General features: G+C 41.5%; 4 protein-coding genes, 1 long non-coding RNA gene and 1 pseudogene across 55 annotated transcripts in view; 3 read left to right on the forward strand and 3 right to left on the reverse strand.

Moving 5' to 3' along the window:
* Window positions 1-12,936: 12,936 nt before the first annotated feature.
* On the forward strand, window positions 12,937-15,364 carry LOC149980910 (ammonium transporter Rh type B-like). Its single transcript, XM_090185793.1, has 3 exons — window positions 12,937-13,433; window positions 13,561-13,649; window positions 15,057-15,364. Exons 1-3 carry the CDS (start codon window positions 12,937-12,939, stop codon window positions 15,362-15,364), a joined length of 894 nt encoding a protein of 297 aa, XP_090041919.1.
* Window positions 15,365-17,550: 2,186 nt separating this feature from the next.
* Window positions 17,551-42,900, forward strand: LOC110531957 (RNA-binding protein 39). 50 transcript variants are annotated; one of them, XR_016483255.1, is made up of 20 exons: window positions 17,551-17,894; window positions 19,830-19,886; window positions 20,094-20,261; window positions 21,008-21,155; window positions 21,493-21,545; window positions 22,158-22,328; window positions 26,504-26,557; window positions 31,734-31,851; window positions 32,010-32,162; window positions 34,441-34,578; window positions 34,662-34,727; window positions 34,807-35,011; window positions 35,269-35,370; window positions 35,797-35,852; window positions 36,322-36,354; window positions 36,861-36,975; window positions 37,256-37,361; window positions 38,061-38,201; window positions 39,640-39,718; window positions 39,986-41,325. XR_016483255.1 is itself a non-coding variant. In XM_090184182.1 (18 exons), the coding sequence occupies exons 8-18, from the start codon at window positions 31,789-31,791 to the stop codon at window positions 40,084-40,086; spliced, it is 1,161 nt and encodes a 386-aa protein (XP_090040308.1). In that variant the 5' UTR covers window positions 17,551-17,894; window positions 19,830-19,886; window positions 20,094-20,261; window positions 21,008-21,155; window positions 21,493-21,545; window positions 22,158-22,328; window positions 26,504-26,557; window positions 31,734-31,788; the 3' UTR covers window positions 40,087-42,900. The 50 variants fall into 50 exon arrangements, 19 of the variants coding, with proteins under 19 accessions (XP_090040308.1, XP_090040305.1, XP_090040309.1 ...); XR_016483249.1 differs by lacking the exon at window positions 38,061-38,201 and having other exon boundaries at window positions 39,986-42,900; XR_016483251.1 differs by lacking the exon at window positions 38,061-38,201 and having other exon boundaries at window positions 20,094-20,168; window positions 39,986-42,900.
* or90j1 (odorant receptor, family 90, subfamily J, member 1) lies at window positions 41,756-42,900 on the forward strand. Its single transcript, XM_021614394.3, has one exon. It carries the CDS (start codon window positions 41,756-41,758, stop codon window positions 42,686-42,688), a length of 933 nt encoding a protein of 310 aa, XP_021470069.1. The 3' UTR covers window positions 42,689-42,900.
* A 982-nt stretch (window positions 42,901-43,882) lies between these two features.
* LOC149980911 (uncharacterized) lies at window positions 43,883-52,025 on the reverse strand. Its single transcript, XR_016483258.1, has 2 exons — window positions 51,842-52,025; window positions 43,883-48,049 (listed from the first exon to the last, which is right to left on the reverse strand). It is a non-coding gene; the product is annotated as an uncharacterized LOC149980911 (long non-coding RNA).
* A 2,248-nt stretch (window positions 52,026-54,273) lies between these two features.
* On the reverse strand, window positions 54,274-58,985 carry LOC110531955 (14-3-3 protein beta/alpha-2). Its single transcript, XM_021615501.2, has 6 exons — window positions 58,901-58,985; window positions 56,895-57,196; window positions 56,676-56,799; window positions 56,334-56,497; window positions 55,904-55,999; window positions 54,274-55,705 (listed from the first exon to the last, which is right to left on the reverse strand). The coding sequence occupies exons 2-6, from the start codon at window positions 57,186-57,188 to the stop codon at window positions 55,649-55,651; spliced, it is 735 nt and encodes a 244-aa protein (XP_021471176.1). The 5' UTR covers window positions 57,189-57,196; window positions 58,901-58,985; the 3' UTR covers window positions 54,274-55,648.
* A 48,129-nt stretch (window positions 58,986-107,114) lies between these two features.
* Window positions 107,115-108,010, reverse strand: part of LOC110531954 (uncharacterized) — a 13,875-nt pseudogene continuing 12,979 nt past the window's right edge. The window contains exon 2 of the transcript XR_002474782.3: window positions 107,115-108,010. This exon is cut by the window's right edge and continues 303 nt beyond it. The product of XR_002474782.3 is annotated as an uncharacterized LOC110531954 (transcript).

A 108,010-nucleotide genomic window follows, 5' to 3' on the forward strand; every position in this document is an offset into this window, starting at 1 on the left:
AGGCAACATCCACAATGAGCTAAAGGGTAGAGTTGCCACTTTCAGGGAGCGGGACTCTAACCAAGAAATACCACTATGCCTTCAGACGAACCATCAAACAGGGAAAGCCTCAATACAGGACTAAGATCGAATCGTACTACACCGGCTCCAACACTCGTCGGATGTGACAGGACGTGCAAACTACTATGGACTACAAAGGGAAGCACAGCCGCAAGCTGCCCAGTGATACGTGCCTACCACACTTCTATGACTTCTATGCTCACTTCGAGACAAGCAACACCGAAGCTGTTCCGGGCGACTGTGTGATCATGCTCTCCTTAGCCAATGTGAGTAAGACCTTTAAACAGGTCAACATTCACAAGGCCGCAGGACCAGATGGATTACCGGGACGTGTGCTCCAAGCATGCGCTGACCAACTGGAAAGTGTCTTCACTGACATTTTCAACCTGTCCCTGACCGAGTTTGTAATACAAACATGTTTAAAGCAGAACACCATAGTCCCTGTGCCCAAGAACACCAAGGTAACCTGCCTAAATGACTACCAACCCGTAGCACTCTCGTCTGTAGCCATGAAGTGCTTTGAAAGCCTGGTCATCGCTCACATCAACACCTTTATCCCAGAAACCCCAGACCCACTCCAATTTGCATACCGCCCCTACAGATCCACAGATGATGCAGTCTCCCTATTGTACTCCACACTGCCCTTTCCCACCTGGACAAAAGGAACACCTACGTGAGAATGCTATTCATTGAATACAGTTCAGCATTCTATACCATAGTGGCCTCAAAGCTCATCACTAAGCTAAGGACCCTGGAACCAAACACCTCCCTCTGCAACTGGATCCTGGACTTCATGACGGGCCGCCCCCAGGTAGTAAGGGTAGGTAACAACACATCTGCCATGCTGATCCTCAACACGGGGGCCCCTCAGGGGTGCATGCTCAGTCCCCTCCTGTTCTCCCTGTTGCTCAGTCCCCTCCTGTACTCCCTGTTCACCCATGACTGCATGGCAGTGATCACACATGGATTCTATCAACCTTATCCATGTACTGTTAAAGCTCCCATCGCAGATTGTATGACAATGCTTCCAACATACAAGAAAGATATGTGTTGATACTGATAGGATCGAAAGAAATCCAGCACTGCTCTCTGAAAAGTTCTCCATTCAAATCTTACCTTAACATTATAATTATTTCACAATACTGACGACAGATCAGCCCCTAAAGATACATTACACCTATGGCTGCAAATAGTGAGGCAGCTTATTCTAAATGCTTAGGGCGAAAATGTAGTACAATAGAAAATAGAACTTGATTAAACATGAAATTGATTTCAATATGCTTTAAATATATAGGCCCATGTTGCTTAATTATCTTGCTATGCAGTCATTTCAGTTTACATTTTAAGTATATTTGTATCCTTTGATTGTTTGTAACAATTCCAAAGACATTGGCAACTTTGTATTTGTAGTCAACTTTGTTCTGAAGCTAACAGTGGTCACAGAGAGACAGAAAAACATATTGATTCCGTGTATAGCAGATATCTTGTGTATAATAATGCCCTTAGCTGTCCTACGAGTGGTCTGAGGCAGTCGGTAAATAAAGAGCATTTTCAAGTGCAACATTAGTAACGATGGTTTTCGGAAATAGCTTGGAAACAGCTTGGAGATTTAACGATGCCATCCTACAAAGGTTCTAACAAAGAACTTAACCTTAACAATGGAAATACATGTCCTTAAACTTTAAGAAAATATGGAAGGCACGTGAAAGAAGGTGAATGTAGAGTCACATTTTCAATGTTGCAAGTCACATTAATAAAAATACAGTACTTGAGAAGTATAAAATACATGTTTCAGGTTAAACTAAACCTAAAATAAAAGGTTAAAATACCATGAATTAATTGAATCTGTGGTGCCAGGAAGTGAGCTGTTTGCTGGGCGGCTGTGTACAGTCCATCTGAGAATGGTGTTGAGGGTTTGTTATTGTCTTGAGGGTTTGCACATACAGTATACAAGTAGACAAAATGCAAGCAGTGCAGTTCCACACTTAAAAGTTTGAAATAAAGTCATTATCCACTGTGACCTTGTCTACTTGTATCAGTACATTCGTAAAACTTAAACATCAAATAAGCCTCACCTCATATAGTAAATGAGCAATTACATTTTTTTGCTGACCAAATTCAATACTCTCTCATTGACCTCCATACAAAAACTCCTCAATTGGTTGCATTTAGTCACTCTCTTCTCTGTCCTGGAACAAGACGAGTGTGTTGTCAGTCTCTGGCTGATGGTGCCCGCTTTCCTCCACCTCCAGGACCCACTGCGCCTGATCATGGACAATCAAAAAAAATAAGTGTGCATTTCCATTATTTCATGATCATTTGATTACTTTCAGAATTGTATCCAATGTCAAGGTGAATCCCTTTTGGTGAGTTCATAGTGAAGATATTTTAGTTATATGTGATCACTGGTGAGGTGTCTCAATGTTTATGAAGAATATGTTCAAATAAGCTCATTAAAAATTCATCAGGCTTTGGGCAAGCTAAACCCCAAACCGTGACACGCGTATGCACAAAATCATGTTCTGATTCCACTGCAATGTTGGAACTAGAAGCACAAGCATTTCGCTACACTTGCATTAACATCTGCTAACCATGTGTATGTGACCAATAAAATTAGATATGATTTGAAAGATAACTTTGATCAGTGACCACTACCATGGCACTGTGGCATACGGTTTTTGTGTTCTCACCAAATGTTTGTGCCACTAGTGGCAGTGGAACATCTTCCATTCGTCAAGATCTCATATGTGGTAGGGCAGCAACCGTGTTTGTGTCAGTGTGTGTTAGTCTCCACAGCAGGCATCTTGAGAGTTCAGAGAGTTCTGAGAGTTACTTGGCAGTGGCATGTCTTCCTTCATCTAATAGCGGCCTCTCCTCTCCAGAGAGTTACAACCTTGCATCTTCAGAGGTCAGGTCTGTCAGGCCCATGTTTGTGCCACTAGTGGCAATGGAACAACTTCCATTCGTCAAGATCTCAGCTAGGTCAGCCACCATGTTTGTTTGTGTTTGTGTCAGTGTGTTAGTCTCCACAGCAGGCATCTTCAGATGTAGTACTGCAATAAAAATGGTATTTTGTCCTCTCTCCACTCGTATGGCCCTCTGCCAGATATCTGTGGTTGTGGTCATTTTACAACAGTGTTTCTCCTGTGGTATTTGAACATACCAATCAGGGATGAGCTGCATGACTCCAAGAACAGAGGTTCCGGTTGGTGGTACAGTTTGCAAAGCCCCTTTCCCTCTTTCCCAACCACCACCACAAGCTCACAGCTCTCTCCATCTTGCAACAGGTTTGGTCTGGTCCTTGCTCTTTTTTGTGGTTTGGCTTTTTGGCTGTTCAATTGGCCTGGTCAGACTCTCCTCCAGTCTGTTGACTATTTGAGCTAGGGGACTCTTCACAGATCGCATCTTCTTGATTGTCTGCAGGTGGTTTTCAAACATGAAAATGCCCCCTTCAGCATAGGTTTCCCCATGTACAGGAGAAACTAACATAACTCTCTTGCCTTCCATCTGTCAAGCTCATCAAGGCCTCTGGGGGTGCGAGGAAAGATGGAGGGGATTGACGACCTCAAATGTAGGAATCTGCTGATTGATGGAGCGCTGTAGAGAAGGTTCTCCCATCTACACAGAGGAACTCTAGAGCTCTGTCAGACTGACCATCTAGTTCTTGGTCACCTCCCTGACCAAGGCCCTTCTCCCCCGATTGCTCAGTTTGCCTGTTGACCAGCTCTAGGAAGAGTCTTGGTGGTTCCAAACGTCTTCCATTTAAGAATTATGGAGGCCACTATGTTATTGGGGACATTTTTTGTACCCTTCCCCAGATCTGTGCTTCGACACAATCTTGTCTTGGAGCTCTACAGACAATTCCTTCGACCTCATGGCTTGGTTTTTGCTCTGACATGCACTGTCAACTATGAGACCTTATATAGACAGGCGTGTGCCTTTCCAAATCGTGTCCAATCAATTTAATTTACCACAGGTGGACTCCAGTCAAGTTGTAGAACCATCTCAAGGATGATAAATGGAAACAGGATGCACCTGAGCTCAATTTTGAGTGTCATAGTAAAGGGTCTGAATACTTATGGAAATAAAGTATTTCTGTTTTAAAAATGGTATTATTAATATGAAAAACAAACAATAAATGTAACAATGTCTACACTGTATTTCTGATCAATTTGATGTTATTTTAATGGACAAAAAATGTGCTTTTCTTTCAAAAACAAGGACATTTAAGTTTAACAAATATTTAACGTTTCAATGTTTTACAACAGGTATGTGGGGTGTGTGTGACGCCTAGTTGCATGGGTGTTGTCAGGTTACAATCTGTGGGGTTACAAGCAGAGTTTGTGTATTTCTCCTGTCTCATCCGATGTCCTGTGCAAATTTAAGTATGCTCCCTCTAATTCTCTCTCTCTCTTTTCTTTCTCTAGGAGGACCTGAGCCATAGGACCATGCCTAGCTGTCCAGCTTCTCTCATAGTCCTCCCATGTATGAGCACATGATGAACTAGGGTGGCACGGATTTCATCTGAGAAACTACAATGTTGTTGATCCAGCCTCAGTTTTCTCCTTTCACAGCCATTCAACTCTGTAACTGTTTTAAAGTCACCATTGGCCTCATGGTGAAATCCCTGAGCTGTTTCCTTCCTCTCCGACAACTGAGTTAGGAAGCATGCCTGTATCTTTGTAGTGACTGGGTATATTGATACACCATCCAACGTGTAATTAATAGCTTTGCTATGCTCAAAGGGATATTCAATGCCTGCTTTATAGATAGATCAAATCAAATTTTATTTGTCACATGCGCCGAATACAACAGAATATATATACAGTATACAGTGAAACTCTTACTTACAAGCCCTTAACCAACACTGCAGTTTTAAGAAAAATAAGTGTTAAGTCATTTTTTAAAAATAAAAGTAACAAATAATTAAAGAGCAGCAGAAAAATAACAATAGCTAGACTATATACAGGGGGTACTGGTACAGAGTCAATGTGCGGTGGCACCAGTTAGTAGAGGTAATTGAGGTAATATGTACATGTGGGTAGAGTGAAAGTGACTACGCATAGATAATAACAGAGAGTAGCAGCAGCGTAAGGGGGGGGGACAATGCAAATAGTCAGGGTAGCCACTTGATTAGCAGTTCAGAAGGCTTATGGCTTGGGGGTAATCAATTCAAATGTTATTTGTCACATGCGCCGAATACAACACCTTACAGTGAAATGATTACTTACAGGCCCTTAACCAACAATGCAGTTTTAAGAAAATCCCCCCCAAAAAAGTAAGAGATAAGAATAACAAATAATTAAAGAGCAGCAGTAAATAACAACAGCGGGGCTATATACAGGGAGTACCAGTACAGAGTCAATGTGTCAATATGTGGGGGCACCGGTGTCAAAGTAATTGACATAATTATTTACATGTAGATAGTTATTAAAGTGGCTATGCATAGATAATAACAGAAAGTAGCAGCAGCGTAGGGGGTTGCAAAACAGTCCTGTAGCTTAGCATCCGCTTCATCTGACCACTTTTTTATTGATAGATCAAATATAATAAATGCAACATGTAAAGTGTTGGTCCCATGTTTCATGAGCTGAAAACAAATATCCCCCAAAACACATTGAAATAGGTGGGTAAACATTGGCAAGACATTCATTTTCACAGTGTTTATGCATCCAGATAGTGAAAGGTGGAGAAGAGACCAACGCTCAAAGTCAAGTTTAATATTTTCTAGTAGCTTTGTAAAGTTTGCCTTTAGGAAGTCTTTCAAAATGGAGAGTAACTGAAACATCTGGATATGTGAATTTGCTTGTGACCCTTTTGAATGGAAGTGTAGCCAAACTGGTGGATCCATCATGCGGGAGAATAGGAAACATTTCACATTTATGCAGATATAGTTTATACCCAGATATTTCCCCAAAGGTTTCAAGAGTATTCAAAACCATTGGTGCAGATAACATTGGATCAGAGATAAATAAAAGTATATAATCAGCATAAAGTGAACAGCCCTGCCTAGTGGAATGTTGTAAAGGAAAGTATTCTGAAAGGATGGCATTACTTCAAACAGAAGCCAGTGGAAATTTGTATATTATTTTACCCCATTAAATAAATGCATCTCCAAAACCAAAGCCCTTTAAAGCTTGGAATAAATAATTCCATTCTAATATGGTCAAATGTTTTTTCTGCATCCATCAAAATAACTATTTCTGAGTTTGCAGAGGGTGGAGTATATATATATATATATATAATATATATAATATTAAATGGGCATCTCAACAAAAAAAAAGTGTCTGTTTTTAAATAAACCCTGTCTGATCGGGGTTGATTATAGAAGGTAAGGCAGTCTCAAGGAAAAGTGATAGGGTTTTATACAGTATGTTATAGCTTAATAGGACTGTAGGAGGCACACTCAATGGGATCCTTATCTTTCTTTAGAATTATTGATATAGAGGCTTGGTAAAAAGTATGGGGTAGAGATTTGGTATCAAACAGGTGGGAGAAGGCTGAGGCTAAAAGCGGTACGAGTTGTTAAGCAAATGTCTTTAAAAAACTCAGCTGAGAACCTGTCTGGTCCCGGTGCTTTGCCATTCTTTAAGGACTTTATGGCTTGTAAAATTTCTGAAGAGGTAAGTGGTTTATCAAGATCCATTCTCACTTTGTCGTTTAGCTTCGGTATTGGTAAACTTGAGGGGATAGTGTCTGTCAACTGGGAATCTCCAGTGTTATATAAGTCAAAGTAAAAGTTTTAAACTGATTATTGAGCACATCATTTGAAATCAGACCTTATTTTTTACCAATCTACCAATTGGTGCCCTTCTTTGCGAGGAATTGGAAAACCTCCCTGGTCTTTGTGGTTGAATCTGTGTTTGAAATTTTGACTGAGACCTTACAGATAATTGTAGCTGTGGGGTACAGCGGTAGTCACAGTGGCAAATCGTGACTATAGGACCTAGGCCTTTAGTAGGGACCAAAAATCTTCCAATACATTGTATCAAACTAAAAAATCTAGAAAATCTCCTCCATAGGAGGTAGGTAGCTGGGTCCAGGGGCAGGCAGGTCATACACGGTAGGTCCAAAAATGGCAACAGTACAGGCAGGGAATAGGCAAAAGGCGTCATGAGTGAGGCAGGCAGGCAAAAACTATCATACATGGGAGGAGAGACAGGCGGTGAAAACCCAGTGCTCCGAAAAAGTCTCTCTCAAAACAAACAATACCTCACAGTGATGGGGTGCAAGGAACTGAACTAAATAGTGTGGGATGATGACATGCAGGTCTGTGAACAGGTGATTAGAATTCCTGTGATTGGGATCTGGAAAGTGGGCTGCCACACTTTACACAGAGTACAATCTAGAAAAAGGATACACATCATCATGGCAAGCACATAAAGTTTGCGCCTTTTGTAGCGGCTAGAACTGTTCACTTGTTTGTCACTGATAAGTAACGTGACCAGATGGACCAATACAATTCAATTTCACGCTTCGCGCCAAAATGGCCCAATCATAGCTGTGTATGCAGACGAAGTGATGATCGGTAGCAGGATTTTCTAACAGTACAAAAAAAGGTAGCTACATGCCATGAAAAAAAAGGTTTCCTAATCAACTTGAAAAATAAATGGAGCCTAACGAGATTAAGCAGGTTCAGGAGACAATACAGACACAGAACCAGTGGACGGATCTTCTGAAAACCACGAGGAAGGAAATCCCTGGCCGCATCTCAAAGAACACTTCAACTTCAAGCAGAGAAGAGAAGACAGTGTAACTATGGAATGTAAGCTCTGCTTACCAAAGATGGTGGCGGTGGCTGACTACAAAAACTCTGCATCAAACTTGAGGAAACATGTAGTGGTACAAAAGTTATAAATATATTTTATCGTGTTGTGTAGGCTATGTAATGTAGCTAACAAAGTGTTGCTACTAGCCAGCTGCATTCAATCTGTAGCATAATGCTAACGTTAGCTAGCTAATCCTGTTGCTAGCTAGTGAGAAGCTAACCCTGACCAACGTCTTTATACAGCTGAAGAACTATAAGCTGTAGTGCGTGCTACTACCGCATTGACATTATGGTGGCTAGTAGCTAGCCATCCCCATAATGTAAGTTGTTGGGGATAGCTAATAGTGAAAGTAATGAATTTGTGAATATAAAATAAATAAATAATTTTGATACCTGGGCTTTTTAGGTTTGTACAGTATGTATTTTTTTGCTTGCTTATTACCTAGCTATATCTGTTTGGATCATTGAGTTTCGAATAATAGCCCAAAATCTTTTTTGGTAAAACTATAGTTCTTCTAACTGGGGAAAAGAAAGAACAATATTCCCCAATACCCATATGTATTTGGACAGTGACAATATTCAAAACATGCTGTAATTTCTAAATGGTTAATTTGATATGAATAAAAACACCTGCACTTTAACCCCATCGTCATTATTTTAAAATCCAATGTGCTGGACTACAGAACCAAAACGAAAATGTTGTCATTGCCCAAATACTTACAGATTGCACTTTGTGCTGGTTTAAGTTCATTTGTATAAAACCAAACTGGTCAGGCTCTATACATTTTGCCTAGATTGATGCAATAATTTTGTCTACAGAGGAAACATCCATTAAAGATGACAAAACTACAATATGCTCACCTCTGCAACCACAAACAAACGAACCAAGGAACTATCAAACACCTCTTCAACTTGCAAGAAAACAAAGATGTCTGAAATGATGGCAGTGGGAGGAGCCAGGTGCATCTCACAGGCAACCGTTGACAAGCTTGTCAATTTGATCTGAGGGCTATTCTCTGGTCAAACAACCAGCTTTTAAATAGTTGGTAACCACCCTGCATCCTCAATGCAAAGTGATCTACTGTTCATTCAAGAATACATGAAGCAATAACATGAAGAAGAGAGTTATGGCAGACCTTGGCAGGGTAAATTATGTTGCCACCACCACTGATTGTTGGACAGCTCAAAGGAGTTACATGGATAGATTAAGAAACTCTGGTAAGATGTTCTGCTGCACTCGCATGCAAGAGATTGAGAGGTTCCCACACATTTGATGTGCTTGCAGGTGCCCTCGATGACATCCATTGTGCATAGAGGATCAGGGGGAAAGTGGTAAGAACCACAACAGAGAGTGCAAAGCATTCAATGTTTTTGGTGAGTGTAACGGATGTGAAACGGCTAGCTTAGTTAGCAGTGTGCGCTAAATAGCGTTTCAATCGGTGACGTCACTTGCTCTGAGACCTTGCTCTGCAAGGGACGCGGCTTTTGTGGAGCGATGGGTAACGATGCTTCGTGGGTGTCAGTTGTTGATGTGTGCAGAAGGTCCCTGGTTCGCGCCCGGGTATGGGCGAGGGGACGGTCTAAACATATACTGTTACATGAGCAGAGCCAGGCAGTTGAGTCAGCAGACCGAGACTCAGATGCTGAAGAGCCAGCAGAGCAGGTTGAATACCAAGACACCTATTCCATCCTAGAAAATTACAGTGGCCTAGAATATCAACTCCCTCAGCATCAACGGTGTGCATGTCACCTGCTGAACCTCATTGCAACAAGCTGAAGTTGTAGAGAATGAGTGCAAACTGCAGTTGATCCGTCCAAATCAGACACGTTTGAACTCAACTTACCTGGCTGTGGAGAGGATCACGCGTATCATACAAGAGAAGGGGGAGGATGCCATAAGAAATGTGTGTGAAGAATTAAAAGTGAAAATGTGACTGGCAATTCTTTGAATCATTGTAATGTTTTCCTATTACAGTAATATTTATTGTCCATGAGATGTTAGAATTCTAAGAGGTATTACATTTACCTTGTCTTTCAGGCTGAGCCCAGCCGAAACGTCCTTCTTGAATGAGTACTGCAAAGTGATGAAGCCTTGAACATTCTACAATCTGAGACCAGTGATTTCTTTCTAAAAACAAAACTTCAAAGGCCGGAAGCATCTTCGAAATGTGCCTACCACTTATCAGAGCCATTCAGAACGGTCTCCAAAAGTTCTTTGGAGAAATGATGGAGGAGCCACAGCTTTTTGCTGCTGCAATCCTTCTGCCAAAGTTCAAGACGTCTTGGACTGACAAAGCTGATGTCATCACAGTCGGTATGATTTCTTTACTCCAAAAGGTTTGAACCTCATTGTCCATATGATATCTTTTGGTCTTTCAGTCTTTAATAGTTGTTTGTTTTTCTTTAAGTTTCATTACAGGTGCTGGACAATAACCTTTGCATATAACTATGTTTGGGTACAGCCAGACATGGACTCAACATTAGAGAATTTGTTAGGTCTGAATGCATTTGAACAACTCAAATCAATCTCAGTATCTGAGAATAACAAGTGTGGAAGTCTGTGTTAGAGCTATTGCAATGCCAATAATATGATTGTGTTGCCAGCCACACAACAGTTTTCTGAAGCACTGGACATGTGAATGTTGTGTTGTTTCCAAGGTACAAGTTTGGCTTACCTGAAGAATCCTTTTGACACAGTTACACGGGACGAGACTGAGCATCTAAGGCAGCATTCATCGGATGAAGAGGATTTCTTCTCATCACTGACAACCAAAGGGTCAGATGATACAGGGGAGCTGGATGGATATCTTGCTAGTCCATCGGACAAAATGGTTTTCCGTACATAAAGAAGTTGTCCCTCAAACTCAACACAGGCCTGCCTTCGAGCGTCTTCTTAGCTGTGCTGGACTACTCTTCACTGCAAAGCGAGCCAGGATAGACTCAATTAAGTTAGAAAATTTGCTCCTACTGAAACTGAATGGCAAATTCAGAGGGAAGTGAAGTGAGTTAAGTGTTCGATAGGTAGTTCCGCAAAAAAAAAATATGCCTTTTGAACATGTGAAGTTGAAGATTTAATATTAAAAATTGATTTGATCTTGTTGGTTATTTTCTGGAACATTTAGCCTGTCAAGCATTACATGTAAACAATATCACATATTGTGGCAGACCAAGGGGTTGGGTCAAAACGTTTACACAGATCAGACACGGACAGAGTAGGATTAGCTCAGTTTCAAAAGGTTGTTATTAAAATAAAAGTCCAAAAGAAAAGGTCTCCCCCAAGAGACCCTCTCCGGGATACCGTCTTCTGGGCTCCGGATCTTGCTGTATCCTGTGGGAATCAAAAACTGAACTTCCTCCGGTACCGTCCCCAACTATACTGGAGTCCTTTCACACCCCAGTCTCTCCCCTGTGTGCTGCCCTTCTGGCAGCTTTCTGGGACTTGTACAGCTGGTGAGCAATCAGCCCTTGATTACTCACCAATCAGCCACAATTAGTCCTGGCAGGAAAGCCTGTCGAGACCTGGCACGTCCAGCAGATAAAGCCATCGCCTCGTGATGTGTAATCCGTCTGTCACCAGGCCTCAACGAGTCTCCCTCTGGTGGCTGACCTGCTGTACGCCACAATATACATTAGTATATAGAAAAGTAAATGTTTTTGATATTCATTTGTTTGTGAAGCTTGGATTCAAATGTCCATTATTGTAAAAGGAGAATGAAAATAATCCAAATTGAAATAGCTAATTATTTTAGAAGTAACATAGAACTACTTTTTAAAATGTGCTACTTTTTACTTGAGTAGTTTTCAACACAAGTACTTCATTAAAAGTAACAGTACTTCTACTTGAGTAGGATTTTACAGTACTCTTTCCACCACTGAAAATAACAATAGCAAGACTATATACAGCTGGATAACGGTACAGAGTCAACGTGCGGGGGCACTGGTTAGCTGCAACAACAAAAAAATTATATATAAAAGTCCCACTCACCAGACAAGGCCTAGCCCAGGGCTCTACAACCCTGTTCCTGGAGCGTTACCCTCCTGTAGGTTTTCACTACAGCCCCAGTTGTAACTAACCTGATTTAGCTTATCAACCTGCTAATTTTTATGGTTGGAGCGAAAACATAAACAAACTACGCTGAACCGAACTACAGCGAAATTTGCAATGTGTCCAACCGGCCTCACAACCGCAGACCACCTGTATGGTGTCGTGTGGGCAAGTGGTTTGCTGATGTCAACGTTGTGACAGAGTGCCCCATTTTGGCAGGGGAGGTTATGGTATGGGTAGGCATAAGCTACAGACAATGAACATAATTGCATTTTATCAATGGCAATGAGGACCATTGTCGTGCCAGTCATACATCGCCATCACCTCATGTTTTAGTCTAATAATGCGTGGCCCCATGTCACCAGGATCTGTACACAATTCCTGAAAGCTGAAAATATCCCAGTTCTTTCATGGCCTGCATACCAGACATGTCACCCCTTGAGCACATCTGGGATGCTCTGGATCAATGTGTATGACAGCATGTTTCAGTTCCTGCCAATATCCAGCAACTTTGCAGAGCCATTGAAGAGGAGTGGGACAACATTCCACAGGCCACAAATAACACCCTGATCAAGTCGATGCGAAGGAGATCTGCATGAGGCAAATGGTGGTCACACCAGATACCGACTGGTTCTGACCCACACCCTTAACTTTTTTTAAAGGTATCTGACCAACAGATGCATATCTGTTGTTCCAGTCCTGTGAAATCTGTAGAGTAGGGCCTAATGAATTTATTTAAATTTGACTTATATAAACTGTAAATCTTTGAAATTGTTTCATGTTGCGTTTACATTTTGGTTCAGTATATATATTTATTTTCAAGGTAGCTTTACTGTAGCTCAACTTCTTCCAATGTGAAGTAATTGGTAGCTATATTTTATAGAGTAGCTTCTCCAACACTGACCCTGCGATAGCTTATTGTAAAAGCCAAAGTACAAGTAGCAGTATTTCTATGCTTTTCTTATCTAGGGAGAGATAATACAATGGCAAGAAAAAGTAATGCTGGTCATATTTGTGAAACAGCTGTCAGGTGAAGAAGCATTTCACAATTCTGAGGGTGAGAATGCCTGTCATGGAGGTGCTCTTCCTAGCACTGCAGAACAATGAGACCAAACCAGTGGACAATGCACTTTACAGATATTACCCATTCTTTGCTGGCATTCAGGTGATGATATTAATCGGTTTGAGGTGCCTTCTGGTCTTCTTTTGCCTCTACGGCTTCAGTGGGACGGTCTTCAACCTTCTGACGGCCACCTTCGCCATCCAGTGGGCCATTCTGGTGCAGGGCTACTTCCAGTTCAGCCATGATGGGAATATCCACCAGGGGGTTATCAACCTGATCAATGTAGAGTTTGCCTGTGCCGTGGTGCTAATCTCCTTTGGGGCCGTCCTGGGGAAGACCAGCCTAGTGCAGCTCTTAGTCAAAGCCCTGCTGGAGATCCCAGTGTTTTCAGTCAATGAATGTGCTGTGCTCAAGTACCTGAAGATCAACGACGCAGGGGGATCCATCCTCATCCACCTATTAGCCTGCTATTTCGGCCTGGGTGTAACGTTTGTCCTGTAAAGTCCACATCTGAACAAGGGCCACGGCAAGGAGAACACCAGTTACCAGTCAGACATCCTGTCAGTTATGGACACCTTATTTCTCTGGGTGTTCTGGTCCTCTAAGTTTGCTCTAACCCTGAAGGGAGATGACCAGCACAGGGCATGTGCTGGGTGTGATGGGATACAAGCATCTCAGCCCCTTTCTGGCCCACCACTTCCAGATCCAATGTGGTGTCCATAACATGCATGGCCTCACAGGACTCTTATTTTATTTAACCAGGAAGGGCTCATTGAGATTTGAAATTTATTTTTGAAGAGCGTCCTGGCCAAGATAGGCAGCACCAAGTCATTACACAATTACAGACAGACAACATGAACAACTAAAGGTAACCTAGGAAAAAAAACAGAATTCACAAGAGTATTTCAAAATCATTAAACAGCAAATTAAAAATATTGACAGGTCAGGGAATCAGTCTCAAAATCCTTCATCAATGTTTAAAAAAAAGTTATTCCAATTTAAAAGTATTTTGTAAGAAGTTCCAAGCCGATGGCGCAGAGTACATAAAAGCCCATTTACCAAACTAAATTCCAATATATTTACGAGGTTACAGTCTCAATCTCATTGCCCTGAGAGGTAGTAATAGGTGAAAGGTTCAGAGGGATCCTAGATTTGAGCCAATGTCATAAGTAGTTGTGGACGTGTTATTACTCCAACATCGTGAAAGTGACATACTGACACGTTTTAATTTGTCAAACAATTTTATATCGAAAGACTAGTTAGTTTAGGTGTCAGTATTGAGGATAAGCTTCAATTGACACAAGGTATGTTGAACAATATAAAATGCAGTTTGCAAGTTCTGGAAAGCTTTTGTGAGAGATGAGGCACAACAATAAATAACAACATTATCAGCATAAAAGTGAAGTTGTGCATTTTGCACATTTGACTAAATAATTTTAAAAAATAGTGAATAAGAGGGGACCAAGTACAGAGCCCTGGGGCACACCATTAGACAGACAATTTAACAGACATGAGCCCATCAAATTGAGTGCACCGAGTTCTTCTATCAGACACATAGTTAGCAAACCATGCAGCTGCATGCGCCGAAAGACCGACACTCGACAATCTCAGCCTCAGTATAGCATGATCAACGGTATCAAAAGCCTTCGAGAGATCAATAAAAAGTGAGACAGTGCTGTTTTTTGTCAAGGGCTTCAGTGAAATCATTTAAAACCTTAACGGCTGCTGTAATTGTGTTAAGCTTCTTTCTGAAGCCCGATTGGTACATTGATAAAATAGAGTTAGTGAACAGATAAAAGTTTTTATAGACAAGGGATTCAAGTATTTTCGCCAGGGGTGACAGCTTTGAGATTGGCCTATAATTATTTAAAAGAGTTGGATCTCCCCCTTTTAAAAGTGGTAGGACAAATGCTGATTTCCAGATCTTTGGAATTTCATTAAATTCCAGGGTTAGATTGAACACATATGTAATTGGTTCAGCTATGAAATCAGCTGCCAGTTGTAAAAAGCAGGGATCAAGAAGATCAGGACCTGCAGGCTTTCTCTGATCTAAGGATTTTATGTACCTTCTGCACTGAGAATTGCAAAAAGCGCTGAGGGGTTATGTGTCATTGTGACAGCCACTGAGGTGTATGGACCCAGTATGTATGAGATCTCTAGCCACAGGGCACCTATGGAAGGAGACCCTAAGCTTCTGGAGCTCCAGGAGTTGATCCCTAGTCTTCAGCCAGGTCTGGGGCGCAGTGCCAGGGGACAGGCCCTCTACCAGCTGGCATCTGTGTTCTCCACTATCGGAGTGGCAGCACTAGGTGTATTGAGAGACTTTGTGTTGAAGCTGCCATATCTTGCATCACCCTCAGATGACCTCTGCTTTGATGATGAGCTATTTTCAATGTTCCGCCCGACTATGATTGTCCGATGGGTCTAAATGGTCAAATCAGAACTGATTCGACAGCACAATAGAGTGATAGCTATGCATTTAAATTGTATAAATACATTTAATTTGATTCAAATTGATTAGAAAATAATTGTATATTTGTTCAGTTTAATAGAAGAAACCCTCAGTCATGGATAATGTACTCTGTGGTCCATTTCTCTTTCTTGCACTTCTGTATTTACAATCACACACAATAAAAGTGTTACACACACACAATGATTTAACTAAATTAACCATTTAATTTGCTTTTGTACTTATTTTCAAATGTTATAGTCTGCAAGTCTGTCTCACTGGCTGATGAAATCCATGTACATTTTTTGTTGTTTATAAACGTAAACTTATGTGCAGGTGGTAATGCAGTCCTATGGGGCATTTGTTTTTCACATTGATTTTGTGTGAATTGATCTGATCTTCCAGTAGACGCGGTAAAGTACCATAGTGAGGCGGTGGAGTACCCTTTTTAACCAGCTCTTTTGCTATCTGGATTCTTGGGACGTCCCTACCCAATTGAAGTTGACATGTCCTGTTGTTTTTTAAATAAAGAGCAAGTACTTATGCATGTGAAGCTTGGTTTTGTAAGATACGACGTAAGAGCTTTCGTCTCCAAACCACTGCAGTGTAAGAATTGGGCCATGTTTCAAGTGTATGCAGACAAAAAGATTATTCTGAAGAAAGGTATGTAGAAGGACAACGGTGTTGCAATTGTGGTTGATATCATGATGCTGAGTTCCTTGGAGTGCCCTGTAAGGGTGAAGGAAATTGAAGTGTCAAAAGTTAGAGCAGTCAATCAAATCTCATATGCAGAGGCGATTAAAAGGTTTGCAAAAACAAGTAATGCTAGTGGATACCCCACAGCCTGTAGTAAATGTTTGCTGACAGACAAAAAGGTACCCTGTGCCTCAAAAAGGGGGATTTTGTGTTCATTGCCACAGTTATAAACTGTACACCAGAAGTCGAAGAAACTAGACATTATTGTGGCTGCAGCAGAAAAGTGTTCTGGACGCAAGAACTTAACATTGGAAGAGTTGCAAGGGGTACTGGTGCCGGAAGACCCCGCCCTCCCAGGTTCCCCTTGAGCCTGTGTAGGGATCAGATATGTTTTATTTATTTTTTGGTAGTTCAGTTTAAGGGAATCCTGTTTCCATCCCGCAAAGTAGGTGGCGGGATGCATATTACAGTGTGTGATCGCCAATATACCATAGAATAAGTAGTAGGGGGTTAAGGTAGGGAAGTCCAAAGGATCCCGGATTGCACTAATCCCTTTTTAGATAGGATCAGTGTTGCCAATTTAACGACTTTGTCGCTATATTTAGCGAGTATTCAGACCCCTCAAGCGACACATTTTCAAAATAGCGACTTTTTCTGGTGTTATTGGAGACTTAAGTGAAAGCACATAGCGTTCTTACTCTTCTCAACGAGCGCTGCCGTGGGCCCCACCCCCGTCTCAAAGCACTCACAGGCGGCCCAGTCCTCACACAGCAGAACCTCCCAGCTGCAGTCAGAGCAGGAGAGGTTCACCCCGCCGAGACTGCAAATGAATCGCGCATGCAGGAAGCCGACCCTAGCTGATCCCGCCCTGGCATACATAAAAAATGAACATGAATTAGGGCCAGACTAGTCACCATAATTCTCGCACATTGCCATTGAGAGTTTTTTCTATTGTCTCTTTTTGGTCCATTTAGATTGTATTAAAAAAAAAATTTTTAAAAAAGGGTTAAAAATGTTCATGTTTTACTGAGACTTGTTGTAGGCTCCTACCTAAGTGGACCATAAGGTTAAAAACCAAACTAAGAAAAGTAAACACATTTTTTTTTTTTTATAATAAAAAACTAAGCAACTCCGCCAGTGTCTCTTTTGGGTCACTTTTGTCAGTCCCAAGCCCGGATAAAGGAGGAGGGTTGGAATTGTGACATAAAAAAAAACAAGAAACGACAGAAGAAAGTTCATCTGTAGTTCTTAACATATTTAGGGTGTTTTTTTTAACTCACTTTTTGTCTCCCCCACGACGTTGTTCCTCTCTCCTACAGCTTCCATCACAATTACATGCACAAGGCCATTTATGCAAATGAGGTGATGACGTAATTTAGCGACTTCTAGGACAGCCAATAGCTGCTTTCCTTACTGATAGCTGCTTTCATTACGGAGTTGGCAACACTCAATAGGACCACGTTCATAGCAAGTCGCGTGTTGATAAAACGAGAGAACGCCATTTTAGAGACGCTAATGAACTTCAAACGCAAAACAAGTTATAGCTAGTTAATATAAGGCTGAATTAACAGGCTGCTGTTAATAATTTCGTTTGCTAGCTAGCTACTGTACAGTAGCAGCAGTAGTAGTAGTAGTAGTAGTAGTAGTGTTGTTGGGAAGAACAGCAGCAGGCGAATCCGAGGTCATATTTGGCCAATTTTATCCTGAAGACGTAGTTGGCTAACGTTAGTTCACTGGCTCGTTTTATAAGTTTGCTAGCTAACTTAATTGTTTCTGGTCACAGAAGAAGCAGACGTTGGGACAAATCCTTGCGGTAAGTTAGCTAACGTTACCATTACAAATCGTCACAGGCACATCTTCCTCACAGATTTTGGCTAACGTTGTTTAGCTAGCTAGCGTTACTAGAAAACATATTGGTAGTAAGCCATGTAGCTAGTTAAAATGCACAACCTAGATTTGAGCCAATGTCATAAGTAGTTGTGGACGTGTTATTACTCCAACATCGTGAAAGTGACATACTGACACGTTTTAATTTGTCAAACAATTTTATATCGAAAGACTGACAGAGTTAACGGCTTGCACATGACGACTGTTAGACCCGGTGACGTTTACTAAATATGAGTTTAGCTTCGCAATGGATTCGCCTACAAGTGTGATCGGGGATTTCTATTGGACAAGCAGTTTTGGCCTATCTTCATACTGTACTGTTTTTGGTACTGCTCGGTATAATTTTAATCAGAATAGATTCTGACCCTATGCTTGTTTACAGCTGTTCTAGGGTCGGACAGGCTTCCTAGGGTGTTGGGGGACAAAATTCAACTTTGGTTCTGGTGTTATACTATATATTCCATGTTATGGTAACACAGAACAGTTCATTCCATGAGAATAGGTTTTACCATTGCTGAGATCTTATTTAAGTTATCAGAGAAAGTCAAAAAGGTTTCAGACAGGCCAATGTTAATCCCTAGTCAATAATGGCACCAAATCACTTGTCTGGGTTAAAAAAATCAACATGTTTTGTCCAATATCTCAAGATATCGTGGTCATATTGTTTTGCCATTTTCAGAGCTGATGTAGAACACAATTGATTCAAATAAAATAAAATGCTATATTATACAAATTAGGCAGTATGGAATACACAACTAGAGTAATTTAAGCCCAATTTAAGGTAGGGTGGTCATATTAACAAATCACAATGATTTATGCAAAACTGAGTTTGTAACAATTTATGAAATTAGAATACAACTTTTTATACTACTTTATGCAAATCAGATACTTAATGTGGTAATTCGTCTACGGAATAAAAAACTACAGCATGTTACGGCCATTCATATAAAGTAAGGTGGCCATATTATTTACATATTTATGCAGAACTGGGAGTTTACACTGACGAGTAAGGTGCCACTTGTCTCATTATACCAGTCGAATAAGACATGGGAGAGATTATGAATTTTGGCAAATATTTATTTATAGACTAATAAACTTTTTAAACAAATAGCCAAACAAACTGAAAACTTCAGACATTACTAGTGCCTCCCTCGCGATCAATCCGCCATAAAAAAAAGTGAAAGGCAGCCTAACGTGCTCATTGACATCTGCCTCCGAAGGACACAAATAAAAAATGCTTTCTGCTTCTAAGATCAGTGTGTACGCGTTCACGCGAAGGGTGGGGGGGATTTTCGGCACAACACCGGCACAGTGGTGTCTTAATTTAAACAGGAAACCTGTCCAACTCAGTGCAGCTGTAAGCAAGCAGGGTCTGAATCTATTCTGACTAGTATATTATTCAAATTAGACCAACTAGCTAGGCAAGCTATCGGCTTGGCTAGATTGACAACATCTCAACAATATTTTGTCTCCAATGTTTATTGAAAACGTAAATACATTTTCACAATGAGCACTTGTCTCTCATACATCGTTGATTGGTTAGCTAGCCAATGAATTTTAGCAATATTAACAGACGTGACACCAGTCAAAACAAGACATGGTATCAAGAACAAGCTGAAACGAGCCACCTACGATTCCCCACATGGCAGGTTCTTGTCATTGTTGCTAGCTATCTGGCCATCCAGAATCACAACAATACGGACTTCTGCCCCAATTAAGTGTGCACATCGTTTTCGTGACGTTGTCAGCTAACCCCTATTTTCTGTGCCAGTTGTAGTATCTAGCTATCTAGATAAAAACAGAAATATGTATATCTCATGACTGATGTTCTGACTTGATTGTATCGGGTTTTCTCTTTCAGGAGACCATGGCAGACGACTTTGATGTTGAGGCTATGCTAGAGGCTCCATACAAAAAGGTGGGTAGCTAGAATTGCCAGGCTTGTAGCTATGTTTTTTTGCGCATTCACTATTTGCTGGTCTTGTATCATCTTGCTGCTCAGAGATATGTTGCTATTATTTATGGTTAAATGGTTGTTTGTGCCTCTCAATGTTTGAATGAGGTGTGTGATGCATTGACATAATCCAAAAAGTCTGAATAAATGCCCATCTCTCTCTCTTTGTAGACTTGCCTAACGATATCTCCCCTCCTCTCACCTTTTGATTCGAGTGAGGACTGTGTGTTGGGGGGAGAGTGTAAGGTAGTAATTTAGCAATGATGCACTGTGATCCCCTAGGACAAAAAGAGCTTCATCTTAGAACATCCTAGCTATCACCTGTTTGGTTGCAACAAGGTGAATGCAAATGGATGATAATCAGCACATTTTACCCCACATGCAAAGGAGACAATATTCACATTTTCTGTTGACATGGTAGCTAAAGGCATTTTCACAATGTTTACACCTAATGTTACAGTTGGATTGACCCATAGAAATATAATTACTGTGGTACCAGTAGTTCTGGCACATATTCTATTTATATAAGGGACCTTTTGTTATGCATCAGTGTCAATCAAGTAAGTCTGACCTAAAATAGGCCTTACATGCATAAGTACCTATTTTACCCTTACATTTGGCTATAGTAGATTAGTCTTCTCTATAGTATATCACTTAACAGATCAGGCTTAAATGAGTAGTCATGATTTTGCCAAGGTCAACAAAACAAGCTATTGATTATTTTAAAATATGAATACTGTCTCCCTGCCCAAGTCTATTGTGATGGTTTCTGATTTTGTAAATCAGCATCTTGACTTTGCATGCCTTTTAACACCAGTAATATTTTACGTTTATTTTCTTACTACAATTTATTTGTAAGATTTATTTCAAGGTTTCATTTATATTATACATTTAGTTAATGATTTCACCAGTATGAGTATTTTTCCCCTAATAAAATTCAAGCCATTCAAATACAAACATCTCCATTCAGCTGGCACAAAAAAATTTATAGGACATTTAACATGAGGCTAACCTAGTAGATTTTTTTCTTCAGTTTTACTTGGGAGTCCATATTACTAAGCAGTGTGAATCCCTGTTTGCTTCAGGGCGAGATGTGACAGAGGTGGCATCGAACTCTTACAGTCCAAGAAGGAAAATGGGTGAAGATCACTGGACTGACATCAACCACAGGATCTTTTAGCGGCTGTGGGCCAAGCGTGGTCTCAGTGGGCTTAGGAACAGATAGTGGTACTGGTACGACAAAGGAGGGGTGGGGGTTGAGATGACCAAACTGTTCCCATAACTTCCTGTATCATGCCAAAATAGTATATATTTTTCCCATATACTTTGACTTTTGGTTGGATTGAGTACTGTATGATTATGTAGTTATAACAGCAGGGGGAGTAATTGGAATGGAACTCTACAGGGGCTGTAGAAGGACCCCCCTTACATACTTGTCCAAACATATTAATGTTAACAGTATTTTAACCTAATGGTTATGTTCTGTATTTTCTTGTTCCCTCCCTCACCCCTGACGACTTGCAATGTTTCCTCTACATCCTCATGATGTTCTTCTATCAACCCTGCTTAGGATGAAATAAAGTCCTCTAGTGCTAATGGAAATGAAGAGCGCAGTAGTAAGAAGTAAGTACTGATTTTTAAACTCTTTGCTAAACCATCTCTACACAGACTGTTCTCTCTGCTACCGCACAGCAAGCGGTACGGGAGCGCTAAAGTCTAGGTCAGAGGCTTCTAAACAGCTTTTACCCCCAAGCCAGAAGACTCCTGAACATTTAATCAAATGGCTACCCAGACTATTTGCATTGACCCCCCCCCCCCCTTCAGCTGCTGTTACTCTGTTATTATCTCTGCATAGTCACTTTAATAACTCTACATACATGTACATATTACCTTGACCGTTGCCCCAGCACATTGACTCCGTACCGGTAACAAATGTGTATATAGCCTCGCTATTGTTATATTACGCATGCTCTTTAATTATTTGTTACTTTTATTTATTTTTGTTTATTTTTCTTTACTGCGTTGTTGGTTAGGGGCTTGTAAGTAAGCATTTCACCTGTTGTATTTGGTGCATGTGACAAATAAAATTAGTTTTGATTTATCTTGTCAGTTGCTACAAGTCATGTTTCAATCATGTAACCTTTTGGAAACGGCATCAGTGATGGCTAGATGTCTGAAGTATCCATTTCCAATTGTGTTGTGTGACTGCACCCTGAATGTCATCCTGTGTTCCAGGAAAAAGAGGAGCCATCGTAGGAGTAGTCGCAGCCCGAGCTCTGACAAGTGCTACAGCAAAGATGGGAAGAAGAGTCCGGAGAAGAAACGCAGCCGCAGTAACGAACGCCGGCGCAGTGGTTCCCGTAACAGGGAACATGCTGGACGCTACAGAGGACGCCGGGGCCCCTTGTACGTATTGCAGTCTTTTCCAAACTGTGCACATCATTTTTTTCCCCAAGCACTACACAGCTGATTCAAATAATCAACTGATCATCAAGCTTGGATCATTTTAGTCAGCTGTTTAGGGTAAAAACCAAAACTTCACCTCTTTGGTTCCTGGGGACTGAGTTTGGGAAACGCTTATGTATTTATTTTTTTCCTGTGTCACAATTTTTGGGCTTCCTTATGTCTTGTGTTGTCTACAGACAAAAATGGGTTGGAATAATCTCCTCCTTGGACATAATTTGTGTTTTCCACTGTGAAAGGTGTTGTCTATAAACTTAGTGTTAATGATGAAATGAAACCTGGTTTTGTATTTAAAAGTGGCATAGTTTGTTGCCTTTCTAATCAAATTGTATTGGTCACATATGTGATTAGCAGATGTTATTGCGGTTGTAGCAAAATGAATTAAGACTATATACATATGGACAAGCGATGTCAGTGGAACGGACTAAGATACAGTAGAATTTTATTTCACCTTTATTTAACCTAGTAGGCCAGTTGAGAACAAGTTCTCATTTACAACTGCGACCTGGCCAAGATAAAGCAGAACAGTGCGACAAAAACAAGAGTTACCCATAAACAATCGCTAACCGATTGCTGCAGCTGTACATAGTCTATCGGTAAATAGCCCACCCAATTTACCTACCTCATCCCCATACTGTTTATATTTATTTACTTTTCTGCTCTTTTGCACACCAGTATCTCTACCTGTACTTGACCATCTGATCATTTATCACTCCAGTGTTAATCTGCAAAATTGTAATTATTCGCCTACCTCCTCATGCCTTTTGCACACAATGTATATAGACTCTTTTTTTCTACTGTGTTATTGACTTAATTGTTTACTCCATGTGTAACTCTGTGTTGTCTGTTCACACTGCTATGCTTTATCTTGGCCAGGTCGCAGTTGTAAATGAGAACTTGTTCTCAACTAGCCTACCTGGTTAAATAAAGGTGAAGTAATTTTTTTTAAACAAACACAGTCAATAACACAATAGAAAAAAATAGAAAATCTATATACATTGTGTGCAAATGTAGAAGAGTATGGAGTGAAGAGGTGAAATAATTACAATTTAGCATTAACACTGGAGTGATAGCTGTGCAGATGATGATGTGCAAGTAGAGATACTGGGATGTAAAAGAGCAAGAGGGTAAGTAATAATATGGGGATGAGGTAGTTGGGTGTGCTATTTACAGATTGGCCATGAACAGGTACAGTGCTCTGACAGCTGATGTTTAAAGTTAGAGAGCGAGATATGACTCCAGCTTCAGTGATTTAAAAAAATAATAATTTGCAATTCATTCCAGTCATTGGTAGCAGAGAACTGGAAGGAAAGGTGGCCAACGGCAGTATTGGATTTGGGGATGACCAGTGAAATATACCTGTTGGAGCTCATTCTACGGGTGGGTGCTGCAATGGTGACCAGTGAACTGAGATAAGGTGGGGCTTTACCTAGCAAAGGCTTTTATAGATGACCTGGAGCCGGTGGGTTTGGTGACGAATATGTAGTGAGGGCCAGCCAGCGAGAGCATACAGGTCACAGTGGTGGGTAGTGTATGGGGCTGTGGTGACACCGGATGGCACTGTGATAGACTACATCCAGTTTGCTGAGTAGAGTGTTGGGGGCTATTTTGTAAATGACATCGCCGAAGTCAAGGATCGGTAGGATGGTATGTTTGGCAACATGAGTGAAGGAGGCTTTGTTGCGAAATAGGAAGCCGTTTTTAGATTTAATTTTGGATTGGAGATGCTTAATGTGAGTTTGGAAGGAGAGTTTAGTCTAACCAGACACCTAGGTATTTGAAGTTGACCACATATTCTAGGTCAGAAAAATACAGCTTAGTGATGCTAGTCGGGCGGGAGAGTGTGTGCAGCAATCGGTTGAAGAGCATGAACTTAGCTTTACTAGCATTTAAGAGCAGTTGGAGGCCACGGAAGAAGTGTTGTATGGCGTCGAAGCTCGTTTTGGAGGTTTGTTAGCACAGTGTCCAAAGAAGGGCCAGATGTATACAGAATGGTGTCGTCTGCGTAGCGGTGGATCAGAGAATCACCAGCAGTGAGAGCGACATCGAGAATTGAACCCTGTGGCACCCCCATAGAGACTGCCAGAGGTCCTGACAACAGGCCCTCCGATTTGACACACTGAACTCTATCTGAGAAGTAGTTGGTGAACCAGGCGAGGCAGTCATTTGAGAAGTGAAGGCTATTGAATCTGTCGATAAGAATGCAGTGATTGGCAGTCGAAAGCCTTGGCCAGGTCGAAAAAGGCGGCTGCACAGTACTGTCTTTTATCGACGGCGGTTATATGACCAGCTCGGAAACCAGATTGCATAGTGGAGAAGGTATGGTGAGATTTTAAATGGTCGGTGATCTTTTTGTTAACTTGGCTATCGAAGATTTTAGAAAGGCAGGGCAGGATGGATATAGGTCTAACAGTTTGGGTCTAGAGTGTCTCCCCCTTTGAAGAGGGGGGTTGACCGCGGCAGTTTTCCAATCTTTGGGGATCTCAGACGATGCGAAAGAGGTTGAATAGGATAGTAATAGGGGCTGCAATTATTTAGGTGGATAATTTTAGAGCGGGTCCAGATTGTCTTGCCCAGCTAATTTGTAGGGATCCAGATTTTGCAGCTCTTTCAGAACATCAGCTGTCTGGATTTGGGTAAAGGAGAAGTGTGTGTGGGGGGGGGGGTCTTGGGCAAGTTGCTGCAGGGGGTGCTGAGTTGTTGGACGGGGTAGGGTCTGTGAGAGCCAGAAATCTTGCTTGTTTGTAGGTGGCCAAATACTTATTTTCCACTATAATTTGCAAATAAATTAATAAAAAATCCTACAATGTGATTTTCTGGATTTTTTTTCTCATTTTGTCTGTCATAGTTGAAGTGTACCTATGATGAAAATTACAGGCCTCTCATCTTTTTAAGTGGGAGAACTTGCCCAATTGGTGGCTGACTAAATACTTTTTTGCCCCACTGTACATATGAGCTGAGTAATGCAAGATATGTAAACATTATTAAAGTGACTAGTGTTCCATTCCTTAAAGTGGCCAGTGATTTCTAGTCTATGCCTATAGGCAGCAGTCTCCTAATGTGCTAGTGGTGGCTGTTTAACAGTCTGATGGCCTTGAGATAGAATCTGTTTTTCAGTCTCTCGGTCTCAGCTTTGATGCACCTGTACTGACCTCGGCTTCTGGATGATAGCAGGGTGAACAGGCAGTGGCTCGGGTGGTTGATGCCCTTGATGATCTTTTTGGCCTTCCTGTGACATTGGGTGCTGTAGGTGTCCTGTAGGGTGGGTAGTTTTCCCCCCTGTAGTGATTTGGGCAGACCGCACTACCCTCTGGAGATCCTTGCAGTTGCGGGCGGTGCAGTTGCCGTAGCAGGCAGTGATACAGCCCGACAGGATGCTTTCAATTGTGCATCTGTAAAAGCTTGAGGGTTTTAGGTGACAAGCCAAATTTCTTTAGCCTCCTGAGGTTGAAGAGACTCTGTTGTGGCTTCTTCACCATACTGTCTGTGTGGATGGTCCATTTCAGTTTCAGTGATGTGTACGCCAAGGAACTTGAAGTTTTCCAGCTTCTCCACTGCGGTCCCGTCGATGTAGATAGGGGAGTGCACCCTCTGCTGTTTCCTGAAGTCCGTGATCATTTCCTTTTGTTTTGTTGACGTTGTTTTCCAGGCACCACACTCCGAGCCCTCCCCTCCTCCCTGTAGGCTGTCTAGTCATTGTTGGTAATCAAGCCTACTACTGTTGTCATCTGAACTTGAAGCCATAGCCCTGGTTTTGTGTCTTCAGGTCAATCCCCTCCCTGTTTGTGACCGGGCTGATGTGTTTCAAGTGAAGTACAAAAAGTAGGCCCAAATGAGGGAAGGAAAGTAAGTTGAATAGAATAATACTTATGTATTGAACTATACAGTTTGGCATTGTAGGCGTACATACTGAGCTGAACCTTGTTTTACATCCTAGTTTGGAGCTGAAATTTTGTGGTGTTCCGGGAGGGAAGGTTGGTCCACCACATGCCAACAAAGTTTTTTATTTTTATAATTCTTTGTAATGTGTTACTGTTTGCCTGTTGGATGTCTTGTCGATAAAGTATGTATGTAAAGTCTGGGTAAGAACTAAACGTTGTGATTGTTCCTTTTTTCAGTTGGAAACGCTCAAGAAGTTGTAGCCCCTTCAAGAAAGACAAGAGTCCATTAAGGTGAGATACACAGCCGGATTATCTTAGAAGCCACAGTGGGGTGGGTCAAAAGCTTCAAGTTCCTTAGCATGCACATCACAGAGGATCTAAAATGGTTCCTGCACACCGACAGCGGGGTGAAGAAGGTGCAACAGCGCCGCTTCAACCTCTGGAGGCTGAAGAAATTTGGCTTTGCCCCAAAGACCCTCACAAACTTCAACAGATGCACCATCGAGAGCATTCTGTCGGACTGTCTCAACGACTGGTATGGCAACTTCATCGGCCGCAACCATAGGGTTGCGCTGACCGCGCATTATGTGAGTGCATTATGGGGGGCACACTGCCTGTCCTCCAGGACATCTACAGCACCTGGTGTCACAGGAAGGCAAGAATGATCATTAAGAAGGTGGAGACAGTACAGGTGCATCAAAGCTGGGACTGAGAGACTGATAAACAGCCTTCGCTAGCCAGCTGGTACCCTGCCCTGAACCTTAGACTGCTGCCCTATGTACATAGTCATTGAACACGGGTCACTTTTTAACAATGCTTACATACTGTTTTAACCCACTTAAAATATATATATTTTTTTAAATGTTTTTATTTAACCTTCATTTAACTTCTTTGGGGTAGGGGGCAGTATTGGATGAAAAACGTGCCCAAATTAAGCTGCCTGCTACTCAGCCGTAAAAGCTAGAATATGCATATAATTAGTAAATTTGGATAGAAAACACTCTGAAATTTTAAAAACCGTTTGAATGATGTCTGTGAGTATATAACAGAACTCGTATGGCAGGCAAGAACCTGAAAAAAAAATCCAGCCAGGAAGTGGGAAATCTGAGGTTTGTAGATTTTCAACTCAGCCCCCATTGAAGATACAGGGTGATATTAGTTGTTTCACTTCCCAAGGTTTCCACTAGATGTCAACAGTATTTAGAACCTGTTTTGAGGACTCTACTCTAAAGGAGGGGTTCATAAGGGCTCTTTGAGTGAGTGGTCTGCCAGAGTGCCACAGCCTCGGTCTGGCGCGCTCACGTGAAAGGTAGCTACGTTCCACTTCATTTGTACAGACAAAGGAATTGTCTGGTTGGAACATTAATGAAGTTTTATGTTAAACATCCTAAAGATTGATTCCATACTTAGTTTGGCATGTTTCTACGGGCTGTAACGGAACTTTTTGAACTTTTCATCCGATTTGGATTTGTTTACCAAACGCCCAAACAGAAGATATTTGGACATAACTGATGGACATTATCGAACAAATCAAACATTTATGGTGGACCTGGGATTCCTGGGAGTGCATTCTGATGAAGATCATCAAAGGTAAGTAAATATTTAAAATGCTATTTCTGAGTAATGTTGACTACCCAATATGGCGGGTATCTTTTTGGCTGCTTTGTTGTCTAAAGGCTGTTCTCAGATTATTGCATGGTTTGCTTTCTCCGTAAAGTTTTTTTGAAATCTGACACAGCGGTTGCATTAAGGAGAAGTTTATCTAAAGTTCCATGTATAATAGTGGTATCTTTATCGATGTTTATTATGAGTATTTCTGTAAATTGATGTGGCTCTCTGCAATATCACCGCATGTTTTAGAACTACTGAACGTAACGCGCCAATGTAAACTCAGATTTTTTTTAATATAAATATTAACTTTATCAAACAAAACATACATGTATTGTGCAACATGAAGTCCTATGAGTGTCATCTGATGAAGATCATCAAAGGTTAGTGATTAATTTTCTCTCTTTCTGCTTTTTGTGACTCCTCTCTGGCTGGAAAAATTGATGTGTTTTTCTGTGAGTTGGTGGTGACCTAACATAATCGTTTGTGGTGCTTTCGCTGTAAAGCCTATTTGAAATCAGACACTGGTGGGATTTATGTTTGAGGAATTTGAATTATGAGATTTCTGTTTTGAATTTGGTGCCCTACACTTTTACTGGCTGTTGTCATATCGATCCCGTTAACGGGATTGGAGCCCTAAGAAGTTTTAAGAAACTTTTTACAATGACGGCCTAGGAACACAGCCTTTTTTTTTTAAACCTTTTATTTAACTAGGCAAGTCAGTTAAGAACAAATTCTTATTTTCAATGACGGCCTAGGAACAGTGGGTTAACTGCCTGTTCAGGGGCAGAACAACAGATTTGTACCTTGTCAGCTCAGGGATTTGATCTAGCAACCTTTCGGTTACTGGCCCAACTCTCTAACTGTGTGTGTGTGTGTGTGTGTGTGTGTGTGTGTGTGTGTGTGTGAAATCAAAGTTAATTTGTCACGTGCGCCGAATACAAAATGCTTACTTACAGGCTCTAACCGAAAAAAGCAAAAAAGGTATTAGGTGATCAATGGGTAGGTAAAGAAATAAAAAGACAGGCTGTATACAGTAGTGATGCTACATACAGACACCGGTTAGTCAGGCTGATTGAGGTAGTATGTAGATATGGTTAAAGTGACTATGCATATATGATGAACAGAGAGTAATGTAAAAGAGGGGGTGGAGGGTGGGACACAATGCAGATAGCCCGGTTAGCCAATGTGCGGGAGCACTGGTTGGTCGGCCCAATTTAGGTAGTCTGTACATGAATGTATAGGTAAAGTGACAATGCATATATGATAAACAGAGAGTAGCAGCAGTGTAAAAAGAGTGGTTTTGGGGGGGTTCACAATGCAAATAGTCCGGGTAGCCACTTGATTACCTGTTCAGGAGTCTTATGGCTTTGGGGTAAAAACTGTTGAAGCCTTTTTGTCCTAGACTTTGGGCTCTGGTACTGCTTGCCATGTGGTAGTAAAGAACAGTCTATGACTGGGGTGGCTGGGGTCTTAGACCATTTTTAGGGCCTTTCTCTGACACCGCCTGGTATAGAGGTCCTGGATGGCAGGCAGCTTAGCCCCAGTGATGTACTGGGCAGTACGCACTACCCTTTGTAGTGGCCTTGTGGTCAGAGGCCAAGCAATTGCCGTACCAGGCAGTGATGCTCTTGATGTTGCAGCTGTAGAACCTTTTGAGGATCTCAGGACCCATGCCAAATCTTTTTAGTTTCCCGGAGAGGGAATAGGCTTTGTCGTGCCCTCTTCACGACTGTCTTGGTGTGTTTGGACCGTTCTAGTTTGTTGTTTATGTGGACAACTAGGAACTTGAAGCTCTCAACCTGCTCCACTACAGCCCTGTCGATGAGAATGGGGGCGTGCTCGGTCCTCCTTTTCCTGTAGTCCACAATCATCTCCTTAGTCTTGGTTACGTTGAGGGATAGGTTGTTGTTCTGGCACCACCCGGACAGGTGTATGTGTATATACATACATGCATGCATACCTACCACACACAGTCATGGCCAAAAGTTTTGAATTACACAAATATATTAATTTTCACAAAGTCTGCTGCCTCAGTGTCTAGATATTTTTGTCAGATGTTACTATGTGATACTGAAGTATAATTACAAGTGTCAAAGGCTTTTATTGACAATTACATGAATTTGATGCAAAGAGTCAATATTTACAGTGTTGACCCTTTTTCAAGACTTCTACAATATGCCCTGGCATGCTGTCAATTAACTTCTGGGCCACATCCTGACTGATGGCAGCCCATTCTTGCATAATCAATGCTTGGAGGTTGTCAGATTTTGTGGGTTTTTTGTTTGTCCACCTGCCTCTTGAGGATTGACCACAAGTTCTCAATGGGATTAAGGTCTGGGGAGTTTCCTGGACATGGACCCAAAATATCAATGTTTTGTTCCCCAAGCCACTTAGTTATCACTTTTGCCTTATGGCAAGGTGCTCCATCATGCTGGAAAAGGCATTGTTCGTCACCAAACTGTTCCTGGATGGTTGGGAGAAGTTGCTCTCCGATAATGTGTTGGTATCATTCTTTATTCATGTTCTGTGTTCTTAGGCAAAATTGTGAGTGAGCCCACTCCCTTGGCTGAGGAGCAACCCCACACATGAATGGTCTGCTTTACCGTTGGCATGACACAGGACTGATGCTAGCGCTCACCTTGTCTTCTCCGAATAAGCTTTTTTCCGGATGCCCCAAACAATCGGAAAGGGGATTCATCCGAGAAAATGACTTTACCCCAGTCCTCAGCAGTCCAATCCCTGTATCTTTTGCAGAATATCAGTCTGTCCCTGATGTTTTTCCTGGAGAGAAGTGGCTTCTTTGCTCCCCTTCTTGACACCAGGCCATCCTCCCAAAAGTCTTCACCTCACTGTGCGTGCAGATGCACTCACACCTGCCTGCTGCCATCCCTGAGCAAGCTCTGTTCTGGTGGTGCCCCGATCCCGCAGCTGAATCAACTTTAGGAGACGGTCCTGGCGCTTGCTGGACTTTCTTGGACGCCCTGATGCCGCCTTCACAACAATTTGAAACGATCTCCTTGAAGTTCTTGATGATCCGATAAATAAATTGTTGATTTAGGTGCAATCTTACTAGCAATATCCTTGCCTGTGAAGTCATTTTTGTTTAAAGCAATTATGATGGCACGTGTTTCCTTGCAGGTAACCATGGTTGACAGAGGAATAACAATGATTCCAAGCACCGCCCTCCTTTTGAAGCTTCCAGTCTGTTATTTGAACTCAATCAGCATGACAGAGTGATCTCCAGCCTTGTCCTCGTCAACACTCACACCTGTGTTAACGAGAGAATCGCTGACATGTCAGCTGGTCCTTTTGTGGTAGGGCTGAAATGCAATGGAAATGTTTTTTGGGATTCAGTTCATTTGCATGGCAAAGAGGGACTTTGCAGCTAATTGCAATTCATCTAATCACTTCATAACATTCTGGAGTATATGCAAATTGCCATCAACAAACTGAGGCAGCAGACGTTGTGAAAATTAATATTTGTGCAATTCTCAACTTTTGGCCACGACTATGTGTGTGTATATGTGTGACTATGTATAATATTCTAGTCATGGCTTATCCTAAATAACTACTGCTGTAATCACCTTTTCTATTCATATACTGTATATACATATTTAAATTGTGGACATTGATCGTTCAGATACTGCTCGTTGTTATTTCTACTTGTGTGTTGTATTGCTACATTGTTGGAGCTGGACATAAGTATTTTGCTGCACCTAGGATAACTTTTGCAAATCTGTGTATGTGACCAATAAACTTTGATTTATAAGCTCTATCATGTTTTCATTTTTAATTTTTTTTGCTCACCATCCATGAAAATGATATGTGTTAAACTCTGTTTGTGCTTTTTTTCAAGGAAACCAATTGACAACCTGACCCCAGAGGAGAGGGATGCCCACACTGTTTTTTGTATGCAGCTGGCAGCCAGAATCAAACCACGAGACCTAGAGGACTTCTTCTCAGCCGTGGGGAAAGTCAGTATTCACAGTTTACAGTTCACAAACTTAAAAGTAGATTGCATTATCTTTGCCGCATGAAATAATTCAACAGACTTTATTTTGACAGAATTTAGCTAATGGTCATTAGGAAGGTGCTCACTCTTGACACACTATTACTATTGTATCCCCTGTAGGTGAGAGACGTGAGGATGATCTCTGACAGAAACTCCAGGAGGTCAAAGGGCATTGCCTACATTGAGTTTCTGGACGTGAATTCAGTCCCGCTGGCTATTGGCTTAACTGGTCAGAGACTTCTGGGAGTGCCCATCATCGTACAGGCCCCTCAGGTAGTGGATTTAACCTCTTACAGCTTCCCCCCTACTTTGTGCAATTTCCACCTGAAGACATACCCAAATCTAACAGCCTGTAGCTCAGGCACAGAACCAAGGATATGCATATTCTTGGTACCATTTGAAAGAAAACACTCTGAAGTTTGTGTACATGTAAATTGAATGTAGGAGAATATAACACAATAGATCTGGTTTAGATAAAACAATGAAGAAAACCATACGTTTTTTATTTTTGTATCGTCATCTTTAAAATGAACAAGATATAACAAACATTCAGATAGGATGATGGGGACAATTTCAGTGAAAAATATAAGAGGGCAACAGTACTTGTTCAAAGTTTCAGAATGATCCACACAAGTACCCCAAATGTACCAAAGTGGCCAAATTGGTGAAGGTATACATTTTGAAACAAAAAACTATATACAAAATACCAAAATGGTCTTCTAACACACACCCCCCCCCTCCCCGCCCCCAAAGAATTGAGAAAAATAAATGAAAAAAAAATATTATTATTGATTAAAAAATATATATATATAACACACACACACACACTTACAAAATAACATGGGTAACTATTTACACACTTTCAATATTTGGAAGACCCTCAGTCCTCTATCAAATCAATTTATATAGCCCCAGCCTAAAACCCCAAACAGCAAGCAATGCAGGTGTAGAAGCACGGTGGCTAGGAAAAACTGCCTAGAAAGGCAAAAACCTAGGAAGAAACCTAGAGAGGAACCAGGCTACGAGGGGTGGCCAGTCCTCTTCTGGCTGTGCCGGGTGGCGATCACAGTGGTTGTAGAGGGTGCAATAGGACAGCACATTGAGTAAAAATGAACAGTTTAGGGTTCCATAGCCGCAGGCAGAACAGATGAAACTGGAACAGCGGCAAGGCCAGGTGGACTGGGGACAGCAAGGAGTCAGACCAGCTGTATCTACTGTCTCCATTTCACTTTGGCCGTTGATGTGGTCCTGCCCTCTCCTCAACAGCCTCAAATTGTCTATTTCATGTGGGTTGGGGTGGGGCGGCAGACACGTGCATCTCACATTTCATGACATTACATGTTTATATATTGCTTCTAAAATTAAAAAAAAATCACAAATAAATAATATTTTTAATTTCAAAGGCATTAGCATGATAAGAACTTACCAGTCCAAAATGATGTCCTCTCCCGTTCAAAAAATATTCCTCCACAATCGCTAAATGAATCGTTCTACAACAATCTGTCTCACCTTCCCAATCAATTTATTCTAAAATTGTGTGTACATCTGTATATCTAGACTTAGTTTTAGCTTTCCCTGACTTAGTCGCCATAATGATTGATATATAAACAGCTGAATCTGCGCGTTCACCAAACAATGCAATGCGTAATGTGTTTCTCCTTCTGGTATGAAAATGCAATAGCACATGACTCTCTTTACACTGGAGCTTACTACATGGGTTGGTCTTGCAACACATAAACATGGCGTATTGCCGTTTAGCTCAGCTCATTGGCTATCTACCCAGCTAGATTTCAAGACGATCAGTGGTCATTGGGTTAAAAGACAGTCAGTCAACAAAACAGCGGGAAAATCATTGGTGCACAATGTCATGATTTGTTGTCTTCAAATCGGTTTCTTTCAGTCAATACGTCCCGCGAAATGGCCCATCAGGTTTGATTGTGTTACAAACAAACCAGTTGATCGCAGTGAAACCAAACATGACTGCAAAAGTCACGTTCTGTGTGGGTTATTTACCTGGAATGTGTTGTCGAAAATGGAATGAGACAGAATTCACGACACAAGCGGTTCACAAAATGTTTCGTGTTAGGCTATAAAAACCGATTTTATCAAACAAAAGATCATTCATTGTGTAACAATGAGCATTGGAATTGCAAACAGACGAAGATCGTCAAAGGTAAATATTTATTTTAATGCAGTTTGTGATTATGTTACGCCTGTGCTGGTTAAATTTGTTTTTATTTTTATGGGGCTCTATGCTCAGATAATCGCATCGTATTCTTTTTTTTTTTTATCCTTTTTTAAATCTGACAACGCAGTTGGATTAGCAAGAATCTAGGCTTTCGATACGTGAGACACTTGTATTTTCATGAATGTTTAATATGACTATTTATGTAGTGATCACTGTATGTTGTGGAATTTCAGCCCACTTGCGGGTTCCGTGCGCAGAGAGGTAAACTATAATATTTAGCATTGATGGAATTATTAAATGTGATGTCACCTTTCACCGCTTACTTGGCAGATGGCATAGACTCAACATTTTGTGTGTGTGCAGGCTGAGAAGAACAGAGCTGCAGCAATGGCCAACAACCTTCAGAAGGGTAATGCTGGCCCTATGCGGCTGTATGTGGGCTCTCTACACTTCAACATCACAGAGGACATGCTGCGAGGTGTCTTCGAGCCTTTCGGAAGAGTAAGGAGGAAACACCATTACTGATCAATTACATTTAACCTCCTTTTACACTAACTCTTGTATCTAACTGTTTTCCTTAACAGATTGAGAGCATACAACTGATGAATGACAGTGAAACTGGACGATCCAAAGGATATGGTTTCATCTCAGTAAGTTCCTGATTTTAGACTTGCAATAGATTAGGGTGTGTGCCATTTTAGTTAGCTGATTCATGCTGTATTATTGTAGTTTGCAGATGCAGAGTGCGCTAAGAAGGCCCTGGAGCAGCTGAATGGCTTTGAGCTGGCCGGGCGGCCCATGAAAGTTGGTCACGTGACGGAACGCACCGACCCCTCCACCGCCAGCTCCTTCCTGGACAACGACGAGCTGGAGAGGACAGGCATTGACCTGGGCACCACCGGGCGCCTGCAGCTCATGGCCCGGCTGGCAGAGGGTGCGATATTAACTGCTGTTTTTGAGTGGATGTAGTTTGGTCTTTTTGGTGCTCAAAATTGCCATTTAGGTTTGTCAGCAGTAAGTGAAAGTTGAGCTTAGTATTCGATATGTCTACTTTTGTGCTGAAATCTAAAACTGATTTGGTCAACCAAGGTGTTACTCCAGTTGACTTCTATAATCGCTCCAGTGTGTGCTCAAGGTGTTTTGAATAGCTTTGAACAGACTTGATGCTAATGAATAGTTTGTTTCCCTCAGGTACTGGTCTTCAGATCCCCCCGGCTGCACAGCAGGCTCTACAGATGAGTGGTTCCATCCACTCGACTCCAATCCACTTCGTCAACATGGCAGCTGGTACAGGTAGGCTCATTATCCATGTGGAATGAACTACTCATTGGCCTCATCTAAGAGCACTGCAGACTCCTCAAAGGAGAGGCATTTGAAGTTTGAGCTTTTTGATACCTAATGCAAATGTGAAATTCACCACTAAATTTGCTTTGGCTATTGATCATGAATCTCATTCTAAAGGTAGGTAGCAAAGGAAAGCTGTCACACCTGCTTTGGCAGGATGATTTCCAGTTACCTTTTTGCTCCTCCCTTAATTTGGTTTGTGACGTGTCAGAAAACAGTGCAAAGAGGGCTAACATTATCTGGAGATTAAGTGTGTTAACATTATCTGCATCCATGACCACCAATATATGATAATCTCAAATGAACTGCTGTAAGACTTCTCTTTTCTCACTATCATTTCTCCTTTTTATGATCTCTTCCACATGTATCCAATAGATCTACATGTAAACACTAAAGGCCAATCTGGCATTGCCACCAACACTCATTATGAGGTATGTTAATCACTTCAACATCCTGCCAGTCTCTGATGAGAGTCGGTCTCTGAGAAAGCTGTTTTTTCACTCACTATGGCCCTGCTTGAAAAGAGCACATTGAATATCATGGGAAACTTGTACGAAACCCAGAAATGAGTTAACATCATTCAAGTCAACCTGTGTGTTTTGACTTGCCAAAGCCAGCAGTTTGTCTTGCTAAGTGAAGGGACTCTTCAAACTTATGTAACACACTACAATATCACAGTACCATGTTAGATGTGAATGCTGATATTGAACTAGCATGCAGATAAGCATTGCTTCTCTCATATTGTGTGCCTAATGCTATGGCTGTCCCCCTCTAGCACATAGGCTTAATGTGCACTGCAGTGTAGTAAGTCAATGGTCTTCATCCATTGTGCATCGTTCCATCCTCACAACCTTTTCTAACTGAAGTGCGTCTTTAATTTCTCTTCTTCTAATCTTTTAGACATACAAGCCAGCCTGAACCCACCCCCTGAAGGTGAATGTGAAAGAAAGTGTACAGCTTCTCAAATCTGCACATTATTTAATGCTCATCTAAAATAAATCATTTTGTTTCAAGTTCTCATGTTTCAAACTGGAGAGAGCTCTCCAATGGTCCTTTTTTCTTGTATTGGTTTGAAATCATTGCTGTCATGCATACCCACATTTTATTTTTGTTTCAGCCGAATGATAAAATTCTCAAGCTGTCCGTTTTCATCTTCTCTGGTTTTCTTGTGTGTAACTACATTGTCCAAATGTGCATTGAAACGACACAGGAAAAACTAGTCCTGTACTTTGAGATGTATTCATTGGGAGGGAGGGAATGGAAATTATTGTCAATCTGATGTTCTCAGTTGGAAGCAGGGTTGGGGTCAATTAATGCCATTGAAATTCCAGTCAGTCCAGGAACTGATGTTCAATTCAACAGACAGGAATTAATCTGCACTTGACAGCAGCTCTGGTAAGAAGGACCTCTGTTAATGATACTGTCATCTCCTTTTACAGCTCCTGCCACCCTTTCACTGAATCTTGCTCCAAGCATGAACCAGGCCATGACCCTCTCAACGCAGCCACTGGCTACACACTGCCTACAGCTATCCAACATGTTCAACCCTCAGTTGTGAGACACTACTTTTAACCTTATCATTTCTTGATGAAAGGAAGCATTGTTTTAGATCTTTAATTTAATTCACTGAACTAAATTCATAAATGCATTCCCAAATATAAGATTAGGATAGAAATGGGAAAATACTGAATGATTGTAAAGTAATTAATATGGCATGTTTCTGGGAGCCCAAAAGTATTTACTTTAATGTTAATGTAACTGATCATTTCCTGAAGCAGGGTTAGGTCAGATGCGTTTGTGATGAATGGCTTGAAATTACCTGCCTCTTTTCCAGGGAAAAGGAACCTGGCTGGGATGTCGAGATTCAAGATGACGTCATTGAGGAGTGCAACAAACACGGTGGAATTGTCCACATATACCTTGACAAGAACTCCCCTCAGGTAATCCACTTTTGAAATGCACTTTGTTGTGTCTCTGACTGATTAAATTATGACAGGCTACTTTATCAAATCGATTACCTAATGTTTGATTGATTACATGATTGAATTAAACCATGCAACAATTAACCTGTTAACCTCTTGAATCTAGGGGGCACTATTTTCATTTTTGGAAAAATAACTTTCCCAAAGTTAATGGCTATTTTGTCAAGACAAGATGTTAGAATATGCACATAATTGACAGCTTAGGATAGAAAACACTCTAAAGTTTCCAAAACTGTAAAAAAAAATATTGTCTGAGTATAACAGAACTGATATTGCAGGCGAAAGCCTGAGAAAAATCCAATCAGGAAGGGACTCTTGTTTAGAAAGCTCTGTGTTCCTATTGAGCAGTGAATGAGATATCAACCAGATTCCTTTTTCTATGGCTTCCCTAATGTGTCTAGTGTCACAATACATAGTTTCAGGCTTTTATTTTGAAAAATGAGACTGAACGTCAACGGCCAGCTGAAGTCTCTGTGTTTTGTGCGTAATGGACAAATGCGGCTATTGTTTCTCTCTCCTACTAAGAATCCACCAGTCCCGGTTCATATATTATCGAATAGATATTTGAAAAACACCTTGAGGATTGATTATAAACAACGTTTGCCATGTTTGTGTCGATATTATGGAGTTAATTTTGAATATATTTCGCCATTGTAGTGACTTTCCGGTTGATTTCTCAGCCAAACGTGAAAAACAAACGGAGCTATTTCGCCTACAAAAATAATATTTTGGGAAAAAAGGAACATTTGCTATCTAACTGGGAGTCTCGTGAGTGAAAACATCTGAAGCGCATCAAAGGTAAATGATTTAATTTGAAATATTGCTTGTTTGTAGGTGACCAAATACTTATTTTCCGCCATCATTTGCAAATAAATTCATTAAATCCTACAATGTGATTTTCTGGATTTTTTTTCTCATTTTGTCTGTCATAGTGAAGTGTACCTATGATGAAAATTACAGGCCTCATCTTTTTAAGTGGGAGAACTTGCACAATTGGTGGCTGACTAAATACTTTTTTGCCCCACTGTAAATAATCACACAGAATTACATATACACAGGATGGAGCATCGATTACAAATCATGTCATAAAAGAAAGTCCCTGGCGGACTAAACCGATATGACAGCTGATTAAACAAAGAAAGGGGGTTGGGTTTAAATGAGAGGGAAGACTGAGGAACAAAAAGGATTGGGTCCTTGAGAAGCTATGCTGCCATAAATACAGAATCTTATGAATTCTAATAACTGCCCATTCGGATAAGGAAAATGCAAGATATATATTTACACTGAGCTGTGCTTCGATAGATGGAAGACTGGTTTGCCCAGCAGAGATCGCCCTTGTCCTTTGAAGAATATTTCTTGTTGTAGGTCGGATATGTTGGACCCTGTCGTTCTTTTTAGGAGATTCTGTCCCTTCCTAGGCCACGTACGGTTACAGCTGCAGCTGATACATCCTAAAAGTCGAGCTATCATTTCTTTAGTGAATGAGTTCAAAGTTAATTTTGCCATAATCAGCTCGCACTGAATTCTGGCTTGTCTAGTAGAAATTCCTCCTTCCAGCGTGGTGATCGTGACGATCACCACGTTGAAATTAGCCGTTTTAAACGTATGGACACCAGTCCTCACGTCATCGAAGAACTTAAGTTGACTTCCATCAACAGACTTTTGTATTGGGGGAGAGGGGGGTGTGTTTCATAGTTCTCAACCAATGTCTGTTCACTTGGGCGTGGCCACTGAGTGAGTATAATTTACTTTATGAAAACAATTCTCTCATTTAGAATCTAAAATTACGTTTCATATTTAGACATTTTAAATTGCACAACAATTCCATGTGAATCTGATAACTAGAATGTGTAGCCTTTCCAAGATACAATGTCTCATACACCAACTGATCTGACGACATATTCTTTAAGTACCAACGGACACTTTCAACTGGTTGGATTACAGAAATATTGTACCTTTCCCCAACCTTTTTAATGTTAACAACGGGCTTTCCAAGAGTCCATTCCAAGAGTCCATAAACCTACAACAGGACAACTTCATGACAACTTTATAGAAGTGGATAGGTCTAAGGTGGTCCATCAAATTGCGCACTTTGCAAATAAATGATAAATGCAGTTACCATTTCTTTGTTTTCTATTATGGTTTAATGTAGAAATGTATGCTTCTACTTTTTTACCCATCAAATGGTCTGTTGCAGATTGATAGTTTACCCTTACCTTCTTCCTTTCCTTTTTAGGGCAACGTGTACATGAAATGCCCGACAATCCCAACAGCAATGGCTGTAGTGAATGCGCTACATGGGCGGTGGTTTGCTGGTGTGTATCCTTGTACCAATGGATTATGTATGGTCGTTATTTTATATTTATACCTTGCATTTAAATCAGTTACGTTTGTGGCTAGGGATGGTGGGAATTAACCAAAATGAAATAGTACCATGTTTAGGGAATTTGTGCTGTTGATTTGTAATCTGTAGCTAGATTGTGTTCTTTTGAACTCTCAGGTTTCTACATTTAATACATGACTAATGCATATGTATTTGACAAGTATTGATGGAATGTTTTTTTTTTTCTCTCTCTCTGTAGGTAAAATGATAACTGCAGCGTACGTACCTTTTCCGACCTACCATAACCTTTTTCCTGATTCGGTAACTGCAGCCCAGTTATTGATGCCTGTGCGGCAATGATTCTGCCATGCATGGGGTAGATGTCACAATGCCTGTTGGCTTTGAGAATGTACATCATTTTTGCCAATATTTTGGGATCTTATTGAACACAGTAGCAAATTACTGTACCAATCCACCCTATCTTCATCACGCAATGTTTTCTTGTTCAGTCTGACAACTATTAGAGGCTAAGCTTGAGTGCTTCTGTAGTCACACATTTCTGTAGCTGCATTTGAGCAAATTACGTTGTTTCAACCTGCATTGTGAAAATACTACCTTTTGGGGTTTTGGTGGGGGGAGGGAGGGAGGGGCACATAGGGTACGGAGTTGTTTTACAGTGGGAAGTCTGCGTATATTTCTGTTGAAACCGACCCCAGAAGAACAACCCATTTTTGGACAGCCCAACCAAATTAACCTGTGACTCTAATTGCAGTTTGCTGTATGTTGTCATCCCATTAGGGCATTTATATTGGACATTTAGTAATTCAGTTGTGCTTTAGAAATGTTAATTTGCCATGTACGTTTTTATCAGTTAATGTGTTAAGTTAAAAAACGATGCCTACAAATGTCTTTTTTACAAGCACGATATTAATTGTTTACTACTTTACGTTAACATTTTGTAATCAACTTGATTCGGGTGGGCCAATGTGATGCTTTTTGTCATCTTAATGACTTTGCCCTCCATTCCAGATGACACAATCCAAAGTCCTATGTATTTGTCATAACCTGGTTTACAACAGCTGGTCTTATTCTCTAAGTTGGTGTTTACGCAACCCCATCTCCTGCTTTATAATTATACTGTTTAAATATAGAGTAAACCTGCATCTGTAGAAATTGTATTCCTACACAGTTACACCATGGGTATGGTACTGATTTGATAAATCAATACATTTAGCAGTACAGAACTGGTCAATAGATTTAGAAGTTTTGTGCTTCAGATAGTCTTGACTTTTCTCAACTCACAATTTAATCCCTTAGGACAGCACTAACTCCCATGAATGCCAATTATGAAACCCGCATCAAATCATTCCTAACTTTTGTCAACAGCATCTTATGAGAATTGCTTGACAGTGATGCATTCTGGTAATAACCATTTTAAGGAGTCGCTTGGGATTGACTCTGAGGAGAATGTGAAATGTCACTGGGTCCCCTAAGCCCCCACGATAAGATGTTTATCTGTAGAACTCTACAGGTCCCAAGTCAGCAGTGATCTGTTGAGAGCCTGCAGACTTCACCAATAAACATGAACTCATACCCCAATGTTGGTCCCTTCACTTACCTTGGTTCTTGACATTTAGGCTGGGACCCTTGAGTACATCATCCTATGTATGCATCTTATGTTCTATCACCAGTGGGTGACTTGTTTTCTACACCAGTGACTATAAGAAACCCTTCTAGCCCCCTTCAAAGAGGGGTAAGACATTTCTCATCCATTCAACAGAACAGATATTCAGTACTGTATGTATCCATTTTCAAGGAACCACAATGGTTAACAGTAGCCATGTGTTCTTTATCATTATCTTTTTCTTGATTCATTTCATAGCACATCTGTACTTAATGCATCTTCCTTTATCGTGTTTTGGAGACAACGCTACTATAGTGTCTGCTCTTCACACACCTTAGAGGTAGCAGTGAGAGATAGGTAACAGGTTCATCGTTGGTGTTTGGCTCTGCACCAGAGGCCACAGGGATGACTAGCAACTTCTCCTCCCCCAGCGGGCGAAGAGACTTCTTTGAGGAGGCTTTGTTCAAGAACCTCGCAGTGGTTCTGTTTGGCCTTGTTATTAACTATATCAATGGGACCCTGTTGTACACCTTCTTCACCAACGAGTCCTTCCACAGCGACTCCAGGTACATCCTGTACATGCAGCTGATCATCAATGACAGCATCAAGATGTCTTTCATTGTGCTCTTGCTTGTCATGTCATATGTCTGCCCTTTCCTAAATGTGTCCGTGTGTATAATTCTGATTCTAATAGGAAGCAACACTCATAAGAACGCTCCTCTGAACTTGGCAATCATGTCTATTGAACGCTTTGTAGCCATCTGTCATCCTTTACAGCACCCTCTGATCTGCACAGTGAGTAGGACCTATGCGCTCATCGCCTGTATTTGGGTTGTAGGGGCCATCCCTGGGTTCATAGATGTCATTATCGCCTTTGTCTTAAAGCCTTTGTCATTTTTCTCTACCGGTAGGATGTGCTATCATCAGAATGTCTTTGACTCAGTTCACAATTATAACAACAACTATGCCACCAATATCCTTTACATGTGCTTTGTGTGGATCACATTGATCTACACTTACTTTAGAGTGATGCTTTCGGCCAAAGCTGCAACCTCGGATCCAGTTTCAGCCAGAAAAGCCCAGATTACTATACTACTGCATGGGGTGCAGCTGCTACTCTGTATGCTGTCCTACATCACTCCTGTCATGGACACTACCCTCATCATCCTATTCCCCAACTTCCGCTCCATCATACTGTTCTGCAATAACATCCTAACTAACATGTTACCCCAGCTGCTCAGCCCTCTCATCTACGGTCTACGAGATCAGAAGTTTAAGAAGCACATGAAGGGTTCTCTTCTTTGTATGAAAACCAATCCGGTGGTGAAACCTAACTGAAACCTAAAGCACTCAGGGATTATTCAGTGGGGTAAACCAGTGCAACATGTAGAACATTGCTACTAGACATTTCTACTGCACTTACATGAATGTTGTCATGTGCAGTGCTCCACTTGTTGCATGAGCCAATGGTGAAATAATGTAGTCTGAGTTTAAACGTGTGCAATTATTGCTATACTGCACACCTAAGTAATAAACCATCTGCTCTATAATCTGGTATTGCCCTTTATCAAGCACAGCAGGTAATGCTTACATACAGAACATTTCATTAAATTGTGTTACTGACCATTGTGTTACTTTTAAATGCAGCATGAGCCAAGGTGTTTCAATTGGTACCTGTACGTAATCGGTTCGTTTGAATGTCTCCATGATATTATTGGAACATTCAGAAACTATTCCCATCTCAATATGATCCCCTCTTGCCTCTAGTTTGTTTTCACCTTTGAAAGATCCCATTGGGGTATTAGGCTATTATCAACATTAACTACTTCTCCAAGGAATTACGGTCACATCACAATCCTTACCACAATTTCACACTTCAATATTCTATTGTTTTGAACTAATTATTGATCTATAACAGAAAAATTGAAGGGGATTTCATTCCACAGATCCACAAATGAGACGTGATACACAGGTTTAAAGCACAAAATATGACTCTCTTCCTTAAATTTTAACACTGGTAGAATAAACAACCCACTGCAAACAGCATGATTTTATTTTCACATATGCACAACTGTTCAAAAGTTTGGGGTCACTTAGAAATGTCCTGGTTTTTGAAAGAAAAGCACAAAAAAATTTGGTCCATTAAAATAACAAAATGGATCAGAAATACAGAGTAGACATTGTTAATATTATAAATGACTATTGTAGCTGGAAACAGATTGTTTTGAATGGAATATCTACATAGGTGTACAGGGGCCTATTATCAGCATCCATCACTCCTGTGTTCCAATGGCATTAATTGATCATTAGAAAACACTTTTGCAATTATGTTAGCACAGATAAACTGTTGTGCTAATTAAATCAGCAATAAAACTGGCCTTTAGACTAGTTGAGTATCTGGAGCATCAGCATTTGTGGGTTCGATTACAGGCTCAAAATGGCTAGAAACAAAGCACTTTCTTCTGAAACTCGTCAGTCTATTCTTGTTCTGAGAAATTGCCAAGAAACTGAAGAACTCGTACAACGCTGTGTACTACTCAAATCAAAACACATTTATTTATATAGCCCTTCGTACATCAGCTGATATCTCAAAGTGCTGTACAGAAACCCAGCCTAAAACCCCAAACAGCAAGCAATGCAGGTGTAGAAGCACGGTGGCTAGGAAAAACTCCCTAGAAAGGCCAAAACCTAGGAAGAAACCTAGAGAGGAACCAGGCTATGTGGGGTGGCCAGTCCTCTTCTGGCTGTGCCGGGTGGAGATTATAACAGAACATGGCCAAGATGTTCAAATGTTCATAAATGACCAGCATGGTCGAATAATAATAAGGCAGAACAGTTGAAACTGGAGCAGCAGCACAGTCAGGTGGACTACTCCCTTCACAGAACAGTGCAAACTGGCTCTAATCAGACTAGAAAGAGGAGTGGGAGGCCCCGGTGCACAACTGAGTAAGAGGACAAGTACATTAGAGTGTCTAGTTTGAGAAACAGACACCTCAACAAGTCCTCAACTGGCAGCTTCATTAAATAGTACCCACAAAACACCAGCCTCAACGTCAACAGTGAAGAGGTGACTCCAAGATGCTGGCCTTCTAGGCAGAGTTCCTCTGTCCACTGTCTGTGTTCTTTTGCCCATCTTAATCTTTTTTTTTATTGGCCAGATCTGGCTTTATCTTTGCAACTCTGCCGCGAAGACCAGCATCCCGGAGTCGCCTCTTCCAGGCCAGTCCTAAGATAGCTCACATGTTTGCTAATTTTGTCTGTTATCTAGTGATTACCTCCTCCCTCCAACTGTACTACGAACCTGAGGCACAGCAGATATGTAGTAGCCTGCCAGCTGGTAGGAGTCGATAACTGGGCTGGGCATGGTCCCGATTGGTGCCCAGCCTCTTCATGTACTTGTTACTCCCCTCCTTGCACTGGGCTAGAGCCACGTACAGCGGCTTGGTGGCCATGATGGGGCTGTTCATCTCGGTCACCTTTGTGATACATCATTGGATGGTTACTTATGATAAAGTATGGGTATTACTACCTTGGCACCTGTGATGGTGACGTAAGGGGCAAACTCCTTCCTGAGTTTCTCAAGTTCTTGACGTACAAATTGACCCACTGAATCAACACAAACCGCTTCTTCCAATTAATTTAGGTTAAAGACATTTTTCTTCATGACACAGGTGTGTGCATTTCCCCATAGTACCTGATAGTGGTGGAAGCATTCCTGTTTCATCAGCTTAAACTTCCGTTTCAGCTCCCCCTGTCGCGCAATCCTCTTCTGAGCACGGCTCGCGTACAAAACTAGACCAGGAACGAGTTCTTTCCCATTCATCTCCTCAACTGCCTAAAAGCATTCAAAGTCGACTCAAAAAGCCCAATTTTAAATGTCATGTTCCCAATTTTCACATTATAATGACATCATGCTGGTTGATGAAGAGATGACACATAAGGGAGCAACTTCAGGGTAGTATTGGTTTCCATAGTTTACAAATCCAAGAGACCGGCCCCTTTCTTACATCATCAACCACACACTGAGGGTCCTGCCTGGGATACCAAGAACAGAAAGAAGCCTATACAGTGCCTTCGAAAAGTGTTCAGACCCCTTGATGTTTTCCACATTTTGTTACGTTACAGCCTTATTCTAAAATTGATTAAATAAAACAAAATCACCAGCAAACTACACACAATATTCAATAATGTCAAAGCGAAAACAGGTTGACATTTTTGCAAATGTATTAAAAATAAAAACATACCTTATTTACATAAGTATTCAGACCCATTGCAATGAGATTCGAAATTGAGTTCAGGTGCATCCTGTTTCCATTGATCATCCTTGAGATGTAGCTACAACTTGATTGGAGTCCACCTGCGGTAAATTCAATTGATTTGATATGATTTGGAAAGGCACACACCTGTGTATGTAAGGTCCCAGAGTTGACAGTGCATGTCAGAGCAAAAATCAAGCCATGAGGTCGAAGGAATTGTCTGTAGAGCTCAGAAACGGGATTGTGTCGAGGCACAGCTCTGGGGAATGGTACCAAAAAAGGTTCACCTTCCAACAGGACAACAACCCTAAGCACACAGCCAAGACAACACAGGAGTGACTTCGGGACATGTCTCTGAATGTCCTAGAGTGACCCAGCCAGAACCAGGACTTGAACCCGATCGAACATCTCTGGAGAGACCTGAAAATAGCTGTGCAGTAACACTCCCCATCCAACCTGACAGAGCTTGAGAGGATCTGCAGAGAAGAATTGGAGAAACTCCCCAAATACAGGTGTGCCAAGCTTGTAGTGTCATACCTAAGAACAATCAATGCTGTAATCGCTGCCAAAGGTGCTTCAACAAAGTACTGAGTAAAGGGTCTGAATACTTTTGTAAATGTGATAAAAGTATTTAGTCAGCCACTAATTGTGCAAGTTCTCCCACTTAAAAATATGAGAGGCCTGTAATGTTCATCATGGGTACACTTCAACTATGACAGACAAAATGAGAAAAAAATCCAGAAAATCACATTGTAGGATTTTTTATGTAATTTATTTGCAAATTATGGTGGATAATAAGTATCTGTATTTTCAATAACAAAAGTTTCTCCATACTTTTATATACCCTTTGTTGGCAATGACAGAGGTCAAACGTCTTCACAAGGTTTTCACACACTGTTGCTGGTATTTTGGCCCATTCCTCCATGCAGATCTCCTCTAGAGCAGTGATGTTTGGGGGTGTGTTGCTGGGCAACACCGACTTTCAACTCTCTCCAAAGATTTTCTATGGGGTTGAGATCTGGAGACTGGCTAGGCCACTCCAGGACCTTGAAATGCTTCTTACGAAGCCACTCCTTCGTTGCCCATTCTCCCAATCTTCTTCTGGATCATCCAAATGCTCTCTAGCAAACTTCAGACGGGCCTGGACATGTACTGGCTTAAGCAGGGGGACACGTCTGGCACTGCAGGATTTGAGTCCCTGGCTGCGTAGTGTGTTACTGATGGTAGGCTTTGTTACTTTGGTCCCAGCTCTCTGCAGGTCATTCACTAGGTCCCCCCATGTGGTTCTGGGATTTTTGCTCACCGTTCTTGTGATCATTTTGACCCCACGGGGTGAGATCTTGCGTGGAGCCCCAGATCGAGGGAGATTATCAGTGGTCTTGTATGTCTTCCATTTCCTAATTATTGCTCCCACAGTTGATTTCTTCAAACCAAGCTGCTTACCTATTGCAGATTCAGTCTTCCCAGCCTGGTGCAGGTCTACAATTTTGTTTCTGGTGTCCTTTGACAGCTCTTTGGTCTTGGCCTTGGCCATAGTGGAGTTTGGAGTGTGACTGATAACAAGTTCAAACAGGTGCCATTAATACAGGTAACGAGTGGAGAACAGAGGAGCCTCCTAAAGAAGAAGTTACAGGTCTGTGAGAGCCAGAAATCTTGCTTGTTTGTAGGTGACCAAATACTTATTTTCCACCATAATTTGCAAATAAATTCAAAAAGAAATCCTACAATGTGATTTTCTGGATTTTTTCCCCCTCATTTTGTCTGTCATAGTTGAAGTGTACCTATGATGAACATTACAGGCCTCTCATCTTTTTAAGTGGGAGAACTTGCACAATTGGTGGCTGACTAAATACTTTTTTGCCCCACTGTTGTCAGTGGGGCATGTCCATGTCCATGTTCTTGATAAAAATGTTTCCAGCTCCAGACTTCCGTAGCCCTGGTAGGTCGACCCTTGAGGACCTCATAGTTCATCGTATCCAGAGCACATTCCGCAGAATTTTTTTTTTGAGTACACATCCACTGCATCAAACATCAGCTCAACACAGAAATGTCCATGAATAAACTAATATATTTAATTGCTTTAATCATTGGAATATTAATCAATTAGCAGGATTAATCTTGCCATCCAGCTGATCAAAGCAAATATCAAAGTCTACTTCAATGTAGTTGACCTTTGGAGTGGCTCTAGTTAGAGACAGACAAAGCTCTCATATGGTGTCAGTTACCATCAGCTTATGTCTATTTGTCCATGATTGATACGTAGTAAAAATCTGAATAGAAAAATATTACCATCAGTGGGCTGCTGGAAGTTGATGTAGGCTTATCCTAGGGACCTGCGAGTGATGACATCACGACAGACAAAGATGGACATGATGGGTCCAGCAGGAGAGAACTTCTGGTAGAGTATGGCCTCTGTGACATCAGGGTGCAGTTCCCCTATGTACTGGGAGGACAACGGGTATGATTAACCAGTGCTGTTCATCCTGCAAACACGGAGAGAGTGAAGAAGATAGAGACTGAAAATGGCAGACAACATAATACAAACTGACGTTGAGTTGGAGACTGTTTTGCACTATTTCATTGACTGCTATCTTATATGATGTTACCAAGTCTCTTACAGATTTAGGCTAGTTAGTTTATCTGACCTGGAACTTGAGACACATGGTCTGTCTCTTGGGTGGGGGTGGAAGGGGAGGTGTCACCTGTGGCACATAACGGAATTGACGAGCTGAGGATCAGAATGGCCTTTAAGGTTGCAGTGACACATCCGTAACCTGAGCGGAAACCAGATTGCATACCAGAGAGAAAACTATAGACATCAAGAAAGCCAGTCAGTTGATTATTGACAACTTTTTCCACCATGTTTGATAAACAGGGCAAAATAGAAATAGGCCTATAACAGATAGGATACCTTGATCTCCCCCTTTAATAAATAAAGGACTAACCGTGGCTGCCTTCCAAGCAATGGGAATCTCCCCAGAGAGAAGACAGGTTAAAAAGGTCAGGGATAGGCTTAGCGATGATAGGGACAGCAACCTTAAAGAAGGGTCTAAACCATCTGACCCATATGTTTTTTGGGGGTCAAGTTCAAGGAGCTCCTTTAGCACCTTGGACTCAGTGACCGCCTTTGTAGAAACTTTGTAGCGGGGCAGGGGAAAAAGAGGGAGCTGTCACCTTTGGCACCAGTTGTGAAACTGGGCTGCACTGGTTTTCCATCAACCCAGCTCGAATTTCAGAATTCCATTTGAGCCAGCTCAAACTTGGCCCTAATTTTAAATGCCAATGGAAACAAGGCTTTGGAGTCACACTATGGCATGTTGTGTGGTCCTCCCACTACAACTCTTCAGGAAAACGAGCTGTTTATTAGGCTACAGATAAATAAGGGCTAATAAATTATGAACTTCCCAGGGTGCTGAAAGTGCAAGGGAATTTGCTTGATGCTCCTTTCCAATAAAAATCAAAGATCTTATTCTGGTGACATGATCATCGATGCTTGGTACGCAGTGAGTTAAATTAACTACAACGTTCGTAGTTGAAACAGATTGCAGATTTCTAGCAGGTAGCATTCAAACGATTCTGTCATTTGTTTGAAATACAACTTGTTTGCTTAGCTACATGGCTTGCTAGCTATTTAGCAACTTACATAGATAGCTAGTTAGCTAACGTTAGTCTAATGTCAGCTAGCTAGGTACGGTCACTAGCCAAGTTGGCGGACTGGTGATTGCCATCAATTCCAGCATCACTAATGAAATCAAAATAAATTCCAGAAAATAGCATTTATAAATCTATATTATTAGAGAATGACTGACTGTTAGAGGAATTTTGATTCCTATATGTTCATTAACCAATTCAATTAAAAATTCTAAGAATTTGTAAGATCCTTATTTGCATAAAATGGACAGAGACCAGCCTTAAAAGTAATCAGTAGCATTTATTTCCGAGAGCTCTGCTCTTAATCACATGTTCATTAGGTTTTATATCACACATAGCGTCATAGCTTTTAATATGTGTCACGTTCTGACCATCGTTCGTGTGTGTTTTCATTGTTTTAGTGTTGGTCAGGACGTGAGCTGGGTGGGCATTCTATGTTGGATGTCTTGTTTGTCTATTGCTATGTCTGGCCTGATATGGTTCTCAATCAGAGGCAGGTGTTAGTCATTGTCTCTGATTGGGAACCATATTTAGGTAGCCTGGGTTTCACTGTGTGTTTGTGGGTGATTGTTCCTGTCTCTGTGTTTTGCACCAGATAGGGCTGTTTTTGGTTTTCCACATTTATTGTTTTGTAGTGTTCGTGTTTTTTCGTTTTGTCATTAAACATGAATCAAAGAAACCACGCTGCATTTTGGTCCGCCTCTACTTCACCCAAAGGAAACCGTTACAATATGTCCCTCCTCTTCTTGGACATTGTCTCTCTTCCTCTTGGACAATGACTTAGCTACTTTTCAATGCAATTCCAACACACACATATTGTTTCTTATGTTACCACATGTTACACAATCTATTGCAAGTCCTACGGTTTTTCCCCTCCCTGGATGGGGACCAGACATTTCTCCTGTTGTTATTATAATTATGTTATAATTGTTATAATTATGTTAATTAATGTTAGTTATAATTCCACATAAAATGTATACACTATTTAGTCATTATTGATAAAAATCCTCCAACACTGACCTTATTCAAATGCCCAAGGTGGAAACAGAGCGCAGTCAGATTACTTAATTTACAAAGTGCTGACCTATAAAAGTAGTTTTTTTTGGTCATTAAACTACAGTAGGGAACGCTGTTTGGGTCTTTGCGTGTCAAAAAGATACACGTCATAGAACACTATTTGACGCTTCAAATAAGCTTTTAAATTTGACACATCAAGTGTTAAGGGTTGTGTCATTCGAATCTCGTGTCAGGATAAATATGACAATGAGTCACCGATTGTATACTAGGTACTTTTTATTAGCTAAGCAATAAGTGGTAAATGCAATATATACGGGCTCTCTGTCACACCTCGCAGGGCAAACAGAGAACTGACTTGTTTCTGACAAAATTATAATATACTCTTTGACAGAAGAGGTTCCTGCTTCCGAGCCGGCCTGTCAGAGTAGAGACTGGGCGTGGTTTAAACTCACTCAGCCTATCGTTGATTGTTGGCGCCCGAGCTGGTCCCACCCGCCTAGGCGCTTCAGCGGTCAGTCGTTGTAGTTGTGTAGAATATCTATGCGCCCATGCTCGATACAGTTATCAGGCACCTGGCTCCTGCTATCTAACAAAATACCGTTTGTTCCCTACACTACGTTCTGTATGTTATTCTGTATTTTTCCCATCACGAGAAAGGCCCATGGCCCTGAAACTGTTAACAATGTCTCAAGTCAGCTATGTTGCATAACACATATACCCACACAAGCCAACAGCAAATAATATTCCATCACATATGATATGGTAACGGGCTATCGTGTATAACACAGAACCTCACACAAGTAACACAGTTATAGAATATTGTGTGTGCTGGATTTGTGTTAGCAAAGCACCACTATCAGTAGCACTGTCAAAGCTGCACTAAAAAAGTCTGCGAACACCCACAGTCCACGAACGATGCTAACTAGCTGCTTATGGTTTTAGCTATGGGCAACAGGAATAAGTAGATGGCTAGCTAGTTATTTTTCATAAACTTAAGTTCAGTTCCAATAGGCGAACAACAAGTGGCTACGTAGCTAATACTTACGATTCCTACATCATTGCTTAGAATATTGAAAATGACTGCAGTTTCAGGCTGGTTGCATTGACGCTAGCTAGGTACCAAGCTAAAGCTAGCTAGCTACTCTAGAAGTTGCTAATAACATCTGTATATATATATATATATATATATATAGATATATATATATATATATATATATATATATATATATATATATATATATATATATATATATATATATATATCTTATTCCAAATGCTCACACAAACGTTTTCCCATCTGGTCTAACAAATAATACCTTATTACCAACTCGGTATTGTAAACACACCGTTTGCCTGTGTTGTTCGCAGACTTTTTTAGTACAGCTTTGAGTGCTACTGATAGTAGTGGTGCTTTGCTAACACAAACCCAGCACACAACATTCTATAATAGAACTGTGACTTGACGTGTCAAATTTAAAAGCTTACGGACTCCTTAAATAGTGTTATTTGACGTGTATATTTTTTGACACTCAAAGACCCCAACGGCGTTCCCTTGTGAAACACCAACCTTGTCACTCCGTGGCCATGATAAACTATGTCGACGCGGCCCGAATAAATCTTCTGCGTGAAAAAGTAGTCCCGTACATTGAAAAGCTACATTCTGGGATTCGAAAAAACAGAAAATGTAAAAGTCCAACATTTGTTAAAATAAATGAGTGACAGGTGTATACATCACTGCAGCCTCGTCTCATATACTAGACGTAGCGTAAACGTAAATTCGTTATCCTAAATTAGAATACGTTTGGTACTGTATGGTTACATAAGACATATGGTTACTTTAGGCAAAAAAGAAAAGTAGGGTGGATGGGTGGGTGTATAAAAGGTTGAGAGTTTGAATCTCATAATTGTAGCTAATTAGCAACTTTTCAACTACACTTAACAAAAATATAAATGCAACATGTAAAGTGTTGGTCCCATGTTTCATCAGCTGAAATAAAAGATCCCAGACATTTTCAAAAAAGCTTATTTATCTTTGTTTACATCCCTGTTAGTGAGCATTTCTCCTTTGCCAAGATAGTCCATCCAGTTGACATGTGTGGCATATCAAGAAGCTGATTAAACAGCATGATTATTACAGAGGTGCACCTTGTGCTGGGGGACAATAAAAGGCCACTCTAAAATGTGTTTTTGTCCCACAACACAATGCCACAGATGTCTCAAGTTTTAACGGAGCATGCAAATGGCATGCTGACTGCAGGAATGTCCACCAGAGCTATTGCCAGAAAATGTCACCTCATGTTTCAGCATGATAATGCGTGGCCGGCCCCATGTCGCAAGGATCTATGCACAATTCCTGGAAGCTGAAAATGTCCCAATTCTTCCATTGCCTGCATACTCACCAGACATGTCACCCATTGAGCATGTTTGGGATACTCTGGATTGATGTGTACTACAGCATGTTCCAGTTCCCGCCAATATCCAGCAACTTTACACAGCCATTGAAGAAGAGTGGGACAACATTCCACAGGCCACAATTAACAGCCTCATCAACTCTATGCAAAGGAGATTTGTAGTGCTGCATGGGGCAATTGGTGGTCACACCAGATACTGACTAGTTTTCTGATCTGTGCCCCTACCTATTTTTTTAAAGGTATCTGTGACCAACAGATTCATACAGTATCTGTATTCCCAGTCATGTGAAATCCATAGATTAGAGCCTAATGTATTTTAAATTGACTGATTTCCTTATATGAACTGTAACTTAGTAAAATATTTGAAGTTGCATGTTGCGTTTATGTGTTCAGTATACTTACTACTTTTTTAGCTACTTTGCAACTACTTATATTATCTAACTCTAACCCTTGCCCTTATTAATGTAACTCCTAAACTTAACCCTAACCCCTAGCCTAGCTAACGTTAGCCAGCTAGCTAGAATTCATAACATATCATACGAAATGGGAGATGGAAATCCACAAAATTAATACATGCCATATGAAATATAGTCTATTTACTATATGTTATCTAGAATTGACATACAGAATAATAGAAAATGCTCAGAGACCAGGTTGATAATTGGCAAAAACCAATGATTGTACAATAATGTACTTTGTAAATACTGTTGAATAATAAAGATGACATTCTGCCTTTAAAAAAAATCTTAAACACAACCGTATTTCACTTGGACTTTGACAGTTTACAAATTATTACCTAAGTGAAACTGGGATGTTTTTTGCAAGATAAATATTTAATCTATAACCTGTTTTCCCAATTTCATTAATAGCTACTTTTAGCTATTCTAACTTTTGACAACCATGTGCCACTGTGAAAATAGACTGTCTCAAGCTAGGTTTCCACCCAATTGGCAACAGATTTTCATAACAATATTATTTTAAAAAACAATTTGATGTTTCCATCAAATTGACATGCGTGATGACGTAGTACACAAAAACAACTTGACTGTTAAATTCCCATGTACCAAATAAAGACTAAAAGTTGAATGGGTTTCCATCTAATTATTAAGTTCACTGATGACTTTGTCACAAAACATTTTCAGCTATATTGTTCTGGCGCGTGTGCTCTAAACAGCTCGCAGATACAGTGCAAGTAGGATAGCCTATACTACATTAAATTTGCATTTGTCAAAAGGCAGCCAAGCATCAACCATCATGTCTTTCCTGGGTCAGTGGGAGTACCACACAACATATCGTGAGACTGCAAGTTTACTTCGATATAATGCTTTTGTCGATATTAATGTATAAAAGCATTTCCATCCACATCTCGTACAATCAATTTTACCGACACAAAATGAGCCCTCCTTGTCTAGCATATTTTGTTTTGTCGACATTTGGAAAGTCAAATCAGCTGTTTCCATCAGGCCTGTCATTAAAACCAATTCTCCAACATGTACTTTAATCACATGAAAAGGTTTAATAGAAACCTGGTTATAGGAGCACATTTTTGTCAAGAAAGAATACTGGTCAGTAAAAACAAAGCAAGATAGCCTGTTCCACATTTTATTTATTCAGATAAAGATGAGAATTGACTCTAAGAAAGCAGACTGGCCGCTATATGTAGATGAGTGTCTTACTCTATGTGGGATGTAATGGTTGTGTTGATATTGTGAATTTGTGACACTGCTTCTTACTTGGGTTGTGGTATGAGTTGGCTCTCCAATCTGCTGCTTCACAATAAATTGTACAGCAATGGCTTCAGAGGCTTATGTTCAAAGCAGTAGAGTTTAGGGGCATGAGAGCAAATTATGACATACCTTACAAACCATAGAACATACATAACAAATATGTTGAGATTCTAAGAGAGAATAGAAGACGGTCTAAGCTTAATTTCAACTTCTTGGCAGTCAAACAAGCGACATGAACATGTCTTCCATTTTGAAGTGTCTAATAGGAAACCAGGCACAGAAACATTGGAGAAAACAACCGCTTTAAGAGGAATATTTTGCAAGCAGGGTTGATACAGTGTGATAAGACATTTTTGAAAAAACGTTCAGTTACTTTAGGTTTTAAAGAAAGATAGTCAATCTTGCAAAATACATGGAACATTTAAGCACATACAATTTTCATTGTATTGAGTTCAAGCAGCGCTTGATCTTGAACATTGAGTTATACCATTAGGACAATAATCCACTTTGTTCAAAAAGAGTTCTGCCTTTCATAAAGCCTAATACAATTCTGGTGGAATGTCTTATAATGGGGAAATCTAACATGGCGAAGTAAGGGGTCCCTTAATCAAACCTTGAAATTGTGAAAGTGATTATAGAGCAAAACGCCCAGATGCCAGTGTCACAATACAGCCTGCCTCCTTTCTGTATGAGCACACAGCAGAATTGCACTGTTAGTTAAATACAGGATTGTACTGTCTGAATTTTAAAAGCAATAGTGATGTGGGGAAGAAAATATAACACTTAGCATCACAGCATTGGTGAAAATTAACTGCCAGTTTAATAACCATACGTTAAATCTGCAATACCATGACAAATCACAAAAAAAAATGACCGTAACAAAATATGCACAACCAGCTAGGTGGAACAAAGGAATTAAGGACGATTAGAATTAACAACCCCCGCCCCCAACAGTCAGTCATTCACACACCCAATTTAGCGCACACACACACAAAAAAAACAACTAAATAACAGCAACATGGACTCGCTACTCAATAGAACCACATTATTTTCACAAACAAAATGACAACCTGGACATTACCCTGTCGCCTCAGTGACCTGAGAGGGATAAACTAGTTGGTCAGGAACAATTCCGGCTGCTTGTCATACAGAGGGGGGAGGGGTTGATGGAGTGGAGGTGGATGTTTATAAGCTGTTTGTGTTTAAGAGTGTAGATAGATTAACAGTGCAATTCCATTAGTTTTCCCCTTCTCCGGTCTCTCCCTCATCTCCCTGGTTTTCCGATGTCCACAGCTGCAAAAAAAAAGAAGTTTGTTACATTATACTCCCCAAACCTGAATTTGGTATCTTCTACACCATGCCATAGAAATGAACAAAACATATGCATGTAACTGGAAGCATCAATGGGTTGACTTGAAGCAATTACATTAAGAGGAATTGGTGTCAAGCCATTTAATAATTATACAAAAAAAGAAGAAAGAAAAGACTTACAGTCAGGTTGTCCCTTAGTAGTTGCATGATCAAAGTACTGTCTTTGTAGGAATCCTCATTTAAGGTGTCGAGTTCAGCGATGGCTTCATCAAATGCCTGTAAAAGAAGAAATTACACTAAGAATAGAATGCTAAATTGCCACCAGTTATTCCAGTACACAGCTATCCCTTTGCTATACAAATGCACTAAGTTATTGTCACGCCAGTCATTTGTTAAAATAGTGGTATGCTGAAATAACTGCAGGATGGGCACATTTTTAGATCCAATTTCATGTTTGCAAACTGAGCCAAAGTGCCTTCTTACAAATGCAGAAACTGGCAAGATAAGACATGTCACAATGGCTCTGCATTCTTTGAGTGAAGCACTTTTTTATTGTCTTGGGGGTGAAAGCTGAGGCGGCATGATTTGGCACTTGAAGTCGCTCTCTCACCGTCTTGGCCAAGGTGCAGGCCTTCTCAGGGTTGTTGAGGATTTCATAGTAAAAGACAGAGAAGTTGAGGGCCAGGCCGAGCCTGATGGGGTGTGTTGGCTGCATCTCCTTCTTGCTGATGTCGAAAGCATCCTGGTATGCCTGCTGGGAATTATCCACTGTGGCTTTAAAAGCAACAAGGGAGAGGATGAATTTGAGCACTTAGTGTGTAGCAGTACAATTCATCACATCTTTAGGGAATATTTTAACATATTCCTCTATCCAGACATCTGATCCATTAGCAGTCATTATGTGATTTGGTGTATTTCATACAACTAAATAAACTATGTCTTGTTTACTTACTCTTTTTTGCATCCCCAGCTGCTACCTCAGACAGGTATCTATAATAATCGCCTTTCATTTTCAGGTAGAACACCTTGCTCTCAGCTGCAGTGGCATTGGCAATCAGGTACTTGTCAAGAAGTCCCTGAAAGAGAAGACAAAAATTATTGAAATCAGCATACCTACCTAGAGAGAAATGTAAAAGTTATATTTCAGAGGGTGGACCACAACAGTTCTTACCAGCACATCGTTGCAGATGTCCTGCAGCTCGGTTTCAATCTTCTCCCGGTACTCCTTGGCCATGGCTTGCTTCTTCTCATTGCCCTCTGTCTTTTGCTCAATGCTGGAGATGACCCGCCAGGATGAGCGGCGTGCCCCCACAACGTTCTTGTAGGCCACCGACAGCAGGTTGCGCTCCTCATTGGAGAGCTCCCCACCCTGCTCCGTCACAGACTTCATGGCCCCAGCCATATCGTCATAGCGCTCAGCCTGCTCAGCGAGCTTGGCCTTTTGTACCAGGTCGTTCTTGTCCATTTTTCAGTCTGTGAGAAAAAAAAGAGTGCAGAATGTTAGGAGTGTATCGAAATAGTCTGGTGGGCCTTTTTCTCATATCTGTGCAGATGAAGGAAAGGACTATTGATATTAGATATACCTATAGCACCCTACATATGACTAGTCAATTACAAAATTTATTCAAACTGCTGAGAGGTGACACAGGGCAGTAGGTTAATCTAACTGATTAATGTTCATGTTCCTTCTCTTGGTTTTTAGATAGATTAGGCCATTCTTATGAATTAATGTCTAGGGGACTCTGATATTGCCTACTTTCATATTACCAGGACTAAGGCCATTTGAAATATAGATAAATAAGTGATTTCAGTGATTTGCGCCATGATTATGCAATTTTCTATGAATTTGAATGATTGCATTTGAATGTTAGCTAAAACAGGTAGCTATGTAGAACTACACTTAGCCTTAATGTTTTACTGGTGCATGGCCGCCATTGTAAGAGTTCCATACAACTAGGCATGGTGGTGTGTTCATGTCCTGAATGTGTTCTTGCACGCAAGCTTGTACTAGATAGTAGTGGCAGTAATGCGTAGTGGGGCCGTAGGGCGGCACCACTCACTACACAACTTGTAAGACTACATGCATAAAATTGCTAACCAGGGATGTATATTAATGGGTCAATAATTTCATCAATTTAGCAAGCTACCTTTACATATCGTTGAGTTATCTAGAAGCTAGTTAACTTTACTACTGCTATCCAATTCTGACAGAACAATCAATCGACATTAATAACCTTTCGATGTGTCTTCACCCGCCCCTAGCTAGCTACCCCGTTTGAAATCAATAAATATAGTAGCTAATTTCAATAAATAAATATATAGGACGGTTAATGTCGATTGGTGTATGTATATATTAACTACCTAACCTCTTTAGTGGGGCATATATGTTATGTATATTGTTTTGCCATCTAGCGTTAACGTGTTGGTTATTACTAGCTAACGTTAGCCAATTTAATGCGATATTAAAACAACGATGGTTGAATGGCGGGTCATTTGCTAGCTAGTTAACGTTGCGGTAAGAGGCTTGATGTAACTAACTTTAACTCGCAAACGGTAACGTTGGTTACTATCCTTGTCAAACGATATAATTTAAAGTAGTTGACTAGCTGGCTTAGACATATGTGTTGTTATTGAATCAAAACAATTATCCGGCTAACGTTGCGGGTCAGCCGCAAAGGCCTGTGTTCTGCCTGTAAGACGCTAGCTATAGATGCTAGTCGACAGCTAGCTGCAGCACACCACCTCAGAATAGTGGAGGTCGGTCAAATGGCTAGGAGTAGCTAGCTAGCTAGCTCTAAATACGATGTCTGCGGTTATCGACTTTTCGCATGTCCATTTCAGTAGGAATAGGTCAATGGTTATTTTACACTACGATTTAGTTCATGTTACCCGCTTTATCAGTTATAGCTGATAAGTTAGCTAACCATTTTCAATTCGCGTACATGGCCTAGCTAGCTAGTTTGGCAGGAGCTCAGTTAGCTTACTAGCCACCTAGAAAACAAGTCCTTGTTCAGCACACTTCACCGAGGAGCGTTGTATAATTAAAGTTAGCGAGCTAGCATGATGGCTAACGACTATAATTACACCGAAACGGATATACTGTGTAATATTGAACACACGAAATAAAAACATAAGGCAAAAATGAACTTTTCTCGGGTCCCGAGTATACAAACTCACAATTTTTACGGCTCTAATTCCTGCTTTTTCTCTGGACAATGCAGCCTCCGTCCTCAGTGTCTCTCCTCGAATCGTTCAGGGCAGTACCACTTCCGCTACATTGACACTTCTGTTTCCTTTAGCTAGCTAACGTTAGCTTCATGTCAACAAAATACTTCACGCTATAACAGACATGATATCGATTGGGTTTAATCATTTATATTCAGCTACCTCAACCCCTTATTTAAACCAGGACAATGCAGTGTGTTTTGGCTAGTAAGAGGAACAGCTATACACATACAGTATCTTCAAATTAGCACTGATTGCAATGCATGTTGGATGCACCTGAACATATGAAGAAATTATATTTCCCTATTACTAATATAGTTGGAGGACAAATCTCATCACAGCGTTGAAATATTGTTGAAGATAGCGTGAAAAACAAATGCACTTGGGCAGTGTTTTAAGATATGCAAAGTTCAGGTGTGTACTTGCACTATAGATGGGCTTTGCTTTCAAAATCCTATATACTGGAATACTTTTTCTCTACTCAATGCAACGTGCAGTTGACGATCAGGACATTTTACAGTGAGTATGTTGAGCCAGAATGAGCCAACATGACTCAAAGCTAAATAGACATGCTTTGGAATGAAGATGAGCAGAGAGAGTAGTGTTCAGTATCTTACAATGACTTCCTTTCAAACAATACAGCTGACTCATACATATGTACATTGCATTAATGCAGTGCTGTTCATCAGTTTTTTTTGTTTTGTGCATGCATTCACATGCCCCAAGTCATTGCATGTATCAGGGGTCCATAATGCCCAACTTCCATTCATATACATTATGAAGAAAGTAATGAATTACCCTTCCCCTTCATTACCTCCAAAAAACACACATCTAGTCATTGAAAATGTATTGGATTTATTACACATTAAGTGGGAAATGGGTTCCTTTTCCATCTCTTTGATATTTCAAGTAGAAATCGTGCACCAATATTGCATTTTAAAACCTTGTTATATGAAGTACTCTTTAATTTAGACAACACGGAAAATTCAATAAATCTAATTTTTAATATGAATAAAGACTTGCTGAAGTGCCAAAATTCAGCATTTTGATATGTCGCTCCATCAACTCTGTGTCACCTCTTAACCCCAAAATGTCTCCAAGTGTCACACCTACTCCCTCTCCAATGCTTGACGTCAGCGGTGTATTAACCACCGGTCTTGGCACCATCATTACGCACACCTGCTCACCATCGTTATTTATCCCTCAGTACCTCAGTCAGTATTGGTTTTGTACTTTATTTTAAGGTCAACCCTGTTACGTGAACTGAATGCTTGCTTTAATATGGTGAAATTGGACATCTAATAGTGAAATGCTTGTAAGCTTTTTGCTACACCTGCAATAACATTTGCTAAATATGTGTATGTGACCAATACAATTAGATTTTTATTCATAGTAAAATCATGGGAGCTGGTTCTACTATATTTGGCCATTTTCTGGTGTTTTGTGGAAGAACACTGAGCAGGTCAAGCATAACATGTCAACCCTGTTACCCATGGATAGGCTAGAACTGTTTTAATAATTTCATTTTTTGTGAAGCTTGCATTTAATTGCCACTCCCTGTTGCACACAAGCTTCCTGTCACAAGGGGATTTATGGCTGATTTAAGATGAAATTGTCAACCCTGTTACTTTATGACACTTAATAGGCACTTTTTTATTTATTTAACTTTAAAATGGGAAAACGATTTTTTTTTTTACAAGTGCTCTGTATGACAATGTTATAATTAGGTGAATTCAATGTTGTTGTTTTTTGCCAACTTATACTTCTCAAAAGGCATCGAATTGGTGGAACGACTCCAGTATTTACACACAACAGTTCTACAGAATGTTTATGTGAGATAATGGCAGACTATCTGACCACTGTGACTGATAGAAAACTGAGGAAAACATTGACTAGGTACAGACTCAGTGAGTACAGTCTGGCTATAGAGACCGGTCGTCACAGACAAACCTGGCTGCCCAGAGAGGACAGGCTGTGCTCACTCTGCTCCAGGGGAGAGGTAGAGACAGAGCTGCATTTCCTATTACACTGTGACAAATATTCAGACGTAAGAAAATATTTCTTTCCCCAAATTATAATTCAATACAAAGAATTTGAAACTATAAAAGATGAAGAAAAAATAAAATATTTATTGGGTGAAAAGCCAAAATGTGCAGTTTTGGCAGCCAAATATGTTTCCCCCTGCCATAACCTGAGGGACAGCCAGTGAAAAGTGCAAAGTAATGTCAATAATATTTCCCATCTTGTTTTGTTTTGTCTTTCATACCATGTCATGTGTCTTCTCAGTCATGTTGACACTGGTCTACTACCACTGCTTTAATGTATTGTTGTTGAAGTTGTTAATGGTCCATGTCCACTATGACTATTATTATTGCTGTTGGTCCCACCATTTATTTATATATAAATACATTTTCATTTTATTTTTCGATATGTATACTTTGACAATGTAAGTAATAATGAACTTGCCATGTCAATAAAGTCAATTGAATTGAATTGAATTAATGGACCAGTTTTTCTAACACCTGTCCCACGTTGATTTAGTGCTGTCGATCATGAATCCTGACCTAAAAGGAGTCATTATCAGTGATGGAAAAACTGCTTGAAATTATTGATCACAGTAAAAATTAAAAAAAAGACAAATGCTAAACTAAATATCAGTGGGTGAAATACTTAGCTAAATATCAGCGGATGAAATGGGGGGTAGATTAAAGAAACAGGAATAAAGTGAATAATTCTGAAGTGAGGAGTCTTTCCGTAGTCAATCAAAAGTGCAGCATTGCCACCAGAGGGATCAAAAGCATTGGATGAAGTTGTCTTATTTTGGTCCCACCACCTGTCTCTCTTCATGTAAAAGACCAATGGTACCAAGATTGCAGACTCCATGAATAGCTGTAGAGAAGAGAAATAGCAAAAGTACCGTCATTGGCATCCATCAGAAGTATCAACGACATGAGATAAAACGTTTTATTACTCCGATGCCCAAAAAAGTAGGCAGCTTGAGGAGTATAATTGAGATCCACACACCTTCAATCCCATTTGCTTCCTCTGATCGTGCTTAGGGTCCGCTGCCCATCACCTGGCTCATAGTGGCTGGGGTGCCTGTGGAGAGATGTCGTTAGGAAAAAGAGTTGAACACGTGCACATCTTTTGTACCGATGTGTGATATCCTAGTTTGACAAGGAAAAGAGTCTAATCTACACACAATGTAGGTAACTCCCCATCCTAAAACTCTAGAACCTCATTGTAGATAGGAGTAGCCATGCTAATGGCTTGGCCAGGAAAATAAGGCTTGTAGGAGAGCCCTTCTCTCACTGTGACCCCAGTAAGGGGCTCACAGTACCCTGTCAATAAGGAGAACATGTAGTCTTCTCCTTCATGTCTGCAAGGACAGCCAGAGGCAGATTATAAACCGTGCCCACACTCATAAAACACATATTTCTTCAGATTTGTTGAATGTGCTCCAATCCGGTGTCCTTTTTCTATCCCCACGGTCTGCATTCCATTCACCTCTTTAACGCATCTATTCCCATTTTCTTTGTTGTTGTCAGGGTTTTGTGTGAGTTTGTTTTATATATTACAAAAAGGTCCATTTGTATTTGTCATTAGTAGTTAAAAAAGCTGAATACTCAATGTTGGAATGTATGCTTTAGTAACAAGTCAGTTGATCTCACCTCTTCAGCAAGCACCTTGACTTCAGTCTCTATGTGGGAGACTCCTACAAGATTTCAGAAGGCCATGCATTCCATACTGACAGGCAGAACACACCTGCTTTTACACCTGATATCCACATCAAATACTGTAAAACAAAACAAATCCAACATGTTTTTAACATCCTCTCACATGTGATAATAACATAAAGGAGGTGAAGTAACCTGGCATGATCAAGAGATGAAAGCATGCTACTGTAAGTCTATGGATAAGATGGTGGACGAAGCACCCGATCTGAAGATTTCACAGACTGGTGAAGCATCAGAGCAATACTGGCCCCTCCTGTGGTCAACACACCCAATGATGATAGGGCCACCTTCTTTCCTCTGGACAGACTGGCAAATTACATGTTGCTTGCCTGTGGAAAAGGTGAACAAAAATCCAGATGCATCAAACTGGGACCGAGAAACTGGAAAACAGCTTCTATCTCAAGGCCATCAGACTGTTAAATAGCCATCAATCTGTCGTTCTGCCCCTGAACAGGCAGTTAACCCACTGTTCCTAGGCCGTCATTGAAAATAAGAATTTGTTCTTAACTGACTTGCCTAGTTAAATAAAGGTAAAATAAAAATAAAAATAAAATCACCAGCGCCTTAGAGGTTTCTGCCCTATATACATAGACTTGAAATTACCAGGCACTTTAATAATAGAACACAAGTCACTTTAATGTTTACATATTTTGCATTACTCATCTCATATGTATATACTCTATTCTATTCTACTGTATTTTAGTCTATGCTGCTCCGACATTCCTTGTCCAAATATTTACACTACCGTTCAAAAGTTTGGGGTCACTTAAAAATGTCCATGTTTTTGAAAGAAAAGCAATTTGTTTGTCCATTGAAATAACAGAATTGATCAGAAATACATTGTGGACACTGTTAATGTTGTAAATTACTATTGTAGCTGGAAACGGCTGATTTTTTATGGAATATCTACAGAGGGGTAGAGGCCGATTATCAGCAACCATCACTCCTGTGTTCCAATGGAACGTTGTGTTAGCTAATCCAAGTTGATCATTTTAAAAGGCTAATTGATCATTAGAAAACCCTTTTGCAATCATGTTAGCACAGCTGAAAACTATTGTCCTGATTAAAGAAGCAATAAAACTGGTCTTCTTTAGACTAGTTGAGTATCTGAACTATGAAGGCTATTTCTTGCGAGAAATTCCCAAGAAACTGAAGATCTCGTACAACGCTGTGTACTACTCCCTTCACAGAACAGTGCAACCTGAATCTAACCAGAATAGAAAGAAGAGTGGGCGGCCCCGGTGCACAACTGAGCAAGAGGACAAGTACATTAGAGTGTCTAGTTTGAGAAACAGACACCTCACAAATTCTCAACTGGCAGCGTAATTAAATAGTACCCACAAAACACCAGTCTCAACGTCAACAGTAAAGAGGCCACTCCGAGATGCTGGCCTTCTAGGCAGAGATCCTCTGTCCAGTGTCTGTGTTCTTTTCCCCATCTTAATCTTTTCTTTTTATTGGCCAGTCTGAGATATGGCTTTTCTTTGCAACTCTGCTGCGAAAGCCAGCAATGACGACCTACACCGGCCCAACCTGGACGACACTGGGCCAATTGTGCGCCGCCCTATGGGACTCCCAATCACGGCCGGATGTGATGCAGCCTGGATTCGAACCAAGTACTGTAGTGACGCCTCTTGCACTGAGATGCAGTGCCTTAGACTGCTCGGGAGCCAAATGTCCCTAATGTTTGATAGTCCAGTTTTCAGTTAGTTAGGGGAAGATTCTATCAATGTTAGCAAAAACCTTCTCAGAACCTTTTTAGCATGTTGAGGTGTGAAAGTTAGTAGAACATTACCTTAATGTCAAGCAGTAGTTTAATGTTCTTGACACGTTTTCATTGCAAGAACATTTGTTTCCAGGTTTCTGAATGTTTAGGAGAATATTCCATCAATGTTCCACCAAACATAAACAGAATACGATTGCCATGTTCTCCGAATATACAGTACAATATTAATGTTCTAAACACGTTTCATGGGACGTTGAAAGAACATTCATGTGTCCAGTTTTCTGAGGGTTAGGAGAATATTTCATCAACGTCCCACCAAACATACACAGGACATGGTTTCCATGTTCTCACAATATTAGATATTAATGTTGTAGACACGTTTCATGAGAACGTTGCAAGAACATTCCTGTATCCAGTTTTTGGAGTGTTAGGAGAACATTCCATCAACATCCCACCAAACGTCCCACCCAACACGGTTGTAAGATATTGTTACTTTGGAAAGTTGCAAGAACAATTCTGTGTTCCAGTTGTCAGGGCGTTGCCTGATGATCATGAAAATGGTTTCATTACACACTACGGCTTATTACAGTTGCCAGGCCCATCAAGGTCCTAAATTGTGAATCACTTATCCATTCACAGCTCTTTTTGTCTTTTAGCAAGGGACACTCACACACACACAGCTTTTATAGTGTTTTCAACTTACAGTGCCTTCAGAAAGTATTCATGACTTATTGCACATTTTGTTGTGTTACAGCCTAAAATTCAAAATTGATTAAATATGTTTTTCTCTCTTACCCATTTACACACAATACCCATAATGACAAAGTGAAAACATGTTTTAGACATTTTAGCACATTTCTTGAAAATGAAATACAGAAATATTCATTTGCGTATGCATTCACACCCCTGAATGCATGTTATGAATGCAATGCTATGTTAGAATGACCTTGGCCAGTGATTACAGCTGTGAGTCTTTTGGGGGTAAGTCTATAAGTGCTTTGCACACCTGGATTGTACAATATTTGCACATTAGTAGTTGAAAAAATTATTCAAGCTCTGTCAAGTTTGTTGTTGATCATTGCTAGACAGCCATTTTCAATTCTTGCAATATATGTTCAAGCCGATTTGAACTTAAGAAAAATATGAATGCAACATAAACTCCTCTCACTGTCAACTGCGTTTATTTTAATGTGTAAATATTTGTATGAACATAACAAGATTCAACAACTGAGACATAAAATGAACAAGTTCCACAGACATGTGACTAACAGAAAAGGAATAATGTGTCCCTAAACAAAATCAAAAATAACAGTCAGTATCTGGTGTGGCCACCAGCTGCATTAAGTACTGCAGTGCAACTCCTCCTCATGCACTGCACCAGGTTTGCCAGTTCTTGCTGTGAGATGTTACCCCGCTCTTCCACCAAGGCACCTGCAAGTTCCCAGACATTTCTGGGGGGAATGGCCCTAGCCCTCACTCTCCGATTCAACAGGTTCCATACGTGCTCTTCGCTCGCTCGCCATGGCAGAACACTGACATTCCTGTCTTGCAGGATATCACACACAGAACGAGCAGTATGGCTGGTGGCATTGTCATGCTGGAGGGTCATGTCAGGATTAGCCTGCAGAAAGGGTACCACATGAGGAGGGAGGATGTCTTCCCTGTAACGCACAGCGTTGAGATTGCCTGCAATAACAACAAACTCAGTCCGATGATGCTGTGACACATGACGGACCATGACGGACCCACCACCTCCAAATCGTTCCCGCTCCAAAGTATAGGCCTCGGTGTAACGCTCATTCCTTCGACGATAAATGCAAATCCAACCACAAAACTGTGATTTTTCAGTGAAAAGCACTTTTTGCCAGTCCTGTCTGGTCCAACGATGGTGGGGTTGTGCCCATAGGCGACGTTGTTGCCAGTGATGTCTGGTGAGGACCTGCCTTACAACTGGCCTATAAGCCCTCAGTCCAACCTCTCTCAAGCTATTGCGGAAAGTCTGAGCACTGATGGAGGGATTGTGCATTCCTGGTGTAACTCGGGCAGTTGTTGTTGCCATCCTGTACCTGTCCCACAGGTGTGATGCTCGTATGTACCGATCCCGTGCAGGTGTTGTTACACGTGGTCTGCCACTGCGAAGACGATCAGCTGTCCGTCCTGTCTCCCTGTAGCGCTGTTGCCCTTGCCACATCTGCAGTCCTCACGCTTCCTTGCAGCATGCCTAAGGCACATTCACGCAGATGAGCAGGGACCCTGGGCATCTTTCTTTTGGTGTTTTTCAGAGTCAGTAGAAAGGCCTCTTTAGTGTCCTAAGTTTTCATAACTGTGACCTGTAAGCTGTTAGTGTCTTAAAGACCGTTGAACAAGCATGGGAAACAGTGTTTAAAGCCTTTAAAATGAAGATCTGGGAAGTTATTTGGATTTTTATGAATTATCTTTGAAAGACAGGGTCCTGAAAAAGGGACGTTTCTTTTTTTGCTGAGTTTATAAAGTGTTGGTCCTACGTTTCATGAGCTGAAATAAAATATCCCATAAATGTTCCATGCGCACAAAAAGCTTATTCCTCTCAAATTTGTTTACATCCCTGTTAGTGAGCATTTCTCTTTACCAAGACAATCTATCCACCTGACGGGTGTGGCATATCAAGAAGCTGAATAAACAGCATGATCATTACACAGATGCAACTTGTGCTGGGGACAATAAAAGGCCACTCTAAAATGTGCAGTTTTGTCACACAACACATTGCCACAGATGTCTCAAGTTTTGAAGGAGCTATTAGCATGCTGATTCCAGGAATGTCCACCAGAGCTGTTGCTAGATGACTGAATGTTAATTTCTCTATCTTAAGTCGTTTTAGAGAATTTGTCAATATGTCTAACCGGCCTCACAATTGCAGATAACGTGTAACCATGCCAGCTCAGGACCTCCACATCCGGCTTCTTCACCTGTCATCTGAGACCAGTCACCCGGACAGCTCATGAAACTGTGGGTTTGCACAACCGAAGATTTTCTGCACAAACTTTCAGAAGCCGTATCAGGGAAACTAATCTCTGTGCTCGTCATCCTCATCAGGGTCTTGACCTGACTGCAGTTCGGCAATCGTAACCGGCTTCAGTGGGCAAATTTTTAACTTCGATGGCCACTGGCACGCTGGAGAACTGTGCTTGACGAGACAAGATGAGCTGCAACAGACAAACAGAAAGAGGAGACAAAGGGCTGTGAGACAAAGGTTTAATCCTTGATACAAGAAACATGGGATGTATACAGACGGTAGGCGGCAACAGAAGATGAACAGTAGATCTTGGAGATGGGGAAAGGGCCGATAAAATGGGGGGGAAAGTTTGCGGGACTCTACCTGGAGGGGCAGATCCCGGGTGGACAGCCATACTCTCTGCCCAAGATGAAGCGGGGAGCCGGTGTCCGGTGGCGGTCCGCCTGTCGAAGATTACCTGGAGGTGATCTTGAGAAGAGCGGACCGAGCTCTCTGCCAGGTACGCCAATAGCAGCGGACAAACATCTGGCCCGAGGTTATGTCACCTCTTCCTCTTGCTTCTGGAAGAGCTGGGGCTGATAACCCACGGAGCACTCGAAGGGCGAGAGCCCAGTGGCCGAAAAGGGAAGTGTGTTCCGGGCGTACTCCACCCACACGAGTTGCTGGCTCCGGGTGGTGGGGTTGGCCGAGATGAGGCACCAAGGAGTCATCTCGAGGTCTTGATTGGCATGCTCCGACTGGCCGTTGGATTGAGGATGAAACCCGGAGGACAGGCTGGCCGACGACCCAACGACCCAGCAATGTCGCACAGCCATTGAAGAGTAGTGGGACAACATTCCACAGGACATAATCAACAGCCTTATCAACTCTATGCGAAGGAGATGTGTAGCACTGCATGAGGCAAATGGTGGTCACACTCGATACTGGCTGGTTTTCTGATGCAGCTCCCTACCTTTTCTTTAAGGTATCTGTGACCAACAGATGCATATCTGTATTCCCAGTCTTGTGAAATTCATAGATTAATGAATTCATTTCAATTGACTGATTTCCTTATATAAACTGTAACTCAGTAAAATCGGTGAAATTGATGCATGTTGCGTTTATATTTTTGGTTCTGTGTAAATCAAAACTGTAACTAGGCCACTGAGGAACGTTCACTGTCTTCTTGATAAGAAGTGTAGATTTGGCCTTGTTTTTATTAATTGTCCTGATATTTATTGTCCTGTGAGCCCCACCTGTTTTGAGCCCCACATTATTAGCAAAAAATCTAAATAAAAAAAGATATGTATATGCATTTTTTGGGGGGGCTCGCCTGTTTTGCATGTTATTTTGGCATTAATAAGTGTCACATATCAGTTTGCAAACAATGGAGAAAAAAACATATAATTGAGTTTATAAAGCCGCATACAAACATGGTCTATTTTTTGTTTTTTTTGAGTAAGGTAGCTCCAAAATGCAGGTTTTTCAGGCTAGTTCAATGCTTTCTATGGTGGTGGGGCGAGCCAGCAGAAAATAGGAGCATTGCGCAGTGTCACTCATGGGGACACTACGTCATCGCCAAGTTTAAATCCTTAGTAAAGGTAGACATCCAATATTTCAGCCATTTGGGTCTTGCCATAGAGTTAAATTACAAGTGCCCTTCAAGAAGGCTCAAGGTCATTGGCCATAGATAAAATGACGTCAAATCACATATGTACAGTAGCTTTGATTAGACTGATCATGTCAACATTACTTTCAAAGTCTTAGCTAGCAGTCATCATCATGAATCAAGTCGACAATCTACTGGCAAATCCTTGTCATATGAAGAGAAATAATGCAGAGAAATTATAGATAAAACGTATCGGTGCTCATCGGCCATTGGACATAAAGATTACACAACAAGTTGGAAAGATGGAGCCGAAGAACATGGCTGACGTTTTACCAACCAATTGTGCTATTTTGTTCATTTTTTTGGCGTTTTGTGTTACTTATTTTGTACATAATGTTGCTGCTAGCATCTCTTATGACCGAAATAACTTCTGAATATCAGAACAGCGATTACTCACCGTGGACATGAAGAATGTCACGTTCTGACCTTATTTTTTTGTTATGTCTTTGTTTTAGTATGGTCAGGTCTTGAGTTGGGTGGGTTGTCTATGTTCGTATGTCTATGTTGTGTTTTGTGTTTGGCCTGGTAGGGTTCTCAATCAGAGACAAGTGTCGTTACTTGTCTCTGATTGAGAATCATACTTAGGTAGCCTTTTCCCACCTGTGTTTCGTGGTGTGATTGTTTTCTGTTTTGTGTATTCACCGTACAGGACTGTTTCGTTTCGTGTCATTCTCTTTGTTATTTTTGTTTAGTGTTCTGAGTTTAATAAATATCATCATGAACACGTACCACGCTGCTCATTGGTTCTCCGATCCTTCATACTCAGACGAGGATGACGAACGTTACAAAGAAACTTTCTCCTTTAACGAGTCTGATGAGAAGGATATCTGGTTTCACTGGAACAGGCCCGGATTCCCGTCATTTGCTTGAAGAAAAGACGCAGGAAAAGGGGCCGCAGATCGGGCTGCATTCTGAGAATCCGTAGGCGAGCAAATAAACTCCCACTGCCAACCGTTCTTCTTGCTAACGTGCAATCATTGGAATAAAAAATTGATGACCTACGATTAAGATTATCCTATCAACGGGACATTAAAAACTGTAATATCTTATGTTTCCCTGAGACATGGCTGAACGACGATACGGATAATGTAGAGCTGGCGGGATTTTCCATGCACCGGCAGAACAGAGAAGCTACGTCTGGTAAAATGAGGGGTGGGGTTGTGTCTATTTGTCAATAACAGCTGATGCGCAATGTCTAATATTAAAGAAGTCTCGAGGTATTGCTCGCCTGAGGTAGAGTGCCTTAAAGATAAGCTGTAGACCACACTATCTATATTATTCGTAGCCGTCTATTTACCACCACAGAATGAAGCTGGCACTAAGACCGCTCTCAACCAACTTTATAAGGCCCTAAGCAAACAAGAAAATTCTCACCCAGAAGCAGTGCTCCTAGTGGCCAGGGACTTTAATGCAGGCAAACTTAAATCAGTTTTACCAACTTTTTACCAGCATGTCAAATGTGCAACCAGAGGAAAATCCTAGACCACATTTACTTCACACACAGAGATGCATACAAAGCTCTCATTTGCCCTCCATTTGGCAAATCTGACCACAATTCTATATTCCTGATTTCTGCCTTCAAGCAAAAACTAAAGCAGGAAGTACCAGTGACTCGCTTAATATGGAAGTGCTCAGATGATGCGGATGCTACACTACAGGAAGACTGTATTGCTAGCACAGTCTGAAATATGTTCCGGGATTCATCCAATGGCATTGAGGAGTACACCACCTCAGTCATCGACTTCATCAATAAGTGCATCGACGACGTCATCCCCACAGTCACCGTACGTACATATCCCAACCAGAAGCTATGGATTACAGGCAACATCCGCATCGAGCTAAAGGCTAGAGCTGCCGCTTTCAAGTAGCGGGAGACTAATCCGGACGCTTATAAGAAATCCCGCTATGCCGTCAGACGAATCATCAAACAAGCAAAGCGTCAATACAGGATTAAGATTGAATCCTAATACACCAGCTCTGACGCTCGTCGGATGTGGCAAGGCTTGAAAACTATTACGGACTACAAAGGGAAACCCAGCTGCTCAATGACTCGAGCCTACCAGATTTTCAACCTCTCCCTGACTGAGCCTGTAATACCTACATGTTTCAAGCAGACCACCACAGTCCCTGGGCCCAAGGAAGCGAAAGTAACCTGCCTAAATGATTACCCCCCCCCCCCCCCCCCCGCCATAGAACTCACGCTGGTAGCCATGAAGTGCTTTGAAAGGCTGGTCATGGCTCACATCAACAGCATCTTCCCGGACACCCTAGACCGATTCCAATTCGCATACCACCCCAACAGATCCACAGATTACGTAATCTCAATCGCACTCCACACTGCCCTTTCCCACCTGGACAAAAGGAACATCTACGTGAGAATGCTGTTCATTGACTACAACTCAGCGTTCAACACCATAGTGTCCACGAAGCTCATCACTAAGCTGAGGACTTTGGGACTAAACACTTCTCTCTGCAACTGGATCCAGGACTTCCTGACGGACCGCCTCAAGGAGGTAAGAGTAGGCAACAACATGTCTGCCATGCTGATCCTTAACACTGGGGCCCCTCAGGGGTGTGTACTTAGTCCCCTCTTATACTCCCTGTTCAATCACAACAGCGTGGCCACACCATTGTTAAGTTTGCTGATGACACGACAGTGGTAGGTCTGATCACCGACAATGATGAAACGGCATATAGGGAGGGGGTCAGAGAACTGGCAGTGTGGTGTGGTTCTTATTGTGTTACTTTTTATGATAATTTTTTACTTTAGTCTATTTGGTAAATATTTTCGTAACTCTTCTTGAACTGCACTGTTGGTTAAGGGCTTGTAAGTACGCATTTCATGGTAAGGTCTACACTTGGGTGATGTATGTGTTTTTGTACTGTCCAGGGTTTTTTGTAGGTTTATGGGGTTGTTTACCATCTAGGTGTTTATGTATGTCTGTGGTTGCCTGGATTGGTTCTCAATTAGAGGCAGCTGTTCATCATTGTCTCTAATTGTTAACCATATTTAGGCAGCCATCTTCTTTGGGTATTTCGTGGGCTATTGTCTATGTCTAGTTTCCTGTGTCTGCACTGTTTATATATAGCATCACGTTTGTTGTTTTGTAAGTTTGTTTTAGTGTTCTTTCTTCATTAAATATAGAACATGTATTCATATCACGCTGCGCCTTGGTCTCCTCTTTACGATGATCGTGACAATGTAGTCTATAACCTGTTTTAGAGAAATGTAATCATTGAATATTGTAAGAGCTTTCATTGTCTGTTTATATGCCCCCTTTATTTTTCCTACGGTTCTGACTTGGTGTAGATGGAGTACACTGTAAGAACGAACCATGTTCTGAATTCTGTTGCTGTACATTTCAAAAGTGCTGAACAAATACTTATATTGACTATGTCCGTCGTCGCTCGCTCATTAATGTCTTAATCGAAATTACGGATTGCCTCTTATCCACTTGTCGTCCCTTTAGGCCATAGTTTGTACATTTCAATTGTCAGTAGAGACCACATTTGTTTAAGCAAGTCAGCCATGTCAGCTATGTTTCTTTAAAGGTAGTAAATGAGGCTGCCAGACAAGGCTCCGCTGATAGCCAGTTGTAGCAGTGGTAAGGTGTTGGGACTGCTGTTGGGACTCTGCTGTTTGGACAGCTTTATGTAGGCCCTAACAGTTTGTGGGCACTGTTTGTGACCGTTATAGTGCAATTCATGTATTGTTTAGTGTTGTGTTGTGTAGTGGCTTTGATGGCATGCCTCCCAATTATTATTATGATTTTTTGCCCCACCAAGATTTACATTCTAAAATCTCCACTGTCTGTTGGAAAGCACCATGTTTTTCCCTAGGATTTTGCCTGTGCTTAGCTCTATTCCATTCCTTTTCATATAAAAAAACAACCTCTCTAGTCCTTGCTGATGAAAAGCATACCCATAATATGATGCAGCCACCACGTTTGAAGATATGAAGAATGGTACTCAGTGATGTGTTGTGTTGGATTTGCCCCAAACATAACCTTTTATATTCAGGACGTGAAGTTCATTTGTTTGCCAAAGTTTTTTAAAAATGTTACTGTTGTGCCTTAATGCAAACAGGAAGAACATTTTGGAATATTTTTATTCTATACAGGCTTCCTTCTTTTCACTCTATCATTTAGGTTAGTATTTTGGAGTAACTACAATGTTGTTGATCTTTCCTCAGTTTTCTCATATCACAACCACTAAACTCACCATTGGCCTCGTGGGGAAACCCCTGAGCAGCTTCCTTCCTCTCTGACAACTGAGTTAGAAAGGACGCATGTATCTTTAGTAGTGACTGAGTGTATTGGTACACCATCCAAAGCCTAACTAATAACTGCACAATGCTCAAAGAGACATGTTTCTTTATTTTTACACATCTACCAATCAGTGCCTTTCTTTGCGAGGCATTGGAAAAACCTCCCTGGTCTTTGTGGTTGAATCTGTGCTTGAAATTCGACTTGGTTGAGGGTACCTTACAGATAATTGTATGTGTGGGGTACAGAGATGGTTAGTCATTCAAAAAACATGTTAACCACTATTATTGATCACGGAGTCCATGCAACTTATTATGTGATTTGTTAAGCCCAGTTTTACTCCTGAAGTTATTTAGCCTTGCCATAACAAAGGGGTTGAATACTTATTGACTCAAGACATTTCAGCTTTTAAGTGTACATTAATTTCTACAATTTTCTAAAACAAAATGTTATGTTGACATTATGGGGCATTGTGTGTAGATCAGTGACACAAATCTCAATTTAATACATTTTAAATTCAGGCTATAACACAACAAAATGTGGAAAAGGGATGTGAATACTTTCTGAAGACACTGTACTTTACACACTTTGAGATACAGTTGAAGACGGAAGTTTACATACACTTAGGTTGGAGTCATTAAAAATTGTTTTTTTTCAACCACTCCATAAATTTCTTGTTAACAAACTATAGTTTTGGCAAGTCAGTTAGGACATCTATTTTGTTCATGACACAAGTAATTCTTCCAACAATTGTTTACAGACAGATTATTTCACTTTTAACTCGCAGTATCACAACTCCAGTGGGTCAGAAGTTTACATACACAAAGTTGACTGTGCCTTCAGCTTGGAAAATTCCAGAAAATGACGTCATGGCTTTAGAAGCTTCTGATAGGCTAATTGACATAATTTGAGTCAATTGGAGGTGTACCTGTGGATGTAGTTCAAGGACTACCTTCAGTGCCTTGAACTTGACATCATGGGAAAATCTAAAGAAATCAGCCAAGACCTCAGAAAACAAATTGTAGACCTCCACAAGTCTGGTTAATCTTTGGGAGCAATTTCCAAACACCTGAAAGTACCACATTCATCTGTACAAACAACAGTACGCAAGTAATAACACCATGGGACCATGCAGTCGTCATACCGCTCAGGAAAGAGATGCGTTCTGTCTCCTAGAGATGAACGTACTTTGGTGCGAAAAGTGCAAATCAATCCCAGAACAACCGCAAAGGACCTTGGGAAGATGCTGGAGGAAACAGGTACAAATGTATCTATATCCACAGTAAAACGAGTCCTATATCGACATAACCTGAAAGGCCGCTCAGCAAGGAAGAAGCCACTGCTCTAAAACTGCCATAAAAAAGACAGACTATGGTTTGCAACTGCACATGGGGACAAAGATCATACTTTTTGTAGAAATCTCCTCTGGTCTGATGAAACAAAAATAAAACTTCGACCATTATGACCATCATTATGTTTGGAGGAAAAAGGGGGACGCTTGCAAGCCGAAGAACACCATCCCAACCGTGAAGCACGGGGGTGGCAGCATCATGTTGTGCGGGTGCTTTGCTGCAGGAGGGACTGGTGCATGTCACAAAATAGATGGCATCATGAGGGAGAAAAATGTTGTGCATATATTGAAGAAACATCTCAAGACATCAGTCAGGAAGTCAAAGCTTGGTCGCAAATGGGTCTTCCAAATGAACAGTGACCCCAAGCATATTTCCAAAGTTGTGGCAAAATAGCTTAAGGACAACAAAGTCAGGTATTGGAGTGGCCATCACAAAGCCCTGACCTCAATCCTATAGAAAATGTGTGGGCAGAACTGAAAAAGCGTGTGAAAGAAGGAGGCCTACAAACCTGACTCAGTTACACCAGCTCTGTCAGGAGGAATGGGCCAAAATTCACCCAACTTATTGTGGGAAGCTTGTGGAAGGCTACCCGAAACATTTGACCCAAGTCAAACAATTTAAAGGCAATGCTACCAAATACTAATTGAGTGTATGTAAACTTCTGACCCACTGGGAATGTGATCAAAGAAATAAAAGCTGAAATAAATCAATTTCCTTCTATTATTCTGACATTTCACATTCTTAAAATAAAGTGGTGATCTGACCAAAGACAGGGAATTTTTTACTAGGAATAAATGTCAGAAATTGTGAAAAACTGAGTTTAAATGTATTTGGCTAAGGTGCATGTAGACTTCCGACTTCAACTGTAAATATCTGTCTTCTCTCTCTCTCTGACACAACAGTGGTAGGCCTGATTACCAACAACGACGAGACGGCCTACAGCGAGGAGGTGAGGGCCCTCGTAGTGTGGTGTCAAGAAAATAACTCAACGTCCACAAAACAAAGGAGATGATCATGGACTACAAGAAACAGCAGAGGGTGCACCCCCCCCCCCTCCCTCCCATCCACATTGAAGGGACAGTAGTGGAAAAGGTGGAAAGTTCCTCGGCGTACACATCACAGACAAACTGAAATGGTCCACTCACACAGACACCGTGGTGAAGAAGGCTCAACAGCGAGCCTCAACTCCTTTCTTCAGGAGGCTGAAGAAATTTGGCTTGTCATCTAAAACACTCACAAACTTTTCCAGAAGCACAATCGAGAGCATCCTGTCGGGCTGTATCACCACCTGGTACGGCAATTGCACCGCCCTCAACCGCAAGGCTCTCCAGAGGGTAGTGCGGTCTGCACAACGTATCACAGGGGGCAAACTACCTGCCCTCCAGGACACCTACAGCACCCAATGTAACAGGAAGGCCAAAAAGATCATCAAGAACAACAACCACCTGTTCACCCCGGTTCATCCAGAAGGCGATGTCAGTACAGGTTCATCAAAGCTGGGAACGAGAGACTGAAAAACAGCTTCTATCTCAAGGCCATCAGACTGCTAAACAGCAATCACTAACATAGAGAGGCTGCTGCCAACATACTGACTCAAATCTCTGGCCACTTAAATAAATGGACTTAATAAAGGTATCACTAGTCACTTTAAATAACGCCACTTTAATAATGTTTACATATCCTACATTACTCATCTCATGATGGTATTCTATACCATCTACTGCATCTTGCCTATGCCGCACGCCATCACTCATCCATATACAGAATATCACAAAAGTGAGTACACCCCTCACATTTTTGTAAATATTTGAGTATATCTTTTCATATAACAACACTGAAGAAATTACACTTTGCTACAATGTAAAGTAGTGAGTGTACAGCTTGTATAACAGTGTATATTTGTTGTCCCCTCAAAATAATTCACCCAGCCATTAATGTCTAAATCGCTGGCAACAAAAGTGAGTACACCCCTAAGTGAAAATGTCCAAATTGGGCCTAAAGTGTTAATAAGTTGTGTGGCCACCATCATTTTCCAGCACTGCCTTAACCCTATCTTCCACTCCTCCATGACGACATCACTGAGCTGGTGGATGTAAGAGACCTTGCACTCCTCCACCTTCCGTTTGAGGATGCTCCACAGATGCTCAATAGGGTTTTAGGTCTGGAGACATGCTTGGCCAGTCCATCAACTTTACCCTCAGTTTCTTTAGCAAGGCAGTGGTCGTCTTGGAGGGGTGTTTGGGGTCATTATCATGTTGGAATACTGCCCTGCGGCCCAGTCTCCGAAGGGAGGGGATCATGCTCTGCTTCAGTATGTCACAGTACATTTTGGCATTCATGGTTCCCTCAATGAACTCCCCAGTGCCGGCAGCACTCATGCAGCCCCAGACCATGACACTCCCACCACCATGCTTGACTGTAGGCAAGACACACTTGTCTTTGTACTCCTCACCTGGTTTCCGCCACACACGCTTGACACCATCTGAATCAAATGCGTTTATCTTGGTCTCATCAGACCACAGGACATGGTTCCAGTAATCCATGTCCTTAGTCTGCTTGTCTTCAGCAAACTGTTTGCGGGCTTTCTTGTGCATCATCTTTAGAAGAGGCTTCCTTCTGGGACGACAGCCATGCAGACCAATTTGATGCCGTGTACGGCGTATGGTCTGAGCACTGACAGGCTGACCCCCCACCCCTTCAACCTCTGCAGCAATGCTGGCAGCACTCATACGTCTATTTCCCAAAGACAACCTCTGGATATGACGCTGAGCACGTGCACTCAACTTCTCAACTTCCAGTTAAACATGGCGAGGCCTGTTTAACTGGACAGTGGAACCTGTCCAGTTAAACCCGCTGTATGGTCTTGGCCACCGTGTTGCAGCTCAGTTTCAGGGTCTTAGCAATCTTTTTATAGCCCAGGCCATTTTTATGTAGAGCAACAACTCTTTTTTTCAGATCCTCAGAGAGTTCTTTGCCATGAGGTGCCATGTTGAACTTCCATTGACCAGTCAGTATGAGGGAGTGTGAGAGCGAAGACACCAAATTTAACACACCTGCTCCCTAGTCACACCTGAGACCTTGAAACACTAACGAGTCACATGACACCGGGGAGGGAAAATGGCTCATTGGGCCCAATTTGGACATTTTCACTTAGGGGTGTACTCACTTTTGTTGCCAGCGGTTTAGACATTAATGGCTGTGTGTTGAGTTATTTTGAGGGGACAGCAAATTTACGCTGTTGTACACTCACTACTTTACATTGTAGCAACGTGTAATTTCTTCAGTGTTATGAAACGATATACTCAAATATTTACAAAAATGTGAGGGGTGTACATTCACCCCTTTACATCTGTGTATAAGGTAGTTGTTGTGAATTTGTTAGATTATTTGTTAGATATTAAACTGCATAGTCGGAATTAGAAGCACAAACATTTCGCTACACTCGTATTAACGTCTGCCAACCATGTGTAGGTGACCAACATTTTGATTTGATGTCTCTGGATCAACCACAAAATGGACCCAATTGATTGGCAAGGCAGCTTGCACCATTGGACTCGCTGGAGAACAACTCTTCTCCCCCCGCTGCCCAGTGAACTGACAATGTGGGTCGATCCATTTGAGGTGTCCTTTCGAATAGGAGAGGATGGCTCCATCTGTGTCCTCTACGAGTCCACTCCACCAGTGCCAACTTATGCTAACACAACAGACATGATCAGCTGCAAGGAAGAAATTAGATTCGAGAGGTCAAGCCCCTCCAAGTCGTTCAACGTGATGACAGTCTCAGGCTAATATTTCTTTATGTTCAGAGCTTTACCTGAGCACTTGTGTATCATTTCTGCCTAACTTTTTGGATGTAATTAATTCTGACATTTATGATTTTAGTATTACTGCCTACACCCAAATTGTTAATTGTGAATTTCATCTGTAAAGGATCTGTAAAATGATCCACTGTCCTGAAACAAAAGTCATGCAGATTTATTTTACAAATGGTCATGTTCTTGTGTATTTGCAATAAATTCCTCATACGCAATTGTTTTGTGATGGTTTCTCTATCAACAATGGTCTTGTGGTGGGCAAGATCATGGTTGTGTTCAGGAGGCATGAAAACAGGAAACATTGACACAGAAAATGAAAATGCATGTTCTTATTGGAAACATCTATTTTCTCCTGTTTAGTGTTTACTGAACACAACCCAGTTGATTGTGTATCACTCATTTGATCTGTTACAGCAATGAACCATTTCCACAAACTTACCTTTTTCAGTAAGACAGACACATTCATACAAGCAGCACCGTTTCAGTGTCTAGGCACAACTAGTCCTGTGTAGCAGGTCCTACAAAGACTCCCCTGAAACCTACATATTTTTTAAATATCTAAAGCAGCCTTCACTGGAAACACATCTCTGTTGCAGTAATCAAACGATATCCTCAAACACACGGAGGCCAAGATTCTGAGTAGCAAATAAATGGGGAATACATGGAAAATGTCAGTCACACCTTACACAAAAACAATACATTTTTTTGGGAGCATGTTTGTATCTATTATATGTCAGATATTAACATTATATACACTCACCGGACAGTGTATTAGGTACACCACCCCGTTCACGAAAATGGATCGCTCCTACAGAGAGTGAATCACTGTGGCTGTGGCTTGCTACATAAAGAAGGCATTGAGGCATTCAGTTACTGTTTGGTTGAACGTTAGAATGGGCAAAACGAGTGACCTAATTGACTTTGATTGTGGTGCACAGGATCCAATATCTCAGAAACGACCACCTTCCTGGGCTTTTCACGCACAACTTTACCGAGAATGGTGCGACAAACAAAAAACATACAGTCAGTGGATGTTTCACCTGTGGGTGAAAACAGCTCGTTGACAAGAGAGAATGGCAAGAATCGTGCAAGTTAACAGGCGGGCCACAAACAGACAAATAATGCCACAGTGCAACTGTAGTGTGCAGAACAGCATCTAGGAACACACAACTCGTCGATCCTTGTCACGTATGGGCTATTGCAGCAGATGACCACACCGGTTTCCACTCCTATCAGCTAAAAACAAGAAGCCACTCCAGTGTGCACGTGATCACCAATACTGGACAATTGAGGAGTGGAAAAACATTGCCTGGAACATGACAGCGAGTTCAGTTTACTTGAGTGGCCTGCGCAGTCCCCAGACCTCAACCCAATAGAGCATCTTCGGGATGAGATGGAACGGGCTACTCGCAGCATGAATGTACTGTCATCCAATCTGCAAGCACTGTGTGATGCCATCGTGTTAGCATGGACCATCATCCCTGTGAAATGTTTCCGACACCTTGTAGAATGCCCCGAAGGATTCAGGCTGTTCTGGAGGCAAAGGAGGATCCGACCCGGTACTCGACCCGTGTGCCTAATAAACCCGGTACTCGACCCGTGTACCTAATAAACTGTCCGGTGAGTGAAAATTGTCTCTGGGAACTCACTTCTAGGACCACACATCTGTTGTATAAAACATTTACCAAAGACCTCATCTCATCACCTTCAAATACGTACAAGTGAGTTTTGCAAAAGTTTGCTGACAGTATGATGGATATTATAAATGAATGAAATTACGCCATCTTGTTATTGCATTCAAATTATTTTTGATATCTCACTTACACCATGACAATTGGAATAATGAGGCATGGAAAAACATTGGAACAAATAAGGATATAAACCATGCCACAAACCATGCCAGAGGAGAACCTTGACTGTATATATTTTCAAGGAAAATGGAGGAAAACTGTCAAGGTACTCAGGATGAGGAATGTTTTTAATTTGTGTTAAAGCAAATGGAGATAGTTGAATCATTATGTGTACAGCCTAGTTTGAGCACAACAGTTTAATAAACAAGCCTTACATATACTTTTAGGTATGCATTTGTCTTAATATTGGCTTCTCCCTTAGTTGGACAAGCTCTCAAGTAAACTGTTTTCATCACATTAACAAAGTATGAGCATCTCTGGATGTGGACACCTGCAGAGTCTGAAAACATTATAGGAGGGGCCTAGATGTCGACTTGTAACAAACACTTCTACACAAAACATGTGCAAATGAAACCACAAGAGACCAGGGGAAACCTTTTTGATTGGGTTTTTTAAGTCAGAAAGGGAGGTGTTAGTAAGAAGAATTACATTCCCTTTTCATTTCTTGCTTTGGCATTAGATGTCACTTCATGCAAAAGGGTTCTGTCCAAAATTCCAGAAATCATATCCCATTGCTCTTTACTTTTAGGTTCCATTTCTCTCCACTCTGTCCACACCATTCAGTATTTTCCAGATAAACAGTTCTTATTTTTAAAAGCCAGCCTTTTTCCATGAACTTTTTTCCGACATACATAGCACAGCGGGTTTGTCAGTCCATCCAATATGGACAAAGGTCTCATCTTTCCAACATAATGGTTGATTTCATGGGGATGCAGGTGTCTGTGACAACAGGTTGGGCATGCTACAGCATAAAAAAAGGCAAACAAGTGGGTGTGATATGCATTTTACACATTCACGTTCATCTTTTCATCACATTCTAAAATGTTCTACTCCATGACATTTTATAATTTCAACGGTATTTTACAATAAAATCATTACAGTTAAATATTTTGTTTTCAAATGTTATGAACCAGTATGGTTTAGTTGAAATGACATGCATCACTGGCCTACTGTCAGCTTTCACAACTGTATACAACAAAGCTGTCAAAACAGAAGAGATGAGACTATGACAGCAAGAATCGGGTTAAGGTTGATTCTTATTCTTGCTCAGTACTACACTGGCAGCTTCTCTGTAAGAGTGGATGGAAAATTATCCTTCTTCTCACTCAGATCTCAGCCCTGTACTCAGAACCCTAGCCCGCTCTCCTCAGTACTGCTCTGCTCCCCTCCCAGCTGTTAATAACCTCTCGGGGCTAGGGGGCAGAATTTTCACTTTTGGATAAATAGCGTGCCCAATTTCAACTTCCTACTACTCATGCCAAGAATATAAGATATGCATATTATTCATAGATTTGGATAGAAAACACTCTGACGTTTCTAAAACTGTTTGAATCATGTCTGTGAGTATAACAGAACTTATGTAGCAGGCAAAACCCCAAGGACTAACTGTTCCCTGACTTGTTATTGCCAAGGGATATTTCTTAGGAGCCTGTTTCCTACTGCTTCCACTGGATGTCACCAGTCTTTGGAATTTGGTTGAGGTTATTCCTTTGTGCAATGAAGAAGTAGGCCAACTAGGAACTGGGTACACTTTTGTGAAAGTGGCGCTTGTTTGTTTTCATTCCTGTATTGAACACAGATTGCCCAGTCTGCAATTTGATCGATTATTAACGTTTAAAAATACCTAAAGTTATATTACAAAAGTAGTTTGAAATATTTTGGCAAAGTTTATAGGCAACTTTTGAAATATTTTGTAGTGACATTGCGTTTTTTTGTAAGCTGTTTTTTTCTGGATTTTCTGGATTTTGGATATACAGCGGGGCAAAAAAAGTATTTAGCCACCAATTGTGCAAGTTATCCCACTTAAAAAGATGAGAGAGGCCTATAATTTTCATAACAGACAAAATTAGGAAAAAAATCCAGAAAATCACATTGTAGGATTTTTTATGAATTTATTTGCAAATTATGGTGGAAAATAAGTATTTGGTCAATAACAAAAGTTTATCTCAATACTTTGTTATATACCCTTTGTTGGCAATGACAGAGGCCAAAGTTTTCTGTAAGTCTTCACAAGGTTTTCACACACTGTTGCTGGTATTTTGGCCCATTCCTCCATGCAGATCTCCTCTACAGGCCTCTCTCTCATCTTTTTAAGTGGGAGAACTTGCACAATTGGTGGCTGACTAAATACTTTTTTGCCCCACTGTATATGAATGTAATTAATTGAACAAAAGGACCAATTGTGATGTTTATGGGACATATTGGAGTGCCAACAAAAGAAGCTCGTCAAAGGTAATGCATGTTTTATATTTTATTTCAGCATTTTGTGTAGCGCCTGCAGGGTTGAAAAATGCTAACTCCTTTGTTTACTGCTGGTGCAGATGGTGCAGGTTATCAGATAATAGCTTCTTATGCTTTCGCCGAAAAGCATTTTAAAAATCTGACATGTTGGCTGGATTCACATCGAGTGTAACGTTAATTGAGTATCTTACATGTGTGATTTAATGAAAGTTAGAATTTTATAGTATTTTATTTGAATCTGCACTGCATTATCCCTGGCAATTGGCCAGTTGAGACATTTGCGTCCCGCCTATCCCTAACTATTAAGACACAATGATGAACCTGAGGACTTTCTTTTTCACCATCATTCTGGTGCCGTAGATGCTCTCTTCTGCAGCAAGAAATGGAAACATGGAAGCAAGGAAACCTAAGGTAATTTTTTAAGTGAATATCTTTTGTAAATGTTTGTACCAATTGTTTGATTATTTGATTTTGTTTAGGGTTTATGAACATGTTTTGGGGGGCAGGATCCCATACCTCTAAACTTTCTTAGCAGAATTTGTTCTACAATTTTGAAGCTTAAGCTTTGCATATGAAAGTCCCATGTACAAGGCGCCAAACCCTATCCCTGCATAAATGATGACTCGACATAGAGTACATTTAGTTTGTGAAGACTATACCTTGGGAGTCTGAGAATACAAAAAACACTTGCTCAGCAGATGATCAAACTGTTTGTAAAACTTAATTGGTGTGAATTAAATTACCCAGCTTATGTCTTTCTTGCGATGTTATCTGGAGACATTTTTTCTAAACAATTCCACAGAAAGAGTTTGTGACCATCCCAGACTATGACACTACTGGAGACTCAGAAACAAGCCCAGCAGCAGCTCCTAAAGAAGAGGGTGGTGAGTTTATTTACTCAAATTCAAGCTATTCACAACCACTTATTTATTAATACCATATGCTAGGTGTGACATATGCTACGTCTGACATATGACTTCTGACATTTGTCATAAGAAACCAGCTCCCTGGAATACAGAAAATACCCGAGCTCTGAAGCAAGCTTCCAGAAAATTGGAACGGAAATGGCGCCACACCAAACTCTAAGTCTTCTGACTAGCTTGGAAAGACAGTACCGTGCAGTATCGAAATTTCTTTTTGATACTGTCGCAAAGCTAACTAAAAAGCATCATTCCCCAAGAGCGGATGGCTTTCACTTTAGCAGTAATAAAATCATGAACTTCTTTGAGGAAAAGATCATGATCATTAAAAGTTACGGACTCCTCTTTAAATCTGCTTATTCCTCCAAAGCTCAGTTGTCCTGAGTCTGCAAAGCTCTGCCAGGACCTAGGATCAAGAGAGACACTTAAGTGTTTTAGTACTATATCTCTTGACACAATGATGAAAATAATCATGGCCTCTAAACCTTCAAGCTGCATACTGGACCCTATTCCAATTAAACTACTGAAAGAGCTGCTTCCTGTGCTTGGCCCTCCTATGTTGAACATAATAAACGGCTCTCTATCCACCGGATGTGTACCAAACTCACTAAAAGTGGCAGTAATAAAGCCTCTCTTGAAAAAGCCAAACCTTGACCCAGAAAATATAAAAAACTATTGGCCTATATCGAATCTTCCATTCCTCTCAAAATATTTAGAAAAAGCTGTTGCGCAGCAACTCACTGCCTTCCTGAAGATAAACAATGTATACGAAATGTTTCAGTCTGGTTTTAGACCCCATCATAGCACTGAAACTGCACTTGTGAAGGTGGTAAATGACCTTTAATGGCGTCAGACCGAGGCTCTGCATCTGTCCTCGTGCTCCTAGACCTTAGTGCTGCTTTTGATACCATCGATCACCACATTCTTTTGGAGAGATTGGAAACTCAAATTGGTCTACACGGACAAGTTTTGGCCTGGTTTAGATCTTATCTGTCGGAAAGATATCAGTTTGTCTTTGTGAATGGTTTGTCCTCTGACAAATCAACTGTAAATTTCGGTGTTCCTCAAGGTTCCGTTTTAGGACCACTATTGTTTTCACTATATATTTCACCTCTTGGGGATGTCATTCGAAAAAATAATGTTAATTTTCACTGATATGCGGATGACACACAGCTGTACAATTCAATGAAACAGGGTGAAGCCCCAGAAGAACCCAAGAGAAAATCTTTGGAGGGAGCTGAAAGTCCGTATTGCCCAGCAACAGCCCTGAAACCTGAAGGATCTGGAGAAGGTCTGTATGGAGGAGTGGGCCAAAATCCCTGCTGCAGTGTGTGCAAACCTGGTCAAGAACTACAGGAAACGTATGATCTCTGTAATTGCAAACAAAGGTTTCTGTACCAAATGTTAAGTTCTGCTTTTCTGATGTATCAAATACTTATGTCATGTAATAAAATGCAAATTAATTACTTAAAATACAATGTGATTTTCTGGATTTTTGTTTTAGATTCTGTCTCTCACAGTTGAAGTGTACCTATGATAAAAATGACAGACCTGTACATGCTTTGTAAGTAGGAAAACCTGCAAAATCGGCAGTGTATCAAATACTTGTTCTCCCCACTGTATATAACTACATTTGATTTGATTTGATGAGCCATTCCTTTTTCATTCAATTTGTGAATGCAGTAAAAAAAAAAACACATTACAGCAGGAATGTTACATCTTGTGTCCTGATGACTACCATGGAACAATCATATGTTAGGTTTCTATAAGAATGAAGAGAGATGAATACAGGGAGGGATTACTTGGCTGATTGATAGGAAAACTTGGAAGTCCTTTCTTAAGGAGAATGCATTTAAGGGACATGGCTATTTGTTTCAGAGCTGCCCACGTGCCTGCTGTGTGTACAGTGGGGCAAAAAAGTATTTAGTCAGCCACCAATTGTGCAAGTTCTCCCACTTAAAAAGATGACAGAGGCCTGTAAATTGTCATCATAGGTACACTTCTGGAGAACTTGCACAATTGGTGGCTGACTAAATACTTTTTTTGCCCCACTGTATGTCTAACTGGGTCGGTGTACTGTGAGGAGGTCTCCCCTGAGATGACAGCAGTTCCATCCCTGCCCAAGGAAACTGCCTATCTCCGCACGCTACAACAAAATGACCAAAACCACCATCAAAGACTATGTAGACATTGGTTAGTGGAACACTATCCCCTTATCTATTAGAGTAGCTTTGTAACACTGTGGACATTTCTTTGACCAAATTTAAGATGTTATTCACTTCTCACTTCCTTTTTCAGTGACCATCTCTAAAGTTGATGGTCTTTAACATTTTACAGCAACCTTGAGAAGAATCGATCTGACTGGGAACCTAATCTCTGAGATAGAAGATGGAGCTTTCTCAAAGCTTCCACTCCTTGAAGAGCTCAATATCTCAGAGCTGGCCAAAATACCCATGTTACCTGCCAAACTCGTGTCCTTCAATGACAATTACAACCAACTTACAACCAAGGGTGTAAAATCAACTGCTTTTAAGGTAAGCCAGGAAGTCTGTCCAAGATCCTGGAGCAAACGTTCTTCTTACATACAGTAAAAATGTACAGTCTGAGTAATGGTTGCCTTGAATGTCAATATAATTTGAACAACAATTTCCATGGCAAACATTAATCTTACCTCAAATACCATGCAGCATGTAAACATACAACAAACATATTTTCTCTGAAACTCACTAAAATGGCGTACCTCTACCTTGGCAATAACGAGCTGGAGACGACACCACTTCCAGAGAGTCTCCACATTGTGCACCTAAATGTCTGTTTACAACTATCCCTCCCACAGCAATAACATTTTGACAAATATGTATCTTTCACCTAACAACACATTTTAGAGTATACATGCATGTGCAGGCAAATGCATAATTATATAAAACAAAACAAAAAAGTCATTACATGCCAACATCTGTCTTCCAAGGCAACAATACTCAGTACATCAGAGCCAACATGGAGGAGGTGAGACTGGACAGCAACCCTCTAATGCTGGCCAAGCATCCCAACAGCTTTGTCTGCCTTAGGGCCCTGCCCATTGGACCGTACCACTGAACCAGTGGGATATAGAGGACCAAAATACTACAGTGAGTGGTTTCCTTGTGGCAAGGGCTAACTAATGTAATACACAGGTCAATAGATAGCAGCAGTGGCATGTAATATGAGAAATGTGTACCAGTATGTTACGATATATAGAGCAGATCCACGTAATATGAGAAATGTGTACCAGTATGTTACGATATATAGAGCAGATCCACGTAATATGAGAAATGTGTACCAGTATGTTATGATATATAGAGCAGATCCTTGTAATATGAGAAATGTGGTTGTTTTGTAAGTTACAATTGAATGAGTCTCTTAGGTCGTCTTGGTGTCCTCTTAGGTAGGCCAAAGGACACGACATAACTATATTCACAATACTCTTTACACCATTTTTGTTTTATATTTCCAATAGCACATATGGATATTGTATCAATTGCATTCATCAACATTTTAAGTAATAATGGCTGATAAATGTACATAAAGTATACAGTGCCTTGCGAAAGTATTCGGCCCCCTTGAACTTTGCGACGTTTTGCCACATTTCAGGATTCAAACATAAAGATATAAAACTGTATTTTTTTGTGAAGAATCAACAACAAGTGGGACACAATCATGAAGTGGAACGACATTTATTGGATATTTCAAACTTTTTTAACAAATCAAAAACTGAAAAATTGGGCGTGCAAAATTATTCAGCCCCCTTAAGTTAATACTTTGTAGCGCCACCTTTTGCTGCGATTACAGCTGTAAGTCGCTTGGGGTATGTCTCTCAGTTTTGCACATCGAGAGACTGACATTTTTTCCCATTCCTCCTTGCAAAACAGCTCGAGCTCAGTGAGGTTGGATGGAGAGCATTTGTGAACAGCAGTTTTCAGTTCTTTCCACAGATTCTCGATTGGATTCAGGTCTGGACTTTGACTTGGCCATTCTAACACCTGGATATGTTTATTTTTGAACCATTCCATTGTAGATTTTGCTTTATGTTTTGGATCATTGTCTTGTTGGAAGACAAATCTCTGTCCCAGTCTCAGGTCTTTTGCAGACTCCATCAGGTTTTCTTCCAGAATGGTCCTGTATTTGGCTCCATCCATCTTCCCATCAATTTTAACCATCTTCCCTGTCCCTGCTGAAGAAAAGCAGGCCCAAACCATGATGCTGCCACCACCATGTTTGACAGTGGGGATGGTGTGTTCAGCTGTGTTGCTTTTACGCCAAACATAACGTTTTGCATTGTTGCCAAAAAGTTCAATTTTGGTTTCATCTGACCAGAGCACCTTCTTCCACATGTTTGGTGCGTCTCCCAGGTGGCTTGTGGCAAACTTTAAACGACACTTTTTATGGATATCTTTAAGAAATGGCTTTCTTCTTGCCACTCTTCCATAATGGCCAGATTTGTGCAATATACGACTGATTGTTGTCCTATGGACAGAGTCTCCCACCTCAGCTGTAGATCTCTGCAGTTCATCCAGAGTGATCATGGGCCTCTTGGCTGCATCTCTGATCAGTCTTCTCCTTGTATGAGCTGAAAGTTTAGAGGGACGGCCAGGTCTTGGTAGATTTGCAGTGGTCTGATACTCCTTCCATTTCAATATTATCGCTTGCACAGTGCTCCTTGGGATGTTTAAAGCTTGGGAAATCTTTTTGTATCCAAATCCGGCTTTAAACTTCTTCACAACAGTATCTCGGACCTGCCTGGTGTGTTCCTTGTTCTTCATGATGCTCTCTGCGCTTTTAACGGACCTCTGAGACTATCACAGTGCAGGTGCATTAATACGGAGACTTGATTACACACAGGTGGATTGTATTTATCATCATTAGTCATTTAGGTCAACATTGGATCATTCAGAGATCCTCACTGAACTTCTGGAGAGAGTTTGCTGCACTGAAAGTAAAGGGGCTGAATAATTTTGCACGCCCAATTTTTCAGTTTTTGATTTGTTAAAAAAAGTTTGAAATATCCAATAAATGTCGTTCCACTTCATGATTGTGTCCCACTTGTTGTTGATTCTTCACAAAAAAAAATACAGTTTTATATCTTTATGTTTGAAGCCTGAAATGTGGCAAAAGGTCGCAAAGTTCAAGGGGGCTGTAACAACGTTCGTCTGTCGAAGGAGAAGCGGACCAAAAAGCAGCGTGGTGGTTACTCATGTTTCTTTAATGGAAAATGAACGACACATGAAATAACTTAACTCTACAAAACAACAAACGGAACGTGAAAAAAACTATACAGCCTATCCTGTGACAACAAACACAGGGACAGGAACAATCACCCACAAACACACAGTGAAACCCAGGCTACCTAAGTATGATTCTCAATCAGAGACAACTAATGAGACAACTAATGACACCTGCCTCTGATTGAGAACCATACTAGGCCAAAACATAGAAATCCCCAAATCATAGAAAAACAAACATAGACTGCCCACCCAACTCACGCCCTGACCATACAAACTACATACAAAACAAAGGAAATAGAGGTCAGAACGTGACAGTACCCCCCCCCCCCCCAAAAGGACTCCGGCCGCAAAACCTTGACTTATAGGGGAGGGTCTGGGTGGGCGTCTGTCCGCGGTGGCGGGTCTGGCGCGGGACGCGGACCCCACTTCACCATTGTCTTAGTCCGCCTTATTGTCCGCCTCCGTGGCTTTCTCACCATGGCCACCCTTCTCAATGACCCCACTGGACAGAGGGGCAGCTCGGGACAGAGGTGGGGCAGCTCGGGACCGAGGTGGGGCAGCTCGGGACCGAGGTGGGGCAGCTGCTCGGGACAGAGGGGCAGCTGCTCGGGACAGAGGGGCAGCTGCTCGGGACAGAGGGGCAGCTGCTCGGGACAGAGGGGCAGCTGCTCGGGACAGAGGGGCGGCACTGGCGGCTCCTGGCAGACGGGCGGCGCTGGCGGCGCTGGGCAGACGGGCGGCGCTGGGCAGACGGGCGGCGTTGGCGGCGCTGGGCAGACGGGCGGCGTTGGCGGCGCTGGGCAGACGGGCGGCGCTGGGCAGACGGGAGGCTCAGCTGGCGCTGGGCAGACGGGAAGCTCAGATGGCGCTGGGCAGACGGGAAGCTCCGGCAACGCTGGACTGAGTAGCTCTCGTAGCGCCGAACAGGCGGGAGACTCCGGCAGCGCTGGAGAGGAGGAAGGCTCTGGTAGCGCCGGAGAGGCGGGAGACTCCGGCAGCGCTGGAGAGGAGGGAGCCCCTGTAAGGATGGGCCGGAGAGACAGCCTGGTAGGGGGAGCTGCCACCGGAGGGCTGGTGCGTGGAGGTGGTGACGGATAGACCGGGCCGTGCAGGCGCACTGGAGCTCTTGAGCACCAAGCCTGCCCAACCTTACCCGGTTGAATGGTCCCGGTCGCCCTGCCAGTGCGGCGAGGTGGAATAGCCGGGGACACCGTGCGCAAGGCTGGTGCCATGTAAGCCGGCCCAAGGAGACGCACTGGAGACCAGATGCGTAGAGCCGGCTTAATGGCACTTGGCTCGATGCCCACTCTAGCCCGGCCGATACGCGGAGCTGGGATGTACCGCACCGGGCTGTGCACCCGCACTGGGGACACCGTGCGCTCCACAGCATAACACGGTGCCTGCCAGGTCTCTCTAGCCCCCCGGTAACCACATTAAGTTGGCTCAGGTCTCCTACCTGGCGTAGCCATACTCCCTGTGAGCCCCCCCCCCCAATAAATTTTTGGGGCTGACTCTCGAGCTTCGATCCGCTCTGCCGTGCTAGTTCCTCATAATGCCGCCTCTCTGCTTTTGCTGCCTCCAGCTCGGCCTTGGGGCGGCAATATTCTCCTGACCCTGCCCAGGGTCCTTTCCCGTCTAGAATCTCCTCCCAAGTCCATCTCTCCAAGTAGTGCAGCCTCTCCCACTGCTGCTGCTGTTGCTCCTCCTGCTGCTGCTTTTGCTGCTGCTGCTGTTGCTCCTGCTGCACCTGTCGCTTCTCCTGCTGCCTCTGTTTACCACGCCGCTTGGTCCTTGGTTGGTGGGTGATTCTGTAACGACGTTCGTCTGTCGAAGGAGAAGCGGACCAAAAAGCAGCGTGGTGGTTACTCATGTTTCTTTAATGGAAAATGAACGATACATGAAATAACTTAACCCTACAAAACAACAAACGGAACGTGAAAAACCTATACAGCCTATCCTGTGACAACAAACACAGGGACAGGAACAATCACCCACAAACACACAGTGAAACCCAGGCTACCTAAGTATGATTCTCAATCAGAGACAACTAATGACACCTGCCTCTGATTGAGAACCATACTAGGCCGAAACATAGAAATCCCCAAATCATAGAAAAACAAACATAGACTGCCCACCCAACTCACGCCCTGACCATACAAACTACATACAAAACAAAGGAAATAGAGGTCAGAATGTGACAGGGGCCGAATACTTTCGCAAGGCACTGTACCTACAATTTGCACACACTATAAAAAACTATAATTTAATACGTATCTGTTAGCAGAAAATGTATTTTATTAACATAAGGTTAAAAAAAATGTTTGCTTTACATAACTTTATTGTTGCAGTTAACAGCACACTTCCTGTAATTCCTCTAGCTCATTCTGAATGTTTCCATGGAAACATTAGCAATCCGTTGGGTGGATATACTTTTTGGTTGGTGGAGTGCTGGGAGATTCTGGAGTGCGCACCTGAGACAGAGTTTTCCAACACCATGGAAGTAAACATCAAATGATGGAGTTCTAGAAACTTTTAGAATCTATGCTAAGGCGCATTGAAACTGCGTGCCCCAACGCCCTATCCATAAAAGGTAGACCATTAAGATGAGTGAGTCACTAACCTATCATATAATGGAGATACCAATCCATCATTCCCTGAATAGGAAAATTATTTGAAAATAAGAGTGGTAGACGAGTTTGGTGTCCCATGGTAACCTGTTGGTTCTCTCTTTTACCCCTTTTTCTCCCCAATTTCGTGGTATCCAATTGGTAGTTAGAGTTTTGTCTCATCGTTGATGGGTCAATTGTGTGCCGCCCCATGGATCTCCCGGTCACGGCCGGCAGCGACAGAGCTTGGACTCGAACCCAGAATCTCTAGTGGCACAGCTGCCTTAAACCACTGCGCCACTTGGGAGGCCCATCCTGTTGGTATTCAACGCTGTACAGGACCTGAGATAAAAGAACCAGAAAAAAAGAGGGAGAGAATATGACTCTTGAAAATAACATAGCCCTTGCAGGTTGAAAATATCACTCAAAACATAAATACCTTGTTTAGACCAAGGAGGGATTGTAAAAGAGCCAGAAAAAAGAAAATTGTTTAACACTTTAATTACAATGTAGGTGTCATAACCAGCCATAAAATAACACAATAGATGTCACAACAGGTTTAAATATGTGTCATGACAGTGTTATGACCATATTATGACAGGTTGTGACAAGTTCTCATCCGTTAAGATATATGACATGGTTATGACCGTGTCATAATGTGTTATGACGCTGGGTGTCAAGTGTTACCAAAAATTGTTATTTCAAATAGGAGATAACTGATGAAAATTACAGGTTGTTGCTATTGTTGCTAACAGAATTTCAGCATGCTTATAAGGAAGGACACTCAACAAGCACAGCACTTACACAAATGACTGATGATTGGCTGAGGAAAATTGATGCTAAAATTATTGTGGGGGCTGTCTTGTTAGACTTCAGTGCAGCTTTTTACATTATTGATCATAGTCTAATGCTGGAAAAATGTATGCGTTATTGCTTTACACCCCCTGCTATAATGTGGATGAAGTGTTACCTGTCTAACAGAACACAGAGGGTGTTCTTTAATGGAAGCCTATCAAATATAATCCAGTTAGAATCAGGAATTCCCCAGGGTAGCTGTTTAGGCCACTTGCTTTTTCCCCCAATTTTTACTAACGACATGACACTGACTTTGAGTAAAGCCAGAGTTTCTATGTATGCGGATGACTTAACACGTCAGCTATTACAGTGACTGAAATGACTACAACACTCAACAAAGAGCTGCAGTTAGTTTCAGAGTGGGTGGCAAGGAATAAGTTAGCCCTAAATATTTCTAAAACTAAAAGCATTTTATTTTGAACAAAACACTCAGTAAACCCTAAACCTCAACTAAATCTTGTAATAAATAAAGTGGAAATTGAGCGAGTTGAGAGGACTAAACTGCTTGGAGTAACACCATATTGTAAACTGTCATGGTCAAAACATATTGCTGCAGTAGTAGCTAAGATGGGAAAAGTCTATCTATAATAAAGTGATGCTCTGCCTTCTTAACAACACTATCAACAAGGCAGGTCCTACAGGCCGAAGTTTTGTCGCACCTTGACTACTGTTCAGTCGTGTGGTCAGGTGCTACAAAAAAGGACTTAGGAAAATTGCAATTGGCTCAGAACAGGGCAGCACGGCTGGCCCTTGGATTTACACAGAGAGCAAATATTAATAATATGCATGTCAATCTCTCCTGGCTGAAAGTGGAGGAGAGATTGACTTCATCACTATTTTTATTTATGAGAGGTGTTGAATGCACCGAGCTGTCTAAACTACTGGCACACAGCTCGGACACCAATGCATACCTCACAAGACATGCCACAAGGTCTCTTCACAGTCCCCAAGTCCAGAACAGACTATGGGAGGCACACAGTACTACATAGAGCCATGACTACATGGAACTCTAATCCACATCAAGTAACTGATGCAAACAGGTAAAATTAGTTTAAAAAACAGATAAAAAACATTTGTGGTGGTTGAGTAGGGGCGTGTTGTGAAATATGTGAATGTATTGTAATGTATAAAAATGGTGTAAAGTGCTTTAATTTGGCTGGACCCCAGGAAGAGTAGCTGCTGCTTTGGCAGCAGCTAATGGGTTTCCATAATAAATATGAATACAAATGATTGATTTGATAACAAAGAGTCAATGTATTTGTTTTTGCAATAGACACCAATAGCCCGTTTTTTTGCTTTATCCCAGAAGACGGAAGGTCCTGAATTCTAATTGGGTAAGACTTGGCCTCCTCGGTTCTCTGCCAAGGTTCATCAGATGAAGAGTCAACATCAACACCTCAGAGAGGGATTTGAAAAAAATAATGCAGTGAAACAGTTTATATAGTCTCAATGACCTATCTAAACCCTGGACGACTGACAGGGAGAACTGTATTGGAGCCATTTTGGTACTCCCTTCACTGTAAAAAATATAGTGTATTTAGAAATCCATTTAACAATGTCTACTTCCGCTTTTGAGTATATTCTCTTACAGAGACATTGCATACTTTCAAATTATATGTGAATTGTTTTTTTTTGTGACAAATTCCACAAATACAAAAATACACTTAATTTTGTCCTTTAAATATTTGATTTAAATACTGTAGAATTCCATTCATTCCTATGGAGGACTGCTCCTTCTGAAGAGCACCAATATGGCAGCCGGTGACTCCAATTGGCCGATACATAGCATCAACAATCCAGGGTTTATATACACATTTTATAGACAGGTTGGTTGTTTAGCAACAAAACTGACATGTGCACAACTGGGGCAAAACAGACAGGGTTGCCTTAGATTGTTAACATGTAAACTATTTCATTTCCAAATGTGTATTTAAAACATTGTGCAAATGTAACTCTGAGCACTTATTGTCTTTCAAATACATAATTACAGCTGTTTAGCGAATCTTTGCCATATTAGCATTGCCATGAAATCAGTCAAAACAAGACATGGTATCAATAACAAGATAAAACCAGCCCAAATGAGCCAACTACGATTCCTCACGTCATTGCTTCTTGTCATTGTTGCTAGCTATCTGACTGTTCAGAATTATAAGAATGGCTTCCACCCCATCGATGGAAGCACAACTTTTGTGATGCGGTGACCCAACCTCTATATAGTGCAGTAAGTAATAACTAACCACCATGGGTTATATCCTTCCTGTTTGGCCCTGTCCGGGGGTGTCCTCGGATGGGGCCACAGTGTCTCCTGACCCCTCCTGTCTCAGCCTCCAGTATTTATGCTGTAGTAGTTTATGTGTCGGGGGGCTAGGGTCAGTTTGTTATATCTGGAGTACTTCTGTCCTATTCGGTGTCCTGTGTGAATTTAAGTGTGCTCTCTCTAATTCTCTCTTTCTTTCTCTCAGAAGACCTGAGCCCTAGGACCATGCCTCAGGACTACCTGACATGACACCTTGCTGTCCCCAGTCCACCTGGCCGTGCTGCTGCTCCAGTTTCAACTGTTCTGCCTTATTATTATTGGACCATGCTGGTCATTTATGAACATTTGAACATCTTGGCCATGTTCTGTTATAATCTCCACCCGGCACAGCCAGAAGAGGACTGGCCACCCCACATAGCCTGGTTCCTCTCTAGGTTTCTTCCTAGGTTCTGGCCTTTCTAGGGAGTTTTTCCTAGCCACCGTGCTTCTACACCTGCATTGCTTGCTGTTTGGGGTTTTAGGCTGGGTTTCTGTACAGCACTTTGAGATATCAGCTGATGTACGAAGGGCTATATAAATACATTTGATTTGATTTAAAAATGTAACCTAAATTACAACAGTATGCCTAAACAGCTACAGTCTGAAGTTTACATACACTTAGGTTGGCATCATTAAAAAAACTCATTTTTCAACCACTCCACAAATGTCATGTGAACAAACTACAGTTTTGGAAGTCAGTTAGGACATCTACTTTGAACGTACTTTGGTGCGAAAAGTGCAAATCAATCCCAGAAAAGCAAAGGACCTTGTGAAGGTGCTGGAAGAAATGGGTACAAAAGTATCTATATCCACAGTAAAACGAGTCCTATATCGACATAACCTGAAAGGCCACTCAGCAAGGAGGAAAAAGGGGGAGGCTTGCAAGCCGAAGAACACCATCCCAACCGTGAAGCACGGGGGTGGCAGCATCATGTTGTGGGGTTGCTTTGCTGCAGAAAGGACTGGTGCACTTCACAAAATAGATGACATCACGAGGAAGATTTTTTTTTTGCATATATTGAAGAAATATCTCAAGACATCAGTTAGGAAGTTAAAGCTACGTCACAAAATGGGTCTCCAAGCATACTTCCAAAGTTGTGGCAAACTGGCTTAAGGACAACAAAGTCAAGGTATTGGAGTGGCCATCACAAAGCCCTGATCTCAATCCCATAGAACATTTGTGGGCAGAACTGAAAAGGCATGTGCGAGCAAGGAGGCCTACAAACCTGACTCAGTTACACCAGCTCTGTCAGGAGGAATGGGCCAAAATTCAACCAATTTATTGTGAGAAGCTTGTGGAAGGCTACCTGAAACGTCTGACCCAAGTTAAACAATTTAAAGGCAATGCTACCAAAAATGAATTGAATGTTTGTAAACTTCTGACCCACTAGGAATGTGATTAAATAAATAAAAGCTGAAATATATTATTCTCGCCACTATTATTGTGACATTTCACATTCTTAAAATAAAGTGGTTGAACCTAAGACAGGAACATTTTACTAGGGTTAAAATGTCAGGAATTCTGAAAAACTGAGTTGAAATGTATTTGGCAAAGGTGTATGTAAACTTCCGACTTCAACTGTATGAGAAAGAAACTTCCAAATATCTTAAGTCACAATACATATCCTTCTAGTGACAGCTCATGAACGACACTAGTGTTAGGGGTGCGTATCTGGTGGCAGGGAAGTCAGACGCTGGAGAGCAGAACTTGATAATAGCTGGAGCAGTTCAATAGTATAACCAACAGCATTAGAAAAACAAAGTATGGGCACAATAACCCGACGCGCACCAGTCAAACATAACGTTCACAAGCACTTACAATAAACAATACCACAAAGACATGGGGGGGGGGGGGGGAATAGAGGGTTAAATACACAACACATAATGACAACCAGGTGTGGGAAAAGGAGACAAAACAAATGGAAAATGAAAAATGGCTCAGCGATGGCCAGGAGACCGGCGGCGTTGACCGCCAAACACGGAGAGGCATCGACTTCGGCAGAAGTCGTAACAAGGTTGTTACGCACGCCTCTATGAAGAGGGAACGCAGTACCCTGCTACAACGCAACTCCCAGTGAAGCGAAAGAGGTATGGGACTGTAGGTGCGAGTAAGGATGACAAAAGGCAGAGATTTGACAATTTACAAGGAATTTATTCCTTCAAATCGAATTTAATTGTCACATAGATGGTTAATAGATAATGCGAGTGTAGCGAAATGCTTCTGCTTCTAGTTCCGATACTGCAGTAATAACCAACAAGTAATCTAACCTAACAATTCCAAAACGACTACCTTATACACACACACGTGTAAAGGGATGAAGAATATGTACATAAAGATATATGAATGAGTGATGGTACAGAACGGCAAAGGCAAGATGCAGTCGATGGTATCGAGTACAGTATATACATATGAGATGAGTAATGTAGGGTATGTAAACAAAGTGGCATAGTTTAAAGTGGCTAGTGATACAGGTATTACATAAAGATGCAGTAGATGATATAGAGTACAGTATATACATATACATATGAGATGAGTAATGTAGGGTATGTAAACATATTAAGTAGCATTGTTTAAAGTGGCTAGTGATATATTTTTACATCAATTTCCATTATTAAAGTGGCTGGAGTTGAGTCAGTGTGTTGGCAGCAGCCACTCAATGTTAGTGGTGGCTGTTTAACAGTTCGATGGCCTTGAGGTAGCGGTTTTTCAGTCTCTCGGTCCCTGCCTTGATGCACCTGTACTGACCTTGCCTTCTGGATGATAGCGGGGTGAACAGGCAGTGGCTCGGGTGGTTGTTGTCCTTGATGATCTTTATGGCCTTCCTGTGACATCGGGTGGTGTAGGTGTCCTGGAGGGCAGGTAGTTTGCCCCCGGTGATGCGTTGTGCAGACCTCACTACCCTCTGGAGAGCCTTACGGCTGTGGGCGGAGCAGTTGTCGTACCAGGCGGTGATACAGCTCGACAGGATGCTCTCGATTGTGCATCTGTAGAAGTTTGTGAGTGCTTTTGGTGACAAGCCAAATTTCTTCAGCCCTCCTGAGGTTGTTTTGTTGACATTGACTGAGGTTATTTTCCTGACACCACACTCCGAGGGCCCTCACCTCCTCCCTGTAGGCTGTCTAGTCGTTGTTGGTAATCAAACCTACCACTGTAGTGTTGTCCGCAAACTTGATGATTGAGTTGGCGGCGTGCATGTCCACGCAGTCGTGGGTGAACAGGGAGTACAGGAGAGGGCTCAGAACGCACCCTTGTGGGGCCCCAGTGTTGAGGATCAGCGGGGTGGAGATGTTACCTACCCTCACCACCTGGGGGCGGCCTGACAAGAAATCCAATTGCACAGGGCGGGGTCGAGACCCAGGGTCACAGGGCTTGATGACGAGTTGAAGGTACTATGGTATTAAATGCTTAGCTGTAGTCAATGAACAGCATTCTCACATAGGTATCCCTCTTGTCCAGATGGGTTAGGGCAGTGTGCAGTGGGGTTGCGATTGCGTCGTCTGTGGACCTATTTGGGCGGTAATTAAACTGGAGTGGGTCTAGGGTGTCAGGTAGACTAGTCTCTCAAATTACTTCATGATGACGGAAGTGAGTGCTACGGGGCGGTAGTCGTTTAGCTCAGTTACCTTAGCTTTCTTGGGAACAGGGACAGTGGTGGCCCTCTTGGAGCATGTGGGAACAGCAGACTGGGATAAGGATTGATTGAATATGTCCGTAAACACACCAGCCAGCTGGTCTGCGCATGCTCTGAGGACACGGCTGGGGATGCTGTCTGGGCCTGCAGCCTTGCGAGGGTTAACACATTTAAATGTTTTACTCATGTCGGCTGCAGTGAGGGAGAGTCGGCAGGTTTTGGTTGCGGGCCGTGTCAGTGGCAGTGTATTGTCCTCAAAGCTGGCAAAGAAGTTATTTTGTCTGTCTGGTAGCAAGACATCCTGGTCCGCGACGGGGCTGATCCGTGATTGACTGTAGACCCTGCCACATACCTCTTGTGTCTGAGCCGTTGAATTGCGACTCTACACTGACGCTTAGCTTGTTTGATTGCCTTGCGGAGGGAATACACTGTTTGTATTCGGTCATGTTGCCGGTCACCTTGCCCTGGTTAAAAGCAGTGGTTCGAGCTTTCAGTTTCACGCGAATGCTGCCATCAATCCACAGTTTCTGGTTTGGGAATGTTTTAATCATTGCTTCACACAGTAATATGGGGAAAAGGGGCTGGACAGAACCAAAGCAAAGAAATAAATGTCAAAGCCCCCTTCCCTATATAACCTGCCTACCCAGTACTTATCTAACTTAGCACCACCTGGTGCACTAACCAAAATACAGGGGGTGGCCACCCAGGTCTTACCTAGTGTGCATAGACAGTATGTACTACGGGTATATGTATGCCCGCAGGCCTCTTGCCTAAGCACGCCCCATGTGCCTTCCCCTTCCCCCCTGGGAACAAATGAAGTAGAATAATACAAACAATTTCACAAATCTAAAACAGTCCTTTTGTCGTAGACATACCTTAGTAGGACGGCTACAAAATACTGCCAACAAATTATACCTCTGCGCAACACCAAAAACACAGGACATACTAGTTATCTCCCGCTGAGCACAACCAACATAATACATAGCCATCAGCCTCCTCTCTCTCAGCAATCTAACACCGTACATACCAACTCTGTTAGCAACAACCAACATGCTATAACCCTCAGCCATCAACATGCTATAACCCTCAGCCATCAACATGCTATAACCCTCAGCCATCAACATACTATAACCCTCAGCCATCAACATGCTATAACCCTCAGCCATCAACATTCTATAACCCTCAGCCATCAACATTCTATAACCCTCAGCCATCAAACCTGTTCTCTCAGCAATCCTCTTTCTTTTGAATAACAGAACACTGGCTTTTATATAGCTTCAGAAGGAGTCTAATCGGATACAGCTGTAACTTGATGAGGAGGCGGGGTCAGCTCTAATCATCGATGGGGCCGACCAATCAGCTGCTTGGGGAGAATTTCAGAAGCCATTTCCTGAAATATATACATGCAAATACACAAACCACAAAACAGAAACTGGGGAACATAACATAGGTATATACAGTGCCTTGCGAAAGTATTCGGCCCCCTTGAACTGTGCGACCTTTTGCCACATTTCAGGCTTCAAACATAAAGATATAAAACTGTATTTTTTTGTGAAGAATCAACAACAAGTGGGACACAATCATGAAGTGGAACGACATTTATTGGATATTTCAAACTTTTTTAACAAATCAAAAACTGAAAAATTGGGCGTGCAAAATTATTCAGCCCCTTTACTTTCAGTACAGCAAACTCTCTCCAGAAGTTCAGTGAGGATCTCTGAATGATCCAATGTTGACCTAAATGACTAATGATGATAAATACAATCCACCTGTTTGTAATCAAGTCTCCGTATAAATGCACCTGCACTGTGATAGTCTCAGAGGTCCGTTAAAAGCGCAGAGAGCATCATGAAGAACAAGGAACACACCAGGCAGGTCCGAGATACTGTTGTGAAGAAGTTTAAAGCCGGATTTGGATACAAAAAGATTTCCCAAGCTTTAAACATCCCAAGGAGCACTGTGCAAGTGATAATATTGAAATGGAAGGAGTGTCAGACCACTGCAAATCTACCAAGACCTGGCCGTCCCTCTAAACTTTCAGCTCATACAAGGAGAAGACTGATCAGAGATGCAGCCAAGAGGCCCATGATCACTCTGGATGAACTGCAGTGATCTACAGCTGAGGTGGGAGACTCTGTCCATAGGACAACAATCAGTCGTATATTGCACAAATCTGGCCTTTATGGAAGAGTGGCAAGAAGAAAGCCATTTCTTAAAGATATCCATAAAAAGTGTCGTTTAAAGTTTGCCACAAGCCACCTGGGAGACACACCAAACATGTGGAAGAAGGTGCTCTGGTCAGATGAAACCAAAATTGAACTTTTTGGCAACAATGCAAAACGTTATGTTTGGCGTAAAAGCAACACAGCTGAACACACCATCCCCACTGTCAAACATGGTGGTGACAGCATCATGGTTTGGGCCTGCTTTTCTTCAGCAGGGACAGGGAAGATGGTTAAAATTGATGGGAAGATGGATGGAGCCAAATACAGGACCATTCTGGAAGAAAACCTGATGGAGTCTGCAAAAGACCTGAGACTGGGACAGAGATTTGTCTTCCAACAAGACAATGATCCAAAACATAAAGCAAAATCTACAATGGAATGGTTCAAAAATAAACATATCCAGGTGTTAGAATGGCCAAGTCAAAGTCCAGACCTGAATCCAATCGAGAATCTGTGGAAAGAACTGAAAACTGCTGTTCACAAATGCTCTCCATCCAACCTCACTGAGCTCGAGCTGTTTTGCAAGGAGGAATGGGAAAGAATTTCAGTCTCTCGATGTGCAAAACTGAGAGACATACCCCAAGCGACTTACAGCTGTAATCGCAGCAAAAGGTGGCGCTACAAAGTATTAACTTAAGGGGGCTGAATAATTTTGCACGCCCAATTTTTCAGTTTTTGATTTGTTAAAAAAGTTTGAAATATCCAATAAATGTTGTTCCACTTCATGATTGTGTCCCACTTGTTCTTGATTCTTCACAAAAAAATAAAATGTTATATCTTTATGTTTGAAGCCTGAAATGTGGCAAAAGGTTGCAAAGTTCAAGGGGGCCGAATACTTTCGCAAGGCACTGTAAATGCAAATATGGCTCAAATTCACTAGCCAGCTAACCAACAACTTTAATGATGTATTTAAGAGACAAGGTCTCATTGTGCAAATGTATGTTTTCAATAAACATTGGAGACAAAAGTTTACATGTTGTCAAAAATCTAAGCCAACCCAGTCTTTATTGCCCCAAAGTTGGACAAGCGTCAGTTGTGTGGCGCAGCGGTCCAAAGCACTGCATCTCAGTGCTAGAGTTGTCACTACAGACCCTGGTTCGATCCTGGACTGCATCACAACCGGCCGTGATGTTATTCCCAAAGGGTGGCGCACCATTGGCCCAGCGTCGTTAGGGTTTGACCAGTGTAGCCTGTCATTGTAAATAAGAAATTGTTCCTAATTGACTTGCCTTAAAAAGGTTAAATAAAAAAAAATGAAAAAAGACAGCCCCACTTTAGCTACTCCAGTCTTACTTCAGCTAGCTATGGTTGGTAAAGCGAGATAAAAAGACAATTACAAAATTGAAACCTATTATGGGAAACTTTATTTTATGCACCAGTACATAGTATGCACATTTACGTCACAATGCATTATTTATGAAAATGTTATAACCTTAACATCAAAACAAAAATGTCACTGATCTTACCGTGTGCTCCGTGGGGTGTGCATCCTGTTTGAAGTTTGCTCTGCACTCTCGTTGATGACACAATTTTAGGGCTTTCTGTATAGAGGTCTAATGTTGGTGGGGTATTTCAGCCTGTTTTAATGTTAATCCTGAATCACTATCATAAAAAGTTTGAGTTCACATTTATTTCACCTTTATACAGGTAAAACAATTAAGAACACATTCTTATTTACAATGACCTGTCAAATATCAATAAACAATTATACTATGTACAGCGCATTCGGAAAGTACTCAGACCCCTTGAATTTTCCCACATTTTGTTACAGCTTTATTCTAGAAACAGGATTTTTTTTAAACCCCCCTCAGTCTACACACAATACCCCATAATGACAAAGCGAAAAAAGTGGTTTTTAGAAATGTTTGCAAATGTATTAAAAATTAAAAACAGAAAAACCTAATTTACATAACTATTCAGACCATTTGCTATGAGATTTGAAATTGAGCTCAGGTGCATCATGTTTCCATTGATCATCCTCGAGATGTTTCGACAACTTGATTGGAGTCCACCTGTTGGTAAATGCATTTATTTATAATTTCTTTTGACTGTTGGTACTTCACCCCTTTTCTCCCCAATTTTGTGATATCCAAATTGATAGTTACAGTCTTGTCCGTACAGAAGTTGCAGCAATGGGACTCAGAAGAGGCGAAGGTCGAGAGCCATGCGCCCGAAACAACTGCGCCAAGCCGCACTGCTTCTTGACACATGCTCGCTTAACCCAGAAGCCAGCTGCACCAATGTGTCGGTAGAAACACCGTACAGCCGGTGACCGAAGTCAGCGTGCATGCGTCCGGCCGCCACAAGAAGTCGCTAGTGCGATGGGACAAGGACATCCCAGCCGGCCAAACCCTCCCCTAACCTGGACGAAGCTGAGCCAATTGTGCGCCGCATCATGGGTTTCCTGGTTGCAGCCGGCTGCAGCACAGCCCGGGATCGAACGCAGATCTCTAGTGACGCCTCTAGCACTGCGATGCAGTGCCGTAGACCACTGTGCCACTCAGGAAGCCCTTGTGGTAAATTCAATTGATTGGATATGATTTGGAAAGGCACACCTGTCGCTGTAAGGTCCCACAGTTGACAGTGCATGTCAGAGCAAAAACCAAGCCATGAGATCAAAGGAATTGTCCGTAGAGCTCCGAGACAGGATTGTGTCGAGGCACAGATCTGGGGAAGGGTACCAAAACATTTCTGCAGCATTGAAGGTCTCCAAGAACAGTGGCCTCCATCATTCTCATATGGAATTAGTTTGGAACCACCAAGATTCCTCCTAGTGCTGGCTGCCCGGCCAAACTGAGCAATCGGGGACAAGGGCCTTGGTCAGGGAGGTGACTAAGAACCCAATGGTCACTCTGACAGAACACCTCTGTGGAGATAGAACCTTCCAGAAGGACAACAATCTCTGCAGCACTCCACCAATCAGGCCTTTACGGTAGAGTGGTCAGACGGAAGCAACTCAGTAAAAAGCACATGAAAGCCCACTTGGAGTTTACCAAAAGGCACGTAAAGGACTCTCGGACCACTAGAAACCATATTGTCTGGTCTGATGAAACTCTTTGGCCTGAATGCTAAGCGTCACTTCTGGAGAAAACATGGCACCATCCCTATGGTGAAGCATGGTGGCAGCATCATGCTGTGGGGATGTTTTTAAGCGGCAGGGACTGGGAGATTGAGGGAAAGATTAATAGAGAATACAGAGATATCCTTGATTAAAACCTGCTCCAGAGCGCTCAAGACCTCAGACTGGGGCGAAGGTTCACCTTCCAACAGGACAACGACCCTAAGCACACAGCCAAGACAACGCAGGATTGGCTTTGGGACAAGTCTCAATGTCCTCAAGTGGTCCAACCAGAGCCCGGACTTGAAACCAATCATATATATCTGTAGACCTGAAAATAGCTGTGTAGCGACGCTTCCCTTCCAACCTGACAGACCTTGAGGATCTGATAAGAAAAATGGGAAAACTCACCAAATTGAGGTGTAACAAGCTTGCAGCGTCATACCCAAGACGACTTGAGGCTGTAATCACTTCCAAAAAGGTGCGTTAACAAAGAACTGAGTACTTATGTAAATGTAATATTTTTAATAAATGTGCACAAAAAAAAAAAAAATTGGGCTGTCATTATGGGGTACCGTGTAGCTTGAGGAAAAACACTAATCCATTTTAGAATAAGTCTGAAAATTAACTGAATGTGGAAAAAGTTAAAGGGTCTGAATACTTCCCGAATACACTGTACACACACACACACACACACAAATAAAACACGAAAAGCAAAGCACATCCATATAAAACAAACATTCAGTAAAAAGTCCCTTTAACATCCACCTGAATTGCCCTAGAGCAGAGGTGTCAAACTCATAGTCCTCGGTAGCTCAATTGGTACACCATTGCACTTGCAATGCCAGGATTGAGGGTTTGATTCCCAGGACCACCTGTATGCAAAATATATTCACGCAAGACTAAATCGCTTTGGATTAAAGCGTTTGCTAATAGGCATATTTTAATCCATGGAGGCTTTAGTGTCTGCAGGTTTTTCCTTTCAATTAAGCACTAGACAACCAGGTGTGGGTCTCTAATTAGTTCCTTACTAATTAGAGACCTTAATACATCAAGTACAAGGAAGGAGCAAAAACCCAGACACTTGGATTGAGTGACAGCGGTGCGCTGGAGGCACCAAATCCAAACTTTATGAAAACTTTGAGATCACGAGGTGCAAAAAAAACTAAAAGCAGATTTACCTAACTCTATGGAGATTGAAGGGATCTCCTGGGTTAGCCATCCCTGAGTCCGAGCTGAAATTTACTTCAAAGTGCATTTCAAGAAAACATTGGAGAGATGCTCAGCTATATAGAATTAATAAATACTGATATGTGCTCAAGAGGTAATCCTACAGATTCACATCTTTCAATGAGAAACTGATTTTAATTAGATCAGTAAGGTCAAATAATTACATTAACATATATTGCTAAGAATGAGAGAGTAGTGTGGGTCTCGAACCCATGCCACCAGCACCAATGACAAACACACTAACCACTCTCCAATAAGGGATATCCCTAGGACATGTGCTTATTGGGCCAGTATAGTAAGGCCCTGTCCACAAGCAAACCCAAACCCTCAGCACTTGTGTACATGTGAAACAGTCTAGGTGTAAATAATAGGGTGAATGCACTTAAGTAACTCTCAGCTCTGTTAAAAATACTCAAACTACAACATTAAAAACAGGGTCATATGCCCCACCAACATTAGACAACTACACAAAAATCCCTAAAATAAGTAATCAAGTCAGAGAACAGTCAGATTAACACGATTGACAGACATGGTGGTGTAGCAGGATGATAGGAATGCCGTGAACCAAGAGGTTGGGAGTTAATGGATCGGTGGTTCAAATATCAGAATCTTGATGGGCTCGGCCACAGTAACATGGGGTGACGTGTAATGATGAAACAAATGTTTTGGAGAATGTTTCTTTGGGATCATCAGGAGACTTCCGGACAACTGACACAAATGTTCAGGCAACGTTACAATGAAACGTGTCTAGAACATTCATATTTTAGAGTTTGCCATGTTCTGTGTATGTTTGGTGGGACATTGGAATATTCTCCCAACCCTTAGAAAACGTATCTAGAACATTGAATATTCAGTGAACATGGTAACCACGTTCTGGGTAAATTGTGTTTGACATTAACGGACTGGTCTCTTGGAAACAGTCCTTGCACTCCACTGGAACATTCCTATGAAAACGGTAGACTCTTAAGGGAACTTGCTCTGAAGGTGTGGGAACATTTGTTGTTAGCAGGGTTTTGATAGGTGGAAAATGCATGCACCTATTCACCTGGTGGTCCCATGGGCTGCTAACTTCCCTCTCTCTTGCTGCCTTATTCGTGTGCTGTTCTGTACCCTCAATAATGGCTTGAATAATATGCTCTGAGTTTTATATGCAGAGACCATGGCATGTTTTCTAATATGAGATTGTGGCAGTTAGCATTCAGACCTTATGACTACACTCCCAGTCAGTAGCCTTTTGGACGTATGGGCATTGATTTGTACAAGAAACGGGTTATTTGTTGAATGAACATACCCCTGATCAATTCATCCCAGCGTCTCATATTTTATTACAAAATTACTGGTTATATTACAGCTGTTATGATCAACACATTTCAGCAAAGTCTATATTATGCAAATCACCCTGTCATCACTATCGACATCTGTAAATTAATCAAAACATTGTGACATGTAATTTGATTACTGCGCTAGTGTCAGAACATTGTTGCAATTTCTCTCCATAGGATAGCTCTAAAATGCTGCACTGTTTGCAGTGCTACGCATCGAGTACTACTCCACAAGTTTATCGAGTGCTGGCACGCGTAATTGGCAGGAAACCAAATGTTTTTTAATGTCTATGCAAATGCAAATAAAAAAAAGGTAGCTTTTTATTTTTTTAATTAGGAGAAATAAGATTACTATTCTGCCCTACAAAGCAAAAAAAGGCACTAACTGCTCATAGTGTAGAACTGAGAAAGATGGCTTTTATTTACCTTGTTTCACAGTAACTGCTAACATGACCCTCACTTTCTCCAAAACACAAGAGGCAGGATACTTGTCCACATGTATTTCATGAAGGAAAAAAATAAACAGCTCATTTGACCAGTTACTGCCTTTTTAGCTTGATAGGGCAGTATTGGTTGTGAATAGGCTACGCTGTGGTTGTTGTTTGCCCTGTTCCATATGCATCCTTTAACAGATGTATAGGAGCTCTTAACTTATCACATCCAAAAACAAAACTACCTTCATAACACATGAAAAAAAAAAAAAAAAAAAGAAAACACTATTTGAATGGACCCAATTATCCAAAATACAGTAATGACATGACTAGAAATGTATATAAAATAGCTGTAATATTCTAGCAAGTGAATGCTGCATAGTTATACATGACTTCATTGTCAAAGATGTGTGTATCATTTATAAAACAGAAGAAAATTACATTTCATAATGGTTCAAAAGAAGAATATATATAACATTACACACACACTGTAGGTTCAACTCACCACTTATCCATTCCTTCCCTTATCAGTCAAGGGGTGGCCTATACTATGTGCAGTGTTAGACAAAACAAACCAGATTTTTGGATGTTTAGGTAATACACCAGCATCCTCTTATGTAAACATATATTGAACATAAATATTATTTTTCCCAATCTCAGAAAAGTATCCCAAACAATCCCAATCCTCCCAAACTGAGCACAGCCAAGACAAAGCACCGTCTCGATTTGAGATGTAACTGAAACTTGTTTGAACATGTACATGGAGGACAAAAGGAATAAGACTCTTGACGGCCGTTCACATTGGGTAGGCAATAAGTGGTCGAATCTCTGACCGGTGACCTCGAAGGATCTTCTGGGCTTACCTCACCTTGTCAATGATTGAGTCAACCTTCACCTCGAACCTCCGGTTGCTCTGGCTCAGTCAGAGGTCTTCCTGCTCTTTGACCAGCCAGACCCCTTTTCTGGGCCTCTTCACAGAGTTAGTCCTCAGCCTCATCAGTCCTTCTCATTTTCTGGTCCCTCCAGCAAGGCATTCTGTTGCATTCCTTCAAAAACCGGTCGTTGTGCAGCATGGCAGGAACAGGGACTCCAATGATATTGACTGGGCAAGGCACAAAGTTCACTCTCCTCAAAGTGACTGATTTTTCGGAGTTTCCGGTACCTTCCAAATGCAGTGCTTGTGTCCCTGTTAGAGATGGTGGCCGATGAGAGTTGGGTACCGTTACCTCTTCTGACCACACCTGTGTGGAACTGCAGTCTTGCTGTGTGGCCTGTAGAGGGTCCAATTATGTTTGTCAGTCTTATGTATGACTGCATCTGGACAGGGCCAACAGCCAAGTCCGGTGGTTTTGAGAGGACCGTCTGTTTGAGAGACTCCTTTGACAGATTTGTCAAAAGAATCTTGGGTTGATTCTTCAGGACGACTTTCGCTGCTGCACTTAACAAAGCATAGTTGATTTCAGTGTTCTTGTCCAGGGGTTTTCGACTCTTCCTTTTGCCAGTCTTTTTAACCTTTGAGGTAGCAATGTCCAGAGTACTC

The sequence above is a fragment of the Oncorhynchus mykiss genome, chromosome 9 (genome assembly GCF_057628025.1).
Source record: "Oncorhynchus mykiss isolate SJ-2025 chromosome 9, ASM5762802v1, whole genome shotgun sequence".
In the NCBI taxonomy this organism is placed as follows: Eukaryota; Metazoa; Chordata; class Actinopteri; order Salmoniformes; family Salmonidae; genus Oncorhynchus; species Oncorhynchus mykiss.

Bases quoted from the DNA above. Each gene is read 5' to 3' on its own strand.
- or90j1 (XM_021614394.3), top strand. From the start codon at position 41,756: ATGACTAGCAACTTCTCCTCCCCCAGCGGGCGAAGAGACTTCTTTGAG.
- LOC110531955 (XM_021615501.2), bottom strand. From the start codon at position 57,188: ATGGACAAGAACGACCTGGTACAAAAGGCCAAGCTCGCTGAGCAGGCT. The intron at 56,498-56,675 runs GTAAGTAAACAA...TTGCTTTTAAAG, and splicing joins AGCTGGGGATGCAAAAAAGA to CCACAGTGGATAATTCCCAG. The intron at 55,706-55,903 runs GTAAGTCTTTTC...TTTTTTTTGCAG, and splicing joins TACTAAGGGACAACCTGACT to CTGTGGACATCGGAAAACCA.
- LOC110531957 (XM_036987845.2), top strand. From the start codon at position 19,836: ATGGCAGACGACTTTGATGTTGAGGCTATGCTAGAGGCTCCATACAAA. The intron at 32,163-34,440 runs GTAGTGGATTTA...GTGTGTGTGCAG, and splicing joins TCATCGTACAGGCCCCTCAG to GCTGAGAAGAACAGAGCTGC. The intron at 37,362-39,639 runs GTAATCCACTTT...TTTCCTTTTTAG, and splicing joins TTGACAAGAACTCCCCTCAG to GGCAACGTGTACATGAAATG.
- LOC149980910 (XM_090185793.1), top strand. From the start codon at position 12,937: ATGCCTGTCATGGAGGTGCTCTTCCTAGCACTGCAGAACAATGAGACC. The intron at 13,434-13,560 runs GTAAAGTCCACA...CTAACCCTGAAG, and splicing joins CTGGGTGTAACGTTTGTCCT to GGAGATGACCAGCACAGGGC. The intron at 13,650-15,056 runs GTGTCCATAACA...TCATTGTGACAG, and splicing joins CCACTTCCAGATCCAATGTG to CCACTGAGGTGTATGGACCC.